This window comes from Staurois parvus, unplaced genomic scaffold (assembly GCF_062004578.1).
Source record: "Staurois parvus isolate SC_StPar_1 unplaced genomic scaffold, SC_StPar_1.0 ptg001482l, whole genome shotgun sequence".
Classification (NCBI taxonomy): domain Eukaryota; kingdom Metazoa; phylum Chordata; class Amphibia; order Anura; family Ranidae; genus Staurois; species Staurois parvus.
In genome coordinates this window covers 153,617-287,667 of record NW_028319278.1, presented here as the reverse complement: position 1 = coordinate 287,667, position 134,051 = coordinate 153,617, and the positions used below count along the sequence as shown (strand labels likewise).

The 134,051-nt window shown below is 48.3% G+C and overlaps 1 protein-coding gene across 1 annotated transcript; it reads left to right on the top strand.

Annotated features, from left to right (window-relative positions):
* Positions 1 to 48,346: 48,346 nt before the first annotated feature.
* On the top strand, positions 48,347 to 120,596 carry LOC149435674 (C-type lectin domain family 10 member A-like). Its single transcript, XM_089662494.1, has 10 exons — positions 48,347 to 48,483; positions 66,235 to 66,309; positions 76,076 to 76,186; positions 78,633 to 78,671; positions 82,453 to 82,524; positions 86,200 to 86,238; positions 98,743 to 98,817; positions 106,217 to 106,368; positions 113,953 to 114,059; positions 119,749 to 120,596. Exons 1-10 carry the CDS (start codon positions 48,450 to 48,452, stop codon positions 119,906 to 119,908), a joined length of 864 nt encoding a protein of 287 aa, XP_089518620.1. The 5' UTR covers positions 48,347 to 48,449; the 3' UTR covers positions 119,909 to 120,596.
* The last annotated feature ends 13,455 nt before the right edge of the window (positions 120,597 to 134,051 follow it).

The window sequence follows — 134,051 nt, the reverse complement described above, 5'->3', positions numbered from 1 at the left end:
ATCAGGCAGAGCCCACTCTATGCCCTGGTTGGAGCACATCAAGCATCATCTAGCTCATTTTTTCCACAGTCTGACTGTCCCTGGCCCACCCCATTTCATTGATTAGATTTCACTTCTTTCGACCATAGAGGCTCAGCATCACATGTGGGCATTATTTAGGGAGGTCTGCATGCAAATTCAACATGCCTAGAAAACACCCTGTCCTCCAGACATCTACCCATCAAGGAATTTTGATATTTGTATAACTCCTCCAAAGAGCCAGCCCACTGCTTGCATCAGGTCCTCTTGAATTGAAGGTGCTGTGATGTTTTCAGGAAACTATGTACAGCACCGTGCTGGCCCCTTCCACTAGCCATGATCTGCCTCCATTGCATAGAGGAGTAAAGAGATTCAGTAATAACATTTTTGTATTATTATTATTATTATTATTATTAATACAGGATTTATAAAGCGCCAACAGTTTGCACAGCGCTTTGCAAAATGAAACTACAATACAATTTGGTACAAGAGGAAACAGAGGGCCCGGCTCGTTAGAGCTTACAATCTAAGAGGAAGGGTTGAGCAAAAGAAAAAGGTAATAGCTGTTGGGGGAGGAGCTGATGGAGGAAACAAACGGCGGTTTACTAGTTAGAAGCAGGATAGGCTTCTTTAAAGAGAAAGGTTTTCAGGGATCATCTAAAGGTGGAAAGATTAGGAGATAGCCGGACAGATTGGGGTAGGGAGTTCCATAGCATGGGAGAAACTCAGGAGAAGTCTTGAAGACGAGCGTGGGAGGAGGAGACACTGGAACTAGAGAGCAGAAGGTCTTGGGAGGATCGAAGAGAGCAGTTTGGTTGATATTTTGAAACCAGGTTGGTGATGTAGCTGGGGGTAGAGTTGTGGATGTCTTTGTAAGTTGTTGTTAGTATTTTGAAGTTTATTTGTTGGGCAAGTGGAAAACAGTGGAGGGATTGGCAGAGAGGGGGGTGGAGGACACTGAGTGGAGGCCAGTGGAGGGATTGGCAGAGAGGGGTGGAGGACACTGAGTGGAGGCCAGTGGAGGGATTGGCAGAGGGGGGTGGAGGACACTGAATGGAGTCCAGTGGAGGGATTGGCAGAGAGGGGGGTGGAGGACACTGAATGGAGGCCAGTGGAGGGATTGGCAGAGAGGGGGGTGGAGGACACTGAATGGAGGCCAGTGGAGGGATTGGCAGAGAGGGGTGGAGGACACTGAGTGGAAGCCAGTGGAGGGATTGGCAGAGAGGGGTGGAGGACACTGAATGGAGGCCAGTGGAGGGATTGGCAGAGAGGGGTGGAGGACACTGAATGGAGGCCAGTGGAGGGATTGGCAGAGAGGGGTAGCAGACACTGAACGGCTAGTAAGGTGGATAAGCCTGGCAGCAGCATTCATGATGGACTGGAGGGGGGATAGCCTATGTAAAGGTAAGCCAATGAGGAAGGAGTTGCAGTAGTCGAGGCAAGAGCTGATCAGGGAGTGAATCAGGGGTGTATTCTGGAGATGTTGCGGAAGTTGAGGTGGCATGATTTGGACAGGGATTGGAGATGGTCCTGAAAGGATAGTTCAGAATCTAGGGTTACCCCTAGTACCTTGGCATGCAGGGATGGTTGACAGTGGTGCTATTGATCCTGACCAAGAAATCAGGGGAAGAGGCAAGTGGGGGAGGTAATATTACGAGCTCAGTTTTGGATAGATTGAGATTCAGGAAGTGGTGTGACATCCAGTCTGATATGTCTGTTAGTAAATCGGTTATACGTGAGGAAACTGATGGGGTGAGCTGAGGAGTAGAGAGATAGATTTGTGTGTCATCAGCATAGAAATGGTATTGGAAACCATGGGAAGCTATCAGCTGACCCAAGGAAGAAGTGTAGATTGAGAATAGGAGAGGTTCAAGCACAGAACCTTGGGGGACCCCGATGGTAAGAGGAGTAGGAGAGGTCCAAGGACAGAACCTTGGGGGACCCCGATGGTAAGAGGAGTAGGAGAGGTCCAAGGACAGAACCTTGGGGGACCCCGATGGTAAGAGGAGTAGGAGAGGAGGAGGAAGAGTTGTAAGTGACACTGAAGGTGCGGTGAGATAGGTAAGATTTGAACCAATAGAGAATACAGTCACGGAGACCAAGTAAATAGAGTTTTTTTTGAGGAGGAGGGGGTGATCAACCGTGTCAAAGACATTATGACATCAGTAGCTGTAACATATAGTAATTTTTAAAGTTAAACTCCAGGAATTCAGCCACTTTATAAAATGTTCTGGATTGCTAGGGGTTAAGTCCAGTGAGGTGCATTCCTCCCCATTGATTTATCTCTTTAATTTACAAAATTAAATTTTTATTGAGCACCAGGAGCATAGCTATTGTTATACTTTCGGTGCTCTTGCACTGGAACTTCTGGTCTTAGCTCCAGCAGTTTCAGAGTTACATGCAGTCATTTTGTCCTCCCCTTCCCTCCTCCTGCCCAATCACAGAGTGCAAAGCATTTCTGTGAATGGACAGCTGAGGAGAGAGGAGGGCAGAGCTGCTGAGTGTGAGAAGACAGCACCTCCCCTGATATAGTTCTGGGAGTGTAGTGATAGCTGTACTCTCAGCACTCATTAAAACTATCAGTTGTAAATAATAAAGATAAGTCCAGGGACATGCACCTCGTTGGACTTAACCCTTAGGAAGCCAGAAGATTTAGGAAGTGGCTACATTTCTGGAGTTAAGCTTTAAGATACAATCCTAATATCTGCCCATCAACTATAGACGGGTGAGATAAGAGGCTCTCAATCAATGACTTGGTTCACCAAAGCTAATATTAGATTGTATTGATTGTAGCAGACCCTGGGGGACCCAGCACTAGGACTGGACCCGATCACTGGGTGAGAGGAGACTGAGAAAATGCTTCCACCTTCCTGCAGAAGACTGATGACATCATCTCTACCTACTTGGACGAATATGAAGGAGCATCCAGTGCCCAAAAAAGTTGATGGATTGTTAAAACGTTTACTGACCATGCGCGTGTACAAGTAGAGACAACAAGGTTCGGGGGTACAGCCTCCCCCTTCTTCGGGGCTGTTTCAGAGTACTTTTGGTGGGTGATGATCTTCAAAGGAGTTAATCAAGCATGACGACAGATTGGTGGTGTGACAGCAAACTGTGCAGCTGAGGCATCAACTTGTACTTGAACATACGCATCTTCAAAAAACCTTTGTAACAATCCATCAAGTAGATTTTTTTTACATCTTTCATATTCACCCAAATGTCTTCTGCTGAAATGACCCCATTGTCCGGTCAGAAAGGCAGCAACCCCAGGCCCCAAAGGATTCTATCACCACCATTTACCATTAAGAGACAACCTATGGGAAGTGATTCATTCCATCAAGGAGTGGACAGGAGGGGCAGTTGGCCTGGATAAGTGGTAATTTGGGGGGGGGGGGTTATACTAGAAGGGTACTTTAAAGGGTGGATTTTAACTAGGAGGGTAGATTTGCATTGAGAAGGGGGATGGGGGGGATTCATGGTAGTAGGGATGATTAGGGGCTATGTGCTAGGAGGGGAATTTTTTTGGGGGGAGGATTAGAGCTATGAGAAGAAAATTGAGGGAGGGGGGTGTTGGGAGAGGGGGATTTGGGGAGAAGAGGATATATATGCTCAAAGGGGAAATTTTAGGGGTAGAGGATTTGCGCCATGAGGGGGGAGAGGGGGTTTTGGGAGGGAGAGGACTTAGGCTGGGAGAGGAGATTTGTACTGGAAGAGGGACATTTTGTTTGTAGAGAATTAGGGTTCCCAAAGGTAATTTACGCTTAGGGGGTAAGTGTGAAGATTAGTGCTAAATTTTTTTTGGTAGAGAAGGGAGGGGATTTTTGCTGACATATAATGCAGCATTCGGGGGGAGGCATCATTTGGTATCTTCGCACTGGACTGTAGATGACCTTGTCTCAGCACTGCCTTCCATACTCTCCACAGAGATACCTACCAGCAACCAGTCACCAGTTAAACCAGTACAGCTCTGTCTCCCACTAACTTCAGATAATATCATCTCAGCCTAGGCAAAGTCACCAACTGGAGCTTAAGGATGGCTTTCCTGAACAACAGGACCAGCTCTTGTTAGGCAGCTAGTGGCCACCTGCTTGCCCAAAACTTATCAGTCCTGGGCTTGGGATAGGCATCAGCATAGTGATGACATTCCTGTGGTCCATGCAGACCCTGGTCATCTGATCCTTTTTGGGGACTGGAGCTATTGGTGACTCCCAGGCACAGTGGGATTGTAGAATGACCTTGTCACATACCTGGTCAAGTCTGAGCTGAGAAGGGGGCTTTCCCTTACATCTCCTGTCTTGTTTTTTCCTGATGGAGATGACAGGATATAAAAGGGCATGGGTGCCCTCTAGGAGATCCTGGCTGGAAGATCCTTCCAGCATCCGCCAAGCAGTAGACACAGTGGCAGGAAGTAGGCTCGTAAGCAGGCAAAATCAGGATCTCGAGTGGTCAAGCAGCAAGAGTCAGTATCAGCCAGGCAACAGAGGTGCAGAATCAGGAACTGAAGCAAAGTCAGAGCCCGGCCGAGGCCGGTATTGGGCGACCAGAGAAGGTACCAAAACATCAGGCACAAGACAGAGTCAAATCACTAGCCGTAATCAGCAATGAGGTATCAGGAACAAGCAGAGCCAAAACAGGCCGGGTAAACAAGCACAGGGTCAGGTCACAGACAGCAAAGCTGACAATCACTCAGCAACCCTCTGGTCTCTGGAGCCGCTTTAATTGGCAAGCATTCACTCTCACTCATGCTAATGCAAGTTCAGGTGTGTCTAGGTCAGGGGCGGACTGACAACTCATGGGGCCCCTGGGCAATAGGGGATCATAGGGTCCCCGTGTCCTCGACCACACCCAAAAAAGCCAATGAAAAAGGTACCAAGGGCATCTCATGGGGCCCCCTACTGACCCCGGGCCCTCGGGCAGTGCCGAGTGCTCTAATGGTCAGTCCGCCCCTGGTCTAGGTATCACTCAAGTAGTATTACGCATGTGAGCATACAGTATCTTTGCGCACGGCCGCGCATATGACTTCCCTGGCAGAACCATAACTGCTGCAATCTCTGTCTTCAGGTCTATAAGATAAATAGAAAGCATACCAACATTGTGTGACGTCTTCATGTGATTTGACCATTTGAATTGCATGACGAATCGAATTCCAATGTATATGGAGTGTCAGTGAGCGCTATGGGTGCATAGAAAGGTATAAGCTGCTGGCACTAAAGGACCGCCCTTGGTATCCTCACTAGTGAATGATATATAAAAGGTGCAGCGCTGCACCTTTTATATTTCAAATCGAATTCCAATGATTGACAATAGAAATGTTCTAATTGGTGCGATTCCAACTTCGGCAGATTCTCACCGATTAGAAGAATAGTTCCTGCACTACTTTCCCTGATTTGGGGTGCGGCTTGCATAGACATCTGCTCATGAAGTCACACAAATGTCCATGAAGTTGCACTCGAACTGGCACTGCCATCTGACTTTGACATTGTGTGACTTCAAGTGAAGTTGCACAATTTCAAAGTCGGCTCCAGTGTGAACCAGGGCTTAGTCAACACAAAAGGAAAATTGTACTCTGTCAGGAACCATAAACCAGGTGGAGTCAGAAAGTGAAGTTAAAATCACACCTTTAATGAATCAAAACAGAGCCAAGGTTTGGGTGCCAGAGCAGGTAATCAGATAAGCCAGAGTCAGGAAACCAGAAGTCAGCGTAGTCAGGAGCCAACAATCAGGAACAGGAATTGGAAGAGAAGTCGGCCAGACTCAATTGTACACAGGAACACAGGGAGGAACACACTGGAGATCATGGACCACGCAAGGGCAAGGAGGAAATGAGCTAACCTGCTAAAATGGTCATTAGGGGCTGGTTGTAGGCTGGACTAATGAGGCAGGTAATGGTATCCAGGTGAGTCACTGTGGAGACAATGGCTGAAAATGGCTGAGCAGCTTTGAGTAAGTAGCAGGAGTCCAGCCCTGACATACTCACAAACAGACAAACATCTGAGAAGAGACCAGCTCGACCCTCCATACACAGAAGACATCCTTGTAGCCATTCCTGCTAGATAGCATGTGTCTTTGAGGTGCATCACCTGCCAACCCATTTCAAGGGTGGACCCAATTCATCAGATCTGGTTATCATACACCCTCTTTATCCTTATACAGCCAGCCCCCTGCTGCCTTCAGTCACTCCTTTACAGATTACCTGCAGACTTCCAAAGATCTGTGTGTGGGAGGGCAAATGATAAACTTCTTTCAAATCACCAAACCGGAGTATTTAACCCTTGTGTTGTCAACCAATACTTCAGGAGTAGTTACCTTAGACCTAGTCAGCTGGTATATGCTCTACCCAAGTGTATTATTATGAGTGGAGCTTGAGGCTATCCTCTGTGCCAACACCTCAAATGATCAATGCCCAGGAATGTGGATGTGTGGGACGTCTTCACTTCTCTCCTTCCTGGTCAGTTGTGGTTGGCCGTGCCTCTGGACAGACGTCCTTAATGTGCTGTTTAACCCCTTCAATACCGGACACTTTCACCCCCTTCCTGCCCAGGCCAATTTTCAGCTTTCAGCGCTGTCATGCTTTAAAAGACAATTGCGCGGTCATGCAACACTGTACCCATATGACATTTTTAGCATTCTTTGAGACAGATAGAGCTTTCTTTTGGTGGTATTTTATTATCACTGGAGTTTTTTTTATTTTTTGCTAAACAAAAAAAATGACTGAACATTTTGAATAAAAACTTGTTTTTCTTCATTTCTGTTATAAAATTTTGCAAATAAATAAACTTTCTTCATAAATTTAGGCCAGAATGTACACACTCCATTTCTTTGGTGAAAATAACCCAAATCAGTGTTTATTATTTAGTCTGTATGAAAGTTATAGAATCTACAAACTATGGTGTACATCTGAAAATTGATCAATCCTGATGTACTGACGGACCATCTCATTTCTTGAGGTCCTAAAATGCCAGGACAGTACAAATCCCCCCAAATACCAGGATGATACAAATGCCCCCAAATGTCAGGGCGGTACAAATCCCCCCAAATACCAGGACGGTACAAATACCTCCCAAATGCCAGGACGGTACAAATACCTCCCAAATACCAGGACGGTACAAATACCTCCCAAATGTCAGGACGGTACAAATACCTCCCAAATGCCAGGACGGTACAAATACCTCCCAAATGCCAGGACGGTACAAATACCTCCCAAATACCAGGACGGTACAAATACCTCCCAAATGTCAGGACGGTACAAATACCTCCCAAATGTCAGGACGGTACAAATACCTCCCAAATGTCAGGACGGTACAAATACCTCCCAAATGCCAGGACGGTACAAATACCTCCCAAATGCCAGGGAGGCACAAATCCCCCCAAATGCCAGGATGGTACATATCCCCCCCAAATATCAGGACAGTACAAATATCCCCAAATGCCAGGAGAGTGCAAATCTCCCAAAATGTCAGGACAGTACAAATCCCCCAAAATGTCAGGACAGTACAAATCCCCCCAAATGTCAGGACAGTACAATTCCCCCTCAAATGTCAGGACAGTACAAATCCCCCCCAAATGTCAGGACAGTACAAATCCCCCCAAATGTCAGGACAGTACAGATATCCCCCCAAATGTCAGGACAGTACAAATCCCCCCAAATGTCAGGACAGGACAGATATCCCCCAAATGTCAGGACAGGACAGATATCCCCCAAATGTCAGGACAGGACAGATATCCCCCAAATGTCAGGACAGTACAGATATCCCCCAAATGTCAGGACAGTACACATATCCCCCAAATGTCAGGACAGTACAAATCCCCCCAAATGTCAGGACAGTACAAATCCCCCCAAATGTCAGGACAGTACAGATATCCCCCAAATGTCAGGACAGGACAGATATCCCCCAAATGTCAGGACAGTACAGATATCCCCCAAATGTCAGGACAGTACAGATATCCCCCAAATGTCAGGACAGTACAAATCCCCCCAAATGTCAGAACAGCACAATTACCAACAAATGACCACTTTTTGGAAAGTAGACAGTCCAAGGAATGGCTAGTTTTTTTAAGTTGTCATTTTTTGTCACAATTTTTAATTGTTGTTATATTTTTTTTGGTGTGACCAGAGCAGTACAGCATTACCATAGTAACATTGAAGTGATCAGGATTTTTTTTTTTTTTACACACTATGATTGCTTATACCAACAAATTTCACTGTTATCAGCAACACTTTTTTACTATTGTTAGCTTTGATTGGCCCTGATTGTACCATGTAACACTATGACCAATCACAGAGAGCAGCATAATAGTACACAATGGATGCCCTGAATGAATGTCATCCGTCGTGTACAATTGTCATGTGATCTACTGTGATTGGTCACAGTGATCACATGGTACCAACAAAGGGCCGCTAGCCTGACCGGTCATCTGCTGTGTCAGGTGACATATCGCTCCGCAGCGCTGCCCATGGGGCACGTGATAGGCATGTTCCGGGGAGGATGTCACATGATATCCACCCAGAGCGACGCCTGTCCCGCCCAGCCATCATTTGACAATAGACTGGGCAGGAACTAGTTAATACAATCTTCTTTCTTGTGGATCCCTATGAGCACTTCTGTCCCTTTCCCCTTTTTGGGACTGAACACCATGGGATTGCATTGACTGGGTTACCCTTTCAAAGCACTTGTGCTGGCTATGGACCCGCATCTCTCCTTGATCTTCTAGCTTCAATCCTTGTCCCTGAGGAAGAGTGAATCTTTAAACGCATTGGAAGTAAGCACTGTATCTTGGATGATTGAACATTACAGAAGCATACATCTACAGTATGTATAGGAGGGAATTGAAAGGTTTTGGATCTCTGTTTAGCCTATACAGATTTTTATTGAATATTGGCTTTAATATTGTATGAATAAAGCTGTACGGATATTTTATATACAATTTGTTGTCTATGATATTATGCGCCTTGAAAGTCCCGCACACCCATCTGCAGAAACAAGTGCTGCGCTATTACAAAACTATATTACAATAAATTGTACAGTGAAACATCAACAATATAATGAACGTAAAACCAAAAGTACATAATAAACTCCAAAAAATGGAGAAATGCCCCTACAGTGTCCACAGTCACAAGAAACAGTACTGTAGACTTCGCTTGCAGTGTGTCAGTATCAATGCTGGAAGGAATGCGCATGCGCGCAGCATGGTCCACAGAACTGGGCAGAGAATTGGAACTACTGTATGTGCTCATCTTCACAAGCATGTATGCATGAGCATTAGTATGCTGGGCATACCCATGAGCATGAGCGTGTATAGACTTTGGCACCCAGTGGCCTAATTAAAGCCCTACAGGACCCAGGATCATTGCTGAGTGGTCGTCAGCTCCTTCTGCCTGTGACCTAATCCCATGTGCATTCGTATCCAGATGCGATTGGACCCTGCTTGTACCGGAACCCTTGTTGCTGACTCAACCTTGCCTCCTGTCTGCTGTTCCAGTACCTCCTCTGCCTACTTGATACTAACCTTGGCTGGGCTTTGACTCTGCTCTTGGTTCCCGGTTGTGTATTCCTGTTGTCTGATTGTTGCCAACTCCTGACCACCTGGCCACTCATCTGATATCCTGATCCACCAGCTGCATGCTTGCTTCAGCTTCACATCTACTACCAGATCTCCTGACTCAACACCCTTACAGGCACCCATGCTACTCTGTGCCCTGTTATACCGTCATTGTCCCCAAGGGAAACAGGACAAGAGGTGTAAGGAAGCCCTCTCGTCAACTCAGTATATCCTGATCCACCAGCTGCATGCTTGCTTCAGCTTCACATCTACTACCAGAACTCCTGACTCAACACCCTCACAGGCACCCGTGCCACTCTGTGCCCTGTTATACCCTGTCATTGTCCCCAAGGGAAACAGGACAAGAGGTGTAAGGAAGCCCTCTCGTCAACTCAGTATATCCTGATCCACCAGCTGCATGCTTGCTTCAGCTTCACATCTACTACCAGAACTCCTGACTCAACACCCTCACAGGCACCCGTGCCACTCTGTGCCGTTATACCCTGTCATTGTCCCCAAGGGAAACAGGACAAGAGGTGTAAGGAAGCCGTCTCGTCAACTCAGTATATCCTGATCCACCAGCTGCATGCTTGCTTCAGCTTCACATCTACTACCAGATCTCCTGACTCAACACCCTTACAGGCACCCATGTTACTCTGTGCCCTGTTATACCCTGTCATTGTCCCCAGGGGAAACAGGACAAGAGATGTAAGGAAGTCTTCTCATCAACTCGGCTTCAACCAGATACATGACACAGGGTCTTCCTCATATAAGTGCAACACTAGGGTGAACCTCCTCAAAGTGTAAACCAGATCACCTATGTGCTCCTCCACCGCATGCCCCAGAAGACGTCATTTATGATGAAGTGCATAAAGCAGAGCCCAGAAGGAGGCTGCACTATCCTGGAACCAGTTTCTATCCATTCAGCGTTGCTGTTTTTAAATATATTCATGTAAGAGCTATTAGGTTGGTGGTGGTTTGTAGCATCTTCCATGCTTTTCAATTAACTCATTGGACGCCAAGTCTGGGAATTTTGACATGCCTACCCTGGGGTGGGTTCTTCTGGGCTATGCTAGGCACCTTGTACAGGGTCTCTCTCTGTCTATACTTCACACACATAGGGTACATTTGCTATAGTGCCATTTTCACCAATGCTCCGAGACAAGGCTGAGGTTGCCGTCAAGGCAGGCCTCTACTCTCAGAGATGAACCTACACCATGTACACTTGCACAACTGTTTTCCAGTTAACTCTCGGGTCCCTGTGTAAATGTACATCTTCTCACTGTACCTAGCAATTAGGCAGACCACGTCAAACAGTGACCATAGTCACTTGTCCAGCATTTTCCCACTACGTGTCCCAGTAGCAGCACAGAACCCCACCGCGTACAGTACATAGTGCAGGCTCCAGCCATGCATTTGACTTTAACTCTTGAACTTCTGTACCTCTGTACAGGATTGGGACCTCTTCAGTGCAGTACCATTCCAGTTGCTGTGGAAGACACCCCTTTGAGTAACTTCCTACCAGGCAAAAGGCAAAGTTTCAATGCTGTAATGAATAAGTTCAAATATACAAAGAACAGATAGAAAAGTCCACAATAATTAATTTCCCCTAAGCCCCTAGTCCTTAAACCTTACCAGGCTACAGTATGTGCTGTCCTTGCATACCTGCAGAGGTAAGTCCATGTAGTTGCAGCATCCAACAGAAGCATGTTCCAGTGGCTGGTGTCTTCAGGGCGAAGACTTGACAGCTTTATGACTTGTAGTCCGGCTGTATCATTCTTACACTTTTCCCAGGTGTCGCTATCTTTGGGGTTCTGGGGAGACAGCCGAGGCACAGGATGCAGACCCTTGGCCTTCTTGGAAGGGAAAAACCTCTCTAGAACAGGCCCACTGTCCCGATTTATATCCACAGGCGCAGTAGGTTGAATCCAAGAATCCTGCCAAAAGCCAAAGAACTGGAAGGAGCATTAACCACTACCTTCCCGACAATGACAGCACCTAACTAACTTCCACCTATTAACATGCAAATATCTTTTTACATTTTAGTATAACAATATTGAACGGTTTCACGCTATGTGATATTTTTGTTGTCTTATCTTTCAATGAGCATATCTGATAATCAGACAGGACCGTCATACCCGAGGGAAGCGATGATTGTACCATGGCATAATCTCATGTGAGTCAATATTGGACTTATCTAGTATAGAGGGTGAAATCTTTCCGGTAAGTGTGTTTTTGATACCATGTGGTGGAGGAGCTCATAGGTGATCTGGTTCACACTTTGAGGAGGTTCACCATAGTTGTCACGGTGTGAGGTCAGGTTCAGAGACCAGTTGCTACAGCAGTGTAAGGCTTACCTAAAACCAGCAGAGTTGGTACACCAGCGGGTCACCCTGGGAAATGACGCAGGCTCACCTGAGGTGCGGGGTCTAAGTATTAACTGGTTTTCACCAGAGCTCCTAATGGTGGAGATGGATTTGGCTGCGTGCTAATACCAGGTCGCAGATCTCAGGATCACCCCACCAGGGAATGAGCAAGCTGGAAACCAAAAGCGGATCAAACAGATTAGGGATCAAACAGAAGCGGAGTCAGTCAACAAGCCAAGGGTCGGTCACAAATGGTAGTAGATAGGATGAGGCAGAATAGTAGTCAGTAGCAAGCCAAAGGTCGGTAACAAAGATGTAGACAGCAGCAGGAACAGTAAGCGGGATATTGGCTGGGAAGGCACAATAATCTGGCAAGGAGGAAGTGCATGGACATGGCTTTTATAGGAAGTTCATGGGAGGAGCAAGGAGTTCAAGGTTCAAGACAAAGAGGGCCAAGGCATGATCATCCAAAGAGTTGAGGGAGCTGTCCAGCATTCCAGGTGGCTCAGTGAGAAGAAACATTGTCTCTCACTGTCAAAGGCCCAGGTTCGATTCCAGGCTCTGACAATAGTTTTGCAATTCTATAAGGAAGACACTCCAAAAAAGTCTGTTTCTTGTGATTGTGGACTCCAATTTCTCCATTTTTTGGGAGTTTATTATGCACTTTTGGGCTTACTTTCATTACACTGGGAGGGAGAGAAACACATCTAACCTGTTCTCTTCCCCCAGGATCTGTGAGTACAGCTTAATTCCTGTGCTGCAGTTATCCATAGTCTCCAGCTGTGGATACTTCAACTGTCTGCCGTTCCAGTCTGCCAATTTGTGTTGCAAACTGTCTAGTGGTCCTCAGTTGCAAGAATTCAGATTGTCCTAGTCTACAACTAATAAAGAAATCCTCCTGCGCTCAACACTTCTAATAGCCGTGCCAGCTGCTATCACCTATTCCCTATACCACAGGATATTCCAACAAATGTCAACAGATGGTGAAGCGCTAAGCAAATATTCAAAGTGCAATATTAATATAAATCAAACTATAAATAAATTCAGGCCATTCAGCCATGCACTTGACTTTAACTCTTGAACTTCTGTACCTCTGTACAGGATTGGGACCTCTTCAGTGCAGTCCCATTCCGGTTGCTGTGGAAGACACCCCTTTGAGTAACTTCAGACCAGGCAAAAGGCAAAGTTTCAGTGCTGTAATGAATAAGTTCAAATGTACAAAGAACAGATAGAAAAGTCCACAATACTTCCAGATAACATTAATTTCCCCTAAGCCCCTAGTCATTAAACCTTACCAGGCTACAGTATGTGCTGTCCTTGCATACCTGCAGAGGTAAGTCCATGTAGTTGCAGCATCCAACAGAAGCATGTTCCAGTAGCTGGTGTCTTCAGGGCGAAGACTTGACAGCTTTATGACTTGTAGTCCGGCTGTATCAATCTTACACTTTTCCCAGGTGTCGCTATCTTTGGGGTTCTGGGGAGACAGCCGAGGCACAGGATGCAGACCCTTGGCCTTCTTGGAAGGGAAAAACCTCTCTAGAACAGGCCCACTGTCCCGATTTATATCCACAGACACAGTAGGTTGAATCCCTGCTCTCCACCCCCTTCTCTTGCAGGGCTTTTCTTTCTTCCTGATTCTGGACTCCTCTCTCCTTGGCCCTTTTCTAAAAAATCTCTATTATGGTGATTTAAAGGTTCAAACCTATTATATGTTGGAATGGGGACAATGAACCAGCAAACACAAATGCTCCTGCGCTTGGGGATGGACTCAATGCTGCAACCACATTAATAATGTCCTGGAACATGCACACCTTGCTGCCCTCAAATAGACCAGGGAACCCAAATATACTGAATGGGGAAAGAACACACAGAGGGCGCACAGGCCTAGTGCATTACCATAAAAAAGGTTTAATAAGAAATAAAATAGGTGTTGTACTCACAAACGACAATAAAGTCAAGGCACATCATAAAAGAACAGCTGGGTCAGCACCGCGCTGAGTAACAGTCCGTAATGGGGAATGTAGACATCCAATAGGTTGACGCGTTTCAAGGACTTGCCTCTTCCTTAGAGCCAGGAATGGGGCTCTGCTCCTTGTATCTAGGTGGATACCATCCATTATTATAGGGACTTCTCTCATAATATGGTTGATAATTACTCTTCTGATGGATATAATAATTTCTGGGTTGTTGGTATTCTTGTCTGGGGTAGGGATTGGGTCTATAAGATTGATACTGAGGTCTACCTCTTCCTCCTCTCCCTGACGGTCCATTGTGAAATGAGCCTCTCTTCCCAGGTCTCCATCCATTATGAGGGGTTTGGTATATATGGGTGTTATTCCATGGCTGGTTATCTCTATGAGGGCCCCTCCCCGAATCCCTATAGGAAACATGAGGAGTCAATACTTTTTCTACCTCCATAGGTTTGATTGGTGTATATAAATAGAAACAGAAAAAATACGAGCGCTGGATAAACAATCAGAGAGTGGCTAGCATGAAAGGCAAATACCAGGAGCCTCAACAGAAATATATATCAAACAACCATGCAGCGCTATTACGTACAATGATGCATGCAAATAATCATTTGGTGCATGTAATAACTGGTAAAGTGAACACCACTTAATACTAAAAAAGATCTTGGAAATTATCTAAAAAGTCCAGGAATAATATTGATGGTGAATATAAATCTTTCAACAAGAGTGTTCTTGCGGTGCATAATATATAGAATTTCAGGACAAAATGGTGACACAATAAGTGACTTCTGTGACCATATTCCTCCCACAGAAATGAGTGTAGATTGCACTAACCAGAGAGCGCAATCTTAATGCGCATTTGAGTGTTAACCAACTCCTGGTCATCCGGCTACTGCAAACTGGAACTGGATCACAGAGTAGTCATCTGGCCTGCATCAGCTGGGCAAACATCACAACCTCAGGGACACCAGATAACAGAAGGCGTGTAGTCGTCTCACCTCCGGGGGGGGAGTCTAATCAATCCTGATGTGGCCACCAGATCATCCCAATAAGCCTTAAAGGAGGGGGGGCTCGGAAGTAACGAGCCAAGACAGTAGAAGATTCTGATAGTGTAGTACTTTATTATCCACAGCAGAAAAATAAACAAATAGCTGAAAATCTTACTCACATGTGTAGTGAGCAGCTGATAGCAGGGAATTCCAAAATGGCCGCCGGCCGTCCACAGGGGCCATGCAGTGTGACGTCACAGGGTATAAGGCACCTCCCTGGTGTAGTATTAGTAGATCCTACAGTACATCTGTATTAGAAGCTGAAGATTGCCACTTAAAAACTTGGTTTTTAGAAAAATCATTAGTATCTCTATGATACTTCTTCGTTTTTCTAAATTTGACCTCTGAATCCACCTTCTCCAGGTCTTTATTAAGTCTCTTTGTAAGGTTTAACATCTGCGAAGTGTCTTTACAAGGTTCAATTTTCTTCCTGAGATCCTCTATTTGTGTCTCCAGATATCTCATTTTTTTCTGTTTCCTCTTTAGTAAAAATTGCACTAGTTATAATCCTTTTTCATTGAAAAAACAGAACCATTCTTCTACTGAATCAGGGCCAAGAAGGCCATCACTGATGGGAAAGTCCCATCTGAGCCTTCTGGGGACCAGCCTATCTTTCAGGTATCATTTATGGGTGGCCATATCCCACCATGTCGATACGTTTGTCTCCATAAGGTGCCCCAGTTTTCTATATAAGGTTTCAAGATCTCCGTTATTACTACTATCATTCTTATTAAATACATCTTCCAAATTAATGGTTCTGTTCTCCAAAAAAACGAAGACTTCCATGTTAGCAGCGGGAGGTACAGTGGTAAGGATGTATTAGCAAATAATAAAGAAATCCTCCTGAGCTCAACACCTCTAATAGCCGTGCCAGCTGCTATCACCTATTCCCTATACCACAGGATATTCCAACAAATGTCAACAAATGGTGAAGCGCTAAGCAAATATTCAAAGAGCAATATTAATATAAATCAAACTATAAGTAAATTCAGGCTGTGCTAGTTATCAAATCCATATATACATTAAAAACAGTGTAATGTGAAATGCATAAATGAACACTCCAGTGATAAATATGAGATACCAAACAATCAATATAATCAAAGTGATACGTGTTTGATATAAATATATATAACAATATGTAAAGTGCAAAAAATCAAATGCCTGGTCTGCCATTGTCAGGAATGGACTCACCACTGGTGATGGGACTCACCTGCCGTGTGGGCTGCAGTACCAGGGCTGGCCAGCGGGTGCTCTCAGCAGCCAGAAGCTCACTCCTGCAATCAAGTCATCACCTGAGGCTGATTGCAGGAGGTGTATTTAAGGAGTGGCCAGGCCTGCAGTCAGTGCCTTGGTGTATGTTTCCCATGAGCCCCTGTACCTGCATCCTGTCTGCTTCCTGCCTGATCCTGTTTCTGCTTGATCCTGACTCTGACGAACTCTGCCTGTCCTGACCTCGGCTATTCCTGACCACTCTTCTGGCTGCTCCTTTGTGTCCTGTCTGCCCGTTGGTTCCTGACCCGGCCTGCCTGACCACTCCACCTCACCAGCCCTGACTGCTCTTGTCTGTGTTCTTTCCGTTATCAGTTGGAGGTTTGGTTTTGTTATATTGTGCGTTTTATATTTGTGTATAACCTTTAATAATTTATATTGTTACACCATACTTGAGCCTGCGTTTCCCTGTGTCAGTTCACACATCTCTGGTCTTACCAGGAGCCCTGACAGCCAACCTTGTGGCTAACCAGACAAATACAGTACAAAGAAAAGCGTGATCCCACTCTCCATGTATTAAAAGTGGCTAGTGCTCAAAATAAATAAAATGATATATAAATCTATTACAGTCCACAATATAGTGTTACTAAAAAGTGCAAATGATGATTGTGCCCAAAGTAATTCAAAGTGCTTCACTTCTTCATTCCAAAATAAATAAGTGCTCTTGGTGACACTCTAATGTTATCATCCTTAAATGACTAGGGTGCCTCCTCACCTCCTGGCCTCGACCCCAAGGGGCCAAAGCACTTTAGATATCCCACAACTGGACGGATTTCAAATCCTGGCTCCTCTGGCTCCACTACGATTCCACTCAACGATTAGCGTCTCTCTACTAAATACTCCACGCCATAGGACTCAAGTAAAGTGGATATATATGGAGGAATAAACAAAAGAGACCTCCATAGTGCAATACTGTTTAATAAGTATAAAAAACACCAAACAGATGGACACTCACATTGCTTCCTGTACACTCTTGCTGTTTCCCATGTGTTATGGGTGTACTAGGGGATAAAGGTGTACCAAAATGGCGTCAGACAGGAACTGGAAGTGCGTCTTCGCTCTCCACCGGAAGTACGTCACCACTTTCTACACATTACACCACGGTGTACACGTGGCTTCTTCAGGATAGAGCGATAGGTGACAGGGTCTTCTATTTCTACTCTACTATTGGCTAATCACAGGGGCGTATACTTCACCTCCATTTTCCTGTAGCTCAATATAAATGCGGCGATCGTACTTGATTGCCGCCATCCCTTGCATCCCAGTGCTTTGAATACTCTGCTGGATAGTATCCCTATATCCATTTGAATGATCCATATCCATTCCTAATGGCCTACAATAATATTAACTTTATTTAAATACTAATTAATACAATAATAAAAAATATAGAAATAAAAAATAATAAAAATTAAAAAAGAAAAATTTAAGAAAAATATTATAAAAACCACCTACAATGGGGATTCTAAATACATAAATCCCCATAAGGCTACCAATATAAAATTACCTAATTTTAATTATTAATACAGAGCCAGGAAAAAAGAAAAAATATTATTTCAGGATCATATAAGAACTCCCTTTGCATCACCCATACCACATGTTTACATAAATCCAAATACCATATGATATATAAATATTAAATCAATAAAATGTATAAAACCAATTGATAAAAAATATATAAAATATATAACCAAGTGTACTGTTTTTAATTTATACAGTATATGGATTTGATTACTAGCACAGCCTAAATTTATTTATAGTTTGATTTATATTTATATTGCACTTTGAATATTTACTAGTCTACAACTACTCGTGCTGTATGCTCCTGCATGGTCTTCAGCCGTGCACCAATAGATCGTCCTAGTCTACAACTACTCGTGCTGTATGTTCCTGCGTGGTCTTTAGCCGTGCACCCATAGATTGTCCTAGTCTACAACTACTCGTGCTGTATGTTCCTGCATGGTCATCAGCTGTACACCCATAGATTGTCCTAGTCTACAACTACTCGTGCTGTATGCTCCCGCATGGTCATCAGCCGTGCACCCATAGATCGTCCTAGTCTACAGCTACTCGTGCCGTATGCTCCTGCATGGTCGTCAGCCGTGCACCAATAGATTGTCCTAGTCAAGACGCCTCCACTCCAGGGGACTCTACCACCACCCCCACCCAGCGACGAAAGACCACCACCACCCAGGATTACGGCCACGACGAACCGGGATGCCTCTGTTCCAGTCCGAGGGGACAAGGGGACGCTACCACCACCCCCTCCCCACGAGGAAAAGCCACCACCGGAAAGGATAGGGTAAGCCACCACCACCAGAACGGCACCCCTGCTCCCCACCGTGTGCTACACAGCCACCCCCCATGCCCTGCCACTGCACAGCCCTGTTCCCCGTCACGCAAGCCTGCCACGCGGTCTACCGAGGGGACAAGGGGACGCTATCACCACCCCCACCCCACGACGAGAGACCACCACCATCCAAAGCCTCCGCTCCATCCTAGGGGAAAAGGGGACCCTGCCACCACCCCCACCCAGCGATGAGAGACCACCACCACCCAGGTTTGTGGCTGCGACAAACCGTGATTCCTCCGCTCCAGCCCGAGGGGACAAGGGGATGCTACCACCACCCCCACCCCGTGAGGAGAAGCCACCACCACCGGCAAGGACAGGGTAAGCCACCACCACCAGAATGGCACCCCTGCTCCCCACCGTGTGCTACACAGCCACCCCCATGCCCTGCCACTGCACAGCCCCGTGCCCCGTCACGCGAGCCTGTCACGCGGCCTACCGAGGGGACAAAGGGATGCTATCACCACCCCCACCCCACGACGAGAGACCACCGCCACCCAAAGCCGCGGTGTTTCCAGCATTGCGGCCGCGACAATCTGGGACACTTCCGCTCCAGCCCGAGGGGACAAGGGGACGCTACCATCACCCCCACCCCATGAGGAGAAGCCACCACCACTGACAAGGACAGGGTAAGCCACCACCACCAAAACGGCACCCCTGCTCCATACTGTGTGCTACACAGCCGCCCCCCATGTCCCGTCACTGCACAGCCCCGTGCCCTGTCACGTGAGCCTGCCACGCGGCCTACAGCACCCACAGACGCCGGGCCCTACAACACCTACAGGCGCCGGACCCTACCGCTCCCACACACGCCGGGCCCTGGGACCCCACCACCCTCGGACCTCCACCTGGACCCTGAACCCTGCCAAGCAAGTCTCTGCAAGAGCACGCGCAAGCTACAGCCACACAATGCTCCTGATCCGATCACCCAGACACCACTCATGCCGACCCCAACCCAGCTTGATCCAAAGGACAAGCAACAGCCGCACATCCAGATCCATCCACCCAGAGACCACTCACACCAACCCCCAGCTCAGCTTGACTTAAAGCCTAGAACCCTAGATGTAAGACACCACAACGAAAGACCCCACTGCACGCCAGACTGTCTCCAATCAAGCGCCCCTGGAAACCATCCATCCACACCCAATCCCCTCTCCCTACTCCCCTAAACCCCAGCCACCAGAAGACACAGCGAAGAGATACGCCACTGCACGCTGGACTATCGACAGCCAAGCCTTCCACCACTCCTATCCACCACCCCGTGCACCTCCCTAAAATGCCTCTTCCACTCCTCCTCCTCATATTCCTCTCCTCCGTTCCCAAAATCTACTCTCTATATCCCTCTGCTCCTCCCAAACAACTGTATATTGTGTCCTCACTGCTTCCTTCGCCCCTCTACGGCACCCACCACCTCCTCCTAATACTCCACTCTCCCACTGACCCGAACTCCTCCACTGGTAGATTTACACTCTCCTGCACATCCCGCTCCCATGCCACCTTTCTCACCCTTCTCCTCCTCTTAACCCTACCCTGGCCCTCCACCACCTTGCTCACCCACACAGCACCCTCCTGCTTCCACGTCCTGCCACAACCCCCGCAACTTAGTATCTGTCCCCCTGCTCCCTAAACCCCCCCCCCCCCTTTTCGTGTGTGCTCCTGAATGCCCGATCAGTGTGCAACAAGCTTACCGCCATCCACGACCTCTTTGTTTCCCGCTCCCTCAACCTCCTAGCGATCACAGAAACCTGGATCCAGCCCACTGACTCTACCTCCCCTGCTGCACTCTCCTACGGAGGTCTCACCTGGACCCACTCACCCAGACCCAATGGTCGTAAAGGTGGTGGGGTTGGTCTGCTCCTGTCACCGCAGAGCACCTTTCGAGTTCTCCCAAACCCCCCCTCTCTATCCTTCTCCTCCTTCAAAGCCCACTGCATCCGACTATTCTCCCCAACCCCCCTGAAGACTGCCGTAATCTACTGGCCTCCTGGACCCGTATCCCGCTTCCTGGATGATTTTTCCTCCTGGTTACCCTTCTTTCTCTCCTCTGAGCTACCCACCATCATCCTTGGGGATTTCAACATCCCTGTCAACATTGATAACCCGGCCACATCCCATCTCCTCCACTTAACCTCCTCCTTTGCACTTGCACAGTGCATACAATCCACCACCCACTCCGACGGAAACATCCTGGACCTTGTCTTCTCCAACCACTGCGCTCCCCACAACCTCACTAACACCCCCTTCCCTCTCTCCGACCACAACCTTATTACCTTCTCTATCTCCTCGTCCTCCAACGCCTACCCCTCCAAATGTCACACTACCACCAACCGTAACCTCCGCAACCTTAACCCTGCCCCCCTCCACTCTGCAGCTGATCAACTCCACGACAGCATCCTCCCCCTGTCCTGCCCTGACTTGGCTATGACTGCCTACAACAACACGCTCTCAACAGCCCTTGACTCACTAGCGCCTTTAACCACACGAAACATCAGACCCTGACCGCTCCAGCCCTGGCAGACTGATCACACCAAAACCCTCAAACGACACAGTCGTGCCCTGGAGCGACTATGGCGCAAAAACAAATCCCAACAAGCCTTCACCCGCTACAAATCTGCCTTCCACACCTACACCTCCTCCCTCCACGCTGCCTAACAAGCCTAATTCCTAACTCTCATCAAGACCCTCTCCTCCAATCCTCGCCGACTCATCTCCACCTTTTACTCTCTACTCTCTCCGCCCCCACCTCCACCCAGCACCTCACTCACTGCCTTTGAGATTGCCAATCACTTCAAAAACTAGATTGACACAATTCGCAAGGACATCGCCACAGCTCACACTCCCTCCAAACTCGTCCCCTCTCACACAACTACCCCCTCATCACCCCTCTCCCTCGACACAATCCACAGGGACTTCGTTGCTGCTCAAACTCCCTCCAACCCTGTTCCCCCTCACTCAGCAACCCCTCATCCCCCCTCTCCCACGGCCCCACCACTGCTCTGACCTCCACCTCCACCCCACCCAACATTCCTCACACTGAAGCCCCCTCAACACTCCACACCTTCGACCCTACTACCATCGAGAAAGTCTCCAAGGTCTCCTCTGATGCCCACCTCACCACCTGCCCCCTTGACCCTATCCCCTCACAACTCCTACGACCTCCCTCCCCTCCATCCTATGCTCCCTCACTCACATCTTTAATCTCTCCCTCTCTTCCGGTGCATTTCCCTCCCCTCTGAAGCATGCACACATTACCCCCATACTTAAAAAGCCCTCCCTGGACCCCAATGACCCGAACAACCTCAGACCCATCTCCCTGCTCCCATTTACATCTAAACTCCTCGAGCGCCTAGTCTACACTCGCCTATGCTCCCACCTCAACGACAACAACCTCCTCGATCCCCTACAGTCCGGCTTCCGTCCCCTACACTCCACCGAAACCGCCTTACTCAAACTCTCCAACGACCTGCTAACCGCCAAAGCTAACAGCCACTACTCAGTGCTCCTACTCCTTGACCTCTCCGCGGCCTTCGACACAGTCGACCACCCCCTCCTCCTCATAAAACTCCACTCCCTCGGCCTCTGAGATTCCGCTCTCTCCTGGCTCTCATCCTACCTATCACAACGCTCTTTCAGCGTTACCTATAACGCTACCACCTCCCCCTCACTCCCCCTCTCTGTTGGGGTCTCTCAAGGCTCCGTCCTCAGGCCCCTTCTCTTCTCCATCTACACCTCCTCCCTTGGCCAACTCATACACTCTCACGGCTTCAACTACCACCTCTATGCCGACGACACACAAATCTATCTCTCAACCCCCCACCTCCCCCCCTCAGTCTCCACCCAAATCACAAAGCTACTGTACGACATATCAGACTGGATGCCTCTCCACTTCCTTAAACTGAACCTCCCCAAAACAGAGTTTCTTGTCTTCCCCCCAGCCCGGACACCACCCCACATTGACTTCTCCATCACGTCCAACAATATCACTATCAGACCCGCCCAGCAGGCCCGAGTACTTGGTGTCATTCTGGACTCCAACCTATCCTTCCAGCCCCAAGTCCAATCACTAACAAACTCATGCAGACTCCACCTCCGCAACATCGCCAAAATACGCACGTTCCTAACCCCAGAAACCACTAAACAGCTCATCCACTCCCTCATCATATCACGACTCGACTACTGCAACTCCCTCCTCACTGGCCTGCCTCACCGCTGGCTATCTCCGCTTCAGTCGATCCTGAATACGGCAGCCAGACTCATTCACCTTACCAACCGCTCTGTTTCTGCCACCTCCCTTTGCCAATCCCTCCACTGGCCTCCATTCAGTGTCCTCCACCCCCCTCTGTCAATCCCTCCACTGGCCTCCATTCAGTGTCCTCCACCCCCCTCTGCCAATCCCTCCACTGGCCTCCATTCAGTGTCCTCCACCCCCCTCTGCTAATCCCTCCACTGGCTTCCGATTGCGCAACGGATCAAATTCAAAATCCTAACACTGACATACAAAGCCGTCCACCATACTGCCCCGAACTACATCACTGACCTAATATCCAAGTACCGCCCAACACGCACACTCCGCTCCTCACAAGACCTCCTTCTCTCTAGTTCCCTGGTCTCCTCCTCCCATGCCCACCTCCAGGACTTCTCCAGGGTGTCACCCAACTTCTGGAACTCCCTGCCCCAACCCATCAGACTATCACCTACTCTCCTCTCCTTTAGGTGCACCCTGAAAACCCAACTCTTCAGGGAAGCCTACCCCACCCCCTGCTAATTGCCGATCTCCTCCACTTTTCCTACCACTCCATCCCCCACAGCTATCTCCTCCTGTACCACCATCCCCTCCCTCCTAGATTGTAAGCTCGAAAGAGCAGGGCCCTCAATCTCCTCATGTATTGCATTGTATTGGTATTGTTCTGTCACATGTTCTGTCCCCCTTTGTAATGTACAGCGCTGAGCGAACTATTGGTGCTTTATAAATACTGTATAATAATAATAATAATAGTCTACAACTACTCGTGCTGTATGTGTCAGGGCAGGGCTGTGGAACGGACAGGTAGGCCTAGTGGCAGGGTAAGGCACTGGCTGACGACAACCACCACCAACAGACCGAAGTCCCTCAGGGCGCGGAGTCTAAGTCCCAGGCTGCCCTTCACCAGGGCCCCTGATGGTGGGGATGGACTTGACGCAGCCAGGAACCAGGTCGCGGCCCCCGAGACACCCCGGCTGTGGTAATGGCCGCCGCCAATGGCGTGTAGCTGGTAAGAATGACAATAGCGTAGTCAGGCAAGCCGAGTCGACAACAACAGGACAAAACAGTACAGAACAGTAGACAGAGAATCACAGGTCACGGGCCGGGTTCAGCAATGGAAGGTCAGATCGAAGGAAAACACAGAGAATGGTCTAGTCACAAGCCGAGTCAGAATACCAGAAGAGTCACGAGCGTATACACAGAGCTGTAGCAAGACAAAGACACAAGACACAAGTGCAAAGAGCATGTGCGGATCACAGGCTTATATGACCGTATGACCCGAGACACAGGGAGGTCTACAATAAAGTCCATGCCCAGGTGTGACCAAGGACGCTCCCCATTGGGAATGGGTTGCAGAAGACCCATTGGAAGATGCCGTGGAGATTTATTCTGGGCACAGATCGAACATGCCGCTACATAAGAGGCGATGTCGGCACGGAGAGTTGGCCACCAGAACAACCGAGAGACGACCCAAGACAATTGGTTCCTCCCCGGATGCCCGGCAGTTTTGGAGTTATGGTAAGTACGCAGCAGACGGGTACGCAACCCCTCGGGTACAAAACATCTACCCTCTGGTCTCTCGGGAGGAGCGTCAGTTTGAGCCGCCAAAATCTGCTCCCCAAGGGGAGAAGTCAAACTGGTGCGAATGGCAGCCAGGATCTGATCCGGAGGTATGACCGAGGTTGGCGCAGAGTCCTCCCTGGACAACTCAGAGTATTGCCTCGATAATGCATCAGCCCTGACATTCTTGGAACCAGGCAAATAGGAGACCACATAGTTGAACCGCGACAAGAACAGGGCCCATCTGGCCTGACGGGGTGTCAATCTTTTGGCCTCCGAAAGATAAGTCAGGTTCTTATGATCGGTAAGAATGAGGACCGGAACCGCGGAGCCCTCGAGCAGGTGCCTCCATTCCTTGAGAGCCAGAATGATTGCCAACAACTCCCTATCTCCAATCTGGTAGTTGCACTCTGCAGAGGAAATCTTCCTGGAGTAGAACCCACAGGGAAGTAGGGGTCCATCGGGTGACCGACGTTGAGACAGGAGAGCGCCTACTCCTGTCTCGGATGCATCGACCTCAAGGACAAAGGGCAATCCAGGATTGGGATGAGACAGTATCGGAGCCGAAGCGAAGGCGGATTTCAGAGCCTCGAAAGCTACGATGGCCTCGGATGGCCACTCGTGAGGATTACTGCCCTTCTTGGTTAGGTCTGAGAGAGGCTTTGCCAGCGTGGAGAAGTTCCTGATAAACTTCCGATAGTAGTTGGCAAAACCCAAAAAGCGCTGAATGGGCCGAAGACCATTGGGACGAGGCCACTGCAGAACCGCCGAAACCTTTTGAGGGTCCATGGAGAATCCCTCCGCAGAAATGATGTAGCCTAAAAAGGAACTCGCACTTCTCGAGCTTACAAAAGAGTTCGTTCTCCCGTAATCGTTGCAGCACCCGCTTGACATCCTGGATATGGGACTCCATGGAGGTAGAGTAAACCAGGATGTCATCCAGGTAAACCACTACGCACTGCTGCAACAAGTCACGAAGGACATCATTTATGAATTCCTGAAAAACTGCGGGCGCGTTACACAACCCGAAGGGCATCACCAGGTATTCGTAGTGGCCGGTTCTGGTGTTAAACGCGGTCTTCCACTCATCCCCCTGTATGATCCGTACGAGGTTGTACGCCGCCCTAAGGTCAAGTTTGGTAAAGACTGCTGCCCCCTTAAGGCGGTCGAACAACTCAGTAATCAAGGGAATCGGGTAGGCATTCTTAGTGGTGATTCGATTGAGACCCCTATAATCAATGCAAGGCCTCAATTCACCACCCTTCTTCTTTACAAAGAAAAAGCCCGCTCCTGCTGGGGAAGTAGACTTACGAATGTGCCCCCGGGAAAGCACATCCGCAACGTACTCCTCCATGGTCTTTTTCTCCGCAACCGAGAGAGGATACACCCTGCCACGTGGAGGAGCGGCACCGGGTTGCAAGGATATGGCGCAGTCGTAAGGACGATGAGCAGGTAAGGCACCAGCGCGTACCTTATCAAACACGTCCTGGTACTCCCCATAATCAGTAGGCAACGCAGAGTCCGAGGAGGCACACAACACCTTAACTGGCCCACGGATGCACCCGGCCCCACACTGTGGAGACCACGAGAGAATCTCAGCAGTTTGCCAATTGAAGGTTGGATTGTGCATCTGGAGCCAGGGATACCCCAAAACCACCGAATAGTGTGGAGAAGAAATCACCTGGAAACAGGCCAACTCCCTGTGAACAGCCCCAATAGCTACCTCAACTAGCATAGTCTCGTGGGTAACCTGCGGTGGTTGCAGGGGCCTGCCATCTATTGCCTCGAGAACCAATGGGGTAACTCGAGCCTGCAGGGGAATGGAGTGCTGGGCAGCAAACGAGCTGTCCATAAACAACCCGCCGGCCCCAGAATCTACCAACGCCTGGGCCGTCACCGAGCCCTCCGCCCAAGAGAGGACAACGGTGATCAGTGGCTTATCTCTGCGGAACGCCAGGGACGAGGAGACTCCACCCAAGATCTGTCCCCGACAGGATCTCAGGTGTGAGCGTTTCCCGGACGGACCGGACAGGACTGCCGAAAGTGCCCACCAAGACCACAGTACAGGCAGCGACCCACCCGACGCCGAGCGGCCTGCTCTCCCTCAAAAAGGCGAGCAAACCCCAGCTGCATGGGCTCACCACCAGACAATCTATCCCCAGGAGGCGTGGGAGGAGAGGGAGGAATGGGTGGGACAGAAAATGCAGGTGCCAGTCGATTGGAAGGCCTCCGCAGGCGTTCCTTGAGTGAAGGCCTCTCCCTGAGCCTGGTATCAATCAGGATCAGGAAGGAAATTAGTGCTTCTAGCTCCACAGGCAATTCCTTGGCTGCGATCTCGTCCTTCAATGCATCAGAAAGACCCTGAGAAAACGCAGCCACCAGAGCCTCATTGTTCCAACCCACCTCTGCCGCCAGGGTACGAAACTCTATGGCGTACTCGGCAACGGTCCGTGAACCCTGATGCATAGACATGAGCAGCTTGGCAGCCGAGGCGGAGCGAGCCGGTACGTCGAATACCCTACGGAAGGCATCGACAAAACCGGAAAACTCGTGAATCACCGGGTCGTTCCTCTACCATAAGGGATTTGCCCAGGCCAAGGCCTTGTCTGAGAGTAGCGATATTAGGAAACCCACCTTTGACCTCTCAGTCGGAAAAGCGTGGGGTATTAATTCAAAGTAAATCCCCACCTGGTTGAGGAACCCACGACACTGACTCGGCTCACCCCCAAAGCGCTGTGGAAGAGGGGCTGAACCAGTCATATCTCTGGGCGCCGCGGGTGCCGCAGCAGTCGCGGCGGTAGGCGCAACAAGCGGAACAGCAGCGGGAGCGACCACCGGAGTGACAACCGGCCTAATAACACCAGGAGTAAGGTGCGCGGTGTGTGCCAGCAGAGTCTGCAACGCCTGAGCGAACTGATCCAACAGGAGATCCTGTTGATCCAGTCTGGCGACCAACATTGGAAGCGAAGGCGTACCTGCACCGTCAGGATTCATGGCACTTGTGTAATGTCAGGGCAGGGCTGTGGAACGGACAGGTAGGCCTAGTGGCAGGGTAAGGCACTGGCTGACGACAACCACCACCAACAGACCGAAGTCCCTCAGGGCGCGGAGTCTAAGTCCCAGGCTGCCCTTCACCAGGGCCCCTGATGTTGGGGATGGACTTGACGCAGCCAGGAACCAGGTCGCGGCCCCCGAGACACCCCGGCTGCGGTAATGGCCGCCGCCAATGGCGTGTAGCTGGTGAGAATGACAATAGCGTAGTCAGGCATGTGCGGATCACAGGCTTATATGTACTCAGCCACACCCCTCTGGGGGATGGACCTCAGAGACCTGAAGGCATAAAAGCTTCCCACCATGCTCAGCAGAAATCCAAGATGGATGCCAGCACATGGAGTAACATAACCTCTGGGAAAAGGTAGGACCTTGACAGTATGCTCCTGCATGGTCGTCAGCCGTGCACCCATAGATTGTCCTAGTCTACAACTACTCGTGCCGTATGCTCCTGCATGGTCTTCAGCTGTGCACCCATATTGATGATGATGCACATGTTGATTGCCTCAGTTAAATGCCTCTGGTCCCCATCACTAAAATGAAAACAAAGGGACAAGGTCTCCCACATGATGTCAAAGCCAAATAATGGCTATTTCTGATACCAACAATGGGATTACAGCTTTCACACCTCCCATCTGGTTTTTGGAAAACCAACATCTGCCATCATATGGTGATTGGATGAAGGTGTTGGTGCTCCTTGTGTGGGTAGGAATGTCGGGGATCTTCCCAACACTCATTAGCAGTGACCCGGAGAAGGTACAAAACATCTTCAACATTACAAAAGTAACCCAGATGAATGTGACCAACTCCTACTACCTGTACTGATAATAAACACTGCCATAAAGTGTCTGTACGGGGCCACAGGTCTAATTCTGTATCAGTGTCACTTCTATTTTTTGCAGTAAGCTCTGAACTTCCGCAACTGCAGATAATAGAAGTATCATGGCAAATGGCCAGAACTCTAACCACTGAGGATGGTTAACCGCAGACCTGAGCAAGAGATGTGGCTTCCGCTGACAGATGTCCACAGACAGGCTCCGCTGAAAGATGTCCGCAGATGGGCTCCGCCGACAGAGGTCCACAGACAGGCTCCGCCGACAGAGGTCCACAGACAGGCTCCGCCGACAGAGGTCCACAGACAGGCTCCGCCGACAGAGGTCCACAGACAGGCTCCGCCGACAGAGGTCCACAGACAGGCTCCGCCGACAGAGGTCCACAGACAGGCTCCGCCGACAGAGGTCCACAGACAGGCTCCGCCGACAGAGGTCCACAGACAGGCTCCGCCGACAGAGGTCCACAGACAGGCTCCGCCGACAGAGGTCCACAGACAGGCTCCGCCGACAGAGCTCCACAGACAGGCTCCGCCGACAGAGCTCCACAGACAGGCTCCGCCGACAGAGGTCCACAGACAGGCTCCGCCGACAGAGGTCCACAGACAGGCTCCGCCGACAGAGGTCCACAGACAGGCTCCGCCGACAGAGGTCCACAGACAGGCTCCGCCGACAGGTGCCCACAGACAGGCTCCGCCGACAGCTGCCCACAGACAGGCTCCGCCGACAGAGGTCCACAGACAGGCTCCGCCGACAGAGGTCCACAGACAGGCTCCGCCGACAGAGGTCCACAGACAGGCTCCGCCGACAGAGGTCCACAGACAGGCTCCGCCGACAGAGGTCCACAGACAGGCTCCGCCGACAGAGGTCCACAGACAGGCTCCGCCGACAGAGGTCCACAGACAGGCTCCGCCGACAGAGGTCCACAGACAGGCTCCGCCGACAGAGGTCCACAGACAGGCTCCGCCGACAGAGGTCCACAGACAGGCTCCGCCGACAGGTGCCCACAGACAGGCTCCGCCGACAGCTGCCCACAGACAGGCTCCGCCGACAGAGGTCCACAGACAGGCTCCGCCGACAGAGGTCCACAGACAGGCTCCGCCGACAGAGGTCCACAGACAGGCTCCGCCGACAGGTGCCCACAGACAGGCTCCGCCGACAGCTGCCCACAGACAGGCTCCGCCGACAGAGGTCCACAGACAGGCTCCGCCGACAGAGGTCCACAGACAGGCTCCGCCGACAGAGGTCCACAGACAGGCTCCGCCGACAGAGGTCCACAGACAGGCTCCGCCGACAGAGGTCCACAGACAGGCTCCGCCGACAGAGGTCCACAGACAGGCTCCGCCGACAGGTGCCCACAGACAGGCTCCGCCGACAGGTGCCCACAGACAGGCTCCGCCGACAGCTGCCCACAGACAGGCTCCGCCGACAGAGCTCCACAGACAGGCTCCGCCGACAGAGGTCCACAGACAGGCTCCACCGACAGAGGTCCACAGACAGGCTCCGCCGACAGAGGTCCACAGACAGGCTCCGCCGACAGGTGCCCACAGACAGGCTCCGCCGACAGGTGCCCACAGACAGGCTCCGCCGACAGCTGCCCACAGACAGGCTCCGCCGACAGCTGCCCACAGACAGGCTCCGCCGACAGCTGCCCACAGACAGGCTCCGCCGACAGAGGTCCACAGACAGGCTCCGCCGACAGAGCTCCACAGACAGGCTCCGCCGACAGAGGTCCACAGACAGGCTCCGCCGACAGAGGTCCACAGACAGGCTCCGCCGACAGGTGCCCACAGACAGGCTCCGCCGACAGGTGCCCACAGACAGGCTCCGCCGACAGAGGTCCACAGACAGGCTCCGCCGACAGAGGTCCACAGACAGGCTCCGCCGACAGAGGTCCACAGACAGGCTCCGCCGACAGAGGTCCACAGACAGGCTCCGCCGACAGAGGTCCACAGACAGGCTCCGCCGACAGGTGCCCACAGACAGGCTCCGCCGACAGAGGTCCACAGACAGGCTCCGCCGACAGAGGTCCACAGACAGGCTCCGCCGACAGAGGTCCACAGACAGGCTCCGCCGACAGAGGTCCACAGACAGGCTCCGCCGACAGAGGTCCACAGACAGGCTCCGCCGACAGAGGTCCACAGACAGGCTCCGCCGACAGAGCTCCACAGACAGGCTCCGCCGACAGAGCTCCACAGACAGGCTCCGCCGACAGAGCTCCACAGACAGGCTCCGCCGACAGAGGTCCACAGACAGGCTCCGCCGACAGAGCTCCACAGACAGGCTCCGCCGACAGAGCTCCACAGACAGGCTCCGCCGACAGAGGTCCACAGACAGGCTCCGCCGACAGAGGTCCACAGACAGGCTCCGCCGACAGAGGTCCACAGACAGGCTCCGCCGACAGAGGTCCACAGACAGGCTCCGCCGACAGAGGTCCACAGACAGGCTCCGCCGACAGGTGCCCACAGACAGGCTCCGCCGACAGCTGCCCACAGACAGGCTCCGCCGACAGAGGTCCACAGACAGGCTCCGCCGACAGAGGTCCACAGACAGGCTCCGCCGACAGAGGTCCACAGACAGGCTCCGCCGACAGAGGTCCACAGACAGGCTCCGCCGACAGAGGTCCACAGACAGGCTCCGCCGACAGGTGCCCACAGACAGGCTCCGCCGACAGCTGCCCACAGACAGGCTCCGCCGACAGAGGTCCACAGACAGGCTCCGCCGACAGAGGTCCACAGACAGGCTCCGCCGACAGAGGTCCACAGACAGGCTCCGCCGACAGAGGTCCACAGACAGGCTCCGCCGACAGAGGTCCACAGACAGGCTCCGCCGACAGAGGTCCACAGACAGGCTCCGCCGACAGAGGTCCACAGACAGGCTCCGCCGACAGAGGTCCACAGACAGGCTCCGCCGACAGAGGTCCAAAGACAGGCTCCGCGGACAGAGGTCCACAGACAGGCTCCGCCGACAGGTGCCCACAGACAGGCTCCACCGACAGGTGCCCACAGACAGGCTCCGCCGACAGAGCTCCACAGACAGGCTCCGCCGACAGAGGTCCACAGACAGGCTCCGCCGACAGAGGTCCACAGACAGGCTCCGCCGACAGAGGTCCACAGACAGGCTCCGCCGACAGAGGTCCACAGACAGGCTCCGCCGACAGAGGTCCACAGACAGGCTCCGCCGACAGGTGCCCACAGACAGGCTCCGCCGACAGGTGCCCACAGACAGGCTCCGCCGACAGCTGCCCACAGACAGGCTCCGCCGACAGAGGTCCACAGACAGGCTCCGCCGACAGAGGTCCACAGACAGGCTCCGCCGACAGAGGTCCACAGACAGGCTCCGCCGACAGAGGTCCCCACAGACAGGCTCCGCCGACAGGTGCCCACAGACAGGCTCCGCCGACAGGTGCCCACAGACAGGCTCCGCCGACAGAGGTCCACAGACAGGCTCCGCCGACAGGTACCCACAGACAGGCTCCGCCGACAGGTGCCCACAGACAGGCTCGGCCGACAGGTGCCCACAGACAGGCTCCGCCGACAGGTGCCCACAGACAGGCTCCGCCGACAGGTGCCCACAGACAGGCTCCGCCGACAGGTGCCCACAGACAGGCTCCGCCGACAGGTGCCCACAGACAGGCTCCGCCGACAGGTGCCCACAGACAGGCTCCGCCGACAGGTGCCCACAGACAGGCTCCGCCGACAGAGGTCCACAGACAGGCTCCGCCGACAGAGGTCCACAGACAGGCTCCGCCGACAGAGGTCCACAGACAGGCTCCGCCGACAGAGGTCCACAGACAGGCTCCGCCGACAGCTGCCCACAGACAGGCTCCGCCGACAGCTGCCCACAGACAGGCTCCGCCGACAGAGGTCCACAGACAGGCTCCGCCGACAGAGGTCCACAGACAAGCTCCGCCTGTCGCTTCTAAACGCTTCTTACCCCGTGTTCACACCTAAGAGTTTTCCAATGCATTCTGCAGAAGCGCACAGCAGTCCATTTGACATAATTTCCTTTGGGACGGGTTCACATCTCTGCGTTTTCACCCCCATGCGTTTTTTTGGCAAGGATCGGGGACTTTTTTCCAAGCAAAACATTGGGTTTTGGTTCAACAGACTTGGAAAGGGGAGGGGACTTTTTTTTTAACGCAAAAAGTTGTGTTTTTGGTTCTATAGACGTCAATGGAAATGCTGCAGAAAAGCATAGTGCGTGTTTTGATGTGTTTTGTGGCTAGAAGAAAAAAAAAAAAAGTGAAACGCATCATAAACTCAGGTGAAGAAAAAGCACAAAACGCAATGCAGAAATGGATCAAACGCAAACTGCATAGGTGTGAACCAAGCCTTTGGGTCTGGTATGGATTTTGAGGGGAACCCCCATAACCAACATTTTTTTAAAAATGGCGTGGGGGTCTCCCCAAAATCCATACCAGGCTCTTATCTGAGCACACAGGTCAGGAAAGGGGGAACGAGCGAGTGCCCCCCCCTTCAGGTCCTGAACCATTCCGGAGCCAGTGGGGTTTCCGCTGTCAGTGGGGTTCCCCGCTGACAGCTGAACGGAAAAAGAATTGTCAGCATTGCCTGACAATAAAAAAAAAAAAACGAAGTGGGGTCCCTCCTCCCATCCATACCAAGCCCTTTGGGTCTGGTATGGATTTTGAGGGGAACCCCCAAACCAACATTTTTTTTAAAGCATACAATGTGATGACCCACTATCCCATAAGAGGGAAGAGCATCTCCAAACCAGTTCTCTACCCGATGACATCTGGATTATTATTACAAGGCGCAAATATTATGCGCATCTGGTGAGTGCGCATTACCTTATCTACTTTGCACTGATACCGGGTCCAGTGTCACCATAGCACAAGAGGCATCTTGTTACTATCACCAATTACATTGGGACTCTTTATTGATTTTTATTGATATTTTATTTGGTTCACAAAATATTTTAGCGCTGCACTCATTTGTTTATTATTGTCAACATTTTTTTAAAAACCGACATTGGGGGGGTCCCCTCAAAATTCATACCAGACCCTCATCCGAGCATGGAGGTCAGGAAAGGGGGAGGGGGAACAAGCGAGTACCCCCTACTCCTGAACCATACTAGACCACATGTCCTCAACATGGGGGGTGCTTTGGGGCAGGGGGGATCCCCCACAAATCACATTGGGCTCCTTTCCCCCGACCATGGCCTGTGCTTGTGGGGGTCTGCGGGCAGGGGGGCTTATCGGAATCTGGAAGCCCCCTTTAACAAGGGGCCCCCCAGATCCCGCCCCCCAAGATCCTGCTCCCCACATGTGAATGATTATGCGGTACATGGTACCATTACCCGTTCACACAAAAAAGCGTGGTGTAAAACACATGACAGGAGACAATATTTGACAAGTCCTTTATCAAAAAAACAAACATTTAAAAAATGTTCCCCAAAGTAGATCCAACGTCAATCACGATGCCAGCCGCTACCTGAAAAACAGAAAAACAAAAACCACGCGCCAGCTCCCGCCGTCTGACAGCTGCGCCGGGATGACTTAAATATAGTGATGACGTCATAAGGGGGGTCCCGTTGTGACGTCATCATGCGCTGCAATTGGCCTGCGGTCAGGTGCATTGCTTTGGCCAATCACAATGCCCTGTCAGGGCGCAGCGCACTGTGGGGCGCGGCGGGCGAACAGTCGATGTTCAAGTCGAACTTTCATGTGATTCGGACATCTAGCCCAACGCTCATGAAATCCTGTGGGGCTGACAACCGATGATTTTGTTTCTTCTTCGTGAAATGTTACTTCCTCTCTATTGTGTTTCTTTCAGTTCTGGTTTGTGGTTGGAGTTGCTGAGAAGGTCGGTGTCACGTCTTCTACGGAAGTCTCATAAAACATCTGCGGTTGTTGCAGGGGCGGACTGACAACTCATGGGGCCCCCGGGCAATATGGGGATCATGGGGCCCCCGTGTCCTTGCCCAAACTCAAAAAAGCCTATGAAAAAGGTACCAGGGGCTTCTCATGGGGCCCCCTACTGACCCCGGGCCCTCGGCCAGTGCCCGAGTTTCCAAATGGTCAGTCCGCCCCTGGATTGTCGTGAAGCGCACAGAACAGAGCTCACATTTCCACCAATCAGTGTAGAGCGGCGAGGAGGAACAAAGAGCTGGAGATGAGGTCGGGGGATCTACATATAACAGTCATTGTACTGGGACCAGGACCGGCATCATATGACCCGGCACCCGAGACTGGCAGGAAGGTGGGTGTGGTGGTTTCAGGGTCAGTTCACATTAGATGATGTCCAGTGCACTTTCTTTCTGCATCATAAATGCATGCGCAGCGTTCTCCATGTATTCCAATGGCCCCGGTTCACACCAGTGCAGGCAGTTTCCGGTGAAGAAATAAAAGTAGAACAGGAGGCATTTTTTCTGCACAGAACCGTACTGGAACACAGCAACCTGCATCCAGACTGCCCCGGGACGGAGTGTGGTGTGAGCTGTGTGCAAAAACGTATCCGGGGGGCATTTTTGTAGTGTGAACCGACCCTTAATTCTTTGTTTTATTTGGTAAAGGTGACATTTAACCCCTCGCTCGCCTTCCAGAGGATACCCCCCCCCCTCCCCCCGTTCCAGACCAGGCCATTTTTTGCGATACGGCGCTGCATTACTTTAACTGACAATTGCTTGGTTGTGCGACGCTGCACCCAAATTAAATTTACATCCTTTTTTCCCCCCACAAATAGAGCTTTCTTTCAATGGTATTTGATTGTCTCTACGGTTTTTAGTTTTTGTGCTATAAACAAAGAAACTGACAGTTTTGAAAAAACTAATATTTTGGACTTTTTGCTATTAACCCCTCGCCTACAATGCACTTATACCCCTTCCTGCCCGGGCCAGTTTTCAGCGTTCAGCGCTGTTGCACTTTGAATGACAATTGCGCGGTCATGCAGCACTGCGCCCATATGACATTTTTATCAATTTTTTCTCACAAATAGAGCTTTCTTTTGGTGGTATTTACTTGCCACTGCGTGTTTTACTTTTTGCGCTATCAACAAAAAAATAGCAAACATTTTGAAAAAAAAAAAAGGTTTCTTGGTTTCTATTATAAAATTTTGCAAACAGGTTATTTTTCTCCTTCACTGATGTGTGTTGATGAGGCTGCACTGATGGGCACTGACTGACGCAACTGCTGGGCACTGACTGGCAGCACTGATGGGCACTTATGGGCACAGGTGGGTGGCACTGATGGGTAGAGGTGGGTGGCACTGATGGACAAAGGTGGGTAGCACTGATGGGCAGAGTTGGGTGACACAGGTGGGTGGCACTGGTAGGTGGCACTGCTGGGCACTGGTGGGTGGCACAGGTGGGTGACACTGCTGGGCACAGGTGGGTGACACTGCTGGGCACAGGTGGGTGACACTGCTGGGCACAGGTGGGTGGCACAGGTGGGTGACACTGCTGGGCACAGGTGGGTGGCACTGCTTGGCACTGGTGGGTGGCACAGGTGGGTGATACTGCTGGGCACAGGTGGGTGGCACTGGTGGGTGGCACAGGTGGGTGACACTGCTGGGCACAGGTGGGTGACACTGCTGGGCACAGGTGGGTGACACTGCTGGGCACAGGTGGGTGGCACAGGTGGGTGACACTGCTGGGCACAGGTGGGTGGCACTGCTTGGCACTGGTGGGTGGCACAGGTGGGTGACACTGCTGGTCACAGGTGGGTGGCACTGCTTGGCACTGGTGGGTGGCACAGGTGGGTGATACTGCTGGGCACAGTTGGGTGGCACTTCTGGGCACTGGTGGGCAGCACTGCTGGGCACAGGTGGGTGGAACTGGTGGGTGGCACTGCTGGGCACCAGTCATCAGGGCGCTGATCATCAGTGCCCTGATGATCGGTGCCGATCCCTCCTCTGACAACTGCCGGTTCTCGGCAGTACTTTCCCCACGTTCTGACAGCGTGAGGAAAGTGCAGCCGAGAACTGGCATTTGCATTTCCCAGTGATCAGCGTGTCATTGGACATGGCTGATCACGTGGTAAAAAGCCGCTGTGATTGGCCTTTTACCACATCACGTGATTAGCTGTGGCCATAGGACACAGCGATCATGGAGATCGCCGGGTGCGCGTCATATGACGCCCCTCCAAGAACTGGCTGGCCGCAGTGTAGCTGTCATTCGGCTATATGCGGTTGGCAACTGGTTAAACATGTCCAGTGAAAAAAAAAATGAAAAATCAAATTTCAGCCAAAATGTCTCCGGCTCCGTGTCCTTGCTAAAAAAAATCCCAATCCGTGTAAATTAATTTATAGCGTCTACAAATGGCGGTATAGATACTGGGATTTTTTTTCCATTTTTGCTAGTAATGGCGGCGATAAGCGACTTATAGTGGGACTGCGGTGGGCATTCTGAGACTGGAGAGGGGGGGACTGACTAACTGTCACTGACATCCCCAGTGGCACCAATACAGTGATTAGTGCTAATAAAAAGCCCCGACACTGTACTAATGGCACTGGGCAGGAAAGGGTTAACATCTGGGGCGATCAAAGGGTTAACTGTGTGATGGGAGTCTTTTACTAGGGGGCGGGGTGTGTTACTAGGAGGCAGGGGGGGGTGTTACTAGGGGGTGGGGGGTGTTCTTCCCTGTAAGCACACTGATCAGGATGAATGTGCTGTGCAGTGTGCCCGAGCTGACAGGGAGTAAACACAACAGTCCTCCCTCCCATTGGAGATCTTCAAAAATCACCAGGGACCGGTACCCGGTGATTGACAGCTGAGGCCGCAAATGGCGGCGCAGGTAGGACGCGCATGCGGCTTGCACACTCCCCTACCCGGAAATGTAAAATCATGTATATACAGTATGTGATTTTGCGGACCTATGCCGCCCTGTAGCAGTATTTCTATATAGGGCGGTCGGGGAGCTGTTAACTGACAATTGCGCGGTCATGCAGCGCTGTACCTAGATTAAATGTACGTCCCTATTCTCCTCAGAGCTTTCTTTCGGTGGTGTTTGATCCCCCGTGCAGTTTTTATTTTTTTGCGCTATAAACAAAAAAATAAAAAAATTACAATTTTGAAGAAAAAAAACAATATTTTGACTTTTTGCTATAAAACCTGTCCGGTGAAAAAAAAAAATTAAAAATCAAATTTCGTCATAAATTTCAGCCAAAATGTATTCTGCTCCGTGTCTTCGCTAAAAAAAAATCCCGATAAGTGTAAATGAATTGGTTTACGTGAACGTTATAGCGTTTACAAATGGCGGGATATATGCTGGGATTTTTTTTTCTATACTAGTAATGGCGGCGATCGGCGACTTATAGTGGGACTGCAGTGGGCATTCTGACACTGAGGGGGAACTGACTTGGTGTCACTGACATCCCCAGTGACACCAATACAGTGATCAGTGCTAATAAAAAGCCCCGACACTGTACTAATGGTACTGGGCAGGAAGGGGTTAATGTGAGGGGCGATCAAAGGGTTGACTGTGTGCTGGTAGTGTTTTACTAGGGAGACATGCTGTGCAGAGAGAAACAAAGCAGCATGTCCTTGCTGGCAGGGGAGAGACCTGTGTTGTTTACATACAGACCTCTCCCCTGTGAGCTCCTCCAACGATCACCAAGTTTAAAGTATTGTTGTTCAGTGTTGTGAAAAAAAATTTCAGTGCATTTTCCTCTCCATTCCAGAGGAGGAGGATGTCATCTATATATCGTTTGTACAAAATCAGTTCCGGCCAGTCTCTGGCGTATATGACATCCTCCTCCCATCTGGACATGAAGAGGTTTGCGAGGCTGGGGGCGAACTTAGCCAAAACCAAAAATGGTTGTGATAAATGGCAAAGTGCAGCAAATCGAGAATGAAGCACTTTTGTATGTCCGGTAAGGGACTATGGTTAGTCAAATAGAAATCCGTGGCCTCCATGCCATCCGCATGGTCAATGCTTGAGTACAGGGAACTGACATCCGCTGTGACCAAGAACATACCGGGTGATGTGTTCACCGCTTTAACTTCATTCAGGACCTGTTTAGTGTCACTTAAAAATGAGGGTGTGTTGATAACCAATGGCTGCATATGGAAGTCAATGTATTCACCGCTCTTCGATAATAACGACCCTATCCCACTAATTACACTGTTCAACAAATTTTTATTTTTTGTCAGTTTTGGAAACAAAAGGATCCATTTCTTAATGAATTTCACATTCTGAGTTCAAATATAACAATGAAATTTGTCAATTGGCTCTAGTTTTTCTGTAAACGGAAAGTTTTCTACTATAGGCGTAATGACTACATAATGCACAATAATTATATAGATAGATGTCTTTCCACAAATATAAAGCAAGTGATATTGACTACATAACAAAGCCTAAATGGCAGAATATATTGCATAGGATTACCAAGAAAAATGATAGCTATAAGCTAAGTTGAATCATTTGAATACTTAGGATTCTCACTAGTTTTGTCTTCAGTTTGTGTCGGTTTTGCTTCTCTTGGCTTTTCTCTTGTATTCGAGGAAAGACGTACGAACATCACTTGCTAGGAGATTCCACTGTTGTAGTCTTGACCCCAAAAGCTCTGCCTTGTTCTTCGGAAGATCCAGGTCTCTGATAAGATCGCTCAATTCCACTTGTGTAATGAGGTGTGGTTCAGTGGGTGTGGATGGAAGAAAGTCTGGGTCATGTGAGGTTGATGGTTGATGACTACACGCTTCAGGTTCTTCCTCACTTGACTCAACCACGAAGGATTCTGGTGCTTTAGGAATTGGTAGCCCCTCTCCATGAGGAACTGGACGTATTGCCGATGGAATATTTGGATAGTGCACAGATAACTTTTTCTTCTTATTTAGCCCTTTTACAATTGGAGGCACCATACAAAAGTAACAATTACTAACATGATCTGTTGGCTCTCTCCAAATCATTGGCACAGCGAAAGGAATAGATGCCTTTTTTCCATTCAACCATTGCTCCAGTGCCGTCCCACAAGAATTGCAGCATATATGTGGTGCCCAGCTCTTGTCCTGGTCTCCTATCTTGCAGCCAAAATACAAGTTGTAGGCTTTCTTAATCATTCCTGTTATCCTCCTTTTTTGTGAGATAAAAGTTATTTCACCGCAGATATAGCAGAAATTATCTGCTTTATTCACACAAGTTGGAGGCATTACTGAGTAGCCTATATAAGCAGAAAACCAAATGTAAAGACGAACTCCAATCAGCTACAGATACTGCAGCTTTTATGCAGTGAAGTGATGCAATTAAAGGCTAATATTGCATCATCTCAGTATACATGACATGTTCTATTGGTCACCAGTATCAATTGCGCAATATGCAGCTGAAGTTGCATCATAATTTTGAATGGCTTACGTCATTAGATGGGTGAATATATCATGGAAACTAGAGCCAATCAACATTTTTTAGGGTCATTTTCGTTTTCAGCACCCCAAAATTATGTAAGATTAGCTAATTTTATGCCCAAAATTTTTTACCTGTTGAACAGTGTTATAGGTCGTCCCTTGTTCAGGAGGGCCTCGGCCATCAGAAATCGCATTGCACCGAATGTGGTGAACCCCCCCACTAAATTGACCTTTTTTAACGAGCTAAATAATGCAATAAGTGCATTATATGCAGGTGTGACAATACCCGTAAGCGGAGGATTGATACTTTTACCTCATCAGTAACGGGAAAATATGATATCAAGCAATTCATATCATGTCACAGTACGTTTGTGGTCTATCTTCTTAGTTGCCCCTGTAAGAAACAGTATGTAGGACGGACAACCAGACGCCTACGGGATCGCCTACGTGAGCATGTGGCGAACATAAAGAAAGGCTATAGAGATCATTCGCTATCCAACCATTACAGGCTTTTCCATAATAGGGACCCTACTTCACTAAAATTTATGGGTATAGAGGTGATATCCCCGCATTGGAGGGGGCTTCATAAGACTAGAACTGTTTCCCAGGCAGAAACCAGATGGGTCTACGAACTAAGTACGCTTCACCCTCATGGACACAATATTGAGGTGGATATTAATTGCTTCATTGCCAACAGCTAAGACAATGATGTGATTTCCCACTGTGTTTTATCATATGCCCTTGTTTGGAACTTTATAGTACGGACCTGATTTTTAGCCCAGTAGAGATTGGGGGTTTTTAGGGGGCCCCCCTTTTTTATGAAATACATTTTTTATGAAATACATATTTATGAAATATATTTAAATGAAATGTAACATTTATTTTATATGTAGAGCACCTAAGGCTATGGATGATATAGTGGATGTTACATGTACCTTATAATAAGGATATGTGACATTTTTTCACATTTAGAATATTAAGGGATGACACGTCCTTGGGGTATATACTCAAAATGGGCTATTTATTGTGCTTCCAATATGCCCTAGAGAAGTGGGATAGCGATAATTCACCCTTTATAGGCATACTTTATTGTTTTTTTTTGTGTTTTTGTTTAGTGAAAAACCCCCTCTCTGGGATTATGGCACTGATGTGCCCTATTAAAATCATATACCGTATTTTCCGGCGTATAAGACGACTTTTCGACCCATGAAAATCTTCTGAAAAGTCGGGGGTCGTCTTATACGCCGGTATACGGCGAGACGGTGTCTTTTTCGAGGGGCGGCGCGGTGCCGCCCCCCCTCCTCCTCCAACGGACACTAAGTACAGGGGTGGGCAGAGGGGCTGCTGTACCTTACCTGGCTCCGGTCCCGGTCCCACGACAATCTGGTCCAGGAAGCGCGGCTGCTCCTTCTTTCAGTTCGGCCGCTCGATGGTCACGCGGCCGCTCGGCTCCGCCTCCTCACCGGTGATTGGGCGCCAGCACTGGAAAGGCACACAGGCGACCAATCACCGGCGAGGAGGTGGAGCCAAGCTGCCCCGCGAAAATCGAGCGGCCGAACTGGAAGAAGGAGCAGCCGCTCCTCTCCCCCACTGACACTAACAATGGGGCACTATTCCTCCCCCACTGACACTAACAATGGGGCACTATTCCTCCCCCACTGACACTAACAATGGGGCACTATTCCTCCCCCACTGACACTAACAATGGGGCACTATTCCTCCCCCACTGACACTAACAATGGGGCACTATTCCTTCCCCACTGACACGAACGATAGGGCACTATTCCTCCTCCCCACTGACACCAATGATGGGGCACTATTCTCCCCACTGACACCAATGATGGGGCACTATTCCTCCCCCACTGACACTAACAATGGGGCACTATTCCTTCCCCACTGACACGAACGATAGGGCACTATTCCTCCTCCCCACTGACACCAATGATGGGGCACTATTCTCCCCACTGACACCAATGATGGGGCACTATTCCTCCTCCCCACTGACACCAACGATGGGGCACTATTCCTCCCACTGACACCAATGATGGGGCACTATTCCTCCCACTGACACCAATGATGGGGCACTATTCCTCCCACTGACACCAATGATTGGGCACTATTCCTCCCACTGACACCAACGATGGGGCACTATTCTCCCCACTGATACCAACGATGGGGCACTATTCCTCCCACTGACACCAATGATGGGGCGCAATTCCTCCCACTGACACCAATGATGGGGCGCAATTCCTGCCACTGATACCAATGATGGGGCGCTATTCCTCCCACTGACACCAATGATGGGGTGCTATTCCTCCCACTGACACCAATGATGGGGTGCTATTCCTCCCACTGACACCAATGATGGAGCACTATTCCTCCCACTGACACTAATGATGGGACACTATTCCTCCCACTGACACCAATGATGGGGCACGATTCTTCCCACTGATACCAATGATGGGGCACTATTCCTCCCACTGACACCAATGATGGGGCACTATTCCTCCCACTGACACCAATGATGGGGCGCAATTCCTGCCACTGATACCAATGATGGGGCGCTATTCCTCCCACTGACACCAATGATGGGGTGCTATTCCTCCCACTGACACCAATGATGGGGTGCTATTCCTCCCACTGACACCAATGATGGAGCACTATTCCTCCCACTGACACTAATGATGGGACACTATTCCTCCCACTGACACCAATGATGGGGCACGATTCTTCCCACTGATACCAATGATGGGGCACTATTCCTCCCACTGACACCAATGATGGGGCACTATTCCTCCTACTGACACTAATGATGGGACACTATTCCTCACACACTGACACTAATGATGGGGCACCATCATTGGTGTCAGTGGGAGGAATAGTGCCCCATCATTGGTGTCAGTGGATGAAATAGTGCCCCATCATTGGTGTCAGTGGGAGGAATAGTGCCCCATCATTGGTGTCAGTGGATGAAATAGTGCCCCATCATTGGTGTCAGTGGATGAAATAGTGCCCCATCATTGGTGTCAGTGGATGAAATAGTGCCCCATCATTGGTGTCAGTGGATGAAATAGTGCCCCATCATTGGTGTCAGTGGGAGGAATAGTGCTCCATCATTGGTATCAGTGGGAGGAATAATGCCCCATCATTGGTGTCAGTGGGAGGAATAATGCCCCATCATTGGTGTCAGTGGGAGGAATCGTGCCCCATCATTGGTGTCAGTGGGAGGAATAATGCCCCATCATTGGTGTCAGTGGGAGGAATAGCACCCCATCATTGGAATACCATACTGAAATAGCATACCATATTGGAATCAAATCTGATGTCTTTTAATTTTTATTTGGTGTGCGTTGGAAGAGGGGTAGTCTTATACGGCGAGTATAACCCAAACCCTATATTTTAACAGGAAAAGTAGGGGGTCGTCTTATACGCCGGAAAATACGGTACTTATACAGATTGCGGTTTATGATCCACGGCATAATGGTGACTCATGAAAAGAATGTATGTCAGCGGGAGATGCCGCATTATAAATGTTTGTGTGCGTTTTTAATACCTGTGTGTGTTTTTATATATACGTTTTTACATGCGCTTTGATATAGGCGTTGTTTGCACCTAAAATGTCCATTTTTATCATCTACCAATTATATATGATTATTGTGTAACCATTCTAGCACCAATGGCATGGATGTAAGGATATATGTCAAGGAATTGACCAGGTTCCCCATATGGACGACAGAGGGTGAATAATTTCTGGGACATCTTTTAGCAACTTAAGCAGTGTCTTATATACCTTGACATTTACCCTGGGGGGGGGGGGGGTTATACTCGGGTCGGATCAATCACCGTTCTGATCGGATTGATCACCGTTCTTCCATCAGCCCCGGGTAACCGGCACTAATCATATGTGCCTTGTCAATACCTTTTTTTGCGGTAGCTGTCGGATTACACAGCTTACTGCCCATGATCCATGGCAAAATGGCGGCTATTGAGTGGCGCATGCGCAGTTCATTTTCGCGCATCTACAGCCCACGGCAAAATGGCGGTTATTGAGAGTGCGCGCATGCGCAGTTCTTTTTCCGCTTCTGGCATTAGGGCGGGCCTTGCGCGCGCATGCGCAAACTCCGTTTTAATAGGAAGTCTTTCCAGTCACACTGCTGATGGCATCCACCCTCTGATGAAGTGCCGTAGCACGAAAGGCCTCAGGAGGAGCCAGCAGCACGTGTGACTTCCTGACCACCGGGACCACAAGGAGGTCCGGCGGTCCCCTTTTTTAACTTGCCGGGTTAGTGCATGTATATTTTATTTTATATATCTTTATCTCACTTACCTGTCCGCTTGATTGCTGACAGTGTCTGTATATGCACATAACCCTGGCTAGTATGTTACTTTTGACCAAATAAACCAAGTTTGAACCTACTACACTATTGGCATTCCCTGTTTTTGACCCTCTTTTTGGAGGGTTCCAGATTCACAGCAGCCAATTCCTAGGGTACCTTGTAACCAGGAGAGGGAACTTATCCTATCTTAACACACTGGGCAAGAAGGCTCTCTGGACCTAGAAGCATATCACTGCACCCAAGGCTGACGTTTTAGCTGAGAGGGATGATCTAGACGTTTGGCTGATCCATATGCCTGTAATGGGATTTTAGCAGCTGCTCTCTTGATCCGATGCCTGGATCTGGCAGAAATCTTCCTCAATGTGCCTTTATCTGCACCAACCCGTCTGTGCTCTGAATCAGCCACAAATCTCTTCATAGTGCGACGATCCCGCTTACATTTTCCTGAAATATCGAATGTTTTCATCCCTCGTCCAAGGCATCGAACTATTTCACTCTTTTCGGCAGCAGAGAGATCCTTTTTCTTCCCCATATTGCTTGAAAATGGCGCTCTGCTTAATAATGTGGAACGTCGTCCTTTAGGAGTTTTTCCTGAAATTGGGCTCACCGGCCAATCTAATTATCACACGTGTCCCAGATTGTTTTCAGTGATCAGAAGAGCCCTGACACATAATGCCATCCCTGAGTTACACTGAAAAACAAAATATTTCATCTTTTGTGACACTTAAATAGAATTTGCATAATAATTTGGAACGCGGTGTAGACAGCTTCAGCCTCCTTGGATGAATTATTAATCACAATGGATCCAAAAGTCAAAAACACATGACTTGGTTTGGCTGTGGGAAAAGCAAAGATGAAAGACCTAGAAAAGACCTTCAGGAGGTACTGATGGGTCCAGACAGCTAACTTCAAAGTCAATGGTAAAGACTTCGGGTTACATACCTAGGAGATCATAGACAGCTTCTCCCTCCTTGGATCAATTATTAATAACAAATAAACCAACAGTCAAAAAAACAGGAGTCAGACTGGCTGTGGGAAAATCAAAGACCTAGACAAGCTCTTCAAAGCTACCGATGGGTCCCTAAATACGAGGATCAGAATTGCCCATTTTTTGGTGTGTCCTGGTACACTCTATGGATTTGAAAGCTTGACAAGCGAGTCAGGAAAAAATATTGCTGCCTATGAACGTTGGTGTGGGCGAACACCATGGACAGGGAGAAAGCCAACCACTGGATCCTTCAGAAACTCAAACCCAACTTTTCACTGGAAGCACAGATGACCAGGCTGAAGCCGCTTTATTTTAGACATACTATGGGTAGAATCAATACAACGGAAAAGACAATTATTCATGAAGGGAAAAAAAAGAAGACGGTGATAAGATGAAAGAATGAACATTCCATTCCAAAGACTTAGGATCCAAACAGAAGACATATCATTCTATAGAAACGGCATCCATGTGGTCACCAAGAGTCTTCATCAACTTGATGGCCATGAGATGAATCAGAGTTGGCTGCACAAGCATGGCAGATGTAGGTACACTCTCTCCCAGTGCTCTGTGACCACTTACCTTTCCTCTCATCCCTCCATCCTCCACCATGATCAATGTCCGCTCTGCCCCTCACCCTGAGAAGTTTACACCTCCCCCAACCTGACCAGGTTACGAGATGGTACACACCGGAACAAATGATTCTTGTCCAGCTCAAATATTATTTTTAACCACTTCCCATCTGCCCTATAGCAGATATATTGTAACAGGGCGGCATGGGGGTGCAAAATCATGTACAGTGGGGATCGAAAGTTTGGGCACCCCAGCTAAAAATTTGTATTAATGTGCATAAAGAAGCCAAGGGAAGATGGAAAAATCTCCAAAAGGCATCAAATTACAGATTAGACATTCTTATAATATGTCAACAAAAGTTAGATTTTATTTCCATCATTTACACTTTCAAAATAACAGAAAACAAAAAAATGGCGTCTGCAAAAGTTTGGGCCCCCTGCAGAATTTATAGCATGCACTGCCCCCTTTGCAAAGCTGGGACATGCCAGTGTCATGGATTGTTATCACCTGGTCTTCCCAGACGATGATTGAGGTCAATCTCAAAGGTTTTAAATGCCCAGACTTATCTGACCTTGCCCCAACAATCAGCACCATGGGTTCTTCTAAGCAGTTGTCTAGAAAACTGAAACTGAAAATAGTTGACGCTCACAAAGCTGTAGAAGGCTATAAGAAGATAGCAAAGCGTTTTCAGATATCAATATCCTCTGTTCGGAATGTAATTAAGAAATGGCAGTCATCAGGAACAGTGGAAGTTAAAGCAAGATCTGGAAGACCAAGAAAAATATCAGACAGAACAGCTCGCAGGATTGTGAGAAAAACAATTCAAAACCCACGTTTGACTGCACGATCCCTCCAGAAAGATCTGGCAGACACTGGAGTTGTGGTACACTATTCCACTATAAAGAGATACTTGTACAAATATGGTCTTCATGGAAGAGTCCTCAGAAGAAAACCTCTTCTACGTCCTCACCACAAAAATCATTGTTTAAACTTTGCAAATGAACATATAGACAAGCCTGATGCATTTTGGAAACAAGTTCTGTGGACCGATGGGGTTAAAATTGAACTTTTTGGCCGGATTGAGCAAAGGTACGTTTGGAGAAGAAGGGGCACAGAATTTAATGAAAAGAACCTCTGTCCAACTGTTAAGCATGGGGTTGGATCAATCATGCTTTGGGGTTGTGTTGCAGCCAGTGGCACAGGGAACATCTCACGAGTAGAAGGAAAAATGGATTCAATAAAATTTCAGCAAATTTTGGATGGTAACTTGATGCCATCTGTGAAAAAGCTGAAGTTAAAGAGAGGGTGGCTTCTACAAATGGATAATGATCCTAAACACACCTGGAAATCCACGGGGGATTACATCAAGAGGCGTAAACTGAAGGTTTTGCCATGGCCTTCACAATCTCCTGACCTCAACATCATTGAAAATCTATAGATAGACCTTAAAAGAGCCGTGCGTGACAGACAGCCCAGAAATCTCAAAGAACTGGAAGACTTTTGTAAGGAAGAATGGGCAAAGATACCTCAAACAAGGATTGAAAGACTCTTGGCTGGCTACAAAAAGCGTTTGCAAGCTGTGATACTTGCCAAAGGGGGCAGTACAAGATATTAACTCTGCAGGGTGCCCAAACTTTTGCAGACGCCATTTTTTTGTTTTCTGTTAATTTGAAAGTGTAAATGATGGAAATAAAATCTAACTTTTGTTGACAAATTATAAGAATGTCTAATCTGTAATTTGATGCCTTTTGGAGATTTTTCCATCTTTCCTTGGCTTCTTTATGCATATTAATACAAATTTTTAGCTGGGGTGCCCAAACTTTTGATCCCCACTGTATATAAACAGTACATGATTTTGCATCTACGGGTAGGGGGTGCACACGAGGCGTACGTGCGCCTTGCCGTGCCGCCATTCGCGGATGCAGCTGTCAATCACCGGTTGTTGGCTGGTGATTACTCGCTGGCGCCTGGTGATTGCTGAGGATCTCAGACAGGAGAACAAAACAGTTCTCTCCCCTGTCAGCTCCCACACACTGCTTTGGATGGCTCTGCATAGCAGCATGCTTACAGTGAAACACCCCCCCCCCGCCCCCTAGTAAAACACTCCCAGCACACGGTTAACTCTTTGATCACCCCAGATGTTAACCCCTTCCTGCCCAGTGCCATTAGTACAGTGTCGGGGCTTTTTTTTTAAGCACTGATCACTGAATTGGTGTCACTGGGGATGTCAGTGACACCAAGTCAGTTTCCCCCCCCCACACTGTCAGATTGCCCGCCGCAGTCCCGCTATAAGTCACCGATCGCCGCCATTACTAGTAAAAAATTTTTTTTTAAATCCCCGTATATATCCCACCATTTGTAGACGCTATAACTTCCACGTAAACCAATTAATTTACACGTATTGGGATTTTTTTTTTTTTCTAGCAAAGACAGGGAGCGGAATACATTTTGGCCTAAATTTATGACAAAATTTGATTTTTTTAAATTTTTTTTTACTCAACGTGTTTTATGCAAAAGTCAAAAATATTGTTTTTTTTCTCAAAATTGTCACTTACTTTTATAGCGCAAAACTAAAAATGCATTGGCGATCAAATACCACCGAAAGCTCAATTTGTAGGGGAAAGGACATCAATTTCATCTGGGTGCAGCGTCGCATGACCGCACAATTGTCAGTTAAAGTAACGCAGCGCCGTAATGCAAAAATCGTCCTGGTCAGGAAGGGGTGGGGGGGGGGGGGGATATTAGTAGTGCTTACAAATGAACCAATCAGAGCCCATAGACCAGTGGGATTAAATATCCTGTTCATGAGTGGGCGCACGTTTTTGTGCAGTAGGAATTAACAGAATTTTGCAGAACTTCGTACACTTCCTTCTTTATTGTTGCATTTTAAGTTCCTAAAATGGACAGTGAGGGGGTGACACCTCCTTTTTAGGCAGTTTCTAAAGATACCAGCAGTAGACATCGAAGACGCAGATTGTGCACGGCGCAGAATCGGGTTTGTCCTCAGCGTGCCATGAGGGGAGCTGAAAATCTGGAGATGGAGCCAGGTAGGTTGTAGATGTGATCACTGGGTAGCACAGCGGCTAAATGGTTAGCACTTCCGCCTGGCAGTACTCGGGTCGTTGGTTCAAATCACAACCATGACACCACCTGCCTGGAGTTTGCATGTTCTCTCTGTGCCTGCGTGGGTTTCCTCTGGGTACTCCGGTTTCCTTCCACACTCCAAAGACATGCTGGTAGGTGAATTGTCTCCTGTCTACATTGTCCCTAGTTATGTGTGTGTATGGATGTGAGTTAGGGACCTCAGATTGTACGCTCCTCGGGGGCGGGGACTGATGTGAATGTACAATATATATGTAAAGCACTGAGTAAATTGACAGCGCTATATAAGTACCTGAAAAAAATAAAAATAAAATATTGAGGGGGGAAGGAATCACGAGGGGGCAAGAATAAGGTTTAGTATCCATATAGGGTGTGTAACCAATAAGATTGATTTATTTTCCTGTTATATACACCATTGAACGGCTTTTGTTTTTTCTGTTTGATTAGTGCAATAAAATTCCAGTTGATCCTGCCAGAATCCTTCTCAGCTGATATCTGCTACCTTCTCCTTTCTGCCTGTGCTGTATTCCTATTGTAACTACAGAACACCTCCCCATTGAGTTAGGCTAAATTGGGGGTGTTCTGCAGTCTTGTCCTAGAGTGATATATACAGATATACACACACAGTATATAGAATTTGGCAGTCTGCAAGGAAGAGTAGGGATTAGCCTGAGAGGGATCACTTTGACTTCGATGGCCAGAGAGGGATCACTTTGATTCCGGTGGCCAGAGAGGGATCACTTTGACTCAGCTGGCCAGAGAGGGATCACTTTGATTCCGGTGGCCAGAGAGGGATCACTTTGACTTCGATGGCCAGAGAGGGATCACTTTGACTTCGATGGCCAAAGAGGGATCACTTTGATTTCGATGGCCAAAGAGGGATCACTTTGACTTCGATGGCCAGAGAGGGATCACTTTGACTTCGATGGCCAGAGAGGGATCACTTTGACTCAGCTGGCCAGAGAGGGATCACTTTGACTCAGCTGGCCAGAGAGGGATCACTTTGATTCCGGTGGCCAGAGAGGGATCACTTTGACTTCGGTGGCCAGAGAGGGATCACTTTGATTCTGGTGGCCAGAGAGGGAACACTTTGATTCAGCTGGCCAGAGAGAGATCACTTTGATTCCGGTGGCCAGAGAGGGATCACTTTGACTTTGATGGCCAAAGAGGGATCACTTTGACTTTGATGGCCAGAGAGGGATCACTTTGACTCAGCTGGCCAGAGAGGGATCACTTTGACTCAGCTGGCCAGAGAGGGATCACTTTGATTCCGGTGGCCAGAGAGGGATCACTTTGATTCCGGTGGCCAGAGAGGGATCACTTTGATTCTGGTGGCCAGAGAGGGATCACTTTGATTCAGGTGGCCAGATAGGGATCACTTTGACTCAGCTGGCCAGAGAGGGATCACTTTGATTCCGGTGGCCAGAGAGGGATCACTTTGATTCCGGTGGCCAGAGAGGGATCACTTTGATTCTGGTGGCCAGAGAGGGATCACTTTGATTCAGGTGGCCAGAGAGGGATCACTTTGATTCCGGTGGCCAGAGAGGGATCACTTTGACTCAGCTGGCCAGAGAGGGATCACTTTGATTCCAGTGGCCAGAGAGGGATCACTTTGATTCCAGTGGCCAGAGAGGGATCACTTTGACTTCGATGGCCAGAGAGGGATCACTTTGACTTCGATGGCCAGAGAGGGATCACTTTGACTTCGATGGCCAGAGAGGGATCACTTTGACTTCGATGGCCAGAGAGGGATCACTTTGACTTCGATGGCCAGAGAGAGATCACTTTGACTCAGCTGGCCAGAGAGGGAACACTTTGATTCCGGTGGCCAGAGAGGGAACACTTTGATTCAGCTGGCCAGAAAGGGATCACTTTGACTCAGCTGGCCAGAGAGGGATCACTTTGATTCCGGTGGCCAGAGAGGGATCACTTTGACTTTGATGGCCAGGGAGGGATCACTTTGATTCAGGTGGCCAGGGAGGGATCACTTTGATTCAGGTGGCCAGAGAGGGATCACTTTGAATCAGGTGGCCAGAGAGGGATCACTTTGACTCAGCTGGCCAGGGAGGGATCACTTTGACTCAGCTGGCCAGGGAGGGATCACTTTGATTCCGGTGGCCAGAGAGGGATCACTTTGACTCAGCTGGCCAGGGAGGGATCACTTTGATTCTGGTGGCCAGAGAGGGATCACTTTCATTCCGGTGGCCAGAGAGGGATCACTTTGATTCCGGTGGCCAGAGAGGGATCACTTTGACTTCGATGGCCAGAGAGAGAACACTTTGACTTCGATGGCCAGAGAGGGATCACTTTGACTCCGGTGGCCAGAGAGGGATTACTTTGACTCCGGTGGCCAGAGAGGGATTACTTTGACTCCGGTGGCCAGAGAGGGATCACTTTGATTCAGCTGACCAGAGAGGGATCATTTTGACTCAGCTGGTTAGAGAGGGATCACTTTGACTCAGCTGGCCAGAGAGGGATCACTTTGATTCCGGTGGCCAGAGAGGGATCACTTTGACTTCGATGGCCAGAGAGGGATCACTTTGATTCTGGTGGCCAGAGAGGGATCACTTTGACTTCGATGGCCAGAGAGGGATCACTTTGATTCTGGTGGCCAGAGAGGGATCACTTTGATTCTGGTGGCCAGAGAGGGATCACTTTGACTTCGATGGCCAGAGAGGGATCACTTTGACTTCGATGGCCAGAGAGGGATCACTTTGATTCTGGTGGCCAGAGAGGGATCACTTTGATTCTGGTGGCCAGAGAGGGATCACTTTGATTCTGGTGGCCAGAGCGGGATCACTTTGATTCAGGTGGCCAGAGAGGGATCACTTTGATTCTGGTGGCCAGAGAGGGAACACTTTGACTCAGCTGGCCAGAGAGGGATCACTTTGATTCCGGTGGCCAGAGAGGGATCACTTTGATTCCGGTGGCCAGAGAGGGATCACTTTGATTCCGAAGGCCAGAGAGGGAACACTTTGACTTTTTTTTATAGCACAAAAAAAACTGCATAGGCGATCAAATACTACTGAAAGCTAAATTTGTCACTTAAAGTAACTCCGTGCCGTAATGCAAAAATTGGCCTGGTCAGGAAGGGGGGGTGGGGGGAATCTTAGCAGTGCTTACAAATTATTATTATTATTATACAGGATTTATGGTGCCAACAGTGTCCTCAGCGCTGTACAATATAACGGGAGACAATACAGCAACAATACAGTTCAATACAAGAGGGTGAGGAGGGTCCTGATCCTTGGAGCTTACAATCTAAGAGGGAGGGGCTAGTGGTACAAAAGATAGTAACTGTGGGGGATTGAGTGTTTGGAAGAGTAGAAGATTCCAGTATTAGGTGAGGGCAGGATAGGCTTCCCTGAAGAGATCGGTTTTCAGAGATCGCCTAAAAGTGAGCAGAGTAGGCGATAGTCTGAAAAATTGGGGTAGAGAGTTCCAGAGGATGGGGGGAAATCTGGAGAAGTCCTGGAGACGAGCATGGGAGGAGGAGACAAGGGAGATAGAGAGTAGGAGGTCTTGCGAGGAGCGGAGAGTACGGTTTGGGTGATATTTGGAGACAAGATCGGTGATGTAATTTGGGGCGGAGTTATAAATGGCTTTATACATTATTGTTAATGTTTTGAATTTTATCCATTGGGCAACAAGAAGCCAGTGGAAGGATTGGCAGAGAGGGGCGGAGGACACTGAGTGGAGGCCAGTGGAGGGATTGGCAGAGAAAGATGGAGGACACTGAGTGGAGGCCAGTGGAGGGATTGGCAGAGAGGGGTGGAGGACACTGAGTGGAGGCCAGTGGAGGGATTGGCAGAGAGGGGTGGAGGACACTGAGTGGAGGCCAGTGGAGGGATTGGCAGAGAGGGGTGGAGAACACTGAGTGGAGGCCAGTGGAGGGATTGGCAGAGAGGGGTGGCAGATACAGAACGGTTAGTAAGGTGGATGAGCCTGGCAGCACCATTCATGATAGACTGAAGAGGCGAGTAGCCTGCAATTCGATAGGCCAATGAGGAGGGAGTTACAATAGTTGAGGCGAGATATAATCAGGGAGTGAATAAGTTGCTTAGTGGTTTCCGAGGTTAGGAACGGGTGTATCTTGGGAGATGTTGTGGAGGTGAAGTCTAAAAGATTTGGACAGTGATTAGATCTGGGGCTGAAAGGACAGATAGGAGTCTAGGATTAAACCTAGTACCCTGGCATGAGGGGAGAGACTGATGATAGTGTTGTTGATCTTGATGGAGAAGTCAGGGGAGGGGGCATGGGCTGGGGGGAATACTAAGAGCTCAGTTTTGGAAAGGTTGAGTTTGAGGAAGTGGAGTGACCTCCATGCCGATATGTCACTTAGTAGGTTAGTAATGCGAGAGGAGACTGAAAGGGTGAGGTGAGGAGGAGACTGAAGGGGTGAGGCAAGGGGTAGAAAGATAGATTTGTGTGTCATCAGCATAGAGATGGTAGTTAAAGTCATGTGAGTTTCTCAAGTGACCAAGGGAAGAGGTGTAGATGGGGAAGAGAAGGGGTCCAAGGACAGAACCTTGAGGGACCCCTACAGAAAGAGTGAGTGAAGAGGAGGAGGCAGCGTTATAGGTAACACTGTAGGAGCACTGCGATAGGTAGGAGGAGAATGAGGAGAGAGCAGAGTCTCTGAGGCCAACAGAGTGGAGTTTTTTGAGGAGGAGGGGATAGTCAACCATATCAAAAGCCGCAGAGAGGTCGAGTAGTAAGAGTATGGAATAGTGGCCATTGGTTGGAATGAGTACAGAGTAGTAGCCATTGGTTGGGATGAGTACAAAGTAGTGGCCATTGGTTGGGATAAGTACGAAGTAGTGGCCATTGGTTGGAAGGAGTACGGAGTAGTGGCCATTGGTTGGGATGAGTACGGAGTAGGGGCCATTGGTCGGGATGAGTATGGAGTAGTGGCCATTGGTTGGGAGGAGTATGGAGTAGTGGCCATTGGTTGGGAGGAGTATGGGGTAGTGGCCATTGGTTGGGAGGAGTATGGGGTAGTGGCCATTGGTTTTAGCAGTTAGTAGATCATTAGTGAGGTTTAGTAGGGCAGTGTCAGTGGAGTGTAGTGAGCGAAAGCCAGACTAAAGGGTCAAGAAGGTTGTTGTCGGTGAGGTGGGAGCTCAGGCGATTGTAGACTAAGCATTCTAGGAGTTTAGAGGTAAATGGCAGCAGGGAGATGGGTCTTAAGTTGTTCAGGTCGGTGGGGTCCAGGGAGGGCTTTTTAAGTATGGGAGTGATGTGCGCATGCTTTAGGGGGAGGGGAAGGAACCATTAGAGAGGGAGAGATTGAAGATATGAGTGAGCGAGCATAGGATGGAAGAAGAGGGGGACTGTAGGAGTTGTGAGGGGACAGGATCCAGGGGGCAAGTGGTGAGATGGGCTTCTGAGAAAACCTTAGTGACCTCTTCGGTAGTAGCGAGGTCAGAAGAGGAAAGTGTTGAGGGAGGTTTAGTATAAGGTATGCTAAGTGGGATGGATGTCTGTGTGGTGGCGATGCCCCTGCAAATTGCATCAATCTTGTTTTTGATATGATTTGAAATCTCGTGAGCAGTGAGTGAGGTACTGGGTGGAGGTGGGGGTGGAGAAAGTAGAGAGTTAAAAGTAGAGAAGAAACGATGAGGACTGGATGACAAGGTATAAGAGTGACAAAATAGGCTTGTTTGGTATCATGGAGGGAGGAATTGTATGTGAATAAAGCAGATTTATATCGGGTGAATGCTTGGTGAGATTTGGTTTTACGCCACAATTGCTCCAGTGCACGACTATGTAATTTAAGATTTCTGGTGTGGTCAGTCTTCCAAGGTTGTAATGGTCAGGACCTAATGCTTCGTGTTGTTAGAGGAGCAAGCAAGTCTAATGCGGATGAAAGCGAACTGTTATAGACAGCAGTGGCCAGGTCAGGGCAGGACAGGGGAGAGATTCTGTCAGAGTTGGTCAGTTGCAGAGTGGAAAGGAGCCGGGTTCAATGAACCAATGAACCAATCAGAGCCCATAAACCAGTGGGATTAAATATCCTGTTCATGAGTGGGCCCACGTTTTTGTGCAGTAAGAATTGACAGAATTTTACAGAACTTCGTACACTTCCTCTTTATTGTTGCATTTTAAGTTCCTAAAATGAAGGACAGTGAGGGGGTGACACCTTCTTTTTAGGACATTTCTAAAGATAACAGTAACAGATATCGAAGACGCAGATCATGCACGGCACAGAATCGGGTTTGTCCGCAGCGTGCTATGAGGGGAGCAGAAAATCTGGAGATGGAGCCAGGTAGGTTGTTGATGTGATCACTGAGGAATATTGAGGCGGGAGGGATCACTTTGATTCCGGTGGCCAGAGAGGGATCACTTTGATTCCGGTGGCCAGAGAGGGATCACTTTGATTCCGGTGGCCAGAGAGGGATCACTTTGATTCCGGTGGCCAGAGAGAGATCACTCTGATTCAGCTGGCCAGAGAGGGATCACTTTGATTCAGCTGGCCAGAGAGGGATCACTTTGATTCAGCTGGCCAGAGAGGGTTCACTGATTCAGCTGGCCAGAAAGGGATCACTTTGATTCAGCTGGCCAGAGAGGGATCACTTTGATTCAGCTGGCCAGTGATGGATCACTTTGACTCAACTGGCCAGAGAGGAATCACTGATTTAGCTGGCCAGAGAGGGATCACTTTGACTCAGCTGGCCAGAGTGGAATCACTGATTCAGCTGGCCAGAGAGGAATCACTACTTTAGCTGGCCAGAGAGGGATCACTTTGATTTCGGTGGCCAGAGAGGGATCACGTTGATTCATCTGGCCAGAGAGAGATCACTTTGATTCAGCTGGCCAGAGAGGGATCACTTTGATTCAGCTGGCCAGAGAGGGATCACTTTGATTCAGCTGGCCAGAGAGGGATCACTTTGATTCCAGTGGCCAGAGAGGGATCACTTTGATTCAGCTGGCCAGAGAGGGATCACTTTGATTCATCTGGCCAGAGAGGGATCACTTTGATTCATCTGGCCAGAGAGGGATCACTTTGACTCAGCTGGCCAGCTTGAACACATAGTAATATGAGCAAATATTTTTTTTCAAGCAAAATGTTTGTTACACATGTTTAGGGTTAACATGAGGTTACAACTCCTTAGTATCCCATGTATTGTATACAGCGGGGGCCGGCAACCCGTCAATCGTGGTCGATTGTGGGGAGCGGACAGGTTGATTGTGACCGCGGTTCTGCCTCCCCCATCCTCCGCCTCTCTCATGTTACAGGCAGAGCGCAAAGCAGGAGGCAGCATAGTGCAGGATGGAGGGCGGGGTTGGGGATGGAAGCTGCTCAGTGATTGGTTGCTAGGCTATCCTAGTAACCAATCACCAGCTTGGCAGCTCCTGATTTCGCCTTCTACCCAGCACTGTGTTGTCTTCTTATCTCCACTCTGCATTACACACACAGAGATAGGCAGTGCTGCCCATGTGTGATATGGGGGGGACACAGGAGACCACTGTGGGAGGGGGGACAGAGTAAACTATGCTGGGGGGTATATTGATGAGAAAAGGACAGGGGACACCATTTTGGGGAATAGGGAGGCAGAGGACACTAGGGGGGGGGGGTAAGGACACTACTGGGGAGGAAGGGATCACAGGATATAAAAGAGGGACGGGATGTGGAGTGAAGCGGGGAAAAGGAACCATAATTGGGGGTACCGGACACTACTGTGTGTTCACAATGTATCCGAGCCTGCTTCCAGCCTTGTGTCCCCAATTGTGCCCCAGCCTGCTTCCAGCCTTGTGTCCCCAATTGTGCCCCAGCCTGCTTCCAGCCTTGTGTTCCCAGCCTGCTTCCAGCCTTGTGCCCCCAATTGTGCCCCAGCCTGCTTCCAGCCTTGTGTTCCCAGCCTGCTTCCAGCCTTGTGTTCCCAGCCTGCTTCCAGCCTTGTGCCCCCAATTGTGCCCCAGCCAGCTTCCAGCCTTGTGTTCCCAGCCTGCTTCCAGCCTTGTGTTCCCAGCCTGCTTCCAGCCTTGTGTTCCCAGCCTGCTTCCAGCCTTGTGTTCCCAGCCTGCTTCCAGCCTTGTGTTCCCAGCCTGCTTCCAGCCTTGTGTTCCCAGCCATCTTCCAGCCTTGTGTTCCCAGCCATCTTCCAGCCTTGTGTTCCCAGCCAGCTTCCAGCCTTGTGTTCCCAGCCAGCTTCCAGCCTTATGTTCCCAGCCAGCTTCCAGCCTTGTGTTCCCAGCCTGCTTCCAGCCTTGTGTTCCCAGCCTGCTTCCAGCCTTGTGTTCCCAGCCTGCTTCCAGCCTTGTGTTCCCAGCCTTGTTCCAGCCTTGTGTTCCCAGCCAGCTTCCAGCCTTGTGTTCCCAATGTGTTCCCAGCCAGCTTCCAGTCTTGTGTTCCCAGCCTGCTTCCAGTCTTGTGTTCCCAGCCAGCTTCAAGCCTTGTGTCCCCAGCCTGCTTCCAGTCTTGTGTTCCCAGCCAGCTTCCAGCCTTGTGTCCCCAGCCTGCTTCCAGCCTTGTGTTCCCAGCCTGCTTCCAGCCTTGTGTTCCCAGCCAGCTTCCAGCCTTGTGTTCCCAGCCAGCTTCCAGCCTTGTGTTCCCAGCCAGCTTCCAGCCTTGTGTTCCCAGCCAGCTTCCAGCCTTGTTTTCCCAGCCAGCTTCCAGCCTTGTGTTCCCAGCCAGCTTCCAGCCTTGTGTTCCCAGCCAGCTTCCAGCCTTGTGTTCCCAGCCTGCTTCCAGCCTTGTGTTCCCAGCCTGCTTCCAGCCTTGTGTTCCCAGCCTGCTTCCAGCCTTGTGTTCCCAGCCAGCTTCCAGCCTTGTGTTCCCAGCGTGCTTCCAGCCTTGTGTTCCCAGCCAGCTTCCAGCCTTGTGTTCCCAGCCTGCTTCCAGCCTTGTGTTCCCAGCCTGCTTCCAGCCTTGTGTTCCCAGCCTGCTTCCAGCCTTGTGTTCCCAGCCAACTTCCAGCGTTGTGTTACCAGCCAACTTCCAGCCTTGTGTTCCCAGCCAGCTTCCAGCCTTGTGTTCCCAGCCAGCTTCCAGCCTTGTGTTCGCAGCCAGCTTCCAGCCTTGTGTTCCCAGCCTGCTTCCAGCCTTGTGTTCCCAGCCTGCTTCCAGCCTTGTGTTCCCAGCCTGCTTCCAGCCTTGTGTTCCCAGCCTGCTTCCAGCCTTGTATTCCCAGCTTGCTTTCATCCTTGTATTCCCAGCTTGCTTTCAGCCTTGTGTTCCCAGCCTTCTTCCAGTCTTGTGTTCCCAGCTTGCTTTCAGCCTTGTGTTCCCAGCTTGCTTTCAGCCTTGTGTTCCCAGCTTGCTTCCAGCCTTGTGTTCCCTGTGTGTCCCAACCTGCTTCCAGCCTTGTGTTCCCAATGTGCCCTCAGCCTGCTTCCAGCCTGGGGTTCCCAATGTGCCCTCAGCCTGTTTCCAGCCTTGTGTTCCCAATATGTCCTCAGCCTGCTTTCAGCCTTGTGTTCCCAGCCTGCTTCCAGCTTTGTGTTCCCAGTGTGTCCCAGCCTTCTTCCAGCCTTGTGTTCCCTGCCTTCTTCCAGCCTTGTGTTCCCAGCCTGCTTCCAGCCTTGTGTTCCCAGCCTGCTTCCAGCCTTGTGTTCCCAGCCTGCTTCCAGTCTTGTGTTCCCAGCCTGCTTCCAGTCTTGTGTTCCCAGCCTGCTTCCAGTCTTGTGTTCCCAGCCTGCTTCCAGTCTTGTGTTCCCAGCTTGCTTCCAGCCTTGTGTTCCTAGTGTGTCCCAACCTGCTGCCAGCCTTGTGTTCCCAATGTGTCCCCAGCCTGCTTCCAGCCTGGGGTTCCCAATGTGTCCCCAGCCTGTTTCCAGCCTTGTGTTCCCAATGTGTCCTCAGCCTGCTTCCAGCCTTGTGTTCCCAGACTGCTTCCAGCCTTGTGTTCCCAGCTAACTTCCAGCTTTGTGTTCCCAGCTAGCTTCCAGCTTTGTGTTCCCAGCTAGCTTCCAGCTTTGTGTTCCCAGCTAGCTTCCAGCTTTGTGTTCCCAGTGTGTTCCCAACCTGCTTCCAGCCTTCTTCCAGCCTTGTGTTCCCAGCCTGCTTCCAGCCTTGTGTTCCCAGCCTGCTTCCAGCCTTGTGTTCCCAGCCTTCTTCCAGCCTTGTGTTCCCAGCCTTCTTCCAGCCTTGTGTTCCCAGCCAGCTTCCAGCCTTGTGTTCCCAGCCAGCTTCCAGCCTTGTGTTCCCAGCCAGCTTCCAGCCATGTGTTCCCAGCCAGCTTCCAGCCTTGTGTTCCCAGCCAGCTTCCAGCCTTGTGTTCCCAGCCAGCTTCCAGCCTTGTGTTCCCAGCCAGCTTCCAGCCTTGTGTTCCCAGCCAGCTTCCAGCCTTGTGTTCCCAGCCAGCTTCCAGCCTTGTGTTCCCTGCCTGCTTCCAGCCTTGTGTTCCCTGCCTGCTTCCAGCCTTGTGTTCCCAGCCTGCTTTGAGCCTTGTGTTCCCAGCCTGCATCCAGCCTTCTGTTCCCAGCCAGCTTCCAGCCTTGTGTTCCCAGTGTGTTCCCAGTGTGTTCCCAGCCTGCTTCCAGCCTTGTGTTCCCAGCCAGCTTCCAGCCTTGTGTTCCCAGCCAGCTTCCAGCCTTGTGTTCCCAGCCAGCTTCCAGCCTTGTGCTTCCAGCCTTGTGTTCCCAGTGTGTTCCCAGCCTGCATCCAGTCTTGTGTTACCAGCCAGCTTCTAGCCTTATGTTCCCAGCCTGCTTCCAGCCTTGTGTTCCCAGCCTGCTTCCAGTCTTGTGTTCCCAGCCTGCTTCCAGTCTTGTGTTCCCAGCCAGCTTCCAGCCTTGTGTTCCCAGCTTGCTTTCAGCCTTGTGTTCCCAGCCAGCTTCCAGCCTTGTGTTCGCAGCCAGCTTCCAGCCTTGTGTTCGCAGCCAGCTTCCAGCCTTGTGTTCGCAGCCAGCTTCCAGCCTTGTGTTCCCAGCCAGCTTCCAGCCTTGTGTTCCCACCCAGCTTCCAGCCTTGTGTTCCCACCCAGCTTCCAGCCTTGTGTTCCCACCCAGCTTCCAGCCTTGTGTTCCCAGCCAGCTTCCAGCCTTCTGTTCCCAGCCAGCTTCCAGCCTTGTGTTCCCAGCCAGCTTCCAGCCTTGTGTTCCCAGCCAGCTTCCAGCCTTGTGTTCCCAGCCAGCTTCCAGCCTTGTGTTCCCAGCCAGCTTCCAGCCTTGTGTTCCCAGCCAGCTTCCAGCCTTGTGTTCCCAGCTTGCTTTCAGCCTTGTGTTCCCAGCCTGCTTCCAGCCTTCTGTTCCCAGCCAGCTTCCAGCCTTGTGTTCCCAGTGTGTTCCCAGCCAGCTTCAAGCCTTGTGTTCCCAGCCAGCTTCAAGCCTTGTGTTCCCAGCCTGCTTCCAGCCTTGTGTTCCCAGCCAGCTTCCAGCCTTGTGTTCCCAGCCAGCTTCCAGCCTTGTGTTCCCAGCCAGCTTCCAGCCTTGTGTTCCCAGCCAGCTTCCAGCCTTGTGTTCCCAGCCAGCTTCCAGCCTTGTGTTCCCAGTGTGTTCCCAGCCTGCTTCCAGTCTTGTGTTCCCAGCCAGCTTCCAGCCTTGTGTTCCCAGCCAGCTTCCAGCCTTGTGTTCCCAGTGTGTTCCCAGCCTGCTTCCAGTCTTGTGTTCCCAGCCTGCTTCCAGTCTTGTGTTCCCAGCCTGCTTCCAGTCTTGTGTTCCCAGCCAGCTTCCAGTCTTGTGTTCCCAGCCAGCTTCCAGCCTTATGTTCCCAGCCAGCTTCCAGCCTTGTGTTCCCAGCCAGCTTCCAGCCTTGTGTTCCCAGCCAGCTTCCAGCCTTGTGTTCCCAGCCAGCTTCCAGCCTTGTGTTCCCAGCCAGCTTCCAGCCTTGTTTTCCCAGCCTGCTTCCAGCCTTGTGTTCCCAGCCTGCTTCCAGCCTTGTGTTCCCAGCCTGCTTCCAGCCTTGTTTTCCCAGCCTGCTTCCTGCCTTGTGTTCCCAGCCTGCTTCCAGCCTTGTGTTCCCAGCCTGCTTCCAGCCTTGTGTTCCCAGCCTGCTTCCAGCCTCGTGTTCCCAGCCTGCTTCCACACTTGTGTTCCCAGCCAGCTTCCAGCCTTTTATTCCCAGCTTGCTTTCAGCCTTGTGTTCCCAGCTTGCTTCCAGCCTTGTGTTCCCAGTGTGTCCCCAGCCTGTTTCCAGCCTTGTGTTCCCAATGTGTCCTCAGCCTGCTTCCAGCCTTGTTTTCCCAGCCAGCTTCCAGCCTTGTATTCCCAGCTTGCTTTCAGCCTTGTGTTCCCAGCTAGCTTCCAGCTTTGTGTTCCCAGTGTGTTCCCAGCCTGCTTCTAGCCTTGTGTTTCCAGCCTTCTTCCAGCTTTGTGTTCCCAGCCTGCTTCCAGCCTTGTGTTCCCAGCCTGCTTCCAGTCTTGTGTTCCCAGCTTGCTTCCAGCCTTGTGTTCCCAGTGTGTCCCAACCTGCTGCCAGCCTTGTGTTCCCAATGTGTCCCCAGCCTGCATCCAGCCTGGGGTTCCCAATGTGTCCCCAGCCTGTTTCCAGCCTTGTGTTTCCAATGTGTCCTCAGCCTGCTTCCAGCCTTGTGTTCCCAGCCAGCTTCCAGCCTTGTATTCCCAGCTTGCTTTCAGCCTTGTGTTCCCAGCCAGCTTCCAGCCTTGTGTTCCCAGTGTGTTCCCAGCCTGCTTCCAGTCTTGTGTTCCCAGCCAGCTTCCAGCCTTGTGTTCCCAGCCAGCTTCCAGCCTTGTGTTCCCAGTGTGTTCCCAGCCTGCTTCCAGTCTTGTGTTCCCAGCCTGCTTCCAGTCTTGTGTTCCCAGCCTGCTTCCAGTCTTGTGTTCCCAGCCTGCTTCCAGTCTTGTGTTCCCAGCCAGCTTCCAGTCTTGTGTTCCCAGCCAGCTTCCAGCCTTATGTTCCCAGCCAGCTTCCAGCCTTGTGTTCCCAGCCAGCTTCCAGCCTTGTGTTCCCAGCCAGCTTCCAGCCTTGTGTTCCCAGCCAGCTTCCAGCCTTGTGTTCCCAGCCAGCTTCCAGCCTTGTTTTCCCAGCCTGCTTCCAGCCTTGTGTTCCCAGCCTGCTTCCAGCCTTGTGTTCCCAGCCTGCTTCCAGCCTTGTTTTCCCAGCCTGCTTCCTGCCTTGTGTTCCCAGCCTGCTTCCAGCCTTGTGTTCCCAGCCTGCTTCCAGCCTCGTGTTCCCAGCCTGCTTCCAGCCTCGTGTTCCCAGCCTGCTTCCACACTTGTGTTCCCAGCCAGCTTCCAGCCTTTTATTCCCAGCTTGCTTTCAGCCTTGTGTTCCCAGCTTGCTTCCAGCCTTGTGTTCCCAGTGTGTCCCCAGCCTGTTTCCAGCCTTGTGTTCCCAATGTGTCCTCAGCCTGCTTCCAGCCTTGTGTTCCCAGCCAGCTTCCAGCCTTGTATTCCCAGCTTGCTTTCAGCCTTGTGTTCCCAGCTAGCTTCCAGCTTTGTGTTCCCAGTGTGTTCCCAGCCTGCTTCTAGCCTTGTGTTTCCAGCCTTCTTCCAGCTTTGTGTTCCCAGCCTGCTTCCAGCCTTGTGTTCCCAGCCTGCTTCCAGTCTTGTGTTCCCAGCTTGCTTCCAGCCTTGTGTTCCCAGTGTGTCCCAACCTGCTGCCAGCCTTGTGTTCCCAATGTGTCCCCAGTCTGCATCCAGCCTGGGGTTCCCAATGTGTCCCCAGCCTGTTTCCAGCCTTGTGTTTCCAATGTGTCCTCAGCCTGCTTCCAGCCTTGTGTTCCCAGCCAGCTTCCAGCCTTGTATTCCCAGCTTGCTTTCAGCCTTGTGTTCCCAGCTTGCTTCCAGCCTTTTGTTCCCAGTGTGTCCCAACCTGCTTCCAGCCTTGTGTTCCCAGTGTGTCCCAACCTCCTTCCAGCCTTGTGTTCCCAATGTGTCCTCTGCCTGCTTCCAGCCTTGTGTTCCCAATGTGTCCCCAGCCTGCTTCCAGCCTGGGGTTCCCAATGTGTCCTCAGCCTGTTTCCAGCCTTGTGTTCCCAATATGTCCTCAGCCTGCTTTCAGCCTTGTGTTCCCAGCCTGCTTCCAGCCTTGTGTTCCCAGCTAGCTTCCAGCTTTGTGTTCCCAGTGTGTCCCAGCCTTCTTCCAGCCTTGTGTTCCCAGCCTGCTTCCAGTCTTGTGTTCCCAGCCTGCTTCCAGTCTTGTGTTCCCAGCCTGCTTCCAGTCTTGTGTTCCCAGCCTGCTTCCAGTCTTGTGTTCCCAGCCTGCTTCCAGTCTTGTGTTCCCAGCTTGCTTCCAGCCTTGTGTTCCCAGTGTGTCTCCAGCCTGCTTCCAGCCTGGGGTTCCCAATGTGTTCCCAGCCTATTTCCAGCCTTGTGTTCCCAATGTGTCCCCAGCCTGCTTCCAGCCTGGGGTTCCCAATGTGTCCCCAGCCTGTTTCCAGCCTTGTGTTCCCAATGTGTCCTCAGCCTGCTTCCAGCCTTGTGTTCCCAGACTGCTTCCAGCCTTATGTTCCCAGCTAGCTTCCAGCTTTGTGTTCCCAGCTAGCTTCCAGCTTTGTGTTCCCAGTGTGTTCCCAGCCTGCTTCCAGCCTTGTGTTCCCAGCCTTCTTCCAGCCTTGTGTTCCCAGCCTGCTTCCAGTCTTGTGTTCCCAGCCTGCTTCTAGTCTTGTGTTCCCAATCTGCTTCCATGTGTTCCCAGCCTGCTTCCGGCTTTGGGTTCCCAATGTGTCCCCAGCCTATTTCCAGCCTTGTGTTCCCAATGTATCCCCAGCCTGCTTCCAGCCTTGTGTTCCCAGCCAGCTTCCAGCCTTGTGTTCCCAGCCTGCTTCCAGCCTTGTGTTCCCAGCCAGCTTCCAGCCTTGTGTTCCCAGCCAGCTTCCAGCCTTGTGTTCCCAGCCAGCTTCCAGACTTGTGTTCCCAGCCTGCTTCCAGCCTTGTGTTCCCCGCCTGCTTCCAGCCTTGTGTTCCCAACCTGCTTCCAGCCTTGTGTTCACAGCCTGCTTCCAGTCTTGTGTTCCCAGCCTGCTTCCAGTCTTGTGTTCCCAGCCTGCTTCTAGTCTTGTGTTCCCAATCTGCTTCCATGTGTTCCCAGCCTGCTTCCGGCTTTGGGTTCCCAATGTGTCCCCAGCCTATTTGCAGCCTTGTGTTCCCAATGTATCCCCAGCCTGCTTCCAGCCTTGTGTTCCCAACCTGCTTCCAGCCTTGTGTTCCCAACCTGCTTCCAGCCTTGTGTTCCCAACCTGCTTCCAGCCTTGTGTTCCCAGCCAGCTTCCAGCCTTGTGTTCCCAGTGTGTTCCCAGCCAGCTTCCAGCCTTGTGTTCCCAGCCAGCTTCCAGCCTTGTGTTCCCAGCCAGCTTCCAGCCTTGTGTTCCCAGCCAGCTTCCAGCCTTGTGTTCCCAGCCAGCTTCCAGCCTTGTGTTCCCAGCCTGCTTCCAGCCTTGTGTTCCCAACCTGCTTCCAGCCTTGTGTTCCCAGTGTGTTCCCAGCCTGCTTCCAGCCTTGTGTTCCCAACCTTCTTACAGCCTTGTGTTCCCTGCCTGCTTCCAGTCTTGTGTTCCCAGCCTGCTTCTAGTCTTGTGTTCCCAATCTGCTTCCATGTGTTCCCAGCCTGCTTCCGGCTTTGGGTTCCCAATGTGTCCCCAGCCTATTTGCAGCCTTGTGTTCCCAATGTATCCCCAGCCTGCTTCCAGCCTTGTGATCCCAACCTGCTTCCAGCCTTGTGTTCCCAGTGTGTTCCCAGCCAGCTTCCAGCCTTGTGTTACCAGCCAGCTTCCAGCCTTGTGTTCCCAGCCAGCTTCCAGCCTTGTGTTCCCAGCCTGCTTCCAGCCTTGTGTTCCCAGCCTGCTTCCAGCCTTGTGTTCCCAACCTGCTTCCAGCCTTGTGTTCCCAGTGTGTTCCCAGCCTGCTTCCAGCCTTGTGTTCCCTGCCTTCTTCCAGCCTTGTGTTCCCTGCCTTCTTCCAGCCTTGTGTTCCCAGCCTGCTTCCAGTCTTGTGTTCCCAGCCTGCTTTCAGTCTTGTGTTCCCAGCCTGCTTTCAGTCTTGTGTTCCCAGCCTGCTTCCAGTCTTGTGTTCCCAGCCTGCTTCCAGCCTTGTGTCCACAGTGTGTCCCCAATTGTTCCACAGCTTGCTTCCAGCCTTGTGTTCCCACCCAGCTTCCAGCCTTGTGTTCCCACCCAGCTTACAGCCTTGTGTTCCCAGTGTGTTCCCAGCCTGCTTCCAGCCTTGTGTTCCCTGCCTTCTTCCAGTCTTGTGTTCCCTGCCTTCTTCCAGTCTTGTGTTCCCAGCCTGCTTCCAGTCTTGTGTTCCCAGCCTGCTTTCAGTCTTGTGTTCCCAGCCTGCTTCCAGTCTTGTGTTCCCAGCCTGCTTCCAGTCTTGTGTTCCCAGCCTGCTTCCAGCCTTGTGTCCACAGTGTGTCCCCTTGTGTCCCCAATTGTTCCACAGCTTGCTTCCAGCCTTGTGTTCCCACCCAGCTTCCAGCCTTGTGTTCCCACCCAGCTTCCAGCCTTGTATTTCCAATGTGTCCCAGCTTGCTTCCAGCCTTGTGTTCCCATTGTGTCCCCAGCCTACTTCCAGCCTTGTGTTCCCAATGCGTCCCCAGCCTACTTCCAGCCTTGTGTTCCCAATGCGTCCCCAGCCTACTTCCAGCCTTGTGTTCCCAGCCTGCTTCCAGCCTTGTGTTTCCAGTGTGTCCCAACCTGCTTCCAGCCTTGTGTTCCCAGTGTGTCCCAGCCTTGTGTCCCCAATTGTACCCCAGCTTGCTTCCAGCCTTGTATTCCCAGACTGCTTCCAGCCTTGTGTTCCCAGCCTGCTTCCAGCCTTGTGTTCCCAGTGTGTTCCCCGCCAGCTTCCAGCCTTGTGTTCCCAGCCAGCTTCCAGCCTTGTGTTCCCAGCCAGCTTCCAGCCTTGTGTTCCCAGCCTGCTTCCAGCCTTGTGTTCCCAGCCTGCTTCCAGCTTTGTGTTCCCAGCCTTCTTCCAGCCTTGTGTTTCTGATGTGTCCCAGCCTTGTGGTTCCAATGTGTTCTAGCCTTGTGTTTCCAATGTGGTCCAGCCTTGTGTTTCCAATGTGTTCCAGCCTTGTGTTTCCAATGTGTTCCAGTCTTGTGTTTCCAATGTGTTCCAGCCTTGTGTTTCCAATGTGTCCTTGCCTTGTGTTTCCAATGTGTTCCAGCCTTGTGTTTCCAATGTGTTCCAGACTAGTTACCAGCACCTGTGCACTCCCATCCTGTGTGTCTCCTCTGTGGCTGCCTTATGATACCTTTGCTCTATCACTGCAAGGGAGTTGCACCTGTGTAGTCGCTGTCTGATGGGGTGAATCAGAGAAGCACAACCTGGGTATCAGCTAAAGATACTCAGGTGAAGATGCTCAGGTGAAGACTCATCCCAGGGTTCTCATTATTGCTAGGCAAGCAGACACTCCAAATAATCTGTCAGCCCTGTGGCTTTTGCCCCATCTACCCTGTTGCCTCAACCAGTCCCGGGCATCTACTCCATCCCAAGTGGAAGATGAGTCTGAAGTCATGACAGTAATAAGATTACATTCTAATAATCCCAATGTTGTTCTGTTAAATACTTTATTATACATTATGTAAGTCAATAGCTCATGGAATGTATAATTGGCGATAAGAAGGTCGACTTGCCAGTAACATTTACAAGTCTCTATGAATAAATTCCTGATATGTCTACATATGTGTCAATAGTATCATTATTCAGAAAAGCTCCACCTTTTATTGGTAAAATGCCATGGAGAATGGAGGTGAGTGGAGAGTCTACATTGCTCTAACTGAGCGCCATTATATCTGAATATCCTCCACAGAAACTACACTAATTATATGTAAGTCTTTGTTCCTCTTCAGGGCAATCTTATGAGGAAGATACATATGCCAATCATCCCGTTTTATGGGAGACGAGGAATGCACCGAAAGCCAAAGGTAAGATATTAAAACAGGGGTATCCTCTTCATCCATTGTAGGCAGCTGAGGACCCGAGTCTCCAATTATAGGACGCATGTCTACTAATACTGCAATATTGGATCTATAAACCAGATCAGCCAATCAGATATCACCTCTTACTATATCTATATTGAGGTAATAAAAGCCAGATCTAATTGGTTGTCCTTATTTAATATACATTTCACACCTAAATATATTATACTGCACATGGCAATATATTTCTACATATATTGTGGGAAATTACCCCAAGTGCAGAGATCCTCAGGACTCCGTCCACTCAGAATATCTTCTTTGAAGGCCTCTTCCTGTCCGCTATTATTAACTTATTACTGGCCTCCTGGATTGTTTTTGCAGAGCTGCTGCCCTGGTCTCAAACATTGACCCTCATCTAGTCCTCCAGACAGGAATCTCTGTGCACACATGCATTTCAGAGATCTTTTGTTAACTCCTTCATTACTTCTGCAGTATACTGACCGTCTCCTGTATTCCGTCCGCAGTATACTGACCATCTCCTGTATCCTGTCCTCAGTATACTGACCGTCTCCTGTATTCCGTCCGCAGTATACTGACCGTCTCCTGTATTCCGTCCGCAGTATACTGACCGTCTCCTGTATTCCGTCCGCAGTATACTGACCGTCTCCTGTATTCCATCCGCAGTATACTGACCGTCTCCTGTCCTCAGTATACTGACCGTCTCCTGTATTCCGTCCGCAGTATACTGACCGTCTCCTGTATTCCGTCCACAGTATACTGACCGTCTCCTGTATCCTGTCCGTAGTATACTGACCGTCTCCTGTACCCTGTCCTCAGTATACTGACCGTCTCCTGTACCCTGTCCTCAGTATACTGACCGTCTCCTGTACCCTGTCCGCAGTATACTGACCGTCTCCTGTACCCTGTCCGCAGTATACTGACCGTCTCCTGTACCCTGTCCTCAGTATACTGACCGTCTCCTGTACCCTGTCCGCAGTATACTGACCGTCTCCTGTATCCTGTCTGCAGTATACTGACCGTCTCCTGTACCCTGTCCGCAGTATACTGACCGTCTCCTGTATCCTGTCCGCAGTATACTGACCGTCTCCTGTATCCTGTCTGCAGTATACTGACCGTCTCCTGTATCCTGTCTGCAGTATACTGACCGTCTCCTGTATCCTGTCCGCAGTCCCTGACCGTCTCCTGTACCCTGTCCTCAGTATACTGACCGTCTCCTGTATCCTGTCCGCAATATACTGACCGTCTCCTGTATCCTGTCCGCAGTCCCTGACCATCTCCTGTATCCTGTCCGTAGTATACTAACCGTCTCCTGTATCCTGTCCGCAGTATACTGACCGTCTCCTGTATCCTGTCTGCAGTATACTGACCGTCTCCTGTATCCTGTCTGCAGTATACTGACCGTCTCCTGTATCCTGTCCGCAGTCCCTGACCGTCTCCTGTACCCTGTCCTCAGTATACTGACCGTCTCCTGTATCCTGTCCGCAATATACTGACCGTCTCCTGTATCCTGTCCGCAGTCCCTGACCATCTCCTGTATCCTGTCCGTAGTATACTAACCGTCTCCTGTATTCTGTCCTCAGTATACTAACCGTCTCCTGTATTCTGTCCACAGTCCCTGGCTGTCTCCTGTAACCTGACCGTAGTATACTAACTAGAGATGAGCGAATTTCTCAAAAATTTGATTCGGCTGATTCGGCGAATTCCAGTATGAAATTCGATTCGATGCGAATTAATTCGCTACAAATTTAACTTATTAAAAGGGTTTCTAGGCTTCAGAGAGCCTTTAAATTAGTGCAGAACACTGTACCTTTAATTTAAATGCCCTTGGAGATGAAAACAAATGGAAACAAATAGATACAATGTTTCAACCGCTGTATGGAGTGAGTGTCCCAGAACTGTCATAAATAGTCTATTCCTGACAGTTATGGGACATTCACTCCATACAGCGGTTGAAACATTGTATCTATTTTTTTCCATAAATGACATTCTGCAGATACACTTAGAGGAGCTCTGCAGATACACTTTTTGCCGGCTTGGAATTATTCTTATTTTCATCCTACTTCTTCTTCTTCATCCTCATCCTCTTCTTCTTCTTATGAGGATGAGGATGAAGAAGAAGAAGAAGAAGTAGGATGAAAATAAGATTAATTCCAAGCCGGCAAAAAGTGTATGTGCAGAGCTCCTCTAAGTGTATGTGCAGAGCTCCTCTAAGTGTATGTGCAGAGCTCCTCTAAGTGTATCTGCAGAGCTCCTCTAAGTGTATCTGCAGAATAGAGGAGCTCTGCACATACACTTTTTGCCGGCTTGGAATTATTCTTATTTTCATCCTACTTCTTCTTCTTCTTCTTCTTCATCCTCAGAAGAAGAGGATGAGGATGAGGATGAAGAAGAAGAAGAAGAAGAAGTAGGATGAAAATAAGAATAATTCCAAGCCGGCAAAAAGTGTATGTGCAGAGTTCCTCTATTTCTGACAGTTCTCTCACAGCTTCTTCACATGTACAGCGGTTGAAACATCTGTATCCTAAATGGAAACTAATAGATACAATGTTTCAACCGCTAAACATGTGTTCCTTCTGTCAGAGAACTGTCAGAAATAGCGGAGCTCACTGCAGGGACACTTTTTCCGGCTGATCGGGAAATATTCGATTCGCGCACCCGAAGTAGGCAAAATTTCGGATTCGACGCGAATCGAATATTTCCTGAAATTCGACTCGAATTCCGGTTCGCCTGGTTCGATTCGCTCATCTCTAATACTAACCGTCTCCTATAACCTGATCCGCAGTCTCTGGCCGTCTCCTGTAACCTGATTCGCAGTCTCTGACAGTCACCTGTATCATCTCCGCAGTCCCTGACCGTCTCCTGTATCCTGTCCGCAGTCCCTGACCGTCTCCTGCATCCTGATTCGCAGTCTCTGACAGTCACCTGTATCATCTCCGCAGTCTCTGACCATCTCCTGAGATGGAGCTTTAATAGGAAGAGGTGGAGCCTAAAGAGGAAGGGGTGTGGTTTACAGATAAAGAGGTGGGGCACATTTAAATGGGAGGGGCACCCGCATTTAGTCTTGCCTAGGGCAGCACAAAAGCAAAATATACCACTGGCCATATGGACTCCTTGGGGAAGGAAGAGTCCTGAGCCACAGTCACTCCCAAAACAAAATCGGATTGCACAAGCTGGTTGCCCAAATAAACAATGGACCCAGTACTGAAGGCTTCATCCCTCGTACGTCTCTATGAAGCCTCAGGAACCCAAACTGAGTTTTACCAATCTCTGAGGAAATTGAAAATCCAGTTTCCTCCATATGACATAAACACCCCAGAGCCCCCCAACCTGCCTGGGTGATACAAAGCTTTCCACACTGTGATAAAGTGTTGCATTGTCACCATATTTATACAGACCTGGGTCCGGAGAGCTGCTCTGAGGAGGGAGGCAAAATGATGCATGAACGTCCATTGCTCACCCTCGGAAACTGACCAGCACAATGGGGACCCCAAAGTTCCCACAAGTAACGGCTGATATACAATGCAGCCATATACTAATGTCCAAGCTGCCTCCACCGACAAATGACCGGCTTGTATAAGACCTGAAAGTGGTTGTAAAGGCTGAAGGTTTATTGCCTTCATGTATTCTATGCATGAAGGTAAAAATCCTTCTGTGTGTTGCTCCTTCCACAGCCCCCCTAATACTCACCTGTGCACGGGAGCCTCAGTTCTCCCAGGTTGCTCTCTCCTCATTAGATGAGACACGACAGCAGGAGCCATTGTCTATCACAGCCAGTGAGCCAATGAGGAGAGCGCGGGGGGATGTCTTATGGATGCATAAAGTGGGGCGCAGGAGCGAGCACTCACCAGTGCCCCCATAGCAAGCGGCTTGCTATAGTGGGCACTGGTCAAGGGGGAGGAACCAGGAGCGCCTTCCGGGGAACCTGAGAAGAGGATGATTTGGGCTGCTCTGTGCAAAACTATAACACAGAGTAGGTAAGTATAGACAAACCCTTTAGAATCACTTTAATCCTGACATTTACAATTCGAGATAGGGTTCAAGTTTGTAGATATGCAGGTTAGGACCCGAACTCTAGCTGCTTGTGTTTCAGTCAACATTTCAACCAAATGACTTGTTCACCAACCCACTGCAGTGAACCTCCTGATTCTCAAGGAAGTCATTCATTAGCGATGGTATCACTACTGCCAGTAAATGACAGCTTCCCATTCAGGTCTGTGGTTGTCGGGACACTGTGGCTGTCACGGGTCGAGCAACCAATGGCGCATCCCTGCCATCATTTCACCTGGATATAAATAGTTACATTCAGCTGAATAGGGATACACCATTGGTTGCAAGGACATTGGTGGTCACCAGCACCCAGGAACCACTATCCCGCTGTCATGGAAGCTTTGCTGTCATTCGTGGTAAGAGGATCAGTGGAAAAGCATCATTGTGGGACATTTACTTTGTGGGACTTTTTTTTGGACAATATTTTCAGACATCATGGACATTGTTTTTTAGATTTTGTGGGACATTAATTTTAAACATGATGGGATGTTATTTACGGTCATCATGGGGCTTTTTGTGGACCTTGTGGGACACCATTTTTGGACATCAAGGGACATTAGTTTTTTGGCATTGTGGGACATTATCTTTTTGACATCATGGACATTATTTTTTGGACATCGAGGGACATTATTTTTTTCTATTATTATTATATCATTAATTAAATTGTTCATTACAAAACTCAACAATATATCATATTCATCCAAAATACAAACATTTCAACTTAATGATCAATCCTCATCCCCCCCATATCCCCACCAACCCATCAACTTACCCCAGTCCTTATACAGTTGCAAGAAAAAGTATGTGAACCCCTTGGGATTACGTGGAGTTTTGCATGAATTGGGCATAAAATGTGCTCTGAACATCATCTAAGTCACAACAATAGAAGAACACAGTCTGCTGAACATAATACTACACAAACATTAGATGTTGCCATGGTTTAATTACACATAACATGTAAACATTCACAGTGCAGGGAGGAAAAAGTTTCTGAGGCCCTAGCTTAATGACTTCTCCCAGAGCTAATTGGAGCCAGGAGTGAGCCAACCTTGACTCCAATCAGTGTGATGATATTGGATGTGTTGCTGACACCTGTCCTGCCCTTAAAAAACACACACCTGTTTTGGGATTACTGGTTTCAAGAAGCACTGTCTGATGTGAACCACGCCTCGCAGAAAAGAGCTCTCAGAAGACCTACGATCAAGAATTGTTGACTTGCATGAAGCTGGAAAGGGTTACAAAAGTATATCCTTGAGCCTTGATGTTCATGTGTCCACGGTAAGACAGACTGTCTACAAATGGAGAAAGTTTAGCACTGTTGCTACTCTCCCTAGGCGTGGTCGTCCTGTAAAAATGACTGCAAGAGCACAGCACAGAATGCTGCATGAGGTAAAGAAGAATCCCCGAGTGTCAGCTAAAGACCTACAGAAATCTCTGGCACATGCTAACATTTTTGTTGACACATCTACAATCAGGAAAACATTAAACAAGAATGGAGTACATGGGAGGACACCACGGAGGAAGCCATTGCTGGCCAAAAAGAATATTGCAGCACGTTTGAAGTTTGCAAAAGAGCACCTGGATGTTCCACAGCACTACTGGCAGAATATACTGTGGACAGATGAAACCAAGATTGAGTTGTTTGGGAAGAACACACAACACTATGTGTGGAGAAAAAAAGGCACAGCACACCAACATCAAAACCTCATCCCCACTGTGAAACATGGCGGAGGGAGCATCATGGTTTGGGGCTGCTTTGCTGCCTCAGGGCCTGGACGGATTGTTGTCATTGATGGGAAAATGAATTCCAGAGTTTATCAAGACATTTTGCAGGAAAACGTACGACCATCTGTCCGCCAACTGAAGCTCCGCAGAGGATGGGTGATGCAACAGGACAATGACCCAAAGCATACAAGTCATTCAACAAAACAATGGCTGCGACAGCACAGAATACGCCTTCTGGAGTGGCCCAGTCAGAGTCCTGACCTCAACCCCATTGAAATGCTGTGGCATGACCTTAAGAGAGCGATTCACACCAGACATCCCAAGAATGTTGCTACACTGAAACAGTTTTGTGAAGAGGAGTGGTCCAAAATTACTCCAGATCGTTGTGCAGGTCTGATCTGCAACTACAGGAAACGTTTGGTTGAGGTTATTGCTGCCAAAAGAGGGTCAACCAGTTACTAAGTCCAAAGGTTCACATACTTTTTCCTCCCTGCACTGTGAATGTTTACATGTTATGTGCAATTAAACCACGGCAACATCTAATGTTTGTGTAGTATTATGTTCAGCAGACTGTGTTCTTCTATTGTTGTGACTTAGATGACGTTCAGAGCACATTTTATGCCCAATTCATGCAAAACTCCACGTAATCCCAAGGGGTTCACATACTTTTTCTTGCAACTGTAGCTCTTCCCATCTCTTTCCATCATTCCTGTCCATGTCTGTAACCCTTTTCTTTGATCATCTCCTCCTACACTTCCCCTTCTTTCCATTCTTTTTTCTCTCCAGCCTTTCTTTTCCCTTTTCCTATTTCTGCTAGAGCCCTCCAAACATTCCATTCAGTTCTCCTACCTCAGGCCACCTGGGGCTCCCACTACTTTCATATATTTTTCAGATGTCTTGAAGTCATCCCATTCACCCCATTTGTGGCGGAACCGTTCCGCCTGGGCTTCCTCATGCGGAACAGTGCGTCTCACCCAATGGTCCCCTTTTCCAGCAAGTCTTCCAGCACTCTCCCAAGGCAGGTATTATAGCTAAAAAAACACTCCCTTCCCTGCCCTCCCAAACCACGAGTAGGAACTTCGTGTAGGCTGAAAATGAATGACTCTTTATTAAACACAGCTCAGTATATACAGCACATCCTGGCAGTAATCCCCGCCCCCTTCAGTCCCACCAGACAGCCTGGCACCGGGTTTTCCCCACCCACAACAAAACCCTACAACCCAACAATACAGTATGAACCTCTTAGAAGTGAAAGACTACAAGGTCACATTTCCCTAAACAAACAGTGTAGAATGTCTGTGAAACATATACAGCTTTACAAAGGGGATAAAAACAGAACAGAAAGGGCAAAATGTTATCACAAAGGGACGGTTCCTCACACCATTCTTTTCTACATTTTTCCATTTTATCTTCATCTATATAGTATAACTCCTCCATCTTATTTATATACTGGGCCCTATCTAGCCAGTCCCTCATTGTTGGAGGCTCCTGTACCTGCCAAAATTTGGGAATAATTCCCTTAGCTGCACTAATTAGGTGGTATAATACACTATTATTATATTGTTTCACTGATATCTCTGACCTATAAAATAAACACACCCACGGATCCTTCTGTATAGTGGTCCCCATTATCTCTTGTATAATCTGGATTATATCTTGCCAAAACCCCTGTATTTTGGGCAGTCCCACCATAGATGTGCCATTGTTCCCTTAGATCCACATCCCCTCCAACAGAACGGTGAGACTTCTGCTTGTTGTCTATGTGCAACACTCCGTGTCAAATACCATCTCGGTAAACATTTATAATTCATTTCAACTGAGTTAATGTTCATCACCCCATGTGTTGCTTTAAACATTTTATTTGTCTGTTGTTCACTCATTTTTGTTCCCAGTTCCCTTTCCCATTTCTCTAAGAATAATGGAGGACCTGCCCCCGTAAGAATCTTACATATCCTAGAAGTGACAGGGACATTCATTTTAGACATCATCGGAACATACTTTTTGGACATTGTGGGACATTATCTTTTTTACATCGTGGACATTATTTTTTGGGTATTGTGGGGCATTAATTTTAGACATTAAAGAACATTATTTTTGGACATCATGGGACGTTTTTGGACTTTATGGGACATACTTTTTTGTGGGTGATTATTTTTGGACATTGTGGGGCAGATTTCCTAAAGCTGGAGCATTCAGAATCTAGGCCAGCTGTGCATGGTAGCCAATCAGCTTCCAACTTCAGCTTGTTCATTTAAGCCTTGGCAATAAAACCTGGAAGCTGATTGGTTTCTATGTAGAACTGCACCAGACGTGGGAAATTTTTTTGGACATTGTGGGACAATATTTTTGGACATTGTGGGACAATATTTCTGGACATTGTGTTTGTACATAGTGGAACATTACTTTTGGACATTGTGGGACAATATTTCTGGACATTATGGGACATAATTTTTGGACATCATGGGGCATTATTTTTGGACATTGTGGGGCATTATTTTTGGACATCATGGGACATAATTTTTGGACATTATGGGGCATTATTTTTGGACATTGTGGGGCATTATTTTTGGACATTGTGGGGCATTATTCTTGGACATCATGGGACATAATTTTTGGACATTGTGGGGCATTATTTTTGGACATTGTGGGGCATTTTGTTTGGACATTGTGGGACATTATTCATGGACTTTGTAGGACATTATTTTTGGACATTGTAGGGGTTATTTAGTAAAAATGGTGAGTGAAAAATCTGGTACAGCTCTGCATAGAAACCAATCAGCTTCCAGGTTTTATTGCCAGAGCTTAATTAAACAAGCTGAAGTTAGAAGCTGATCAGCTACCATGCAAAGCTGCACCAGATTCTAAGTGCTCCAGTTTTAGTTAATCTACCCCCCCCCCCCCCCCCCCGTGGGACAATATTTTTGGATATTATGGGAAATTATGTTTGGACATTGAAGGACATTATTTTTGGATGTTGTGGGACATTATTTTTGGATATTATGGGGAATTATGTTTGGAAATCATGGGACATTATTTTTGGATATTATCAGACATTATGTTTGGACATTGTGGGACATTTTATTTGGACATTGTGGGACATTATTTTTGGATGTTGTGGGACATTATTTTTGGATGTTGTGGGACATTATTTTGGAACATTATTTTGGGACATTGTGGGACATTATATTGGGACATTGTGGGACATTAATTTGGGACATTCTGTGGCAATATTTTGGGACATTATGGGTCATTATTTTTGGACATTGTGGGGCATTATTTTGGGACATTGGGGGTCTATGTTTGGACATTGTGGGGCATTATTTTGGGACATTGTGGGGCATTATTTTTGGACATTATGGGACATTATTTTGGGACATTGGGGGTCTATGTTTGGACATTGTGGGACATTATTTTGGGACATTGGGGGTCTATGTTTGGACATTGTGGGACATTATGTTTGGACATTGTGGGACATTATTTTGGGACATTGGGGGTCTATGTTTGGACATTGTGGGGCATTATTTTGGGACATTGGGGGTCTATGTTTGGACATTGTGGGGCATTATGTTTGGACATTATGGGACATTATTTTGGGACATTGGGGGTCTATGTTTGGACATTGTGGGTCTATGTTTGGACATTGTGGGACATTATGTTTGGACATTGTGGGGCATTATGTTTGGACATTGGGGGACATTATGAACCACAACCTGTGCTCTCATTTGGCTGTATCATAACAATGTAATATTATGGATTGATATGTACCTACAGTATATAGTTATAGTGGAAGATTATTGTGTGATATAATTTGATGTGATATAGATATATACAATTATAGTAGAAGATTGTGGATTTGTATGCAGGGAACAAGCACAGATCTGGGATGCATATGAGATGTTTTTATGTGAGATAAGAATTCCGGAGGATTATTATACCGGCTGACACACGCAGGCTCTTTCTCTATCCTCTCTCTCTGTAGTGATTCCGGCTGCCAGGAGTACAAGTCACCGGGTGATACTGACTCTGGGGATCCTCCTAATATTGGCCTTCATTACTTTGGTCATCTTCACGGGTTTCCTGTTCATTTCCTGTGAGTATCTCTATTATATTGGGGTTTGGATTTGGCATCTATGCTTTTATTAAGTTCATTAAATCACCCCTTAATCAGAGCCTGGGGTGTTCAGCTCATCACTACCTATCAGGAAATAGAAAAGGCAAATATAAAAAAAATGTAAATCTGTAAATAGTGCAGAACTACCCCCTTAAGAGTTGAAGTAGTTTTGGGTCCCCTATAGTCCTGCACAGCCAGGCAACACGTATAAATATTATTATTATTATTATACAGGATTTATATAGCACTAGAAGGTTTGCTCAGCGCTGTACATTATAGTGGGGGACCGAACATGAGACAATACAGTAACAATACAGCACACAAGGGGTTCGAGGGCCCTGCTCTTTCAAGCTTACAATCTAGGAGGGAGGGGAAGGTGGTACAGGAGGAAGTGGCTGTGGGGATGGAGTGGTGGGAGAAGTGGAGGACATCAGTTGTTAGGTGAGGGTGGGGTAGGCTTCCCTGAAAAGATGTGCTTTCAGGGTGCGCTTGAAGGTGAGGAGGGTAGGTGACAGTCTGATGGATTGGGGTAGGGAGTTCCAGAGGATGGGGGAAGTCCTGGAGAAGTCCTGAAATCGGGCATGGAAGGAGGAGACCAGGGAGTTAGAGAGTAGGAGGTCCTGTGAGGAGCGAAGGGCACGGGTAAGGTGGTATTTGGGTATCAGGTCAGTTAGGTAGTTCGGGGCGGCGTTGTAAATGGCTTTCAAGGTCAGAGTTAGCAATTTGAATTTGATGCGCTGCGCTAAATATATCAGTGGTTCATATAGTGAACTCGGTGTAGAGTTATTCACCCCGAGGTCATCACAGAGGACAAGAGGGCGCTCTTCATGTCTAGAGGAAAAGAAATTTAATCTCCAAACACAGAAATGTTTCTTCACAGTAAGAGCTGTGAGAATGTGGAATAAATTCCCACAAGAGTTGGGTGTGGCCAGCTCAGTGGATTGCTGTAGGAAAGTCCTGGATTCTTTCTTGGATACACAGAATATAACTGGATATAACATTTATAGGGTGTCGCAGCTGTTCCATGGCCAGGTGTGTGTTATTCCCTCATTATCCCAATTACAATGAGCAGATAAAAGGTCCAGAGTTCATTTCAAGTGTGCTATTTGCATTTGGAATCTGTTGCTGTCAACTCTCAAGATGAGATCCAAAGAACTGTCACTATCAGTGAAGCAAGCCATCATTAGGGTGAAAAAACAAAACGAACCCATCAGAGAGATAGCAAAAACATTAGGCGTGGCCAAAACAACTGTTTGGAACATTCTTAAAAAGAAGGAATGCACCGGTGAGCTCAGCAACACCAAAAGACCCGGAAGACCACGGAAAACAACTGTGGTGGATGACCGAAGAATTCTTTCCTTGGTGAAGAAAACACCCTTCACAACAGTTGGCCAGATCAAGAACACTCTCCAGGAGGTAGGTGTATGTGTGTCAAAGTCACCAATCAGGAGAAGACTTCACCAGAGTGAATACAGAGGGTTCACCACAAGATGGAAACCATTGGTGAGCCTCAAAAACAGGAAGGCCAGATTAGAGTTTGCCAAACGACATGTAAAAAAGCCTTCACAGTTCTGGAACAACATCCTATGGACAGATGAGACCGACATCAACTTGTACCCGAGTGATGGGAAGAGAAGAGTATGGAGAAGGAAAGGACCTGCTCATGATCCTAAGCATACCACCTCATCAGTGAAGCATGGTGGTGGTAGTGTCATGGCGTGGGCATGTATGGCTGCCAATGGAACTGCTTCTCTTGTATTTGTTGATGATGTGACTGCTGACAAAAGCAGCCGGATGAATTGTGAAGTGTTTTGGGCAATATTATCTGCTCATATTCAGCCAAATGCTTCACAACTCATTGGACGCTTCACAGTGCAGATGGACAATGACCCAAAGCAGACTGCAAAAGCAACCAAAGAAGTGGAATGTTCTGCAATGGCCAAGTCCATCACCTGACCTGAATCCGATTGAGCATTTCACTTGCTGAAGACAAAACTGAAGGCAAAATGCCCCAAGAACAAGCAGGAACTGAAGACAGTTGCAGTAGAGGCCTGGCAGAGCATCACCAGGGATGACACCCAGCGTCTGGTGATGTCTATGCGTTCCACACTTCAGGCTGTCATTGACTGCAAAGGATTTGCAACCAAGTATTAAAAAGTGAAAGTTTGATTTATGATTATTATTCTGTCCCATTACTTTTGGTCCCTTAACAAGTGGGAGGCACATATGCAAACTGTTGTAATTCCTACACCGTTCACCTGATTTCGATGTAAATACCCTCAAATTAAAGCTGACAGTCTGCAGTTAAAGTACATCTTGTTCATTTCATTTCAAATCCATTGCGGTGGTGTATAGAGCCAAAAATGTTAGAATTGTGTCCAATTCTAACAATTTTATCTGACACGGTATTCTGGTTCCTCCTCAGATAAAAGTATTGGCGAGGAAATGTCACAGATGAAGAATGGTGAGTGTATAAGGATTACGATTGGTGTTGAGTTGCTTGGCAATTAGATCCTTCAAATACACATCATGAAATGTTAGTGAAAAGTGAAGCATACATAATTCTGTGGAGGAGGAGGTAGTGGAAGGAGATCCTGCATACATAATTCTGTGGAGGAGGAGGTAGTGGAAGGAGATCCTGCATACATAATTCTGTGGAGGAGGAGGTAGAGGAAGGAGATCCTGCATACATGATTCTGTGGAGGAGGAGGGAGTGGAAGGAGATCCTGCATACATAATTCTGTGGAGGAGGAGGTAGTGGAAGGAGATCCTGCATACATAATTCTGTGGAGGAGGAGGTAGTGGAAGCAGATCCTGCATACATAATTCTGTGGAGGAGGAGGTAGTGGAAGGAGATCCTGCATACATAATTCTGTGGAGGAGGAGGTAGTGGAAGGAGATCCTGCATACATAATTCTGTGGAGGAGGAGGTAGTGGAAGGAGATCCTGCATACATAATTCTGTTGAGGAGGAGGTAGCGGAAGGAGATCCCGCATACATTATTCTGCGGAGGAGGAGGTGGTGGAAGGAGATCCCGCATACATAATTCTGCGGAGGAGGAGGTAGTGGAAGGAGATCCCGCATACATAATTCTGTGGAGGAGGAGGTAGTGGAAGGAGATCCTGCATACATAATTCTGTGGAGGAGGAGGTAGTGGAAGGAGATCCTGCATACATAATTCTGTGGAGGAGGAGGTAGCGGAAGGAGATCCTGCATACATAATTCTGTGGAGGAGGAGGTAGCGGAAGGAGATCCCGCATACATAATTCTGTGGAGGAGGAGGAGATAGTGGAAGGAGATCCTGCATACATAGATCTGTGGAGGAGGAGGTAGCAGAAGGAGATCCTCCATACATATTTCTGTGGAGGAGGAGGTGGTGGAAGGAGATCCTGCATACATAATTCTGTGGAGGAGGAGGTAGCGGAAGGAGATCCTGCATACATAATTCTGTGGAGGAGGAGGTAGTGGAAGGAGATCCTGCATACATAATTCTGTGGAGGAGGAGGAGGTAGTGGAAGGAGATCCTGCATACATAATTCTGTGGAGGAGGAGGAGGTAGTGGAAGGAGATCCTGCATACATAATTATGTGGAGGAGGAGGAGGTAGTGGAAGGAGATCCTGCATACATAATTCTGTGGAGGAGGAGGTAGTGGAAGGAGATCCTGCATACATAATTCTGTGGAGGAGGAGGTAGTGGAAGGAGATCCTGCATACATAATTCTGTGGAGGAGGAGGTAGTGGAAGGAGATCCTGCATACATAATTCTGTGGAGGAGGATGTAGTGGAAGGAGCTCTTGCATACTGTATATGTGTTTACTTGGGTGAGCCAAGACAAGGACATGACATAAGGGTTGAGATCCACCCTGCTACTGTCATCTGCCACCGGGGTCTCCAAACTTTCTAAACAAAGGACCAGTTTACTGGCCTTTAGACTTTAGGGGGGCTGGGCTGTGGCCAATGGGAGTAAAAAAACTACATAGCACCTGTGGTAAGTTGGAGAAGAAATCGTGTCCCATGGTGGATATTAGTAATAGGAATAGTGCCCCATCATTGGTATCAGTGGGAGGAATAGTGCCCCATCATTGGTGTCAGTGGGAGGAATAGTGCCCATCATTGGTATCAGTGGGAGGAATAGTGCCCATCATTGGTATCAGTGGGAGGAATAGTGCCCCATCATTGGTATCAGTGGGAGGAATAGTGTCCCATCATTGGTGTCAGTGGGAGGAATAGTGCCCATCATTGGTATCAGTGGGAGGAATAGTGCCCCATCATTGGTATCAGTGGGAGGAATAGTGTCCCATCATTGGTGTCAGTGGGAGGAATAGTGCCCCATCATTGGTATCAGTGGGAGGAATAGTGCCCCATCATTGGTATTAGTGGGAGGAATAGTGCCCATCATTGGTATCAGTGGGAGGAATAGTGCCCCATCATTGGTATCAGTGGGAGGAATAGTGCCCCATCATTGGTATCAGTGGGAGGAATAGTGCCCCATCATTTGTGTCAGTGAGAGGAATAGTGCCCCACCATTGGTGTCAGTGGGAGGAATAGTGCCCCATTGTTGCTATCAGTGGGAGGAATAGTGCCCCATCATTGGTGTCAGTGGGAGGAATAGTGCCCCATCATTGGTGTCAGAGGGAGGAATAGTGTCCCATCATTGGTATCAGTGGGAGGAATAGTGCCCCATCATTGGTGTCAGTGGGAGGAATAGTGCCCCATCATTGGTGTCAGTGGGGGGAATAGTGCCCCATCATTGGTGTCAATAGAAGGAATAGTGCCCCATCATTGGTGTCAGTAGGAGGAATAGTGCCTTATTGTTGGTATCAGTGGGAGGAATAGTGCCCCATCATTGGTGTCAGTGGGAGGAATAGTGTCCCATCATTGGTATCAGTGGGAGGAATAGTGCCCCATCATTGGTGTCAGTGGGAGGAATAGTGCCCCATCATTGGTATCAGTGGAAGGAATAGTGCCCCATCATTGGTGTCAGTGGGAGGAATAGTGCCCCATCATTGGTGTCAGTGGGAGGAATAGTGCCCCATCATTGGTATCAGTGGGAGGAATAGTGCCCCATCATTGGTGTCAGTGGGAGGAATAGTGCCCCATCATTGGTATCAGTGGGAGGAATAGTGCCCCATCATTGGTGTCAGTGGGAGGAATAGTGCCCCATTGTTGGTGTCAGTGGGAGGAATAGTGCCCCATCATTGGTGTCAGTGGGAGGAATAGTGCCCCATCATTGGTGTCAGTGGGAGGAATAGTGCCCCATCATTGGTGTCAGTGGGAGGAATAGTGCCCCATCATTGGTGTCAGTGGGAGGAATAGTGCCCCATCATTGGTGTCAGTGGGAGGAATAGTGCCCCATCAGTGGTGTCAGTAGGAGGAATAGTGTCCCATCATTGGTGTCAGTGGGAGGAATAGTGCCCCATCATTGGTGTCAGTAGGAGGAATAGTGCCCCATCATTGGTGTCAGTAGGAGGAATAGTGCCCCATCATTGGTGTCAGTGGGAGGAATAGTGCCCCATCATTGGTGTCAGTAGGAGGAATAGTGCCTTATTGTTGGTATCAAGGGGAGAAGTATTGTCAGTGAAAGAAATAATGTTTCAACATTTATATCAGTGGGAGGAATTCCCGAGGGCTGGATAAAGGAAAGAAAAGGGTCACATCCGGCCCACGGGCTGCAGTCTGGAGACCATTGATTTAGGGTCTTGCAGTCATCTGATGTGCCCACAATAGAGGTGGTGGGTATTCTCAGAGTAGGGTGGGAAAGCCAATACATTGAGGGTCTGTAAACAGGCCATGAGTGACACCAATGCGTTGCACTTTTCATATTTTGTGAATATATTTGTATCATTTTATTAGCATTATAAATAGTTTTATGTACTATATATTGTCAGAAACCTATAAAGTCCCATTTGTGGTGCGTTCTGTTGTTTCGTATTCTGTAGGTGAATTGGAGGGCAGATCCACAGGAATCTGAGATGAACCGCCATTGTTATCATTACAGGTTTTTTGGTTTTTGTTTCTTTCAATCCGCAGAGGTGCGCAAAAACAAAAACCTGATAAGTGTAAAAAAATAAAGTGCAAAAACACCAACACAAATAAGGGTCTGCTTTAGTCCACCCTCCCTCAAAGGGGTAGGACCTCTACCCTAATACCCCTCCCCCCGGGGTACGAGGCTCCTGACAGGGACAAAGGGTTTCCAACCTGATCCAGCAGTAATCTGAGATGAACCGCCATTGTTGTCATTACAGGTTCTCTTTCCAGTGACATTCAGAGCATTCAGGAAGCTGTGAGGAACCTGGAACAAGTCCCGGCAGCAAGCAGTAAGATGATCTTATTCCGCTCACTAGAACACTTACCCAGCGAACCACCTTCCATCACAATGTAACAATAGGGTGCAAATGTCACCAAGCCTCTCGATCTGCGTGTAGAATGATTTATCCAGATATATCAAAAGAATTAGGGGAATTTTTGTGGAAAAAAAGTGTGTCTTCTACTGGCTGTGTAATGGTATAAACAGGAAACAACATCGATGATAGAAGACAAAAAACTCCAAATCCTTCCCCTCCCCCCCCCCCCACACACACACACACATATCCTGACCCCCATGCCACTTGGAGCACCCACATACCCGTTTTTTTTTTTTTAATTTGTTGATAGGTCTTATGTCTGGCCATGTGTTGTCTCAGCAGTAGGTAGGTCCTGATGTTATGGGTCCATGGGTTATGGGTCCATGACATGACAGAGTCCTCTTCTGTCCTCAGCTGTGGGTGGATCCTGATAGGACAGGTCTGTTACATGAGGGGTTCTCTTTTGTCATCAGCAGTGGATGGTGTATGACCTTATGGGTTCTACTCTGTCATTAGCAATGGGTGGGTCCTGACCTCATGGGTCCATAACATGAAGGGGCCCTCTTCTGTCTTCAGCACTGGATAGATCCTGACATAATGGGTCTGTAACATGATGGATCTTCTATCCTCACCAGTGGGTGGGTCCCAACCTCATGGGTCCTCTTCTGTCATCAGCAGAGGGTGGGGGTGGTACCTGACATCATGGGTCTGTGAAACAATGGGTCCTCCTCTGTCCTCAGCAGTGGGTGGGTTCTGACCTCTTTGGTCCTCTTCTGTCCTCAGCAAAGGATGTGACCTGACATCACAGCTTCATGACATGATGAATCCTTTTCTGTGCTCAACAGTGGGTTGTTCCTGACGTGATGGGTTTGTGACATGACGGGTCTTCTGTACTCACTAAAGGGTCCCAACCTCATGAGTTTTGTTCTTTTATCAGCAGTGGGTGGGTCCTGACTTTATGGGGCCCTCTTCTGTCCTCAGCAGAGGGTGGGGGTGGTTCCTGACATCAAGGGTCTGTAAAACAATGGGTCTTCCTCTGTCCTCAGCAGTGGGTGGGTGGGTCCTGACTTCATGGTTTCTCTTTTTTCTTCAACACTGGGTGGGTCCTGACCTCTTTGGTCCTCTTCTGTCCTCAGCAAAGGATGTGATCTGACATTACAGCTTCATGACATGATGAATCCTTTTCTGTCCTCAATAGTGGGTTGTTCCTGACATGATGGGTTTGTGACATGATGGGTCTTCTGTGCTCACCAAAGGATGGTTCCCAACCTCATGAGTTTTCTTCTTTTATCAGCAGTGGGTGGATACTGACTTTATGGGGTCCTCTTCTGTCCACAGCAAATGCTGGGACCTAAAGTTACAGGTCCATTGCATGATGGGACCTCTTCTGTCCTCAGCAGTGGGTGGGTCCTTATCTCACGGATTCTCCTCTATCCTTAGCAGTGTGTGAATCCTGACTACATTTGCCCTCTTCTGTCCTCAGCAAAGGATGGGACCTAATATCACAGGTTGATGACGTGATTGATCCTCTTCTGTTCTCATCAGTGGGTGGGTCCTGACATCATTGGTCATTGATATGACAGGGTCCTTTTCTGTGCTCAGCAGTGGCTGGATCCAGGCATGATGTGTCTGCAACATTATAGGGCCTTTTCTATCTTCACCGGTAGGTGGGTCCAGACCTCATGGGTTCTCTTCTGTCATCAGCAGTGAGGGGATCCTGACCTCATGGGTCCTCTTCTGTCCTCAGCAGATGGTGGCATCTGATGTTATGGATCCATGACATGATGGGGCCTTTTCTGTCCTCAGCAGTGGGTGGATTATGACCTTGAAGGTCCTTTTCTGGGCGGATCATGACATAACGGGTCTGTGGCATGATGGGACCTCTTCTGTCCTCAACAATGGGTGAGTTCTGGCCTTGAGGGTTCTTTTCTGGGCGGATCATGACGTAACAGGTCTGTGGCATGATGGGTCCTCTTCTGTCCTCAGCAGATGGTGGCATCTGATGTTATGGATCCATGACATGATGGGGCCTTTTCTGTCCTCAGCAGTGGGTGGGTTATGACCTTGAGGGTCCTTTTTTGGGTGGATCATGACGTAACGGGCTGTGGCATGATGGGTCCTCTTCTGTCCTCAGCAGTTGTTGGGTCTTGACCTTATGGGTTCTCTTATGTCCTCAGCAGTAGGTGGTTCCTGATCTCACTGGTCTTCATCTGTACTCAGCAGTGGGTGAGTTCTGACCTTGAGGGTCCTTTTCTGTCTTCAGCAGTGGGTGGATCATGACATGACGAGTCTGTGACATCATGGGTCCTCTTCTGTCCTCAGCAGTGAGTGGTTCCTGATCTCACAGGTCCTCATCTTTCCTCAGCAATGGGTGGTTCCTGATCACACAGGTCCTCATCTGTACTCAGCAGTGGGTGGGTTCTGACCTTTAGGGTCCTTTTCTGTCTTCAGCAGTGGGTGGATTATGACGTGATGAGTCTGTGACATGATGGGTCCTCTTCTGTCCTCAGCAGTGGGTGGTTCCTGATCTCACAAGGTCCTCATCTGTCCTCAGCAGTGGGTGGTTCCTGATCTCACAGGTCCTCATCTGTCCTCAGCAGTGGTTGGTTCCTGATCTCACAGGTCATCAGCTGTCCTCAGCAGTGGGTGGCTTCTGACCTTTAGGGTCCTTTTCTGTCTTCAGCAGTGGGTGGATCATGACGTGATGAGTCTGTGACATGATGGATCCTCTTCTGTCCTCAGCAGTGGGTGGTTCCTGATCTCACAGGTCCTCATCTGTCCTCAGCAGTGGTTGGTTCCTGATCTCACAGGTCCTCATCTGTCCTCAGCAGTGGTTGGTTCCTGATCTCACAGGTCCTCATCTGTCCTCAGCAGTGGTTGGTTCCTGATCTCACAAGTCCTCATCTGTCCTCAGCAGTGAGTGGGTTCTGCCAAATCTGGTGCAGCTCTTCACAGAAATCAGCTTCAAGGGTTTTTTTTCTGATCAAAGCTCAATTAAACAAGATGGCTGGCTACCATGAAGAGCTGCACCAGATTTGGCTCTCTCCAGTTTCAGTAAATCCACCTCCATGAGCTCACAGGAAGTGTAACCCACAATGGGTGGGTCCTGACCTCATGGGTCCATAACATGAAGGGGCCCTCTTCTGTCTTCAGCACTGGATAGATCCTGACGTAATGGATCTGTGACATTTTTAGACATTTTTGGACATCATTCAATCCAAATAACTTTCAGATATAATAATTGCAGGGGACATCTCCAGAGAAGCTTTTTAATTTTAAGTTTATCCGTTTTTTATTTTATTTTTTTCAATGACTAAACTGGAGCCGGGCTTAAAAGTGGGCCTATCAAATATTATGGACATGGGATTTCCACTGCCCAGTCCACCATGTTCCATGGTGATCATAAAAGGTAACAGTTCAAAAATATTCAGAAACCACTTCTCCAGAATCCCAGTATGGTCACATGACTAAGTCCCCCAGGATCAGACTTCAGACTGGTTGATCCTTCTTTTTAACAGAAATCAGGTGACCCTATAAGAGGTGGGCGGGTTAGTGGGTGTGTCTTGAAGGAATGTATGTAGAGTACAGAGGGGTGTGTAGTGATAACCCTGATGATAATAATGATATTGGTTTCCCTCTCTTTCTCAGATTCCGACGTGAAGTATAATTTAACCAATGAAGTTTTTGGTAATTATGTATTGTGGAATGTGTTGCTGTATAACGATCGATGTGGAGGAGCTCATATCCCACGAGTACCTGTGTGTGTAGAGCAGGGGTCTCCAGACGTTTCTATAGGAGGGCCACATTGGATATTTCACCAATATTCCCCAGAAAATGAATGAATACAATTTAGATGAATATGTTTTGCTTTGAACTCGATCCACTATTCACAATAAGTGAACCAAAGCAAAGGAAATGATAAACAAACGTGAGCCCATCAGGGACCCCGCTTACATCAGGGTCCCCATCAGAGTCCTCAACAAAGTCTGCCCTTCATCAGTTTCCTCTCACATCAGAATCACAGTTATTGTTGCCTTTACATCAGAGCTCCCCCTAACATAGGGATCTCCATCACAGTCCTTCCTTACATCAGGGTCCCATCAGAGTCCCCCTTACATCAAACTTTGGGTTACATCAGAGTCTTCCTTTCATTAGAATCCCCATCAAAGTCTCCATTTACACCAAAGTTACCCTTACATCATAGTCCCCTGGACATCAAACTTATGGTTACATCAGAGTCTTCCTTTCATTAGAATCCCCATCAGAGTCTCCCTTTACACCATAGTCCCCATGTGAGTCTCCCCTTACACCATAGTCTCCATGACAGTCTCCCCTTACACCATAGTCTCCATGACAGTCTCCCCTTACACCATAGTCCCCATGACAGTCTCCCCTTACACCATAGTCCCCATGACAGTCTCCCCTTACACCATAGTCCCCATGACAGTCTCCCCTTACACCATAGTCCCCATGAGAGTCTCCCCTTACACCATAGTCTCCATGACAGTCTCCCCTTACACCATAGTCCCCATGACAGTCTCCCCTTACACCATAGTCCCCATGACAGTCTCCCCTTACAACATTACACCACAGTCCCCATGAGAGTCTCCCCTTACACCATAGTCCCCATGTGAGTCTCCCCTTACACCATAGTCCCCATGACAGTCTCCCCTTACACCATAGTCCCCATGACAGTCTCCCCTTACACCATAGTCCCCATGAGAGTCTCCCCTTACACCATAGTCCCCATGAGAGTCTCCCCTTACACCATAGTCCCCATGACAGTCTCCCCTTACACCATAGTCCCCATGAGAGTCTCCCCTTACACCATAGTCCCCATGAGAGTCTCCCCTTACACCATAGTCCCCATGAGAGTCTCCCCTTACACCATAGTCCCCATGACAGTCTCCCCTTACACCATAGTCCCCATGACAGTCTCCCCTTACAACATTACACCACAGTCCCCATGAGAGTCTCCCCTTACACCATAGTCTCCATGACAGTCTCCCCTTACACCATAGTCCCCATGTGAGTCTCCCCTTACACCATAGTCCCCATGACAGTCTCCCCTTACACCACAGTCGCCATGAGAGTCCCCCCTTACATTAGGCTCTCTACCAGAGTCTCACTGCCATTAGAGTCTCACCTACATCAGGGTCCCCATCAGAGTCCGCACTTAAATCAGAATCTACCCTTACATCGGGATCCCGGTTGGAGTCCTGCTTTACAGCAGGGTCCCATTAGAGTCCTCCATTACATTGGGGTCTCATAAGAGTCCTCCTTACACCAGAGTCCTAATAAAAGTCACCCCTTGCATTAGAGTCCCCATCAGAGCCTTTCCTTACACTAGAGTCCCTATCAGTGTCCCTCTTACATCAGTGCCCCTATCAGAAGTTTTACTTTTAAAAGAGTTCCTCCTGACATCAGGGTCCCCATCAGAGTCTCTCTTAAAGAAGAGTCTTCCCTTACATCAGGATCCCTGTCAGAGTCTCCTTTACTGTATAGTCCTTTTTAAATTAGAGTCCCCATCAGAGACTCCCCTTACACCAGAATCCCCATCAGAGTCTTGCCTATATCACAGTCCCCATTTATATTGTGGCTGGGTGCCTGGAGTAACCCGGAGTGTCTCTGGAGCAGCAGTCCTCCTGCAAATGCTGGGGCAAGCATTTGGTTGGTCGTTAGGACTAGAAATGAGCGAAGTATTCAAAAATTTGATTCGACTGATTTGGCGAATTCGTGGAAAAATTTAGATTCAAGTCGAATATATTCGCTGCGAATTTAACTTATAAAAGGGTGTTTCTAGGCTTCAGAGAGCCTTTATATTAGTGCAGAACACTGTACCTTTAATTTAAATGCCCTTGGAGTCTGCTGGGGAAGAGAAATAATACTGTCAGTCAGTATGACATGCAGATGAGTGCCGTCGATCTTAGAATCACCGCACACTTCACTCATTTGGCCAGTCACGGGGCCAAAACCAGAGTGTGGAGCCACAGTGTGGCGGTGGAGGCAGCAGCAATGGGAGGCCATACAGCACCCTATGACAAAATGGAACCCACCAGCAGTGTGAGGAGACCTGAAAGTGGCACATGGCAGAGTGTGGCGATGGAGACAGCAGCAATGGGGCACCGTACAGGGACCCATGAGAGACTCTGGACCTGGCAGCAGCATGAGGAGGCGGTATAGGGCCCCATGGCAGATTAGGGGCCTGGCAGCAGCTATGGGAGGCCCGTAATCTGCCAGCACCCTATGTCAAAAAATTCAACACACCAACAGTGTGTGAGGAGACCTGAAAGTGGCACATGGCAGAGTGTGGCGATGGAGACAGCAGCAATGGGAGGCCGTACAGGGACCCATGAGAGACTCTGGACCTAGCAGCAGCATGAGGAGGCGGTATATAGGGGCCTATGGCAGATTAGGGGCCTGGCAGCAGCTATAGGAGGCCCGTAATCTGCCAGCACCCTATGTCAAAAAATTCAACACACCAGCAGTGTGAGGAGACCTGAAAGTGGCACATGGCAGAGTGTGGCGATGGAGACAGCAGCAATGGGAGGCCGTACAGGGACCCATGAGAGACTCTGGACCTGGCAGCAGCATGAGGAGGCGGTATAGGGCCCCATGGCAGATTAGGGGCCTGGCAGCAGCTATGGGAGGCCCGTAATCTGCCAGCACCCTATGTCAAAAAATTGAACACACCAGCAGTGTGTGAGGAGACCTGAAAGTGGCACATGGCATGAGACACTGTGGACCTGGCAGCAGCATGAGGAGGCGGTACAGGGGCCCATGGCAGATTAGGGGCCTGGCAGCAGCTATGGGAGGCCCGTAATCTGCCAGCACCCTATGTCAAAAAATTGAACACACCAGCAATGTGTGAGGAGACCTGAAAGTGGCACATGGCAGAGTGTGGCGATGGAGACAGCAGCAATGGGACGCCGTACAGGGACCCATGAGAGACTCTGGACTTGGCAGCAGCATGAGGAGGCAGTATAGGGGCCCATGGCAGATTATGGTCCTGGCAGCAGCTATGGGAGGCACGTAATCTGCCAGCACCCTATGACAAAAATGGAACACACCAGCAGTGTGAGGAGACGTGAAAGTGGCACATGTTTGGGGCATGATTCATGGCGGATTTAGTCAGTTGTGTCAGGAACTGGTGGTTTGAAATCCAGACTAATCCACGCCTGATTCATTTTCACAAACGTGAGTCTCTCCACACTTTGGGTGGACAGTCGTGTCCTCCGCGGAGTTACAATACCTCCTGCCGCACTAAACACGCGCTCCGATGCCACGCTACTGGCCGGGCATGACAGCCTTTCAAGGGCAAATTCAGCTAGTTGGGGCCAAAGGTCAAGTTTCGTTGCCCAGTAGTCAAGGGGATTGTCTACCTCGGTTGGCAGGGTGCTGTCCAAGTAGGCCCAAGCCTGTTGTTTGAGGTCCTGCTCCAGGTCCACCTGATGCTGCTGCTGCTGCGGCTGGTTAGTAGTTTCCTCACTGCGCTGGTGAAGAAAGCTACTCATCATTGACTGCAGACTGAGGCAGCCGCTGCTGGTGGAGCTACCACTGCTCCTACCACCCCACCCCTCCTTTGCTGCCATGGCAGTGGAACGCGAGCACACAGGGCCCACAGTGTCTGAGGATGGACGTTGGCGCACAAAGGCAGAGACCAACTGACTACATAGGTGGTTTTTATAGTACGTTATTTTGGCCTCCCTCTCAGCAGGTGTGAAAAAGGCCACCATTTTTGAACGGTAGCGAGGGTCCAACAAGGTGGACAGCCAAAAGTCATCCCTCTGTCTGATGGTTATTATTCGGCTGTCGCTACGCAAGCAACCGAGCATGCTATGGGCCATTTGTGCCAAGGAATGCGAGGGACTCCCTGCCTCCATCTCCACAGCATACTGCCATGGTGCGTCTGGGTCCTCTGTCTCCTCCTCCTCTACCACATGCTCCTGCTCCTCCACTCCTGTCCGCTGAGTGGAAAAACCACCTATTTCCCTCAATAATTCCTGAGCACAAATGTCCTCCTCTACCTCCTCCTCTTCTTCCTGTCCTGTCCCCACAGGGGTCATGTGGCGTTGAGATCTGTGCGCCACGTCTACCGCACCCTGACCAGCCATTGTTAACAGCATTTGTTCCAGGACGTGCAACAGAGGAATGACGTCGTTCATCCCATAGTCCTGCCGACTCACGGATAGCGTGGCCTCCTCAAAGGGCCTGAGCAAGCGGCAGTTGTCACGCATGAGCTGCCAATGGCTGACATCGAAGTTACACAGGGGAGTACCTTTATCCGCTTGTAACATCAGGAAATCGGTGATGGCCTTTCGCTGCTCGTAAAGGCGGTCTAACATGTGTAGGGTTGAATTCCACCTTGTTGCAACGTCGCAGATCAGGCGATGCTGTGGAATTCCGTTCTGCCGCTGCAGCTCAAGGAGGGTGTGCTTTGCGGTGTAGGAATGGCTGAAATGCATGCAAAGTTTACGTGACATTTTAAGGATGTCTTGCAGTGGGATGGTGGATTTTAGGAACCGCTTGACAACCAGATTGAACACGTGAGCCATGCATGGCGCATGGCACAACCTTCCTTGACGCAGAGCAGACACCATGTTCTTTCCGTTGTCGGTCAACATGGTTCCGATTTTCAGTTTGCGCGGAGACAGCCATCTGTCGATTTCTCTGTTAATTACACTCAGAAGTTCCTCCCCTGTGTGACTACGTTCGCCAAGGCATACCAGGTGCAGCACAGCGTGACACCGTTGCACCCTGCACATGTGATATGCCAGTCGGGTAATGGGACTTGGCACGGGGGTGGCGGCTGAGGACACGAAGGAAGAAGAAAGTGGTAGAGGCGGACATCTTTGCCGGACCAAGGACGTGCAAACGTGGAGGCAAAAGCGGCGTGACTTGTCCAAGTTGCTGGTGCGGCTGTGACGGCACCACGTTCACCCAGTGGGCCGTAAATGACATGTACTGTCCCTGACCATAGTTACAGCTCCACACGTCGGCGCTGCCGTGCACTTTGGCAGAGACCGACATGCTCAAAGACTGGCCCACCATCTCTTCTACATGTGAATGCAGGGCTGGCACTGCCTTTTTGGTGAAGAAATGCCGGCTTGGCACTCTCCACCGCGGCTCGGCACAAGCCATCATTTCTCGGAAAGGTGCTGAGTCCACCACTTGGAAAGGGAGGGACTGCAGCACCAGCAACTTGGACAGGAGGACGTTCAGCTTTTGCACCGTCGGGTGCGTGCTCGCAAACTGTTGTCTCTTGGAAACGGATTCCAAAAAAGACTGCTGACGGAATCCGTGAAGAGGAGTAGCAGGAGAAGGAGCATCTGAACGAGCGGAAGATGCCAACGAGCGACAACTCCCCTCAGCAGAGGTGTTGGAGCCTTGACTGGCTGATAGAGGGCGATTGACGTCGGGTGACGGAGCAAGTAACGGAGCGGGTGATGGAGCGGGGGCTGGGGCGGGCAGAACCGCCGTATCTTTATCACGGTTTTCCCAGGCCACCAAATGGCGACGCTGCATATGCTGCCGCAACGCTGTAGTCCCAACATGGGCCCCCTGGCCACGCTTGACTTTCTGGCCACATAGTCGACATACGGCTACGTTTACTTCCTCGGGCGGCTTGACAAAAAATTGCCACACCGCCGAGTAGGAAACTTTGCCCCCGATACTCCTCACTGGCTGACTGCTACTTCCTCCGTGCACACCGGCACCACTACTGGCCGTGGTGGTAGGCTGCAGTGGAGCTGGTGCTGTACTCCGTGGCCATTTGCCTCCACTGACACTGCTGCGACCCTGCTGCCTCCTGGGCAACCCACCGACTGTTTCGCTCACTGCCAAGCTGGCACCCTCTTCTCCTGATGATGCGGAAGCAATAGCCTGATGACGACGAGGCTGCCAAGTGCGATCAGCCTCATCATCATCAATTAGGGTCTCCGCCTCACTACTAGCCCCCTCGGCTGCGTCTGGGTCAGGAGACAGACCTGTCTCTAGACCGGCTACCGAGCCACTCTCCTCGCCACTACTTCTTCGCCTGGCTGCTGAAGAGGCGGATGTCTCCCCCCGTTCCTGACCACCCTCTGTTAGCTCTTCCTCACTGTACAGTGGGGCTGAGCCCACAGCATGCGATACTTCGCTTGGTGAGGGAACAGCAAAGGACAGGGGCAGGTAGAGGACACGTGATTTCAGTGGGCTTGCTCCCGGGCCATGCCAACTAACGGTTGTGTCTGACGTACACACCGACCATTGGCTGTAGGTGTCAGAGGTGACCTGGGAAGAGGAAGACGACCGAGCCAACCAATCGATGACGGCAGGGTTGTCGGTGGAGACACGACCGCTGGATGACACCGGGAGCACTGGCCTCTGGCTGCGACTAGTGCTGCCTCGACCCCTTCCTCTGCTGCCACGTCTGCTCGCTCCTAAAACATTGCCTCCTCTGCCACTCCTCTGCGTGTTGTCTGACATACTCTTTAATTAAACGATTCTGTGTCCCTGAGTAACAATTCTGTGTCTGTCCCTGAGTAACAATTCTGTGTCTGTCCCTGAGTAACAATTCTGTGTCCCTGAGTAACGTTTCTGTGGCCCTAAGTAACAGTTCTGTGGCCCTCAGTAACAATTCTGTGTCCCTCAGTAACAATTCTGTGTCCCTCAGTAACAATTCTGTGTCCCTCAGTAACAATTCTGTGTCTGTCCCTGAGTAACAATTCTGTGTCTGTCCCTGAGTAACAATTCTGTGTCCCTGAGTAACGTTTCTCTGGCCCTAAGTAACAGTTCTGTGGCCCTCAGTAACAATTCTGTGTCCCTCAGTAACAATTCTGTGTCTGTCCCTGAGTAACAATTCTGTGTCTGTCCCTGAGTAACAATTCTGTGTCTGTCCCTGAGTAACAATTCTGTGTCCCTGAGTAACAATTCTGTGTCCCTGAGTAACAATTCTGGGTCCCTCAGTAACAATTCCGTGTCCCTGAGTAACAATTCTGTGTCCCTGAGTAACAATTCTGTGTCCCTCAGTAACAATTCTGTGTCCCTGAGTAACAATTCTGTGTCTGTCCCTGAGTAACAATTCTGTGTCCCTAAGTAACGTTTCTGTGGCCCTAAGTAACGTTTCTATGGCCCTCAGTAACAAATCTGTGTCCCTCAGTAACAATTCTGTGTCTGTCCCTGAGTAACAATTCTGTGTCCCTAAGTAACGTTTCTGTGGCCCTAAGTAACGTTTCTGTGGCCCTAAGTAACGATTCTGTGGCCCTAAGTAACGTTTCTGTAGCCCTAAGTAATGTTTCTGTGGCCCTAAGTAACATTTCTGTGGCCCTAAGTAACAATTCTGTGGCCCTAAGTAACGTTTCTGTAGCCCTAAGTAACATTTCTGTGGCCCTAAGTAACGTTTCTGTGGCCCTAAGTAACAGTTCTGTGGCCCTCAGTAACAATTCTGTGTCCCTCAGTAAAAATTCTGTGTCTGTCCCTGAGTAACGTTTCTGTGGCCCTAAGTAACGATTCTGTGGCCCTAAATAACGTTTCTGTAGCCCTAAGTAACGTTTCTGTGGCCCTAAGTAACGTTTCTATGGCCCTAAGTAACGATTCTGTGGCCCTAAGTAACGTTTCTGTAGCCCTAAGTAACATTTCTGTGGCCCTAAGTAACGTTTCTGTAGCCCTAAGTAACATTTCTGTGGCCCTAAGTAACGTTTCTGTGGCCCTAAGTAACAGTTCTGTGGCCCTCAGTAACAATTCTGTGGCCCTCAGTAACAATTCTGTGTCTGTCCCTGAGTAACAATTCTGTGTCCCTAAGTAACGTTTCTGTGTCCCTAAGTAACGATTCTGTGGCCCTATGTTTCGTTTCTGTGGCCCTGAGTAACGTTTCTGTGACCCTAAGTAACGGTTCTGTGGCCCTCAGTAACAATTCTGTGTCTGTCCCTCAGTAACAATTCTGTGTCTGTCCCTAAGTAACAATTCTGTGGCCCTAAGTAACATTTCTGTGGCCCTAAGTAACGTTTCTGTGGCCCTAAGTAACGTTTCTGTGTCCCTCAGTAACAATTCTGTATCCCTCAGTAACAATTCTGTGTCTGTCCCTGAGTAACAATTCTGTGGCCCTAAGTAAAGTTTCTGTGGCCCTAAGTAACGTTTCTGTGGCCCTAAGTAACGATTCTGTGGCCCTAAGTAACGTTTCTGTGGCCCTAAGTAACGGTTCTGTGGCCCTCAGTAACAATTCTGTGTCCCTCAGTAACAATTCTGTGTCTGTCCCTAAGTAACAATTCTGTGGCCCTAAGTAACGTTTCTGTGGCCCTAAGTAACGTTTCTGTGGCCCTAAGTAACGTTTCTGTGTCCCTCAGTAACAATTCTGTATCCCTCAGTAACAATTCTGTGTCTGTCCCTGAGTAACAATTCTGTGTCCCTAAGTAACGTTTCTGTGGCCCTAAGTAACGGTTCTGTGGTCCTCAGTAACAATTCTGTGTCTGTTCCTAAGTAACAATTCTGTGGCCCTAAGTAAAGTTTCTGTGGCCCTAAGTAAAGTTTCTGTGGCCCTAAGTAACGATTCTGTGGCCCTAAGTAACGTTTCTGTGGCCCTCAGTAACAAATCTGTGTCCCTCAGTAACAATTCTGTGTCTGTCCCTAAGTAACAATTCTGTGGCCCTAAGTAACGTTTCTGTGGCCCTAAGTAACGGTTCTGTGGCCCTCAGTAACAATTCTGTATCCCTCAGTAACAATTCTGTGTCTGTCCCTAAGTAACAATTCTGTGGCCCTAAGTAACGTTTCTGTGGCCCTAAGTAACGGTTCTGTGGCCCTCAGTAACAATTCTGTGTCCCTCAATAACAATTCTGTGTCTGTCCCTAAGTAACAATTCTGTGGCCCTAAGTAACGTTTCTGTGGCCCTAAGTAACAATTCTGTGTCCCTAAGTAACGTTTCTGTGTCCCTCAGTAACAATTCTGTATCCCTCAGTAACAATTCTGTGTCTGTCCCTGAGTAACAATTCTGTGGCCCTAAGTAAAGTTTCTGTGGCCCTAAGTAACGTTTCTGTGGCCCTAAGTAACGATTCTGTGGCCCTAAGTAACGTTTCTGTGGCCCTAAGTAACGGTTCTGTGGCCCTCAGTAACAATTCTGTGTCCCTCAGTAACAATTCTGTGTCTGTCCCTAAGTAAAAATTCTGTGGCCCTAAGTAACGTTTCTGTGGCCCTAAGTAACGTTTCTGTGGCCCTAAGTAACGGTTCTGTGGCCCTCAGTAACAATTCTGTGTCCCTCAGTAACAATTCTGTGTCTGTTCCTAAGTAACAATTCTGTGGCCCTAAGTAAAGTTTCTGTGGCCCTAAGTAAAGTTTCTGTGGCCCTAAGTAACGATTCTGTGGCCCTAAGTAACGTTTCTGTGGCCCTCAGTAACAAATCTCTGTCCCTCAGTAACAATTCTGTGTCTGTCCCTAAGTAACAATTCTGTGGCCCTAAGTAACATTTCTGTGGCCCTAAGTAACGTTTCTGTGGCCCTAAGTAACGTTTCTGTGTCCCTCAGTAACAATTCTGTATCCCTCAGTAACAATTCTGTGTCTGTCCCTGAGTAACAATTCTGTGGCCCTAAGTAAAGTTTCTGTGGCCCTAAGTAACGTTTCTGTGGCCCTAAGTAACGTTTCTGTGGCCCTAAGTAACGATTCTGTGGCCCTAAGTAACGTTTCTGTGGCCCTAAGTAACGGTTCTGTGGCCCTCAGTAACAATTCTGTGTCCCTCAGTAACAATTCTGTGTCTGTCCCTAAGTAACAATTCTGTGGCCCTAAGTAACGTTTCTGTGGCCCTAAGTAACGTTTCTGTGGCCCTAAGTAACGTTTCTGTGTCCCTCAGTAACAATTCTATATCCCTCAGTAACAATTCTGTGTCTGTCCCTGAGTAACAATTCTGTGTCCCTAAGTAACATTTCTGTGGCCCTAAGTAACGGTTCTGTGGCCCTCAGTAACAATTCTGTGTCCCTCAGTAACAATTCTGTGTCTGTTCCTAAGTAACAATTCTGTGGCCCTAAGTAAAGTTTCTGTGGCCCTAAGTAAAGTTTCTGTGGCCCTAAGTAACGATTCTGTGGCCCTAAGTAACGTTTCTGTGGCCCTCAGTAACAAATCTGTGTCCCTCAGTAACAATTCTGTGTCTGTCCCTAAGTAACAATTCTGTGGCCCTAAGTAACGTTTCTGTGGCCCTAAGTAACGGTTCTGTGGCCCTCAGTAACAATTCTGTATCCCTCAGTAACAATTCTGTGTCTGTCCCTAAGTAACAATTCTGTGGCCCTAAGTAACGTTTCTGTGGCCCTAAGTAACGGTTCTGTGGCCCTCAGTAACAATTCTGTGTCCCTCAATAACAATTCTGTGTCTGTCCCTAAGTAACAATTCTGTGGCCCTAAGTAACGTTTCTGTGGCCCTAAGTAACAATTCTGTGTCCCTAAGTAACGTTTCTGTGGCCCTAACTAACGATTCTGTGGCCCTAAGTAACGTTTCTGTGGCCCTAAGTGACGGTTCTGTGGCCCTCAGTAACAAATCTGTGTCCCTCAGTAACAATTCTGTGTCTGTCCCTAAGTAACAATTCTGTGGCCCTAAGTAACGATTCTGTGGCCCTAAGTAATGTTTCTGTGTCCCTAAGTAACGATTCTGTGGCCCTAAGTAATGTTTCTGTGTCCCTAAGTAACGTTTCTCTGTCCCTAACTCTCTCCCTGAATACAGAGCGGTCTGCCTCTGTTGAATGACTGGAGGCAAATGGAGAATTCTAAAATGGCCGCCATTTATAGCTCGACCATAACACAGTGCTGGCCTTTTGGCTAAGATCAAGTGTAGTATCTGTTCTTATCAGTGTCCAGTGGTGGTGCTCCCGACCACTCTGTCTTTGTGGGGTTGGTTGGATAGTACCCTCACTGGTATGATGGGGGTCCGGAAGGCTGGACCGGAGGGACAGATACCGGGGAGCGCCATGATTCATTCTGGGGCCTCGGGAGTAATTCCTCTGGGAAGGCTGGAAAGACCCAGTACCTCCTGATTTGAACAAGCTACCTTGGTCTGGCCAGGGGCTGGGGACGCAAAAAGTCCGCAAACTCAGTGCCCCCTGGGGAGACGCGCTCAGGGGTGTCACTAGTAACACTTGGGTGTGGGACCCCACGGTTTGAAAATGACACATGGCCACTGTTTTTACACATCTTTTTGCACAGCGCCCTAAGGACCAGGTCTTTTGGCCAAGTCCAGGGCAATTTTTGCTACGGGCCTCAGGGCCTGGTCTGTGCACAATTCGGCACGGTACCACTTTTTTATTTTTTCTTTCTCTTTATTTATTATGCACTTCCCACGTTTGTCACTTTTTTGCTCTTATGTGTGTGTTTTTTCACGGATGGAGGGTGTGGGTCCTCGGGCCTACCCTGAAGTCTAGGGGGAGGATGTGTGGCCATACGGTTCCTTCCTCCCCTGATCCCTAGGGGACTCTTCTTTGGGAGAGCCTCCTTGCCTAGTACTGGATGTCCGGCTTCGGCTGGACACAAGGAACGGTGGTCCACCAGGCCTTTTGGCCAGGAGGACCAATTGGGAACCTTGTCCCCGTCAGGAGCTTCATGCCCCGGGGGATCAGGGTAAGCGGTCCAAGCCCCTTTAGGGGTAGGACACAGCACACCCCTAAGTGCACTTTTTCGTGTGGTGTTTTGCACTTGCACTTTTTTTGTGAACACTTACGGGTTTTTTCGTTATAGTTGCACGTTTGCGGACTTAAAAAAAAAAAAAAAAAATTACACTGTACTGGCTGGCTGGCTGCTGATTGGCTAATGCGATGTCATGAATGAATGCATTATGGGTCAGCGCGCCTTGTCTGCGCGCCTTCCCAGACATCCCCGCTCCGTCGCCGCACATGTCGCCGCCATTTTAGGAAAAATTTCGATTCGCGCATCCGAAGTCTGCTTATTTTCGGATTCGACGCGAATCGAAATTTTCCTAATATTCGAAACGAATTCCACTTCGCCTACTTCGATTCGCTCATCTCTAGTTAGGACACCAGCAGCCCTAGCAACCAATGATGGTACACTGACAGCGTAGCCAAGGGAACCTGCACTGGAGACCGGGAAGGGCGGATGTTGAGGAGAAATGGAAACTGTAGGCCACTAATCCTAGCTTTGGTCTGGATAAAATCTTGCAGTGGGCCGTAGTCTGGAGACTTCTGGTATAAAGGAAGCCAACTCTAACCTGACATTCTGTGTATTTCAGCGTATTTTTCCAGCGACATTCAGAGGATTTTGGGATTTTTGGGGAAAGTGACAGAAGATCTGCAGAAAATGAAAAGTAAGTTTATCCTAAATGCCGCACCTATGTAATTCCAAAGAAAGATAAAAACATCAAAAATGTATTTTATAGTTATAATTGTACATTTTACATCACAGAAAAGAACCAGAAAACATTTCCTAAAATATTTAACTTCCAAATGATATGGTGAACCCTATTCCAGGTTTTAAACTTTATTTTATAGAAAATACTGTATGTATCAAAAACAAGATACTTTATCGAGGTACACTCCACCCTGTATGGTGACGCAGAGCATGAATACACTGCAATACTGTTCATGCCGCCTCAACCTCCGCAACATCTCCAGAATACGCCCCTTATTAACCAATGATAATACAAAGCTCCGAATTCACTCCCTGGTCATCTCCCGCCTCGACTACTGCGACTCCCTCATCATTGGCTTACATTTAGATAGGCGATCTGCCCTCCAGTCCATCATGAATGCTGATGCCAGGTCCATCCATCTTACCAACCGTTCAGTGTCTGCCACCCCTCTCTGCCAATCCCTCCACTGACCTCCACTCAGTGTCCTCCATCCCTCTCTGCCAATCCCTCCACTGACCTCCACTCAGTGTCCTCCACCCCTCTCTGCCAATCCCTCCACTGACCTCCATTCAGTGTCCTCCACCCCTCTCTGCCAATCCCTCCACTGACCTCCATTCAGTGTCCTCCACCCCTCTCTGCCAATCCCTCCACTCAGTGTCCTCCACCCCTCTCTGCCAATCCCTCCACTGACCTCCACTCAGTGCCCTCCACCCCTCTCTGCCAATCTCTCCACTGACCTCCACTCAGTGTCCTCCACCCCTCTCTGCCAATCCCTCCACTGACCTCCATTCAGTGTCCTCCACCCCTCTCTGTCAATCCCTCCACTGGCCGCCACTCAGTGCCCTGTATGCCTCTGCCAATCCCTCCACTGACCTCCATTCAGTGTCCTCCATCCCTCTCTGCCAATCCCTCCACTGACCTCCATTCAGTGTCCTCCATCCCTCTCTGCCAATTCCTCCACTGACATCCACTCAGTGTCCTCCACCCCCTCTGCCAATCTCTCCACTGACCTCCATTCAGTGTCCTCCACCCCTCTCTGCCAATCCCTCCACTGATGACCTCCACTAAGTGTCCTGTATGCCTCTGCCAATCCCTCCACTGGCCTCCACTCAGTGTCCTCCATGCCTCTCTGCCAATCCTTCCACTGGCCTCCATTCAGTGTCCTCAACCCCTCTCTGCCAATCCCTCCACTGACCTCCATTCAGTGTCCTCTACCCCTCTCTGCCAATCCCTCCACTGACCTCCACTCAGTGTCCTCCACCTCTCTCTTCCAATCTCTCCACTGACCTCCATTCAGTGTCCTCCACCCCTCTCTGCAAAGCCCTCCACTGGCTGCCACTCAGTGTCCTCTATACCTCTGCCAATCCCTCCACTGACCTCCACTCAGTGTCCTCCACCCCTCTCTGCCAATCCCTCCACTGACCTCCATTCAGTGTCCTCCACCCCTCTCTGCCAATCCCTCCACTGGCTGCCACTCAGTGTCCTGTATGTCTCTGCCAATCCCTCCACTGACCTCCATTCAGTGTCCTCCACCCCTCTCTGCCAATCCCTCCACTGACCTCCATTCAGTGTCTTCCACCCCTCTGCCAATCCCTCCACTGACCTCCACTCAGTGTCCTCCACCCCTCTCTGCCAATCCCTCCACTGACCTCCACTCAGTGTCCTCCACCCCTCTCTGCCAACCCCTCCACTGGCCTCCACTCAGTGTCCTCCACCCCTCTCTGCCAACCCCACCACTGGCTTCCATTCACCTAGAAAATAACATTCAAAATACTAACCACAACTTACAAAGCCATCCACAACTCTGCCCCCGGCTACATCACCAATCAGGTCTCAAAATATCAACCAAACCGCTCTCTTTGATCCTCCCAAGACCTTCTGCTCTCTAGTTCCAGTGTCACCTCTTCTCATGCTTGCCTGCAGGACTTCTCCCGAGCTTCTCCCACCCTATGGAACTCCCTACCCCAATCTGTCCATCTCCTAATCTATCCACCTGTAGAGAATCCCTGAAAACTTTTCTCTTTAAAGAAGCCTATCCTTCTTCTAACTAGTAAATTGCCATTTATTTCCTCCATCAGCTCCTCCCCCCACAGCTATTACCTTTTGTATCACTCAACCCTTCCTCCTAGATGGTAAGTTCTTAGGAGCCGGGCCCCCAGTTTCCTCTTGTACCAAATTGCATTGGAACTGTTATGTCTGCACCATATATATCCTGTATAATAATAATTACAATACAGTTCCAATTGTACAATAAATACCTTCACCCTGCGGTGTGATGCCTAATGTGTTGTGCGGGGCAGAGTTCCCCGAACCATCACATCATGCATTACACCCCTTACTCTGAAAGCAGTGTGTGGCCCTTAAGGTACCACCAAATTACCAAGTGGCACCATGTCACACATGCAGTGCCTGAGTTAGACCCCTGCCCCAAACGTCCTACATGGCCCAGCAACTACAACAAAGCATGCAACATTTCAAAAACAATTCAATAAGCAACGGGTGTGATGGGGGATAGAGAAGAGCGATAAGGGTGGAGGAAAAGCGTTCCACTGGCCCAAAGCTTTATTAAAAGGACAAAGACACACAAGGGAGAGTAGGGGAAGGGGAAATCTTCAGACCTCTGCAACCCATTGAAATGTTATTACTTGTTATACATAAAATGGGAATGAGATGGTGGTGGATTGCTCTTCAGGGTTACTCACATGTACAGAACAGCCCTCTGGAACTTGTATTTCTGAGCAGCAGGACTTGGCAGATAAGCAGAGTGTCGGGGACTATATTTCCCAGGAGCAGTAGCGTATGGACAGGGGCATATATATATCAAAGCCCGGGAGTTTAGGAAGAGGAGTGCGGAGGGGGATTGAAAGCAATACTAAAGGTTCATTTTTTTTGTAAAATAACAAACATGTCTATACTTACCTGCTGTGTGAAGTGGTTTTGCACAGAGGAGCCCCGATCCTCCTCTTCTCGGGTCTCCCGCAAGGCTCCTCCTTTCTGTCAGGTGCCCCCATAGCAAGCAGCTTGCTATGGGGGCACCCACTGCTCCTTGTGTCCATTCACACATGGAGCTGTGGCTTGGCCCCTCCCCCTCTCTCTTCTCATTGGCTGGCTGGCTGTGATTGACAGCAGCGAGAGCCAGTGGCTCCTGCTTGCTCTCTCAGGCAATGAGGCAGAGACCCAGGACAGCTGAGGCTCTCATGCACATCGCTGGATCTCGATGGGGCGAAAGTAAGCATAGAGGGGGCTGGGGGTGGGGGTGCTGCACACAGAAGGTTTTTTACCTTCATGCATAGAATTCACGAAGGTAAAAAACCTTCAGCCTTTACAATAGCTTGAAAGAGAAGGAGGTCTGCTGTTGGCTGAAGTGCTGAACTAGGAGCCAGGATTGGAGAGAGAGAGAGCAGAAAGAGCTTACTGACTGCCCGGCCTGCTACATTGCCAGGCAGGCCACTCTGATAGCGGGAGACAAAGCAGAACACCAAGCCTGAACCAGAGGACCCGTGGACTGTCTCTATCCATTGGGAGAGATGGATCGTGGCAATCCACCGAACCACATTGATCAGGCAAGAGAGACCCATGTAAGAGGGTATCATCTTCCATATACAAAGTTTGCTTCAACACCTAGAAGTGCTGCCTGATGACTGTCCAGTTGTCCAGTGTCTCCTCCATCCCCGGCTGACATCTCTCAGTCCACAGCCTCCTCCCATTGATGCTCCCTATACATATCCTCTAAGAGAGACCCATACATCCACTCACAAAATGAACATTGATAGCTCGTCACCTCAGTTATCTGCTTGCACATAGTTTGTGAACATCACATCAAAGACAGTAATGCAGAGTGTGTGTGTGAAGGAAAGCCGAGGGCTGGGCCCACAGATTCAGAGGGTACACGATGCCACACAGACACAGACAGCGGTTCTTTTAAAACAATTACATTTACTGAACAGTTATAGTGATCATGTAGTTGAGCATACGTAAACAGAATGATAACAGCGCATAACCATACAGTAAGGATAATACTGTCTAACACTGACCCCGTACTTGTGGACTTTCCCCCGATGTCCAGAAAGCAGCCTGGCTGCGCCTGAATGTTCCTGAGCAAGATATAATGTTGGGGTGCACCCTAAGTATTGCGCAATACTATTTGTAATCCAAAGGAAAGTGGAGTAAGTCTCGTGTAGCTTTCTGGTATATCCAAAATGTCACTGACCACGTGTGGTGCGATGTGCTGTGGCAAAGCCGCACTTATGTTCCCTGACAGGCTCTTGGTGCTTTCTTCTGACCAACTCCGGAACCGGACCATACAGTCACTTGTTTCCTGGTCTCGTTGTGAATCTCCCTTAGGTGCCCTCGCCAGTTTCCACTGTGAGCCGTAAATCCTCTTCCAGGCCCCACACAGATTCTCCAGACGTCCTCAGCATCCAACAGCCAGACCCAGACTCCACTTCCTCCTCAGCACAGGAACTCCTCCCCTTCCCATAGAGTTTGTGATGCAGTAAGTCATTTCTTAATTGCAGCCTCAAACCTGCATTTACAGTTCACTATGACCCTTCTGAGGGTCCTACTCAGCCCCTAAATTAGTATTCATTAAACTTTATAGGGTAAATAAGCATTTATCTTGTCTTAGCAAAAGTCACTACAAAATCGATTCTTGTACTTTGCTGCCATCTGCTGACCAAAGAACATATTGCAGTTTAACATTACACACCAGAATTAATCCATGCGTCACACCCTTACATGTGTGTGTGTGGGGGGGTCGCAATCTCGTTCCCTGTGGGGGCTAAGCCTCTAACCCAATAGAAGCAAGCAGCTGAAGCCAAGCTGAATTGCGATCTTGCAAGGCCGAGCAGAGGGTACCCCACAAGGACCAAAAAGCTGGGATAGATACGATCTCAATGTCCAAGCTGGGCAGCAGGGACACCTCTAAAGGGCTAAAGTCCATACTTCACTTGAACTTAACCAAAAATCAGGGGGGGGGGATGTGGTGGGATGACCTTCACCTTGCAGCAATTATATCTCAATGCTGTAACTTCATGTAGCAGAGTGCTGGTTGCTTTATATCTTAAACAGCAGCTGCAAGGCATTTTTTTCTCTTTTTGTCTTTGTGAGAGACAGACAGGAAAAAAAACAGGACTGTGCTCTGATTGGTTGTTGCTACAGCTGATCCACCCATAGCAGCACTGCTGTAAATGAACTTATGATTGGCTGTTGAGGAAGAAGGGGGCTAAGAAAGACACACGTGGGGAAGGAGACATTTTGGGTTGAGACCACATGGATCAGGGGCTGCTTGTGAAAAGCCAGAAAGGTCTCACTCCCTGTACTGCTAGAACCCATACACTGGGCAGGGTGTGTGTACCCAGAGGAATCTTCTTCAATAAAGTCCATAAAAAAAACATATTCTCAGAGTGTCGACGTGTTGTGGGTATATTCGGAGGTGTCACCAGATTCAGGTGGGAACTGAACCTATATAGTATCTAGCCAAGTAACACCCAAGGGTTTACATTCAGTGTAGACGGATCCTGAGCCTTCTCTACGTGGGAGTTCCAGTTACTTTCCTGGGTTCTTAAAGAGACCCCATTAGCAATTTAAAAAAATGCAGGTAAAAACGTGAAAAAATTCAAGAATTTTAAGTGCTACCTTTCTGTGTGTTTCTTTTCCACAAGTATTTTTTTATTTAGTTGAACTAAGCCTTTGAACATAATAGAAAAAATTGACAATGTTTCAATTGGTCAATTCACAAGCACAGCCCCCTCCCTCTTTGAACATCATAGTCTCTCCTCTTCTGGGAAAGTCTATAGACTGTCTGTGTTGACAGAGCTCTATTGTACCCCCTTCACCTCCCTTATAACCATTTATATAGCTGCTGGGGGAGGAGCAAAGGAGAATACTATAGAGTGCTACTTGACTGACAGCTCTAAATCTGTTGGGGCTGCTGACATCACATCCAAGGTGTCTATGGCACCCAGCAGCAGTTCTAGGTATTTGGATGTCTACATAGAGGAGGATCATATAGTCTGCATGCAGGAAACTAACCTCAAGGCCTTGGCTCCAGATCTCCGACCCTAAAAGGGAGGAGGGACAAAAAGGACATTCCAGGACATTGCCTCCTTTGTTGGTCAAAGCAATGCCCAATCCACCAATAAAAGCTTACTGAGGTAGCCTAGTTGAGGGCCCTTCCAGAACATTTACTTTGCTTAATCAAAGCTAGGTCCAATCCACAGAAGAAAGCTCATCTAGGGTTTACTGGTTGAGGGATTTTCCAGAACATTCCCTCCATGTATGAAAGCTTACCTGAGGTTACTGGTTGAAGACCTTCCAGAACATTGCCTCCATGTGTGGTCAAAGCTAGGTCCAATTAACTAATAAAAGCTTACCTGGTGCTGGCTAGTTGAAGGACCTTCCAGGACATTACCTCCATGTTTGTTCAAAGCAAGGTCCAATCCACTGATCAAAGCTAGCTTGGGGTTGCTGGTTGAAGGCCTTTCCAGAACATTGCCTACATATTTGGTCAAAGCTAGGTCAATCCACTGATAAAAGCTCACCTGGGGTTTCCTGTTTGACAAAACACTGGCAGAATTTTATAAAATCTTAGTTTTCTAAGGGTCAAATTGATGTGAGCTTTCGAAAAATTGAAAGAGGAAGATGGAAAAATTCTAACTATGAATGTGGTTATTGTTCATGAGAAAATGTATACATGTAATGAGACCTGTATCGAGTTCCTGGATCTGCACACTGATTGTGCTAAAAACAGGAGTTCCCACCATCCCTATCAGGTCTACCAGGATTGCCAGGTCTGTACGCTTGCTCTGCTCATTATAAGGGGTTTCCACCATCCCTTTTCTGAATTCCCAGGTCTGAGCAGCTTCTTTGCTTCCTCCCCCCTGCTGCATTTAATTGCCAGATCTATACACCTGCTGTGTCCATTAGGAGAAGTTCCAACCATCCCTGTGCTGAGTTTTTTGGTCTGTAGAACTGCATGCATTATAGAGGGGCCCCACCATTCCTGCTCTGATCTAATTCTGCCTGCTGTGCCCATTGCAATGTTTCCCAGCATTTCTCTGGATTTTGTATGTATTTTATATTATGGAGAATGTAACAAAAGCTGTGACACACAAAGTTGGATGGAGACACAAAACTCCCGGGTGTGCTGGAACGGAGCCAGGAATTATGGGAGGGAGATCTCATTGTTGAGTGAGTTTCCAAGATGTATAACAATTCAGGGTCTAAGTCGGGGGTGTGACCCCTTTTATCTTTGATTTTCTTTTATTATAATTCTACCATCTTGGCTGAAATGTCCGGCTATAACTATGACAATCCAGCATGACCCATATAATTCTCTTTCTTGCTCCCTCAGACTCTTCTGATCCATTATGCAGTGAGGGATGGAGACATTATGGACTCAGCTGTTACTATGTGTCTTCAAACGCACAACCATGGGACGCCTCCAAGAAAGACTGCGAGGACAAGAAGGCCCACCTGGTGGTCATTAATGGCCAGGACGAGATGGTATGAATGCTGAACAGATAGACCCTTCCTACTGTGATACTTCCCCTGTCAAATCACATCACTGCCAGCAGTATTTGATTATTATGCTCTCAGCCTCACCTTGTGAAGAGAATTTCCAGTTTACAGGACAACAATTTAAGCTCTGGCACACTGCAAGTGATTGTGACTGAGGCAGGCTATCTGAATAGTTAACCCTTTGCACACACATGGTAGCCACCACTATGGGTTTTAACAGAAACAAATGTGGGCATCATTTGCTGCCTCATCTAGACAGGAATGTAACAGAGTTTACACTATATAGAAGCTTCTCCATGGAGACACATTTCTTTAATTTCTAAAAACAGGTCCAGGTCGGTCGGTCCCCTCTACACCAATATCCACATACTTGATACCAGGTGCCGGCCTTGTCCATACAGGCTCCAATGGCAAAGAAAAGTTTTGATGGTGGAAGTGTGGCCATTGGGACTTTTCTTTGCCATACTTTGATTTCTAAGTAGAGCATTCAATGGTTCTGCTTCATGATTTTTTTAAATATTGTTTTAATGAAAAGAAAAAAAAGGTGCAGGTATTAAAAAAATATATATTACAAAAACAATAAAAGGATTAAAATTGAAAAATACTTAAAATTGGTTGTAAAGTCACATCTTTTAAATACTTTTATCCTCTCTGTTTTAGGTCTATATTAAATGCAATGTGTGTGCGTGTGCGTGTGTGCGTGTGCGTGCATATTATTATTTTATTATAATGCTAAATATCTTATTTGCACAGCCTCGATGTGCAGTCACATGTCCTCCCTCTGCTCTCCATCCCAATCCAAAGGAGTACAGTGGGAGGGGCTGAGATTCCCTTCTGATGTGTGCAAGCTAACAAAGGGAAGACATGTGACCGCACCTCAGGGCTGGGCAAAAAAGGTATTTAGCATTATAATTAAAATAAAAAAACACATACTGCATTTCATACTGTATAGACGTAAAACAGAGAGGATAAAAGTATTTACAAGATTTGACTTTATCAAAGAGGAGGGGAGGAGCAGCTGCCATGGAATGTGTTATACCGTCAAGGCAGGAGGGGAGAGGAGAGGAGGGGAAGAGATCGGCTCACACAGTGTCTACAGAAATGACAGTTAGAGAAAGGGGGAGATGCAGAGACGCTGAGAAGACAGCATGATGACAGAGGCATGTAACCAGACCACGCTATCATGGTTCAGCAGCCATGATTAGCAGGGTCAGTTTAAACAAGGGAACACAAGAACAAGAAGGATCAACCAGGTATTGTAGAACATGGAAAGGGACATATGACACTGCAAAAGCACTATTCTATATATTATGACTTAAAGGAACAGTATATATATATATATATATATATATATATATTTTTTTTTTTTTTTTTTTTGTTTAGGGTTACAGCCACTTTAAGCAAAGTCCACCTGATCTTTAGGTTTTTGCAGAATCTTGCAGAATAGGTCCAATCTGATGTATCAGAGTCACTGACCATTGTAGATGACTCTTCGCACTCCTCCTAAGTTTCTATGGTAAAGCTGGGAGCCCAGAGCTGTGGGGACAGACGTCTTTTCTTGTCTCCTCATTGGGTGTTGCAGAAAAGCCCCACTTAATCTAAAGGTTTGTAACTGCCAATTATTGTAAATACATCTGTAGAACCCTCCTAGTTTAGTTAGGGGGTGCTAGATCTCAATGGTTAGAAAGAGGCTGAGTAGCAGCCCAAATGTAATAGCCAGAGGGGTCTAATTGTGGTCAGGGCTGAAAGGCTCTGCAGGCTAGCTCCTCTGGAATTTCCACCTGCTTTGAGGCTTCTGGAGGAAGGCCTTGGAGGCAGTGAGTGGATTTGAGGAGTGGCTGGGTAAACTTTTGAGGGACTTCAAAAAATCTCCAACAGAAGGCTTGGCAAAGGGCTGAGACTCCCTTAAAGTGTTTGAGCCTTTTCAGTGGAGAGAGTCCGGTGGAAGAGGGAGAAAGCAAGATGTGAGGCTGAAAGCAGGAGGCTGTGAGGAGGCCCATTGGGATGGGGCCTACCTTCAGGCCAGGATCAGTAAAGGTGGACAGCTTGAAACTCACTGGCCCCCTGAGAGAGGACCACCTGTATGGCAGGGCAGGAGCAGTTAAGCTGATAGGCCTGGTAGCAGCAGTCAGCCCGCAAGTGGTACAGGTGAGGATCTGAGTGAGTACACCTGAACTCCCTGGGCGGATAGGGATAAGGAGCACTCTAGTGGGAAATCAGATTAGCACTCTGCTTGTAACTGTTCATCAATTTAAAGGGAAAGAAACCAGATCCCCTTCTCAGGCAACTCTCTAGATTGCTGGGTGAAGAGGACAATTTCATCTAGGGTGTGGGGTGATGGTTAGCTCTCCAACAAAGATGGTGTTGTAGAAGAGAAGAAGCTTGTGAATAGTTCCAGATGTTTGTCCTCAGTTTATCGGTACCCTTAAGCATCCTATACCCAGGGTCGGACTGACCATTTGGAAACTCAGGCACTGCCCGAGGGCCCGGTGTTAGTAGGGGGCCCCATGAGATGCCCCTGGTAGCTTTTTCATAGGCTTTTTTTAGTTTGGGCAAGGACACAGGGGCCCCATGATCCCCTATTGCCCGGGGGCCCCATGAGTTGTCAGTCCGCCCCTGCCTATACCCCCCTACCCCAGTTCAAATCCCCTTAGTAAACTTTAAAAACAAGCTCAAGGGCTTATTTCTGAGTTTGGATGCAAGTTTGTGTGGAGAATGCGGATTGCCTGGCTGTGCAGGACTTTACAGGGACCCAAATTCTTAGCAACCCCCAAGGGGGTAGTGCTACACATCTATGTTACCATCTGTCAAGGTTTCACAATCTGACAACCAACATCTCATTTAGCAACATGAAATTACAATTTGTTAGACACCAAATGTGATATAGATCTAATGCATATATCTATTTTCCAAGTCAAATTTGTCTGATTATCCTTCTGGACCTTGTAACTTAGACGTGTATGGAGGCTAACTGATTGGTATGTTCTTACACATTACTGTAACCATTTTTTATGAAGATAAGTTTAGTACAGTAAGGCCAAAATTCTGCTACATATCTTTGGTTAAAAAAATCCCAATAAGTGTATATTGATATTATAGCATCTACAAACTATGGGACATATGCTGGAATTGTTTTTAATAAATGCTAGTTTTTTTAAATAAATACAGCGACTTAGTCACCGGTCACACCGCTGCAATTTAAATTTGTGTGATTTGTAGGCAATTTCAGTGCAATTTCAGGTGCGTTTTCTGAAGACTTTATTGCGACGTGTGAAGATTTTCAACGATTTCTTTCAATTTTCAGCGAGATTTCCATTATATTTTATGTATGTGAAATCGCAGCAAAACTGCAGAAAAAGCCGCCAGAACTACTTTAGAAATCACGTTGCAGCAAATTGGAAATGTTAAGACGCGAATATTCATATACAGTTGTGTCCAAAATTATTCAACCCCCACTGAAATTGAGTGTTTTGGCCAGTTTGACATTGCTTTTGATCATTCAGTCATCTTGCTTACATTTACATTAAAGAGGCACTTGTAGGTCAGACAAATATAACATAACAGTTATAATGAAATAACCACAAATGTCTTTTCTGTGCTCACAGCATTATCAGTTTTATTCAACCCCCAAGTGACATTCAATCTTAGTACTTAGTACAGCATCCTTTTACAGTTATAACAGCTTTTAAACGTGAAGCATAGCTTGACACAAGTGTCTTGCAGCGATCTACGGGTATCTTCGCCCATTCTTCATGGGCAAAGGCCTCCAGTTCAGTCACATTCTTAGGCTTGCGCACTGCAACTGCTTTCTTTAAGTCCCACCAGAGGTTCTCAATCGGATTTAAGTCTGGTGACTGCGATGGCCACTCCAAAATGTTCCAGCCTTTCCTCTGCAACCATGCTCTAGTGGACTTGGAGGTATGCTTGGGATCATTGTCCTGTTGAAAGGTCCAACGTCTCCCAAGCCTCAGGTGTGTGACGGACTGCATCACGTTTCCATCCAATATCTCCTGGTACTGAAGAGAATTCATGGTACCTTGCACACGCTGAAGCTTCCCTGTACCTGCAGAAGCAAAACAGCCCCAAAGCATGATTGACCCTCCACCATGCTTCACAGTAGGCAAGGTGTTCTTTTCATCATAGGCCTTGTTCTTCCTCCTCCAAACATAGCGTTGATCCATGGGCCCAAACAGTTCTAATTTTGTTTCATCAGTCCACAGAACACTATCCCACAACTTTTGTGGTTTGTCCACATGGCTTTTGGCATACTGCAGTCGACTCTTCTTATTCTTTGGAGACAGCAAGGGGGTACGCCTGGGAGTTCTGGCACGGAGGCCTTCATTACGCAGTGTGCGTCTTATTGTCTGGGCTGAAACTTCTGTACCCACATCTGACAAATCTTTTCTCAGTTCCTCAGCAGTCACACGGGGACTTCTCTCCACTCTACGCTTCAGGTAGCGCACAGCAGTCGAAGTCAGCATCTTCTTTCTGCCACGACCAGGTAGCGTTTCAACAGTGCCCTTTGCCTTGAATTTGCGAATGATGCTTCCTAAGGTGTCTCTTGGTATGTTTAACATCTTTGCAATCTTCTTATAGCCATTGCCCTTCCTGTGAAGAGAAATCACCTCTTCTCTTGTCTTCCTGGACCATTCTCTTGCCTTCACCATGTTTGTAACCACACCAGTAAATGTCTAGAAGGAGCTGAGTATCACAGTCATTTTAAAGCTGCCTAATTGGTGCTTATTATGCTTGATTGCTGCTCGGTGACATCCACAGGTGTTTTCAATACCTGATGGAAAGCACCTGTATGAACCTCTGTTCTTCAGAGTGGTAGTCTTTAAGGGGTTGAATAATTGTGGCAATGAAGAAACCACATAAGAACCATTTACTACTGTATTACATAAACAATTGATGTCATTTTAGTTGCATTTGGGTAGTTACAACGTCCTTGTAGGATTTGATTCTGAATACAATTCCAAATGTACACTATAGTCCCTAAACCCCTTTACAGCATTGGGGGTTGAATAATTTTGGACACAACTGTACATTAGATGCGATTTCAGGTGTGATATCGATTCCCAAGTTGCACTGGTATGACCGGGCACTTATAGTGGGTCTGCGATATTGCAGCAGACAATTTTACACTAACTGATACTTTGTGGGAACCAGTGACACTAATACAGCGATCAGTGCTAAAAATATACACTGACACTGTACTAATGACACTGGCTGGGAACGGGGTAACATCTAAGGCAATCAAAGGGTTAACTGTGTGCCTAGCTATGTGCTTGTTGTACACTAGGTGTTGCTTGTACTAGGGGAAGTGAAGGATCCTGCTCACAGCTTTGCACGGACACAAGATCCATCACTTCCCCACCTGTCAGAACAGAGCTCTGCCTTGTTTACATAGGCAGAGCTTTGTTCTTTCTCCTTTCCGGACGATCAGCAGGTGCCGATCACCGGAACTCACAGACCAGCTTCTGCGGTGAGTCTTCACAGCAGAAGCGAGCCGATGGCAGGGCACGCACCCCCTATGGCAGAAGTGCAAAATCATGTATATATATATATATATATATACACGTGATTTTGCGCATGAGGACTGCCCTGTAGCAGTAAAACTGCTATAAGGTGGTCTTCAGATGGTTAATAAAATACAACTGCCAACTCATATTTAGCTTTCAGAACAAAGCATGTTTCTATGATATAAACCACTGCTCTCCATGGGTCTGTGAGGTGGATTGTCTGGGTACTGCTGTGGCCACCAGTAGGATCCAATGCTGCTTTAGGATGAGCCAGGTAATCCCAAGAACCAGGCAGGAACACACAGGGGCACTGGACCAGATGTGATGTCACTGTGGGCAGAACATGAAGCAGAGGGGTATGATTACACATTTCAAAGCCCAGCGGCTTCTTCCTCAAAACCGTCTCTCATAGGTTCTCTTTAAGGAAAAAAATCTTACTGATATCCTCCTGGCTTCATGGTTGAAGTATTCCCATTATACCCAAGTAATAAATAAAACCCTCTATTCTATGAATGGGAAGCAACCTCCGAATGGAGGATGGGTGGATGATGGATGGGTCCCCCCCCTCCATTATTAGACTGTATTCCATTCATAGAAGATGTAGTGTTCTGTGAATGGAGCATCTGGGTGAAAAAGGAGGCCATAGTCGGCCTTTCTTGATGAGAGCCCTTAGTTGTATTAATGCCCACCACAGCGGAAGACTACAGTGGCAAAGATGGGGGGACGAAGGAGGGTTTCACCTAAAGCAAGAGGCATCAGCACAAGGGACACATCCTTCTGATTGTAAGTTATGCCCCATGTGCTGATTTTTCTGTTTTTATTTAGATCAGTGGTCTCCAAACTGCGACCCTTTGCTTGCCTTTATCCAGCCCTTGAGGGGAGGCACTTTTCCTCCCACTGATTCAAGACACTATTCCTCCCACTGACACCAACAATGATGCATATTTCCTGCTACTGACATCAGCAATGGGGCCCATTGACACCAAAAATGGGGCACTATTCCTCCCACTGACACAAATGATGAGGCACTCACACTGACACCAGCAATGGGACACTATTCCTCCCCTTGATACCAAAGATGCATTGTTTACTCCCACTGACACCAGGACAATTTCAACTCCCAATGGTCACAGACCGCCCCCCCCCCCCAAAAAAAAAAAGTCTGGAGGAAAGTAAACTGGCCCTTTGTCTAGAAAGTTTGCAGACCCCTGATTTAGACTGCACTTAAGCTTTTTTTTTTTTTTTTTTTTTATTTCCAACCGCAAGGCAAAGTCCTACTTTTTAATCTTTTTTCATGGTGGGCTGTTGACATTTATAAACATGGAAAAAGAAACTTTGGTCGGCTTCCGCTTCAATGACTTGCACATCCTTTGAAACAGCTAGACAATGGGGAGTAGCAGTAAAGAAAACCTGTCCTAAGAGAAACATGGAGTCAGCCATTCTTGATGTCTCCTTATAAAATTGTGAGTTTTCAGGCTCTCATGCTGACTCCCTGGCTTTGGAGTTTTGATTCGCCAACCTAGGACAAAGATTCATCTATGGATTCCAGTGAGCTAATGTAGCAGCCACCAATCTGGTATATTTAGTAGGGGGTCAGCAGTGGCACCCCGTGTTTATATTATGGCATATTCACTTTAAAGTTGTTTTTCTGTTTTCGGAATCAATTGGTTTCTAGGCATAATCCTCAGTTCGAAGTGTCATGATGTTATGTTGGATCCCCACACACTGCCAAAAGATTGTTTTTCTAGAATAAATGTCCTCTCTCCTCCTTTTTTTCTTTTTTAACCTTGCTGTCCATTTTCTAAGGCTGACCTCAAGCGTGTCATGAGCCAGGAGATGGGCCGTACCATGTCTGTGTCCTGGGGGGAGGATTACATTTGTGTTGAGGTGTGAAGTGTTCTCATCATTTTTGTGGTTTTCCTCCTGGTGCCCCAGTTTTCTATCCAATCCAAAAATCTATTGGTAGCTAAACTGTCATGTCACCTAATCAGCCATACGTGTACAATAATTCATCTTCTAACAACTTCTCTCTCTTGTCTTTCTTAAGAATTTTCTTCTTGGGATTGCAAAAGGCAAATACTGGTGGATCGGTCTAACAGATGCAGATGGAACCTGGAGATGGGTGGATGGAACCCCTTATGACATAACTCCAAAGTAAGACACTGAAACCCCGAATATCAAAACCCTCCTCACATATCTCCAAAACTAGGATTTGGTAAAATTATATGAAAAGGTGACAAGCTGATGGATCCTTGAGCTGAAGTATATTGTTGAGACTTATTAATATTATTATTATACAGTATTTATAAAGCGCCAATAGTTGGCTCAGCGCTGTACATTACAAAGGGGGACAGAACATGTGACAGTACAATAACAATACAATGCAAAACATGAGGGGATCGAGGGCTCTGCTCTATCGAGCTTACAATCTAGGAGGGAGGGGATGGTGGCACAGGAGGAGAAAGCTGTGGGGGATGGAGTGGTAGGAAGAGTGGAGGAGGTCAGTCAAGTTAGCAGGGGGTGGGGTAGGCTTCCCTGAAGAGGTGGGTTTTCAGGGTGCGCCTAAAGGAGAGGAGAGTAGGTGATAATCTGATGGGTTGGGGCAGGGAGTTCCAGAGGATGGGTGACACCCTGGAGAAGTCCTGGAGGCGGGCATGGGAGGAGGAGACCAGGGAACTAGAGAGAAGGAGGTCTTGTGAGGAGCGGAGTGTGCGTGTTGGGCGGTACTTGGATATTAGGTCGGTGATGTAGTTCGGGGCAGTATGGTGGACAGCTTTGTACATCAGCGTTAGGATTTTGAATTTGATCCGTTGCGCAATCGGAAGCCAGTGGAGGGATTGGCAGAGGGGGGTGGAGGACACTGAGTGGAGGCCAGTGGAGGGATTGGCAGAGGGGGGGTGGCAGAAATGGAGCGGTTGGAAAGGTGAATGAGTCTGGCAGCCGTATTCAGGATGGACTGAAGCGGGGATAGCCAGCGGCGAGGCAGGCCAGTGAGGAGGGAGTTGCAGTAATCGAGTCGTGATATGATGAGGGAGTGGATGAGCTGTTTAGTGGTTTCTGGGGTTAGGAATGTGCGGATTTCACTCCACCCAGTGCTTTACAATACTTCTTCACCCAGAGAACAATAATGTACTGTGATATGGGGTGATTAGACTCAGTAGTAGATGCTTTTTTAACCAGGCAACAAAAACATCAAGCCACCTCGCTCTCTCTTAGCATTGGGTCCCTCAAACCAATGGCTCTTCAATGCACAAGGCTTCAAGTCTGTTAACTAACACAGCTCGTCTTCAATGTGCCCAGTGATGCTAGCTCACATCTGTCTCCTAAGGTGAAGCCATGTTGCCAAAATGGGAACACACTTCTGTCTGGCTGGAGCTCTGAACTAGTCTCAATCCATCATTATAAAGGTTGTGTGTACCTGGACACACACCCTGCTGGTCTTCAACAAAACCTGGACACTGGGTTGGAGATTTCTTTCCTACCAAGGCAATATGAAATCTCCAAACTACGGAACCCAATCCAGGATTAACAAAATCCTGAGAAAACTTTAAAAATATTTTTCTCAGCTCAGAATAAGTATTCCAGAGCCCCGTACTCTACACACGTGGAACCTTGTGTCCTTTTTATGACCATTTTCCCAGTGGCATGGCCTTGTACTGTCATAATACATGTTATCAATAATAATCTATGAGTCAGTCCTTTTGATCCAGCCCTTCTGAGCAGAGTGTGCCAGTGGGGGGGGGGGGGGGGGGTTGGCAGAGAGACTGACTTTGTAATAAAATGTTCCAGCGGGGTGCCGCCTCTTCTCGGGATCTATGTACTTGATATGCAGCCACTTGTCTCCTAGTGTGAGTGAAAGACGAGTATCCTAAAATCTAAACTACATCAAAATCAAATATCTTCATTTCTAGACGGACGTAAAAGTTAGAAATAGGATCTGTGGATTCTTTGGCAATTCTTTCATCCCTAATACTTTCCATTTCCTGATGTTTCTGACTTCCTGACATATGTAGACATAAGTGGAGGGTAGGACGGGGATGGGGCATACTACCTGTAACATATCAGTATTTAGGCAGGTGCAGTCTATTTTCTCCTATGCATGTGGTGCTCATCTGCAGCGGCAATGCAGGTAGGAAAGAAAGTCAAGAGAAATTGTTTCTCTATGATTTCCTCATTCAATTGAGCAGTGATCTTGTTGAAAGCATATTCTCCACACGACCTTGTGGCCATCTTAGGTCAGGCAGAGTCTATTTAAGACTCTTTCCCCTCGGTTTGGCATGCTTTATACAAGTGGACAGGTTCCCCATCTGACATGGACAGTAGTAGCCATAGGGAAAGGTTCCAGAGGAGTAGGGAGAGAGCAGGGGCTACATCTATCTCTTCAGGAAGCTGCCCATTTGGGTGTGAACTGGCCAGGCCGCACTTCATTCCTCATGGTAGATGTTCTTGGCATCCCCGAGTCTTCTAACCTCTGTAAGTGGCTCCGGACAGGTGAGATCTCCACCAGGCCTGTTGTGATGTTAATTTACTGTTCAGTACAACATTCTCTGCAAATCAAGACTGTGTGTTCACTGCCCGCCACACGATGCCGCACTTATCTAACAAGCTGAGACAGATATCAAATCCTGTCTTACTTTATTGAGGAGGAAGTGATGTCACTGTGACGTCACTTCCTCTAGAGACTTACACACCCTGGCGGCAGTGCAGCCCTGTGGCCAAAGGAAGTCACGTGTTCCTAACAACAAATGCTACACTTCCATTCATTTCTATCCTACATGGCAATATGGCTGCAAATGTCCAGGCAGGCAATAGAACAGCGGCAGATAATCCAAGAACCTTTGTTAGAAGCTTTCCTTAACCTAATATCTAATATCTTCTTATTAACAGTACTAACATATGTATGGATGAGTTGGATCTTAATAGAATAATTGAGTTATTATATTTATATTTGTTCTAGATTGGGAAAAGTAAGTAATTAGACTTCATAGTCTGTGAATATACATATGAACATATATCTTGAGTTTTCTTTACATTAAAGCCACACATGTGATAGCAATTGGTCTATCCATCCTCCCTCATCTATGTAAGAGATTATGTTTCACTAACTAGAGAATTGTAAAAATCTATTTCATACGTGTTAGGTTTACAAGATTTATACTGTAATATTTCTTGATTACGATATTTATATATGAGAACTCTTATTAAGATTACTTTTAGGAGAATATATATATATATATATATGTGTGTGTAATACATGTAATTTACTCTGATTGATGGAATGTCTAGGCCTTCTTAGGTTACACTCAGACTTTAGGAGAAGTAGACTGGAGGTTTGTTATATATACACATCTGTTTCCAATTATCTTGGTGGGACTACAAGGAACACAAGAGAAGATCAGCCCATTTTTAGGAGATGGTGGGGGCTGGATTGCTCTTTTAAGAGCAGAACAAAGACTTTTTAAGGACACACTTTGCTAGAAGCCTTGATGCGATACACACACACACAAACATATACATATATACAATCTTATTATCAAGAACTTAACTATATTTTTTGGACATTATTTAAACATTCTGTATTACAATATTTTATTTCTCATTTTATGCAACATTATTATTAAATCATCTTTTTGAGTTTATGCAAGAAGTGGAAGGACTTTCTATCTGAACATTTCTCATCAATACATGTTATTAAAATATCGAGACAATACGATATTTTACAACCTTCTCAAAAGCTCCCACCATAGAACACCTTATTAATCAAAGTATTAAAATCCTGAGATGGCCCTCTTGGGTATCTATACCTATTCAAACGCCAGAAAAAAAAAGCTACACCCACCTATCATGACTTAGCGACCTACCTTATCTTTTCAGCAAAAACAAATCTGTTCTTTCTTGTCTCTAAGGACCTCATAATTTTTACATAACTAAGTAATTGTTAATGTAGTGTAATAATGATTTATGATTCTCTTTATAGCGCCATTAGGATACACTAAAGGTTTTCAGGTTTTATACTCGCCTGATCCCCTCTCTAGATTCCTTCTGAAAATCATCTTTCTGTTGGGTTTTTATTGTCTGTGTCCATGCTGGGGAGATTCATCCTCTTTAATTTTCCTACAGCAAGAATAAGAAGCAAATGTGAGTAGAGACACCCCTCCCCTGACCTTTTGAATCTGGTATGGATTTTAAGGGAAATCCTCATACAAAAAACCCCCCAAAAAAGTACACAAGGTCTCCCTAAGAAGCTACACCCGACCCTTAATCCAAGCATGGAGCCTGGCTGGCCAGGAAAGTAAGCTTTTGCCCTCCTCCTGAACCATGACCACATGACCTTAACTTGGGGTGATACCATGCCAGGGAGAACCCCCCTGGCAAAGAATCTTGTCCTCATGTTGATGAAGGCAAGAGCCTGTTCCCCAGGACCATGGCCAGTGGTTGTGGGGGTCTGTGGAGGAGCTTATCAGAATCTGGACTCCCCTGTTAAAATATAGGGGCCCACACATACCACCCTCCCTCCATGTGAATGAGTAAGGTATATAGTAATTGTGTAACCCGGAAATAAAGACACCCTAAGATCTTTTTTGAAAACAAATTCTACAAAAGAGACCCTCCTTGTAAATTCATCAACATTCTTGATGCCTGACAGCTCATCGGAGTTAAAAACTTAGTTTACCAGTGAACAAGTCCATCCCGGAGAGTACTGCTTGCCGAATGACAGCTCCCCATGCTGTTATCAGCTACCGTATATAAGGGAAGAGGAGGGGAAGTAGTGATATCATTGACCAAATATGGCCATGGCTATGTTTGGTAAAAGTCATTGCCAAAATATGGCCAGTGACCATATTTCGGCAGATACATTTCTGCTATCCCCGCCCCTTTGCTTACGAAGCCTGAGATTCCCACCCATGTAAGCAATGTGCCGGAGATGGTTGATAGGGACGCATTGGGTGCCAACACTTGCTGCTTCTTTCAGAACCATTGACAGCAGGAAGCTGTTATGTATAGAAAAGGTAAAAATACTCATCTCCCACCGAACAGGAAGACAAATGTGCAAAAGTTTGGGTGTTCATCCTAACAGCCTAGGTTCAGGCCAAACCATTGGCTCATCCCTACTTCTCACATAGCCAATTAGAAAAAGATGAGGGAAAAAAACTCATCACATAGGCACATGGGTAAAGGAGTGAAGGGAAAGAACTCCTTATGTTGGGAAGGACCTGGAAGAGAGAATTCTTCACATATTCAATCAGGGAAAGAGGTGGAGGAAGAACTCATCACAAACCTAATATGGGCCATGCATGGATCTGGTTGGCCACCACTGATCTAACCTCAGTAGATTGTACCATCCAAGTGTAGCGTGTGGCCACCACCCATCTAACCTCAGTAGATTGTACCATCCAAGTGTAGCGTGTGGCCACCACCCATCTAACCTCAGTAGATTGTACCATCCAAGTGTAGCGTGTGGCCACCACCCATCTAACCTCAGTAGATTGTACCATCCAAGTGTAGCGTGTGGCCACCACCCATCTAACCTCAGTAGATTGTACCATCCAAGTGTAGCGTGTGGCCCCCACCCATCTAACCTCAGTAGATTGTACCATCCAAGTGTAGCGTGTGGCCACCACCCATCTAACCTCAGTAGATTGTACCATCCAAGTGTAGCGTGTGGCCACCACCCATCTAACCTCAGTAGATTGTACCATCCAAGTGTAGCGTGTGGCCGGCTCTCTTGCAGTCCATCACAGTTGTTGGGCTCAGACTTTGAAAATCTCATTTTATAGCATTTTTCCCAGTTCTGCTCAGTTCCTGTGTTGGTCTAATCACTATTGTCTCTTCTGTCCTTCAGGTTCTGGGGGCAGGATCAGCCCGATGATTGGACAGGTCATAGTTTTGGAGGAGGGGAAGACTGTGCTACGATAAGGCATACTGATGAGTGGAAGGACTGGAATGATCGTCACTGTTCCGAAGAAGCAAAGTACATCTGTGAGAAGAAGATGATCTTCTGATCTGAACTGATGAATATTGGAGGACAACTGATACCTCTGTCTGCCTTTTCACCTTCTTTCACTTTTCACTGCAGCCATATAGAAGCTTCTACTGCAAAAAATAATACTGCAGGATATGCTGGGACTTGTTGTTCTTCTACAATAGGACGATCTCAGAGTGTCCAATCTGCAGATTTCAAGCTGAATTCCAGCCTTGTCTTTAGTCTCGTACAGTTGTATTTCACTGCACACTGTGAGCTCCACAATGTGCATTAGAAGATGCAGAGAGGCAGATAGTCTGCTTCATTTCATGACTGGAGGAGGTCCAGTGTCATCTTCACCTTTTCTCCTCAGCCTGACTGTCCCTTGCCCTGCCATTTTCAATAAATGAATTTCAGTTCTTTAAACTATGGAGGCTCAGCATTGCATGTGGGTGTTATCTAGGGTGATCTGGATGCAAATGAGTGCACCCCCCTTCTTTTTACCTAGCCAGGGGGAACAAGGCCTTTAACTGCTTCAAAACTGACACTTTCACCCCCTTTCTGCCCAGGCCAATTTCCAGCTGGTGGCATTTAATCACCACTGGGATTTTTAGTTTTTGCTAAATATATGAAAAAATAACTGACTTTTTTGGGAACAAAACGTGCACTTCGTTTCTGCAACAAAATATTGCAAATAAATAATCTTTCTTCATAAATTTACGCCAAAATGTATTCTGCTTCAATTTCTTTGGTGAAAATAACCCAAATCAGTGTTTATTATTTAGTCTGAAGGAAAGTTATAGCGTCTGCTAAAATTATGTTTTTTATCTAAAGATCAAACAATCCTGATGTACTGCCGGCCAATCTAATTTCTTGAAGGACAAAACAACTCCCCCCCCAGATGTCAGGACCGTATAAATATCCTCCAAATGTCAGACAAGTACAAATACCCCCAAATGTCAGAACAGTACAGATATCCCCCAAATGTCAGGACAGTACAAATATCCCCCAAATGTCAGAATAGTACAGATATCCCCCAAATGTCAGGACAGTACAGATATCCCCCAAATGTCAGAATAGTACAGATATCCCCAAAATGTCAGGACAGTACAGATATCCCCCAAATGTCAGAATAGTACAGATATCCCCCAAATGTCAACAGTACAGATATCCCCCAAATGTCAGGACAGTACAGATATCCCCCCAAATGTCAGGACAGTACAGATATCCTCCAAATTTCAGAACAGTACAGATATCCCCCAAATGTCAGGACAGTACAGATATCCCCCCAAATGTCAGAACAGTACAGATATCCCCCAAATGTCAGGACAGGACAGATATTCCCCCCAAATGTCAGAACAGTACAGATATCCCCCCAAATGTCAGAACAGTACAGGTATCTCCCAAATGTCAGGACAGGACAGATATCCCCCAAATGTCAGGACAGTACAGATATCCCCCAAATGTCAGGACAGTACAGATATCCCCTAAATGTCAGAACGGTACAGATATCCCCCAAATGTCAGGACAGTACAGAAATCCCCCAAATGTCAGGACAGGACAGATATCCCCCAAATGTCAGGACAGGACAGATATCCCCCAAATGTCAGGACAGGACAGATATCCCCCAAATGCCAGGACAGTACAGATATCCCCCAAATGTCAGAACAGTACAGATATCCCCCAAATGTCAGAACAGGACAGATATCCCCCAAATGTCAGGACAGTACAGATATCCCCTAAATGTCAGGACAGTACAGATATCCCCCAAATGTCAGGAAACTACAAATCCCCCTAAATGTCAGGACAGTACAAATCCCCCCCCTGCCCCAAATGTCAGGACAGTACAAATCCCCCCCCCCAAATGTCAGGACAGTACAAACACTCTCAAATGTCAGGCCAGTACAAATCCCCCCCAAATGTCAGGACAGTACAAATCCCCCCAAATGCTCCTTTTTGGAAAGTAGACAGTCTGAGGTATTTAGTAAGAGGCATGGCGAGTTTTTTGAAGTTTTAATTTTTGTCACAATTTTTGGAAAAATAAAGAAATTAAATAAAACATTTTTTTTTAACTTTTTTTTCTATACAGTCACCAGCGCAGTACAGTCATAATATGGGTGGTGTGGTGGTGATCAGGGACACTGACTGGTGACAGTATGTAATTGGAAAAAAAAAATCCATTTTTAAATATTTTCTTTTTTGTATTATATTTTTTTGCATACTGTGACCAGAGCAACACAGGGTACCATAGTGACACCGTACTACTCTGTGTATCAATTGCGTGAACATCACTGGTATAAACAACCATTTTTTTTTTAAAGAAATCAGTTCATTCAGTGTTTACTATGGTGATTAGCTGTGATTGGCCACAGCTAATCACACAGTACAGATGGGCTTTGACTGGCCCTGTCTGTACTATGTGATCACTTTGACCAATCAGAGATCAACACAATAGTACATAATGAATGGTATGAATGAAAAACATCCATTGTGTACAGCTGTCATGTGATCTGCTGTGATTGGCCACAGTGATCAGATGGTACTGGCAGCTTGCCGGTACAGTGATCTGTCATCTGCTGTTGGGCTCGTGGGGCACGTGAGAGGTGCGTTCTGGGGATGGGGTCATAATATTTCCAGAACAGGAGAGCTCCCGCCCAGCCATCATTTTACTATAGGACGGGCGGGAAGCGGTTAAAAAGACCTAAAAAAGTCCCACAATGTACATCCAACATTTATCATGATGTCCAGTGATATAGGTCCTCCAGCTGCTGGCACACGTCCATTGCTGCTGCTTCCTTCAGTTGAATGCCTCTGGTCCCCGCCACTAAAATGTAAACAAATGGGCGTGGTCACCCTGGTGATGCCTGTGGCCAACTATAGACAAAACCATATTTGGTCAATAATCTCACGGGGATCCTGTGATCAAATATGGTCATGTACATACCCATATATGGGCAACAATGTCATCTGGGAGACCCCACCCCTTCATTTACATTTATTTGTTTCAATTGGGTCAGTGGGTGTTTGATGGGGATCTACATCACTGGTCGATGTGATTGACGGGGGTTGTACATTGTGGGACTGTTTTGTGAATGAGTAGAGTCACTATGTACCCCTTACTCATTCAAATACAGGAGGGCATGGTATCTGGGTGCCCCCTTATCATTAAAGAGGATTCCAGATTCCAATAAGACCCTCATCTGTAGACCCCCAAAATCACCAGGCCAGAGTTGTGGGGAAGAGGCCGTTGTCCTCATTACACAAGAGGCTTTTTCAAGCATTTTGTCTATTATGATTCAGAGGTAGAGTACAGAGCATCCAGAAATTATTCCCAGCGCTTAACTTCTGTCACATTTTGTTATGTTACGGCCTTATTCCAAAATGGATTCAATTCATTTTTTCCCTCCACATTCTACAAACAATCCCCCATAATGGCAAGGGGAAAGAAGTTTGTTTGGAAATCTTTACAATTTATTAAAAAAAAAAATGAAAAAAAAAACCCAATGTACATAAGTATTCCCAGCCTTTGTCATGACACTGAAAATTGAGCTCTGGTGCATCCTGTTCCCACTGATCATCCTTGAGATGTTTCCACAACTTGATTGGAGTCCACCTGTGGGACATTCAGCGGATTGGAGTCCACCTGTGGGACATTCAGCGGATTGGAGTCCACCTGTGGGACATTCAGCGGATTGGAGTCCACCTGTGGGACATTCAGCGGATTGGAGTCCACCTGTGGGACATTCAGCGGATTGGAGTCCACCTGTGGGACATTCAGCGGATTGGAGTCCACCTGTGGGACATTCAGCGGATTGGAGTCCACCTGTGGGACATTCAGTGGATTGGAGCCCACCTGTGGGGAATTATGCTGATTGGACATGATCAGGAAAGGCATAAACCTATATATAGAAGGTCTTACAGATAACAGTGCATGTCAGAGCACAAACCAAACCATGAAGTCCAAGGTATTGTCCATAGACTTCTGATACAGGATTGTACAAGGCACAGATCTGGGGAAGAATACAGAAAAATGTCTGCAGCATTGAAGGTCCCAATGAGCACAGTGGTCTCCATCATCCATAAATGGAAGAAGTTTGGAACATCCAGGAATCTTCCTAGAGCGGGCCGCCCAGCCAAAATGAGCGATCAAGGGAGAAGGGCCTTAGCCAGGGAGGTAACCAAGCACCCGATGGTCACTCTGAAAGAGCTCCAGTGTTTCTTTGTGGAGAGAGGAGAACCTTCCAGAAGAACAACCATCTCTGCAGCACTCCACCAATCAGGCCTGTATGGTAGAGTGGCCAGATGAAAGCCACTCCTCAGTAAAAGGTAAATGGTAGCCCGCCTGGAGTTTGCCAAAAGGCACCTGAGGTGCTCTCAGACCATGAGAAACAAAACTCTCTGGTCTGATGAAACAAAGATTGAACTCTTTGCCCTGAATGCAAGTGTTATGTCTGGAGGAAACCAGGCACCGCTCACTCCCTGGACAATACATCCCTACAGTGAAGCATGGTGGTGGCAGCATCATGCTGTGGGGATGTTTTTCAGTGGCAGGAACTGGGAGACTAGTCAGGATGGAAGGAAAGATGAATGCAGCAATGTACAGAGAAATCACCCAAAAATGGGTGTGCCAAGCTTGTAGCAACATCCTCCAAACGACTCGAGGCTGGAATTGGTGCTAAAGGGGCTTCAACAAAGGATTGAGCAAAGGCTGGGAATACTTATGTTCATTGGGGTTTTTTTGTTTTGTTTTTTATTTTTAATAAACTGCAAAGATTTCAAAACAAACTTCTTTCACATTGTCATTATGGTGTATTGTTTGTAGAATGTTGAGGGAAAAGAATTAATCCATTTTGGAAGAAGGCTGTAACAAAACAAAATGTGGCAAAAGTTAAGAGCTGGGAATACTTTCTGGATTTACTATATGCTGACGCCCCCCCCCCCCCTCTCTTTCCTAGCCCGCCAGGTTTGGAAGGACCTCGTGCTTTTTTAAAATGTATTTTTGCATGTAGTATTCCCTTAAAATCCATATCAGACCTGAAGGAATTTTTTAATTTTTGTGTGGAGGTCCCCCGTTAACCCCTATAGGAGACCCTCTTCTAGGATAAGGTTCTGGTATAGATGAATGGAACCTCTGGATGCTGGGAGCCGCCATTTTACCAGCAATTTAATTACACTTTCTGATTTATCATGGTTATGTAATAGTTTACATTTTTGAGGGTTTTTGGGACGTTCAAAGAGAGATCACACAAACACTTGTGGGTATGACCAAACGTAAGCAACATTACCATTTGGGGAGATAACATACATTCCCAGAAAGGAATTAGTGGGCTTGGCCATTGGTCAGTTTGCAATGATATTTCTGTAGCATTAGGTCAGTTATTATTATACAGGATTTATGGCGCCAACAGTTTTCTCAGTGCTTTATAATATAAAGGGAGACAATACAGCAATGATACGGAGGGCCCTGCTCCTGGGAGCTGGTAATAGGCAGGGGCTTGTGGTACAAAAGGTAATAACTGTGGGGTACGAACTGATGGGAGAAATAGAAGTCAGCTGAAGGCAGGAAAGGCTTCCCTGAAGAGATAGGTTTTCGGTGCAGAGTAGGTGATAGTCGGATAGATTTGGGTAGAGAGTTCCAGAGAATGGGGGAGGCTCTGGAGAAGTCCTGAAGATGAGCACGAGAGGAGGAGTCAAAGGAGGTCTTGGGAGGAACAGAGAGGACGATTTGTCTCTAAATATCGCCAAAACCGTTGAGGGAAAACCATCCTTATGTCTTATATGACCCTCAACCAGGTCTTGGAGGTATTCTTATACATTAGTGAGCCACAATCAAGGAAATATCAATTTCTCCATCAACTTTGTTCTTCTAAATGTCACTGTGGCTGTACGCATCACGCAGATGTCCCACTTCATAGGCAGGTCTCCACCCCCCCATTACATTTTATTTAAGGGACTATTGGGATTTTACCAATCCCTTGTCTCTTAGCCTAGAGAACTAACATTCGTCTTCCGTTGACTTCAGTGGGGTTTGGATTCAACATTCAAGCTTTAGTCATGTTGGTTGCTGGAACTGATCCCAAGGTCCATTTGGCTTCTCACTCTTCCAAGAATGGGATTACAGCCTTCACACCTCCCATCTGGTTTTTGGAAAACCAACATCTGCCATCCCATGGTGATTGGATGAAGGTGTTGGTGCTCCTTGTGTGGGTAGGAATGTTGGGGATCTTCCTGACACTCGTTAGCAGTGACCCAGAGAAACCACAAAACATCTTCAACATCACAGCAGAAGTCCAGATGAATGTGGCCAACTCCTACTATTTGTACTGATAATATTACAGTGCCCAAAGACTGTGCGGTGCAGCACTGTCAGAAAGTGTCTGTACGGGGCCACAGGTCATATTCTGTATCAGTGTCACTTATATTTTTTGCAGTAAGTTCTGAACTTCCACAATTGCAGATAATAGAAGTATCATGGCCAATGGCCAGAACTCTGAGATTACCACCCTGTAACCACCAAGGATGGTTCACCGCAGACCCGAGAAAGAGATGTGGCTTCCGCTGACAGATGTCCACAGACAGGCTCTGCTGACAGATGTCCACAGACGGGCTCCGCTGACAGATGTCCACAGACAGGCTCCGCTGACAGATGTCCACAGACAGGCTCCGCCGACAGATGTCCACAGACGGGCTCCGCTGACAGGGGTCCACAGACGGGCTCCGCTGACAGATGTCCACAGACCGGCTCCGCTGACAGATGTCCACAGACAGGCTCCGCTGACAGATGTCCACAGACAGGCTCCGCTGACAGATGTCCACAGACAGGCTCCGCCGACAGATGTCCACAGACGGGCTCCGCCGACAGATGTCCACAGACAGGCTCCGCCGACAGATGTCCACAGACAGGCTCCGCCGACAGATGTCCACAGACGGGCTCCGCCGACAGATGTCCACAGATGGGCTCCGCTGACAGAGGTCCGCAGACGGGCTCCGCTGACAGAGGTCCACAGACGGGCTCCGCTGACAGAGGTCCACAGACGGGCTCCGCTGACAGAGGTCCGCAGACGGGCTCCGCCGACAGAGGTCCACAGACAGGCTCCGCCGACAGAGGTCCACAGACGGGCTCCGCCGACAGATGTCCACAGACGGGCTCCGCCGACAGATGTCCACAGACGGGCTCTGCCGACAGAGGTCCACAGACGGGCTCCGCCGACAGAGGTCCACAGACGGGCTCCATTATTGACATAGGTCCACAGACGGGATCCGCCGACAGAGGTCCACAGACAGGCTCCGCTGACAGATGTCCACAGACAGGCTCCACTGACAGAGGTCCACAGACAGGCTCCACTGACAGAGGTCCACAGACAGGCTGGGGGTGTCTGTGTGATGTCATCATTTCCTCCAGAGCTGATCCGGCAATCCAGTAACTGGAGGACAACAGGTCTCCATAATTGAAGTCAATAAATGGCTGTTATTGGAGGGGGTGATATTAGATCCCAATACATTACTATTGTGATCTCACGTTTACTGTCTGTGTGGGAGATTCAGTCTCATCTGCTGGGACTTGATGGAAACCTCTCCCACAAACAGCAATAATTATATAGCAATGCTAGGCATTGTGGGTGCCTTTACCAGGACCTTCCCATGCTGAGTTCCCAGGTCTTCATACCTGCTGATCTTTACACAGATTTACAAGGTCTGTACACCTGCTGTGCCCATTATGAGGGGTTCCCACCATCCCTGTGCTGAGTTCCTGGGTCTGTCCACCTGCTGCGCCCATTATGAAGGGTTCTCACCATCCCTGTGCTGAGTTCCTGGGTCTGTCCACCTGCTGCGCCCATTATGAGGGGTTCCCACCATCCCTGTGCTGAGTTCCTGGGTCTGTCCACCTGCTGCGCCCATTATGAGGGGTTCCCGCCATCCCTGTGCTGAGATCCTGGGTCTGTACACCTGCTGTGACTATATTGAGGGGTTCCCGCCATCCCTGTGCTAAGTTTCCGGGTCTGTACACCCTCTGTGCCCATTATGAGGAGTTCCCACGGTCCCTGTGCTGAGTTCCTGGGTCTGTACACCCTCTGTGCCTATTATGAGGGGTTCCCACCATCCCTGTGCTGAGTTCCTGGGTCTTTCATACATGGGGAATGTAAATGGAACATACAAAGATGGGTGGGGGACACCCAAAACTTCTAGGTGGGTGAGATTTTTTTCTCTTTGTGAAATGTTACTTCCTCTCTTGTCTGTTTCTTTCCGCTCTGGTTTGTGGTTGGAGCTCCTGAGAAGGTCGGTGTGGGGTCATCTCTCTTCTTCAGAAGTCTCTATCTGAACACATCTCTGGTTCCGGTGAAGGGTGCAGCACAGAGATCACATGTCTTATCAGTGGAGAGCATTGAAGAGGAACAATGGAGATGACTTCAGACAGTCTACATATAATAGTCATTGTATTGGGACCAGGACCAGCAACACATGACCCGGCACCTGAGGCTGGGAGGAAGTTGGGAGTTTTGGTTTCAGATTAATTCGTAGTTCTATCTGGTAGAGGTGACATTTATTCTGCTTGTGGGGGATGACCACCTGCCCTGCATGTAGGGGTACCTTCCTCAATGCCCAGGACCAGGTAGGGACTGCGTTCATGTGAAAGTCAAACATTAAACTCCTTACCAGGTGGGGTACCGGTCCCTACTCAACCCACTCGCAAAATGCACACCAAGCCTTGGAGCCAGGGCCCAAAATAGGCTCTGCCTAACCCCATGTGACTGCCAGAGTCACATGGGGTGGCAGCATCCAATTGGATCACTTCCCCAGTGACCCAGGAAACCATAGAGGAACCATGTTCAGCTACAGTGCCACTGAAGAACTCCGCCTGGAGTAGAGAAGTAGCGTGCTCCGGCCTACATAGATCCACCATTTCCGTCTCACTATTTCACGGGTGTGGGCAATATCTAACCACGTGACCTCCAGAAGGTTGTTCCCCCTTCATGACCAGCCCATTTTATGCCTACTTTAACAGGCAATTTATCGGTCATGCAACGCTGTACCCAAATTAAACGTATATCATGTTTTCACACAAATAGGGCATGTTTTGGTGGTATTTGTCTACCATTATTATATAAATGAAAGAAAGACAGAACATTGTGAAAAATAACATGTTTTTCTTAGTTTGTGGTATAAAATTTTGCAAAAAAAAATAATCTTTTTCATTAATTTTGTCCAAAATGTATTCTGCTCCATTCCTTTGGTAAAAAAAGAACCCAAATCTATGTATTTTACTTAGTATGTAGGAAACATATAAAGTCCACAATCCAAGGGATATACAGAGCTTTGAAAAAGTCTTCCGAAACCCTAGAAATGTCCCCCATGTTGTCATGTTACAATGTATCCCCCCCCCGAAATGTCCCCCATGTTGTCATGTTACAATGTATCCCCCCTCCCCCTGAAATGTCTCCCATATTGTCATGTTACAATGTATTCCAACCCCCCTGAAATGTTCCCCATGTTGTCATGTTACAATGTATCCCCCTCCCCCTGAAATGTCCCCCATGTTGTCATGTTACAATGTATCCCCCTCCCCTCTGATATGTCCCCCATGTTGTCATGTTACAATGTATTCCCCCTCCCCCTGAAATGTCCCCCATGTTTTCATGTTACAATGTATCCCCCCCCATGATGTCATGTTACAATGTATCCCCCCCCCCCCCCATGTTGTCATGTTACAATGTATTTATTGGGATTGGATGTGATGGACTGACACAAAGTGGCACATAATTGTGAAGTGGAAGGAAAATGAGAAATGGTTTCCAACATTTGTGACCAATAAATCTGTGAAAAGTGTGGCAGCATTTGTATTCAGCCCCCCGGAGTCAGTACTTTGTAGGACCCCCTTTGGCTGCCATTCCAGCTGCAAGTCTTTTTGGGGATGTCTCTTTGCACATCTAGAGAGGAACATTTCTGCCCGTTCTTCTTTGCAGAATCCCTCAAGCTCTGTCAGATTGGATGGAGGGCGTCTGGGAACAGCAATTTTCAGGTCTGGCCACAGATTCTCCATTGGATTTGGGTCTGGACTGTGACTGGGCCATTCTAACACATGAAGATGCTTTGATCAGAACCATTCTATTGTATCTCTGGCTGGATGTTTCGGGTCGTTGTTGCTGGAAGGGGAACCTCCGCCCCGGTCTCAAGTCTTCTGCAGACTCTAACAGGTTTTCTTCTAAGATTGCCCTGTATTTGGCTCCATCCATCTTCCCATCAATTATGACCAGCTTTCCTGTCCCTGCTGAAGAGTAGCATCCCCACCACATGATGCTGTCACCACCATGTTTCACAGTGGGGATAGTGTGTTCAGAGTGATGTGCAGTGTTAGTTTTCCGGCACACATAACGTTTCGCTTTTAGGCCAAAAAGTTACATTTTGGTCTCATCTGACCAGAGCCCCTTCTTCCACATGTTTGCTGTGTCCCCCACATGGCTTCTCACAAACTGCAAACGGGACTTCTTATGGCTTTCATTCAACAATGGCTTTCTTCTTGCCACTCTTCCGTGAAGGTCAGATTTGTGGAGTGACGACTAATAGTTGTCCTGTGGACAGATTCTCCCACCTGAGATGTGGATCTCTGAAGCTCCTCCAGAGTTCCCATTGGCCTCTTGGCTGCTTCTTTGAGTAAAGCCCTCCTCGGCCGACCTGTCAGTTTAGGTGGATGGCAATGTCTTGGTAGATTGGCAGTTGTGCCATACTTTCCATTTTCGGATGATGGATTGAACAGTGCTCCATGAGATGTTCAAAGCTTGGAATGTTTTTTTTAGAATCTAACCCTGCTTTGAATTTCTCCACACCTTTATCCCTGACCTGTCTGGTGTGTTCCTCGGCCTTCATGATGCTGTTTGTTCACTAATGTTCTCTAACAAACCTCTGAGGGCTTCACAGAACAGCTGGAGTTATACTGAGATTACATGACACACGGGGGGACTCTATTTACTAATGAGGTGACTTCTGAAGGCAATTGGTTCCACTAGATTTTAGTTAGGGGTGTCAGAGTAAAGGGGGCTGAATACAAATGCTGCCACGCCGATCACATTTTTATTTGTTAAAATGTTGAAAACCATTTCTCATTTTCCTTCCACTTCACAATTATGTGCCACAATTATTTGTATTGGTCTATCACATCCAATCCCAATAAAATACATTCAAGTCTTTGGTTGTAACATGACAACATGGGGAAAATTCCAAGGAGTATGAATACTTTTTCAAGGCACCGTATCTGAGAATCCTGATGTACTGATGGCCGATCTAATTTCTGAGGCCCTAAAATGTCAGGAAAGCACAAATACCCCCCAACTATCAGGACAGTACAAATACCACCCAACTGTCAGGACAGTACAAATCCCCCCCAATCCCCCCCAACTGTCAGGACAGTACAAATACCACCCAACTGTCAGGACAGTATAAATCCCCCCAAATGCCAGGACAGTACAAATCCCCCCCCAAATGTCAGGACAGTACAAATCCCCCCCAAATGTCAGGACAGTACAAATCCCCCCCACTGTCAGGACAGTACAAATACCACCCAACTGTCAGGACAGTATAAATCCCCCCAAATGCCAGGACAGTACAAATCCCCCCCCCCCAAATGTCAGGACAGTACAAATCCCCCCCAAATGTCAGGACAGTACAAATCCCCCCAAATGTCAGGATGGTACAAATCCCCCCAAATGTCAGGACAGTACAAATCCCCCCCCAAATGTCAGGACAGTACAAATCCCCCCCCCCCCCAAATGTCAGGACAGTACAAATACCCCCCAACTGTCAGGACAGTATAAATCCCCCCAAATGCCAGGACAGTACAAATCCCCCCCCCCCCCAAATGTCAGGACAGTACAAATACCCCTCAAATGTCAGGACAGTACAAATCCCCCCAAATGTCAGGCCAGTACAATACTCAAAAGACCCTCTCCCAGCTGCATGATATTTAGAAAAAAAATGTTGTATCTCTATATGTCCCCTATGGCATTACTCAGCTCCCCATGAATTGTTTAGCTTGCAATCTGGCCTTGAAAAAAGGCTGGAAAAAAATAGTCTCCCATAAACTTCAATGAGGTTCTGAGCAATGTGGGGCTTAGCTGATTTTTTTCCTGAAGTCACCACTCCACCTGCAAAGCTTTGCCTAGTTTGCCCATCCTTAGCTATAATGACAGGAAAGACAGAAAGGAAATAGCTTTGAGGTCAATGGTAAAAACTTAATATTCAGCTTCTGCCTCCTTGGATCGATTATTAATCACAATGGATCCAAAAGTCAAAAAACACATGACTCGGTTTGTCTGTGGGAAAAGCAAAGATGAAAGACCTAGAAAAGACCTTCAAAGGTTTCGCTTTTAGGCCAAAAAGTTAAATTTTGGTCTCCTCTGACCAGAGCCCCTTCTTCCACGTTTTCTGTGTCCCCCACATGGCTTCTCACAAACTGCAAATGGGACTTCTTATGGTTTTCCTCCAACAATGGCTTTCTTCTTGTCACTCTTCCATAAAGGCCAGAATTTGTGGAATGCACGACTAATAGTTGTCCTGTGGACAGATTTTCCCACCTGAGCTGTGGATCTCTGAAGGTCCTCCAGACTTACCATGGACCTCTTGGTTTCTCTGGTGAATGCTCCCCTCGCCCAGCCTATCAGTCTAGGTGGACGGCCATGTCTTGGTAGATTTTCAGGTTTGCAGACAGCTAACTTCGAAGTCAATGGTAAAGACTTACGATTACATACTTAGGGGATTATAAACAGCTTCCCCCTCCTTGGATCAATTATTAATAACAAATAGTCCAACAGTCAAAAAATAGAACTCAGATTGGCAGCGGGAAAATCAAAGATTTAGAAAAGCTCTTCAAAGGGTCCCTAAATATGATAATCAAAACTGCCCAGGCTTTGGTATGTTCTATTACTCTCTATGGATTTGAAAGCTTGACAAAACACATCAGAAAAAAATATTGTCGTCTATTAACATTGTTGTGGAAAGACACCGTGGACAGCAAGAAAACCAACCACTGGATCCTTCAGAAACTCAAACCCAACATTTCACTAGAAGCAAAGATGACCAGGCTGAAGCCGTCTTATTTTAGACATAGTATGAGTAGAATCAATACAATAGGAAAAACAATTATGGTTGAAGGGAAAAAAAAATTATGATGATAAGATGAAAGAATGAGCATTCTATTGCAAAGACGTAAAATCCAAGGCATATCATTCTGTAGAATGCCATCCATGTGGTCAACAAGAGTCTTCATCAACTTGATGGCAATTATTCATATGATGGCACCCCGGTTATCAGAGTTGGCTGTATGGGTATCACCTGACCACAGGTCAGGTGCAATGCTTTTGCCAATCACAGCACAAAATGACGTCACAAGGGGGCGGGATGGACCCCGCCTCCTTGTGGCATCATGACAGTATTTAAGAACTGTCATCGGGGCACTGCTGTCAGGCGGCGGGAGCCAGCATCGCAAGTGGAGCAGGTTTTTTTCCCTTTTTCCGGGTAGCAGCGGTGGGCATCGTGATCGACGTTGGATATACTTCGGGGGACTTTTTTTTACTTTTAATAAAGGACTTGTCAAAGACTGTCTCCTGTCTTTTTTATCTTTGTGAATGGGTAGCGGTACCGCATACTCATTCACATGGGGTAGCAGGATCTGGGTGCCCCCTTGCTAAAGGGGGCTTCCAGATTCCGATTAGCCCACCCACCCGCAGACCCTCAGAACCACAGCACAGGCTTGTGGAGAAGAGGCCCTTGTCCCCATCAACATGGGGACATGGTGCTTAGGGGGGGAGCCCCCTGCCCCAAAGCACCTACCATGTTGAGGGCATGTTGCCTGATATGGTTCAGGAGGGGGGGGTGTTCACTAATCCCCCCTCCCTATCCTGATCTTCTGGGCTGCATGCTTGGATAAGGGTCTGGACCCCCATGCCATTTTGGCTCAAAATCTATACCAGCCCCGAAGAGCTTGGTATGAATGGGAGGGGGGACGTTGTTTTTTAAACATTTTTTGATTGTCGGGCAATGCAGACAATTCCTTTTCCATTCAGCTGTCAGAGGGGAACCTCGCTGACAGCTGAGACATGAATAAATGTGTCACTACTAAAATACCGCGTGACTTCATCATAGAACTCATGCTGTATTTTAGTAGCTGTGCGGGATCGCACCACATACTCAGA

What these genes read in the sequence shown, in the direction of transcription:
- LOC149435674 (XM_089662494.1), top strand. Translation starts at nt 48,450, where the DNA reads ATGAGGGGAGCTGAAAATCTGGAGATGGAGCCAG. An exon ending in AAATCTGGAGATGGAGCCAG is followed by an intron (nt 48,484 to 66,234) that starts GTAGGTTGTAGA and finishes GTTCCTCTTCAG; the next exon opens with GGCAATCTTATGAGGAAGAT. An exon ending in TTAATGGCCAGGACGAGATG is followed by an intron (nt 106,369 to 113,952) that starts GTATGAATGCTG and finishes GTCTTTCTTAAG; the next exon opens with AATTTTCTTCTTGGGATTGC.